The sequence below is a fragment of the Peromyscus leucopus genome, chromosome 11 (genome assembly GCF_004664715.2).
Source record: "Peromyscus leucopus breed LL Stock chromosome 11, UCI_PerLeu_2.1, whole genome shotgun sequence".
Taxonomy (NCBI): Eukaryota; Metazoa; Chordata; class Mammalia; order Rodentia; family Cricetidae; genus Peromyscus; species Peromyscus leucopus.
The window spans coordinates 55607766-55732382 of record NC_051072.1 but is presented as its reverse complement, the minus strand read 5'-3'; the positions used below and the strand labels follow the sequence as shown (position 1 = coordinate 55732382).

The 124617-nt window shown below is 42.3% G+C and overlaps 2 protein-coding genes across 14 annotated transcripts; both read right to left on the bottom strand.

Annotated features, from left to right (window-relative positions):
- Positions 1 to 4797: 4797 nt before the first annotated feature.
- Fam151b (family with sequence similarity 151 member B) lies at positions 4798 to 43940 on the bottom strand. Of its 7 annotated transcripts, none has more exons than XM_037209505.1 (8): positions 43757 to 43938; positions 39568 to 39711; positions 38382 to 38507; positions 30514 to 30679; positions 25549 to 25766; positions 23515 to 23650; positions 21362 to 21496; positions 4798 to 5395 (listed from the first exon to the last, which is right to left on the bottom strand). In XM_037209505.1, exons 1-8 carry the CDS (start codon positions 43779 to 43781, stop codon positions 5236 to 5238), a joined length of 1110 nt encoding a protein of 369 aa, XP_037065400.1. In that variant the 5' UTR covers positions 43782 to 43938; the 3' UTR covers positions 4798 to 5235. The 7 variants fall into 7 exon arrangements, with proteins under 7 accessions (XP_037065400.1, XP_037065401.1, XP_037065402.1 ...); XM_037209506.1 differs by having other exon boundaries at positions 39568 to 39708; XM_037209507.1 differs by lacking the exon at positions 39568 to 39711 and having other exon boundaries at positions 43757 to 43913.
- Positions 43941 to 48129: 4189 nt separating this feature from the next.
- Positions 48130 to 97462, bottom strand: Zfyve16 (zinc finger FYVE-type containing 16). 7 transcript variants are annotated; one of them, XM_037209503.1, is made up of 20 exons: positions 97322 to 97462; positions 94606 to 94654; positions 91012 to 91102; positions 87860 to 87968; positions 84602 to 86844; positions 82912 to 83008; positions 80129 to 80290; positions 77584 to 77726; positions 75375 to 75753; positions 73898 to 74020; positions 72705 to 72860; positions 71847 to 72071; positions 68278 to 68360; positions 66809 to 66913; positions 66349 to 66496; positions 60428 to 60508; positions 55820 to 55982; positions 54763 to 54868; positions 53760 to 53927; positions 48130 to 50570 (listed from the first exon to the last, which is right to left on the bottom strand). In XM_037209503.1, exons 4-20 carry the CDS (start codon positions 87927 to 87929, stop codon positions 50409 to 50411), a joined length of 4614 nt encoding a protein of 1537 aa, XP_037065398.1. In that variant the 5' UTR covers positions 87930 to 87968; positions 91012 to 91102; positions 94606 to 94654; positions 97322 to 97462; the 3' UTR covers positions 48130 to 50408. The 7 variants fall into 7 exon arrangements, with proteins under 7 accessions (XP_037065398.1, XP_028711811.1, XP_028711812.1 ...); XM_028855978.2 differs by lacking the exon at positions 91012 to 91102 and having other exon boundaries at positions 94606 to 94724; XM_028855979.2 differs by lacking the exon at positions 91012 to 91102.
- Positions 97463 to 124617: the final 27155 nt, after the last annotated feature.

Here is a 124617-nt window from a genome sequence, read left to right as displayed (position 1 = left end):
CAGCCTAATGGAACATGGAGGCAGCCATGATGGAACAGTTCTCAGAAATTCAAAATCAGCTCAAGGAGGGTTGTGGAACACATGGACCTCACTGGGTAAAGCTCTGAAATGACCACGGCCAGTAATAAAGTAAGTTATTACAGTCCCATACAGGCGGAACCACCAAGGCCTCCAAACCCTCAAGAGCGCAATGTCGGGGGTGCAACAGGAACTGTGTGTGTGTGTGTGTGTGTGTGTGTGTGTGTGTGTGTGTGTGTGTGTGTGATGCCAGGCATTGAACCCAGGGTCTTTTACATACTATGGTAGTCTGAATGAGAAATAGCCCATTGGCACAGCATCTGAGCATTTTCTTCCTGGTTGGGGGTGCTGTTTTTTTGAGGGGGATTAGTGCTGGTGGAAGTCTGTCACTGCCGGGAGTTTCGAGATGACGTAGCCTGGCCCCACTTCACGTTCGCTGTGTCTGCTTCACGTTTGCGGTTGAAGGCCTGAGCTCCCGGCTTCCTGCTCCGGCTGCCTGCTACCAAGCCTGAGCACCGCGATGACAGACTCGTCCCTCCGGAACGGTAAGCCAAAATAAACTCCTCCTTGAATGGCCTGTGTTCGTGGCGCTTTATCACAGCAGCAGACACGTAAACCAGCACACATTAGAGAAGTACTCTGCCCTAGAGCTTCTGTTCTTCGTAATTAGCCCTTGAGCTAACGAAGAAGCAAGACTTTCACAGCCAGATGTCTTAATTAAAAATTTGGACTTTTGCTATGTTCCTTCACTCCAAGAAAAGAGTCGAATCAAAGAGAGCGAATACCAGCCTTAATCTACAGCGGCAATGAGACCCAGACGGCTCAGGCACCAGAGATCATGGGACTGGTGCCCCCGCGAGCCTCAGCGCAGGAACAAAAGCAGCAGTGGAGATCCAGGAGGCTGGTCAGCCACCCACACCCCCTGCTCTCTCTCTACTGTAGCCGTGGGCTGTGTGGGAAGTTTTATTGTCTGAGTTATGAAATGATTTAAATATGTAGTAAAGTCAGAATCACTCTGGGGGTGGGATGAGGTGGAGTCCTTAGAACACAGGATCACTTAAAGAAAAGAACGTCTTTCTTGGAGTGGAAACTAGGTCCAGAATTGGGTGGGCGGAGGTTTTCTCTTTCTTTTCCAAATGGTGTGAAGCAGCATCGATGACCCTCTGAGAAATAAAGCCCCCAGCTGGCTTGTTTCCTGTCCCGCCCCCATCTGCCAGGTTCCCTGTCAGTCATCCAAACTTCTCTCTGCTCAATGGACTAGTCGCAGAACTGCAGCCCACAAACATTTCTTCTGTTTCTTGAATCCCTTTTTTTCACCACCTACTTTGGGTCTTCATCTTTCTTCTCTTTGAGAATCCCCAGTGTGGTTGGCTCTCCCCTGCCTTCCTGAAACTCCAAACTGACCACAGCCGTCTGCTGCTTACAGTGGGATATGGTCCCCAGATTCCCACAGTCCTTCCCTGTTCACAGTGGGGATATGGTCCCCGGATTCCCACAGTCCTTCCCCGCTCACAGTGGGTTGTGGTCCCCAGATTCCCACAATCCTTCCCTGCTCACAGTGGGATATGGTCCCCGGATTCCCACAGTCCTCCCCCCCCCTCACAGTGGGTTGTGGTCCCCGGATTCCCACAATCCTTCCCCGCTTACAGTGGGTTGTGGTCCCCGGATTCCCACAATCCTTCCCGCTTACAGTGGGTTGTGGTCCCCGGATTCCCACAATCCTTCCCTGCTCACAGTGGGATATGGTCCCCGGATTCCCACAATCCTTCCCTGCTTACGGTGGGTTGTGGTCCCTGGAGAAGCCAACCACCTCAGCCACATCCCGAGGCTTCCTCTCTGCGGTCCGGGACTCTCACCTCAACCTGGATAGAGTCCCAGCTTAGGGTCACAGAGAAACATCTCCAGAGTCTCAACACACGGGATCTGTTCCATTTCCTCCCCCTCCCCCTCTGAACCCAAGAAAACCTAATGGGCTTCTTTACAAAACCATGTGACAGGTCAAACTGTGGTCCCAGGCACAAGGCTGATGGGAATAAAGAAGGGAGCAAGGCAATGGCTTGCAAAGCACGAGAGTAATGTGGATGTGGCCGTTAGAACAGTAGCCCCCTGTTCCTCCCCAGCTCGCCCTACTTCCAAGCCCTGACGAGATCTTCTTGGGCCGGGGACTCAGTCGATCTCATTTTTACAGAAAGAGCGTCGGCACTTCTGTATCTTTCTTTTTAGCACTCAACTATTCTGGCCTTTGTCCATGAACCTCTGACTCTCAGTATTCCTCATAGGCAGGCTCACATCCAAAATAATAGGGAGAGAGATACAGTGCCTTTCTTTGAATTCACTAGATGCTAACTGATTTCGGGGGGGGGGGTGTAAAAAGCCCGGAGAACTAAGATCCAAGCAAATTGACAAACTGTTCCAAATTACTTTTAATAATTCCCCACTAGAGAAATCAACACCTAATGGCTAATGCGAGGTTACACCACTCTCACAGGACCAAAAGTAATTGAACATTTGAAAGGCTCTGAATTTCTGAACAATCAAATCTCTTACCAATGTCTCCTCTAAGGTGGGATGGTCTTGGGAGTCGTGGGGAGAATTCAAACACTATGGGACGACAACGACGCCTTAGGCCTAGAAACGTTGAAGAGGCAAGTATTTTGTGCTTGAACTTCTTTCCAAAATTCGTCTGTGCATGTGAATACATCAGCTTCACATATAATACCATCCCATAATACTGCTTTGCAACCACAACATCCTTCCACATTAACCAAGGCTGCAGAGGCTGGCTTTTCAGTGTCTGTTAGCATCCTATGAATTTCTGTATATCATGTCTGTGAAAATACTATCAAGGATTGATATGTATAACTTACAACACAGTAAAATGTACAAGTTATTCCTTGCCACATATTCCTTTCAAATACGCACGTTGGCACAACTACATTTTCATCACTTCCCCAAACCATCCCACTGCCCATCCAGTACTCTAAGCCCATGAGTAACCCGCCATTCTGACCTCTGTTGCCATGTATTAGTTCTGGGTACTTGTGGTGGTTTGAAAGAAAATGGCCCTCATAGGGAGTGGCATTATTAGGAGGTGTGGCCTTGTTGGAGGAAGTGTGTCATTGTGGGGGGCAGGCTTTGAGGTCTCTTACACTCAAGTTATGCTCACTGTGGCATACAGCTCACTCCCTGTTGCCTGCGGATGACCATGTCTGCCTGCATGTTACCATGCTTCCCTCCCTGATGGTAATGGACTGAACCTCTGAAGCTGTAAGTGTCCCTTTTTAAAGGTTGCCGTGGTCATGGTGTCTCCTCACAGCAACAGAACACTAAGACCGTACCCTTGGACTTTGTACAAATAGATCCAGATAGTGTGTGCTCAGCTGTCCTCATTCCTCTGCACTGTTTACTCTTATCCTTACAACACGAATTGAGTAGTTCAAACTTTTTTTTTTTAGCGCTGTGTAGTAACCTCGTTATATTTAGCAGTTCTCTTGCTGGTGGAAATGTGTTGTTTTTAATTAGGGTCTGAGAATATAACTGTTAGCATCATTCTATCACAAGTCTTTTCTGTGAACATGGGAACTCCTGAGTTCACGTTTAAGGACACAATAGCTGGATCCTAGGGCAGAGATAATGTCTTTATTGGAAACTGTGGGAATGCCCCCCCCCCCCCCCCACACACAAGTTGTTAGTCCTTCTAGTGTGAGCTGTTCTGGGATGTATGCACTGGTATCTCACTGTGGCTTAAATTGCCTTTCCTGGATGAGTGGCAATACTGTCCAGAACCTTTTCTGGAAAACTTGCTTTGGGTGTATGGATATTTTATTTTGTGGTGCATCTGTTAATGTTTTTTTCTTATTTTTAATTCAAGCTTTTGGCTTTTTACCAGTTTATAGGCATACTTCACATAAAACAGTAGCCCTTTCTCAGCCATGCTCCAGTGGTGCCTTTTTTTCAGGATTTACTCTTATTTTATGTGTATGGGTGCTTCCCTGCATGTGTCTGTGCACTGCATGAGTGCATTTAGTCAAGGAGACCAGAAGAGGGCGTTGCATTCTGTAGATCTGGCGTTTCAGATGGCTGTGAGCCACCACGAGGGTGCCCACAGTTGAACTTCGAGTCCTGTGGAAAAGCAGCCAGTGCCCTTAACTACTGAGCCATCTCAATGGCGTCTTTGGATGAGAAGCTTGTTCAAGTCCGTTTATCTGCATTTTCTTTTAGAGTTAGTACTTCCTGCCCACCTCAGAAGCACGAGGTCTTTACACTCGCTGCCAAATGCCTTCTAAATTCAGCTTTTACGTTTAGGCCAAAGGTGCCCTTCAGTCATGTGTGTGGTGTGAAGAAGTGAGTGCAGTTATTTGCCCACACAAGTTAACCATTCAGAATACACTTCGCAGTAGGAGAAATCCCACAACTCTCTGTGTGTACTTTCGTTTCTCAGAACAGCACATAATTCCTTTATGTCTTGGTCTAAGTGGCAGCTTCCTGAATGTTACTTAATCATCACATACTATTGTTTTAAGACTATTAGGCCGGAAAGAGGGCCCGGCAGCAAGGTGCTTGCTACCAGGCCTAATAACCTGATTTGATCTCCAGGACACACATGGTGGAAGAGAACCTTGTCCTCCAAGTTTTCCTCTGGCCTCTACATGTGCACCATGGCACACTCACATACGTATGCATACAAAACATAAACGAATAAACGTAGCAAAACTTTTTAAGAAAATGGTTAAGGGTCAGATAGAAAGTACTTCATTTTGGACAAATATATCATGCTTCTAATTTCATCAAAAAGTAGTTAATTTATTAATTTTTTTTTTTTTTTTACAAAATTAATGTGTGATGATTATAGAGAAGTTACAAAATGTTGTCTTTGAGATAGGGTATCACAATATAGTCCAGGCTGGCCTTGAACTCTTGATCTTCCTGCCTCAGGCTCCCAAGTCCTAGGGTTATAAGCATGTGCTACCACACCTGGCTTGAACATTTTTACTATAATTTGAAAACAACTTTATTGCAGCTGGTAAAATATTTCAGCCACGTACAGACATGAAGACATTATAAGGATAGAATAAGTACACAATAAGCATTTTTGATTGGATAAATTTAGCATAAACCAATAATCGCAATTAATACAGCAATTAATTCAGACAAAAACAGAGAAAGATTCTCAAACCAAAAAAGAAAATGATTCAGAAGAAGTGTATTCTTATATTCTTAAAGAGAGACTGGAATCCCAATGGCGCGTTTAAATTCATGGTTTTGTGGTTCCAGAATATCATAGAAAACTTGGGTTTTATTAAAGTAGTCTCGAATATAAAGTAAATCATCAGTGGTATAACTGTCATCTTTTCCGGTCCAAATAGTCAGGCTGTACCTGTATTAAAACACAAGTGTATAAGTAAAAGCAAAAGATAGGAAACAGATAAAAAAATTCCCAAAGCCCACAGCAGTCTAACCACCCTGCCCGGCTCCATTCCTTCATCAACATCAAAGAGACCAGAGACGGAACAGACCCCCACTGCTGCCAATACATTATGTAACTTCTATGTTTCAACTACAGAATGTTCAGTGGCTTAGAAACCCACACTGTAGCGCTGGAAATGAGTCACATTTTGTGAAAGGAGCTGATGGAAGATTTTGCTGCTGATCAAAGGCTTTGTCCCTCACATAAAATTACACTGTATACCTGGGTGTGTTCAGGAGTCAGAGTGAACTAAGAAGCATGATGAGGAGAGTGTGAAGGGATCAAGTGTCACCACCATCCCCAACATTCAGTCACTAATTACGTGCCTGGGAGTATTCTTCTGACCTGACAGGATGCCAAGAGATGGCATTAACAAGAGCAAACAGGTGTTGGCGAGAGGGCTAATGGGGAAAAATGCCTATTGCAGGGCCGGATGTGCTCAACCCTGGAGACCCACCTGGTGGAAGGAGAGAACCAGCTCCTGCAAACTGTCCTCTGCCCTCTGCATGCACACTGTGAGACACGTGTATCCCCATCACACATAGAATACATAAATAAAATGAAAAAAGGAATAGCAACACATTTTAAAATAAGAGCATATGCAAAATTTTACATAGGCATGAACATGCCAGAGTCTGGGTATATTATATTTTCTCTATTTTGCTTTTTATTGATCTGGCTGCTGCATGCCTGGGGACATCATACTCTTTAGTGGTCACATTCCCTTTGCCCTATAAACCTGTCAGATCCAGGAGAGACCTGGACAGCATTTCTGTTACTAACAAAGACACATGTTAGCAAGGAGCATGGTTTTGTTAAGCTGCTGTCCTGATGAGAAATGAGAGTCAAGAAACAGGACAGAGGGAAATACTTCAGGCTTAGTTCCCAGAAGTGTCATGTGGCACACTGAAGAGAACTTTAAACCACAGTACAGGTCACACAAAGTAAAAAGTGAACACTTGCTTTTAACTCTCTCTATTTTTTTTTCTCAGATGGAATCTATTAATTTATCTGGGTACCATGGTAATGAACCTTATAACAAGACACAGATATGATTATTTAGGTTAAGAAAAGAACTTTCTAGGTCATTTTTCCCCCATTAAACAGCTTTATCAAAACTGAAACGGGATAAATAAAATTGTGAAAGGGCATCTTAAATTCGATTCATTTAAGTCAATTCTCAGGATACACTTTTAAAAACATTCTTATTGTGAGAAATCACATGACGGTATATAAGTCACAAAGGTGGTTTCTAACCAATTATTGTAAAGTGGATGTCAGTGTAACCAAAGCACAAAGCGAGAGCCTGGGTGGGCAGCGCTCGGGGCACCTGCGTGCCCCTGCTCCATCCCAGCCTGTCCGTGGACCCCTCCCCTCGGCTGATCTTCTTGTCCTACTCCAGGAAGCAAGGTATGTAAGGCAGGTGCTTTGTTTAAGAGGGGGAAGAGGAGGAATACATATTTATCTTTACTCATATTTCCACGAAGAAGCCGATAGCTGGTTAATGAGGCGTCAGGCCCCGTGGTGAGGGGGACCGCGTAGACAGAGACTCTTCCCAGCAAACCTTTGGTTCTGTCTGGTTTGGGAACTTATGCATTAATGACTGAGAAATTAAAGTCACCCAAGGGAAAACGAAAAGGCGGGAGCTGAGACCGTGTGGCAGACGCTGGTGGCTTTAGTTAAGTTCCCATTTTTCTTATATAACAAACCTCTTCATTCCGTCTACATCATTATACAAACAAGAGCCACATTTCCCGGACTCACCTGCTGCTGGGAGTAGGCACAGACCGTGACAACAGTGGATGAACACGAGGAACGCACGTGACTGCGACACTACACAGCAGAAGGGTCCCCAGCCTTATCTGCCCACGGAAACCAAACCTCATCAGAGGAGACGGAGACGCCTTCCCCATGTTCACCAAGGAAGAACTCATCGAGGAGGTAGAAAACAATGGGAACTATCTAGGCTCTGAATTTTAGGACTCTGAGTTCTACACAACAAACACACAGGACATGCAAGGTCAGATACACCCTGACCATAACAGTGGGGGACTTCAATACCCCACTCTCATCCTTGGGTGGGTCCTCCAGACCCCTCCAAAATCAGCCAAGAAATGTCAGAGCTAAAGTATGCCACAGCTCAAGTGATAGCCTTAGGATATCTCAGCCAAGTGACAGGAAACAAGTACTTCTCAGTGGCAGATAAAATCTCTAAAATCAAATTATAGGCCACAAAGCAAGCCTTAATAAAATTGAAAAACTTCCTAACAAAGCATCATACTATACTGAACAGCAAAAGAAACACAGAAACTAAGCCAACACTCAGAGACTGAATGATGCGCCGTCCTTATTTAATTGATTTATTTAATTCTGAGGGTCAAACCCAGGGCTTTGTGTGGAATAGGCAAGCACTCTGCCAACATCCACAGTCCCTGAAAAACACACTTTTGAGTGAACAGCGAGCCACTGAATAAAGCAGAGAGGGAATTTTTAAAATTCCTAGAATCAACTGAAAATGGCAGTGCAGCTCACTGGAAGCCTGGGCTACAGCTAAGGCGACAGGAAAGCTGCCAGAGAAAAACACAGGGCACACAGAGACACCAGCCAGACACCGGCCAGGACCTTTTAAAAGAGCTCAAATAGCATAGGAGATAACTCCAAGAACTGACAATGGAATTACATGAAATTAGCAAGTTCCTGCACAGCCAAAGAAACCACCAACAGAGTGAGCACACAACCACAGGATGGAGGAAGTCTGGGCCAGTTGTACTTCAGAGCTAACATTTAGAATACATAAAGAACTGCAAAAATTAAATACACAAGCCTGAAACCTTCCAGTCAATAAATGGGCTAATAAACTGAATTGAGATTTCTGAAAAGAACATAAACAGCTAATAACACCTTTAAAGCTCTTCAACGTTTTAGCCACCAAAGAAACACAAATAACAAATTCTGGAGAGGATGCCAGAAAAGATAAACCACTGGTAGGAATGTAAAACTGTGCAGCCACCAAGGAAACTAGTGTAAAGGTTGCTCAAAAGACTAAAAATAAAATTACCCTAAGACCTAGCTGTGATACTCCTGGGCATACACTCAAAGGATTCCACATCCTATCAGACAGATATCTGCACACACATGTTTACTGCCACACTATTCACAATTGTGAGGAATGGAACCATCTTAAATATCCATTAACTAAAATAGGCTAAAGAAAATTAGGTACATAGACATAACAGGATTTTATTCAGCCACAAACAAAAATGAAATCACAACATTTGTAGGAAAATTATTATAATAAAGTATGTCAAGCTCAGAAATACAATCTTCTCTGAATTGAAGCATTCTATCTCCCAGGACAACTTCTTAAGTCTTAAGAAGTGCTAAAGGAAGACACCTTAACATCCAGGAAGCAGACAACTCACAAGTCCCAGGAAGTTCCTGAAACTTACCAGATTCAGAAGTCCCCTCTTCCTTATTTAAGTGGTAAGGACTGCTGAGGAGTGGAGACTCTGATATGAAGAGTTGTCTGCAGGTTAAGTAGACAGGTTTGCGACTTGAACTTTTACGAGTCATCATGGTGTTGGGGTGAACTTTTTGTGAGGCAAATGCCTTTGAGTCATCCATGCTACTGTAAGTAAACTTTCACCCAAATTCTTGCAAATAACCCAAATAAACTCAGTGGTTCACCAATTTGGACTTTGGTGATATCTATACTCTGGTCTGTCATCAATTCCCTATCTGATGTGAACAGATATTCGTTCATGTCTCCCGGGAATAATGCTTCACAATAGACAAAACCCCCATATTTCCTCCTGTATGAGGATCCTAGATTGTAGTTACTATATTTGGAGGGAGCATAGGCAACAACAGTAAAAAGGCGACCTTAGAGGAAGGTTTAGAGAGGAAAGAGAAGGAAGGTAATTGAATACATGTGGTATAAAAGCGGGGGGGGGGGGTCACGTGGGGCAGGAAAGGACAGGAGACAGCTAATGAGAGGTGGAGAGCAGGAGAAGAAGGGACCAACAAAAGAATGCATAAAGTATCATCATGAAATCAATCTATAACAGTAAGTGCTAATTTAAACAAATAAAACGGTCAAAGTAATAAGTTTAGTAAATGTGGTTTAAATGAGAATAGATCCCCCCAGAGACTCATATATTTGAATGTTTGGTTTCCAAGTTGGTGGAACTGTTTAGGAAAGATTAGGTATGGCCTTATTGAAGGAGGTATGTCACGGGGGCAGGTGCGCTTTGAGGTTTCAAAACCCTATGGCAGATCCAGTTTCTTTCTCTCTGTCTTCTGCTTGTGGATCAGATGTAAGATCTCAATTACTGCTCCTCCATGTCTGCCTGCCTGCCTGCTTCCAGCCATGATGGTCATGGGCTCACCCTCTGAAACTGTAAGCAAGCCCCTAATTAGATGCTTTCTTTTATAAGCTGCCTTGGTCATGATGTCTTTTCAAGAAATAGAAAAGTAACTAAGACAGTAAATTTACATAATAAAACCTAACATAAATATCAGCACATTTCTATATACACTAACAACAAATGAGAAACAAAAAAGAAATATGAAAAGAATTCCAATTCAAGAGCATCATAAGCAATTAAATAGGATATCTGTAGACTAAAGACTATAAAAATTAATGAAAGATGTTAAAAATGATGTGTGTAAACCTATGTTTAGGGGTTGGAAGAATTAGCACTGTTAAGCCATCCATCTTATTCAAAGCAACCAATGAAATCCCATAAAAGTACCTGTACTGGTTACTGTTCTGCTGCTGGGATACAACACCGTGACCAGAAGTGACTTGGGCTTATTTGGGCTTATGGTTCCAGTGGGATAAGAGTCCATGGTGGGGAGGCGGCAGCAAGCAGTAGGCATGGTAACAGAGCAGGACGCTGCGGCTACATTTCAACAACGCGCACAGAGAATGAACCGAAAGTAGGGTGAGGCCAAATAATCTCGACGCCCACCCCAAGTGATGTGCTTCCTCCAGCGACTCTGGACCACTTACACCTCCCTGAACAGAGTCCCTGACGGGAACCAAGTGGTCAAATACCTGAGCTTATGAGGTCATTTCTCATTCAAACCACCACATTCCACTTGCTGGCCCCCATAGGCTCACGGGCACATCATACCACAAAATGCACTCGGTCCAACTTCAAAAGTCCCCATAGTCTTTAACATTTTAAAAACTATTTAAAAGTCCAAAGTATCTATCTTCTGAGACTCAAGGCAATCTGTTAATTGTAACCCTCTGTAGAGTCAAAAAGCAGATCACGTATTCCCGAAACGGTGGAACGGAACGTGCGTTCCAGTTGTAAAAGGGAAGGATGGGGGGGCAGAGCCAGCAAACGCCAGGCCTAAGAACGGTCAAAGCCCAGCGGGCTCAACACCAAGTCCTGTAGCTCCATGTCTGACCCTGGACTTCAGGGGCTTAGACGGCTCTGTCCCTGCTACACCCATCTGTCTTGAGCAGCTCTATTTCCGGGGCGTAGCTCTTCTTGGTAGATGTTGCATGGGACTAGCATTTCCAACATCTTGCGGTTTCTGACTGCAAATCAGGCCTCACTTTCACATCTCACACAGTGTCCTCTCACAGCCTCTTGCCCTCTCAGGGCCTCCATGCAGGGACTCCAATGCCACACGCTGCCTGTCCTCAGCAGCTCTCTGGACACCTCAGCAGAAGAATCCATGACCCCTTCATTCTCAAGCCCCTAAAGCCAGCACTATGTGGGTGATACTGCCAGTTTTGGCTGTTTGAGAAGGACATGTGAGAGCCAAAGTTATGTTTTAAGTTTTAACTGCCGAGCCTAAGAGATCCATAAAACAAAAATGCCTCTAACCTGTAAGTCCCTTGCCCAAGAGCAGATACTTCCTGAAATGCTGGAGGCTATTGTCTATAGGAGATAACAAGCCATGTGTTTTCACTCCCTAAACAGTTTGTTTGACCCAACTGCATGGGATGTGCTTGATCACATGAAGGAAGGAGGTACATAGGCAGGAAATAGGTCAGGATGTATGCTTGCCCCTGATTGGACCTGGTTGGAAATAAGATGGCCTTATGGGTTTGCCTTTATCAGCCTCAGCAAAAATGTGACTCATTGTCATTTTCTGGCAACCCCAGAATGGTCCTGGCCAGAGTCCATCATCCTGACCAGTATTTAATTAAAACTTGCTCCAAATCGGGCCCCCACCCACAGTTTGCTCATGTAGATCTCATCCATTTCTCTGTCTTTGGGCGATCCCTATGTCTTTCTTAGGGTCCTCTTTACTAGGTAGCTGCACTGGAGTTGTGAGGAGCAGTCTGGTTATCTTTTGCTTTATATCTAGTATCCACTTATGAGTGAGTACATACCATGTTTGTCTTTCTGAGTCTGGGTTACCTCACTCAGGATTATTTTTTCTAGCTCCATCCATTTGCCTGCAAACCTCATGATGTCATTGTTTTTCTCTGCTGAGTAGTACTCCATTGTGTATATGTACCACATTTTCTTTATCCATTCTTCAGTTGAAGGGCATCTAGGTTGTTTCCCCCCAAGAATCAGCTGACACCCACCAAGTCAGCTGGAAGCAGTTTTTTCCAGGAGAATCAATGCCCCTCTTCCTGTTCACCCACTTTTTTATAATAAGCAAGATGCTGGAATGTTAGGATTCTGCCACTCCGGCTATATGACCGCACAGGCACAGTTAGTTCAGTAGCTAAGCAAAAGGTCTCACGCTGTCAGTGTGTTGCATGATTATGTGCTGTGTATGGCGTGGTCACACAATCAGCACATGTGTAGCTCCGTAAGCCCACGTGCACATGTGCAGGGGAATCCTTAAAAAGCCGGTCACAGACTGCTCTCCTCTCTTCTGCTCTCTTCCCCTCCCACTCTGCACCGCACTCCCCTGCTCGTGTCTCTGCCCCAGGCATGGCCACTCTCTTCTATTCCCCCACCAATAAAACTCTGATACAGAGGTTTTATAGTGCCTCTGACCTTTCTCGAATGGTAAAAGCGCTGAGTTTAAAACCAACAATAAGAGTCACCCAGGTGGTGTTCATTTTAAAGACATGGAGGAGTCACGGGGAACAGCTGAGGCTTGTCCTAAAGAGAGCCCAGGAGAAGGACTCTGGCAGTTTTGGAGATGCCAGTACCATGTGATAGTCACCAGAAACACCAGGCACAATGGAATGGAGCTGGCTGGGACCTAGAAGGCAGGCTATCTATATGCTGCTGAGAATGGGGTCAGAGAGGAGACCCAAGCCCCTTGGAAAAACCCAGGGGATTATGAATGACTCCCAGATGTTGAGCATTGAACTGTTTGCATTTTTAGAGCTTGGATTTATTTTATGCAGATTATGTTTGTGCCCTGTATCTTGAAGTAGAAAAGGTACTTTATTTTTTGATATTACAAGAACACACAGTTGAAAGATTTTAAACTTTCTTAAGAGGAAACTGTGTAGTTTAACAGAAAAAAATTAAGAAAAAAAACCTGGATGTTTTTTTAAAGAAGAGCTTTGAAAATGTTCAAATTTATAAGGTTTGGGACTTTTAAGTTTAGAAAATGTTTTATATTATTAACATGTGATCTTAAAAAATAAACAAATACATATATACATACATATATAAAAGGCTAAAGAGTTAGGGCCACAGCTGTGTGTGCCAAACATGAACACAAGCACCTGGTATATTCCTATCTTATAATGGGGCAGGACAAAGAGCAGACTGGCAAGTGCTTGGAGCAGTGGTTCTCAACCCATGGGTCATGACTTTCTGGGTGCTGAAAGACCCTTCCACAGGGGTAGCCTAGGACCATCTGCACATTGGATGTTCTCATTACAATTCATAACAGTGGCAAAATTACAGTTATGAAGTAGTAATGAAATAATTTTATGGTTGGGGGTCAGCACAACATGGGAACTATGTTGAAGGGTCACAGCATTTGGGAGGTTGGGAACCACTGGCTTAGAGACTGTCTCTCCTTACCTGAGGTCTATTCAGGCTGAAGAATGTACACAGAGCCTCCTTCTCTTTGCTAACTTTGTTAAGCTTTAGCTATTTCGATCGCTGCATCATGTAAGCAACTGTTACATTCTGCAATGGTGCACTATGAAAGGACCAGCAGGGTAAAGTCGCCAGACTCCCTGTGGACTGTACTAATTATTTAAAGTTTGATTTTGATACCAAGAGCCTCAGTTCAGAAACTGTTATTTTTTTAAGGCCCAGACATAATAGAGATAAAGCTGCAAATTCTAATCCTATAAAAATTTCTAACATTGCAAATTGTTAAAGATAATTAATACATGCATGTTAATGGTCAGTCACCCCAGAAAGGATCAAATTCTTTACTATGTTCAGAACTCTACTTGTAGTCAGGTCAGTACTGATGTAATTGACTAGAAAACATTGAGCTTCCCAGTGCTGACTTTCTCTTCAAGGGGCACATTTCTACTTCCTTCTGCCCACTGCTCTTTTCACTGTACACTTGCAGAAGCGCAAACTCAACACTAAATAGTCCTGAAATTTCCTCCACTAAAGAAATTACTCCTGCCGGGCGGTGGTGGCGCACGCCTTTAATCCCAGCACTCGGGAGGCAGAGCCAGGCGGATCTCTGTGAGTTCGAGGCCAGTCTGGTCTCCAAAGCGAGTTCCAGGAAAGGCCCAAAGCTACACAGAGAAACCCTGTCTCGAAAAACCAAAAAAAACAAACAAAAAAAAAAAAAAAAAAAAAAAAAAAAAAAAAAAAAAAAAAAAAAAAAAAAAAAAAAAAAAAGAAAGAAAGAAAGAAAAAGAAATTACTCTTTTTTTTTTAAATTTAAGCCTCAAGCAAGTTCTCCCAGGGACAGAAGGCATCCGGAGTCTTTGCTAGAGTATCACAGGAATGGTCTTGAGCCAAGTTACTGTGAACGCCTTTGCTTCCCTCTGTAATCTCCTGAGCCCGGCATCCCTTCACAGTCCGCCTAGCTCTCAGCACCTCTGTCATTCAGGACTCCACTAGGCTGGCCCATCCAGCTCTGCTTACAGCATCCAATCACTTTTCTAGTCCTAAGTTCCAAAGCCTTCCACATTCCCCGGATGGGGGCGGTGGGGGGATGACAGGTTCTTCAGAGCAACAGTCCACTCTTGGCACCAACACAAGAATTAGTTACTGTTGTGTCGCTGTGATAAAACACCATTGCGAAAAGCAACTTACAGAAAGTATGTTTATTCTGGTTCATGGTTCCAAAGGGACACAAGGCCAGGGTGGGGAGGCATGGCAGCAAGCGGCAGGCATGGCGACAGGAACAGGAAGCTGAGAGATCTCAACTGAAGCATGAAACAGAAAACAAACCGGTGGGGCTGTACTCTGAATGCCTGACCTCCAGGGACATACTTCCAGCAAGGCCCAGGCACCTAACCCTCCCAAACAGCACCACCAACTGGGAACTAAGTGTTCTAATGCCTGAGCCTAGGAGGGACACATCTCATTCAAACCACCATAGCACTGATGGTATTTTTACTAGAAATAAGACCCTGAAGGTTATATGGAACTATGGAAAATCTGAGTATCTAAACTCTTGAGCAAGAAGAAAAATATTGGAAGTATCACATTCTTGATTTAAAGTCAAATTACAAAACCATAGTAATCAAAACCACAGAACCATGAAACAGAAAAGATCACCTAGAAATAAGTCAACAGACTTACCATCAAATGTTCTTCAATTATAAACCCATAAAGCAGAAATATAGACATTATCTGCTTACATGAAAATAAAATGATTAAAAACTACCACTTAGATGGCTAACAGATGCAGACCAGTTCAGATCAGCAATGTCAGAAGCTTTGTATGATTGACGGGATACATTTCAAGCATAGGGCAGAGAAAGAGAGCAGTCTTCAACATCTATATTAATGTAAGTAATTCAGTTATCTTAACAAATACAAAGGTGAAAACCAGCGGTGTGAGCATCCACCCAGAGCAATGACAGCAAGTCAGTGCTCTAAGGAAGAAGGGAAGGAACCACTAAGTCATAAGCCAGAAAATTCAATCCAATCCAAGAGCTCACTTAAAGAATTATCATCCAGTCTAAAAACAGGGAGATTGCCCTGGGGATAAAACTTTTGTGTGTGTGATTTGAGTCAGGGTTTCTCTGTGTAGTCCTGGCTGTCCTGGAACTACGACCTGAGTAGGGATGCCCAGGACTCACATAGAAGAATGGTATGATGGTATGAGGACATATCTGTGACCTCAACATGGGTGGTTGGGGGAAGGGAAGAGAGACTGGAGGATCCCTAGAGCAGTCTGGCTAGTCAGCCTAACCAATCAGTAAGCACTGGGTTCAATGAGAGACTTTGTGCTGTAGAGCAATCATTTTCTACACTATGAATATGTATTACTCTCATTTGCTAATAAAAAGCTGACTGACTGATAGCTGGGTAGGAAGAGATTGAGAGCGAGAGCCAGACTAGGAGAATTCTGGGAAGAGGAAGGGCAGAGTCAGTCACTGACAAACACAGAGAAGCAAGATGAGAATGTCTTGTGGCTAAACACAGTTAAGACTTAAGAATTCTGGGCTAATTTAAGTGTAAGAGTTAGCTAGTAACAAGCCTGAGCTATTGGCTGAGCATTTATAAGTAATATTAACCCTCTGAGTGGTTATTTGGGAACTGACAGGCAGTAGAGAAATGTCTGATTGTCTCAAAAAATATAGAGAGTAATTGAGGAACACACCTGACACCAGTCTCTAGCCTTTGAGTACATGTGCATGCACATGTATACACACATGAACATGTACACATGCATGCACCACACATAAAAATTATCTAGTTTACAGCCACGCAGTGGTGGTGCACGCCTTCAATCCCAGCACTCCAGAGGCAGAGGCAGGCAGATCTCAGTGAGTTAGGGGCCAGCCTGGTCTACAGAGTGAGTTCCAGGATACCCAGGACTGTTATACAGAGAAACCCTGTCTCAAAAAACAAAACAAGACGATTGAGCCGGTATGATAATGAGTATTCAGAGACGGGTAATGCCTGGGGGGCACTTACCAACCTAAGACAGAGCACCTGTGTGGCCTGGGCAGGTGTCTCCATGACGGGTAAGGTGACCTGCTGATGTCCCACGCAACCCAAGTCAGAAGCTCATTTTTTAATAAAAGGGGGACCTTCAGGGTCCTGGCCCCCGTTTTGGGTAACTGTTGCCTTGCTTGTGGACCTTGACCTTGATATCCTCCCAATGCTAATTCCCTGCCAGGTTCCACCCTCCTGAATGCTTAAGGGAAGTTCCTTGTCTGTGTATCCTGAATAATGGGCGTTAACAGCTTAGATGCAAGATTGTAAAACATCAGTAGCGAACTTTTGCCCTCCGGGGTCCTCCCATTGTGCTGTAAGCCTGTATTTAAGACCTCCTACCCCCTTCAAGAAATGACATTCAACATTTAAAATTAAAAAAAAAATTAAATATATATATATATATATTTGAATGAATACTGTGAATGTAATCTATGAATACCACAAATGTGATTAATATCATGAGTGTAATTTAAAAAATAAATAAAAAATGTTTTCCTTTAAAAAAAACAAGAACTACAAAAATTATCTAGTCAAGAAATTAGTGGAAAAGATACATTAAGGAACTGAAGACTTATAAGAAACTAAGAGAGTAATCAACTACTTCAATCAGTTGTATCTAAGTAAGTTTAAAAACATGGATTGAACAATTTTCTAAGAAAATATAATTTATGGAACTTGGCTTCTAAGGCCATTGAAAACTAAACAAATCACTTATTAAATCATAAACAGAAGGTTGTTCAAGCTTAGCTTTCCCCAAAGCCTCAGGATTAGAAGGTTTCACATGTAGGCCATTTAAATGTTATTTTCAGTGTCTTTGAATACATACAAGGTGCAGGTCATTTTATGAAATGCTCATACCTAAAACTGAGAAAGGAAATCATGCAGATCAACAAAGAACCAGCGCTGAGAAGCACATGGAAGGACTGGCATGTCAGACACAGTGGGGAGCTAGGGGATGGAAAAGACCGCGAAATCACACGATAAATATTCTCTTACTAGGCACGGAGGGAAGACACACTACTTTTGGCTAGCCTGGATGGAACTCACTCTGTAGACCAGGCTGGCTTCAAACTCAGAGATAAGCCTGCTTTTGCTGACCTGCTGGGATTAAAGGTGTGGCCACCACAGCCAGCCAAGATGGCCTTTATAGGAATAGAAAAAGCACTTGGGAAAACTGAAAACACATAGGAATTTGGATGCTTGTTTAGACTGGCATCTTTGCAGGATTTGAAAAGCTTTCACATTAACAATGCCCATAATCACTAATAATTGGACATGGTTCTAGAATCCTCCATATGGGCATTATGGCATCTGTGTGAGAGAACTCTTCCCTGGGGGTGTCCTGTGCAGAACACACTCATGGCTCCGGGCACAGGAAGCCACTAGAATTCCTGTCGCACACAGAAGGTCCCAGAACAGAAATGTCCTCAGGCGTCACCTGCTGGGGAGTTAGGCTTCCCCCAGCTGTGAACCCTGGTTCTAGAAACTAATAACAAACCTGGAAAAGGGAAAGGAAATGAAAACTACCAAAGTCCAAAAGAGAAAATATCGTTGTTTAAAAGGAGTACAAACTGTTTTGCTTCAAAGACTCAAACATCAACTGAAAACCATTAAAAATGATAAAATTATTAGAAGATTTGGGCTTAAGTATGTAAAAAATGACCTTCATATCCATAGCATGTGAACATCACATGTGTGTATTATATCTAGATATAGATGTATGTACATCAACCAGTGCAGGGTATAAGGACTGATTCATGACAGTAACTCAAGTGCCTGAAGTGATGGCTCAGGGGTTAAGAGCATGTACTGCTCCTGAAGAGGCCCCAGTTCAGTTTCCAGTACCCACGGGGGGCTGCTGACAACCACGTACAAATCCAGCTCTAAGGGATCTCACACCCTTGTCTGGACTCTGCAGCTACCTGCCCTCAAATGTGCATGCTCCCATGTGCACCTGCATGAACACGAACACACACACACACACACACACACACACACACACACACACACACACACTTAAAACTTGAAAAAAAAACCTTTAAAAATAGCAGTGAACAATGTGCATCTAACTACAGAGGGGTTTGTTGTCGCCCTTTGTTTGGTGCTGAGAAGTGCGCTTACCCCCCCCCACACACACACACATACCACCACCACCACTGGGCCACACTGACTGGGTTCCCGGTATCTAACCTTTAGTCTTTTAAGGTAGAATACCGATCAGATTTTGTTGTTTGAATCAGTCAACTTGGATGAACATCTCAGCGCTTTTGCTCTAATTAAAAGTAAATAATAAACTTCCGACTTCTTCCCATCTCAAGAAGTATAAGGCCATTAGAGCCGTAAGAATGATGAGGTTTTATAGGTTGTTTTTTTCTACAGAAGAGTAAAGAAACGCTCGAGAAGTTTTGGGATGAAAATGGCTCTACTATCTGGTACAATAACAGCCACTGCATATGTCCGAAGCAGCGGATCTCAACCTGTGGGTCGCATATCAGAGATCAGATATTTATATCACAATTCACAGCAGCAGCAAAATGACAGTTATGAAGTAGCACTGAAACAATTGTATGGTTGGGGTCACCACAGCACGAGGAGCTGTGTTAAAGGTCACAGCATTAGGAGGGTTGAGAACCACTGCTCCCAAGTTTAATTGCACTTAATTTGTGTCTAATACAATGACAGTCGCTGTATATGTCTAAAGTTTAATTGCACTGATTTTGCGTTAGGCTTTCATTATGGCTACTGAAAAAAATATGCCCTTCCATAAGCTATACATTTTTCAAAAGAGAAAACTTAAGTGTCTGAGAATACAGTTCATTGAAGAAGTGCTTTGCTTGGGATGGACAAACTACCCAGTGTTCCCCTCCCACACAAACACACGTGTGTGTATATGTGTGTGTGTGTATGTGTGTGTATACATATATAATTAATCTTAAATATTTGCTACCATTATAAGGCTGAGGTATATTTTAATGTCAACGTAAGAGGTAAAACACTAAAATAAAAACACATTTGTCTTTATAAAGTAATAAACTGATACTGAAATGAATTCTAAATTGTCTTTTCATTGGCAACGATTAGTGTCTGTGTAGCTACTCATTTTCAGGTACTTCCTTTGACATGTATTTTGGGGATAAGCTGAAGGAGAAGAGAAAACTGTATCACATCACTAAAAAGAGACTTAGCGCCCCGTCTTCTAAGCCTCAGGCAACTTCATACACAGTACCTGCATCCAGAAAAGGGTTTCCCACACATGTGTGCATTGCATACACATACACATGCAAAGTCCAAGACAATGCCTTAATAAAAATGTCATAATGAAAACAGCATTTGGTCCATAAAGACAAACAATAATGAAACACAGTGCAATTCATGAGACATAGTGTCACAATGATTGGTATCTCTGATGACAACCTAAGCATAACACATTTCTGACTCTTCCTGATCATTTTTTAAAGACTGCTTACATACATATTTATATATTAGTTGAGAGCAATATCTTAAATTTTGGTAATTTATACTGTTTATGTCACTAGAATGCATTGCTTTAAAAATATTTCTCAAACATTGTCCTTATTGTGAAAAGATGGATCATGGATTAGTTAACTACTAATATTTCTCTAACATTGCCATACAAATACAGAATGAGGGACAAAAATAATCACTCACCGTTCTTAAAAATATTATCTCTATATATTTTCTGAGACCATTTACTGGAAAAAAAAAAAGACCAAAGCTTTAAAAAATTACTGTTAACTTACTGTATAGAATGGTCATTGAAATAGCTCTGTCATGATCTACCTCCATGTGTAAAATCATAGAAAAAATCATTTATATGTAATCCATCACTTCCAGTTTGAAAGACTTAACAGTAGATGTCTAAGAAATGTGCAGTTTCTGCTTAACAGAAAAGAACATTCTAAGAGTTCTCAGACTTGATCACACCCCGCAGCCCGGCAAGGTGTGTTGGCAGTGGCCAGTCTGCATTTCACACGGCCCGTTAGGATTGTGTTTGAGAGAATTATTTCTGATTGGGGCTCTTAGACTAGCAGGTGCCTCTGTGAGCTGCAAAATTTTCAGGATCAGACACGGCCTTTCAAATTCATCCTGACCATTCAGTGGAAATACTGCAAACTGCACACAAACCGAGTGCAGCCTTGGCCAGGTTCCTCACAGCTGCGGCTCTAACCTCATGGTGCTTCTGCACATGCTCACTTCTTATCCTGTATCCATGAAAACAATCTCTTTATACTGTGAATGTTTCTCAAACAGGACTATGCGGAGATATATTCAAAGACATTAGAGTTCTACAAGAGAATTTAATCTTTATAATTTAATTTAGTGCCATAATTTAAATAGTAATCTTTAAAAATTAATATAGTACGCTAGCTGACTTCAGAGTAATTGTCCAACACCAACAAAAACAAACAAAACCAGAAGCAGAGTTCACCGTAATAAGAGTTAATAAAGACATGCTGCCCCAAGAGCATGTCTAAAGCACCACACACTATTAAAGTAACGATTTCCTCATTAGCTCAATGCGTCTCTCTTCTACTGGTTAGCCAGAATTGGTTTCAGTTGTTTGCAATGAAGACCACGACCAGTCTATTGTCTAGTACCATATAATGTTTCTCTTTCACCATAATGCAAGCTACCATTGCTCAAACAATTTGAAGTTTAATTCATCTATAAATATTTTATAATTCAGTTTCCCCATGCAAGTGGAATCATAAGACACATATGATTCTGAACTTTAATATTTTCACTTAACAGAGATATCTTAGAGATTTATCCATCGTAAAGCAGTGAGCCTCCAGCATGACCTACAACAGGTACTTACCACTCCATCATGAGGTACACCACAATATACGCAGCCAGTTTCTGACTGGAGGATACTTGGGGTATTCCACATCCTTTATAATTACAAGCAATGCTTTGAAATGTGCTAGTATCTCTGTGCGTACACGAACTTCTCCTAGGAAGATGAGCCCTTACTGATGAAATCCATGGCACATGCCAAATTATTCCTCACAGAAATCAATCAGTTTACATCTACAATAGACACATGACTGCTTCCTCTACTCTCTCTGACCTGGTGAATTATTAAATTTGGCCTTTTGCTAGGTAGCTGTAAAAATTTTTTATGTTAGAATTCTTTACAGCTCTCCAACATGTATCATAATATTATTTTTACCAGAATTTCTTATTTTTATTTCTTACTTTGCTATTTTTATTTGGATTTTATCCAAATGTAGCAAAATTTTACTTCATGGTTTCTGGACTTGGTGCCTTTAAGATCAAGAAAACCTTTCTATTCTGAAACTACACTAAAAGGCCGGCCTGGGGGCTGCAGGAGAGATGGCTCAGAGGTTGGGAACACCTGCTGCTCTTGCAGAAAACCCAAGTTTAGTTCCGGCACCCATAGGGTGGCTCACAACCATGTGAAACTCCAGTTCCGGGGGATCTGGTGCCCTTTAGTGACCTCTGTGGGCCCCAGGTGGCACACAGTACACATTCATACACACAGGTGAAAGACTCATACACATAAAATAAAAAACACATCTTTTAAAAACGCCGACCTTGTCCATTCATCATGCATTGTCAGTTTAATATTCAAGTGTTAATCAATGGGAAGATACTCGGCAAAGACTAAGGAAAGCTCTGAGCATAGCCTTTCTAGACAGTTCTCTGCTGCTGTACTAGTTATTAGACCTTTGCCTTGATGTCTGCAATGACAGCTTGTTCCCACACTAAGTTCGGTGACAGGTTTGGATTGACTTCTGCGCCTTCTGCTGCTCCAAAAAAGTAGCACTCAAACTGTTTTAATATTTGTACCTTCAGAGTATACTTCAACACTTACTATATGGTACAATCAAGTTAAATTTATTTATTATTATTATTTAAGACTTTATTTTTGATTATGTGTGTGTGTGTATGTCTTGTGTAAGTATGTGCAGCTGGGTGCAGGGGCCCCGTGGAGGTGTGATCTCCCTAGAGCTGGGGTTACAGGCAGCGAGAGTCATCTGACCTGGGGGCTGGGAACTGTACTCGGTCCCCTGCAAGAGCAACACATGCTCCTAACCACTGGGCCATCTTGCTGGCCCTCAAAATGTATTTTATATCATTATTATTATTATTATTATTATTATTATTATTTGTGTGTGTGTGTGTGTGCACACGTGCATGTGTGTGTGCACACATTAATGTGCTCATGTCCGAAGGTCAGAGGACAACACTCTGAAGTCAGTTCTCTTTCCACATTTACACGGGTCCCAGGGAATGAAATCGGGTCAACAGGCTTTTGTGCAAACGTGTCCTTGCGGAGCCATATTGCCAGCCTCGCTAATTTTTTTATTGTACATCAAAAGATTAAAGTTTCATATGAAAAAGATTTCTATAGTACTAATATTCAAAGATAAACTACATTTTCTACTTATAATTAAAAGATGACAACATTTACTTGGAGGACGGGGTAAAGCTCTGCTCTTGAGGCTTGTTGAGAGGGGGATCAGTTTTCACTCCTCTCTCTTACACACTGTCCTTTCATAAGTATTATGTCATGGCTTTTCCCCCTTTTTAAAATAGAGTGTCATGTAGCCCAGGCTAGCCTCCAGTTCCCTCTGAAGCTGGAAATCCCCTTGAATTCCTAACGCTTCTGCTTCAGCTCCGAGTGCTGGGGTGGCAGACGCATTTCAGCCCACCCTTGAAAGTCCACGTCCCTTCCCTCTCCAGCCCACCCTTGAAAGTCCACGTCCCTTCCCTCTCCAGCCCACCCTTGAAAGTCCACGTCCCTTCCCTCTCCAGCCCACCCTTGAAAGTCCACGTCCCTTCCCTCTCCAGAACACCCTTGAAAGTCCACGTCCCTTCCCTCTCCAGCACACCCTTGAAAGTCCACGTCCCTTCCCTCTCCAGAACACCCTTGAAAGTCCATGTCCCTTCCCTCTTCAGCGCCCACACATCCACATCCGAGGCTGCTATGATGATAATTCATACCTGTTTGATTTCTTCAATAGCCAGAGCAACTGAGAAGAGGATTGCCTGAACAAAGCTGCCCTGACAGGAAACGTGACCGGCTGGGTTAGGCCACTGCATATGTAGTCCATCTCTTTCACCATTGTCCAGCTGTAGCCTGAAGTGACAAGAAAGGACTGTACGTTTCTGACTAGGATCTTGGAAGTCAATTAACTAAAAGACCAAATTACCCAGGAAAAGACAAGTCTGCCGCTAAGTTACAGGTGAGATTCTAGAGAGCTCACAAAACATCCACTGAGTTCAGAGTGAATTAAAACATTGCGGTACAAGGAAGATTACGCTTATTTTTTAAGGTGCTGAGTGAAGCCCTGGGTCTTGGGTGTGCTAATCAAGTACTCCATCATTAAGTCACCCAGCAACAGTGAAATGTTCAGGTGCAGAGCTGTATTCTTCAGCCACACCCACTCTTCTGGCCCCCTACTGCCGGGAAAGCTCCTGTGTACTTCAGCTGACACAGTGAATTTGCTGGGTGCTGTGTGGGAAAAGGAGGCCGGAGTATGTAAACACTTGCAAAGACCAGCCTGGGATTCGCTCAAAGCAGGTAAAGACACAACTTTGGCTCTATTACATCTGGCAAATAACCATTTCCCTTGGAAGCTTGTGGACTGACGTCATCAGGGTCTATGTGGAGTAACAGAAGGGAGGGCCCACACACCTGCAGGGTCGGATCTTTCCTGTAGGCCCTTGGACTGTGTGCGATGACTTGTGGGATGACTGTGAGATTACCGTGTGGGATGACTGTGAGAAGACTGTGTGGGATGACTGTGAGAAGACTGTGTGGGATGACTGTGAGAAGACTGTGTGGGATGACTGTGGGATGACTGTGGGATGACCGTGTGGGATGACCGTGTGGGATGACCCTATGGGATGACCCTGTGGGATGACTCTGTGGGATGACTCTGTGGGATGATTGTGTGGGATGACTGTGTGGGATGACTGTGTGCGATGACTGTGAGATTACTGTGTGGGATGACCGTGTGGGATGACCGTGTGGGATGACCTTGTGGGATGACCGTGGGGGATGACTGTGTGGGATGACGTGGGGGATGACTGTGTGGGATGACTATGAGGATACTGTGTGGGATGACTGTGTGGGATGACTGTGTGGGATGACTGTGTGGGATGACCGTGTGGGATGACTGTGTGGGATGACCGTGGGGGATGACTGTGTGGGATGACTGTGTGGGATGACCGTGTGGGATGACTATGAGAATACTGTGTGGGATGACTGTGTGGGATGACTGTGTGGGATGACTGTGGGATGACTGTGGGATGACTGTGGGATGACTATGTGGGATGACCGTGTGGGATGACCGTGTGGGATGACCGTGTGGGATGACTGTGTGGGATGACCGTGTGGGATGACTATGAGAATACTGTGTGGGATGACTGTGTGGGATGACTTGTGGGATGACTGTGTGGGATGACTGTGTGGGATGACCGTGTGGGATGACTATGAGAATACTGTGTGGGATGACTGTGTGGGATGACTGTGGGGGATGACCGTGTGGGATGACTATGAGAATACTGTGTGGGATGACTGTGTGGGATGACTGTGTGGGATGACTATGAGAATACTGTGTGGGATGACTGTGTGGGATGACTTGTGGGATGACTGTGTGGGATGACTGTGTGGGATGACCATGTGGGATGACTATGAGAATACTGTGTGGGATGACTGTGTGGGATGACTTGTGGGATGACTGTGTGGGATGACCGTGTGGGATGACTATGAGAATACTGTGTGGGATGACTGTGTGGGATGACTGTGGGGGATGACCGTGTGGGATGACTATGAGAATACTGTGTGGGATGACTGTGTGGGATGACTGTGTGGGATGACTGTGGGGGATGACCGTGTGGGATGACCGTGTGGGATGACCGTGTGGGATGACTGTGTGGGATGACTTTTTAGCTCCGTATTAATGGTGCAACTTTTACAACTGGAGGATATTTTAAGTCATCTAACAGTAAACTCTTGATTAGAATCACCACCTTCATTGACTTTCTCTGGATGCCATCCTGTTGTCCAACCCAGGGAAAAGGTCACATCTGGAAAGAAGGATGTCACGGTGTCCAGAAAGGCTCTGGCGTCCACGACCTTGCTGCTTCCGTTTGGCCCAGGAAGGATGTCAGCATTCATCCACACAGGACGCTGCAGGTGCTGCTTTACATTCTGCAGGAACAGCATGGATGCTCTGACGGCCGCCAGACTGAAAAAGAGTTGGTGACCAATGAATCGTCCAGCATGGAGATTCATTGTATAGAAGGTCTAACTGTTCTCCAACTCAAAACACTAATGTAAAACGTCATATGGGAAGAGAGGGGAAGACTAACCCACACAACTTACTTCAAAATAGTTATGTTTCTTTTTCGTGAAAGGAACTTATAGATTTTACAGCAATATCAATAATGCTAGCAGCTATGAACCAAACAGGGGGCTCCAAACTCCATATTCAGGTCACTAAGTGTGCAATGATGTAAGAAAAGAGATACATGTTTGCTTTCCATTCACACCGGGAATAGCAGTCACAGCTGGGCTGCTCTGAGAGGGGTCCACGCCACATCTCAGCCTTTGATAAGAGCGACTCTGACACTTGAAATCCCACAGGAGACGAGGTCTCTTTTCCTTCATGCATGATTGGGTGAGTTTGGAGACATGAACATATTTCATAAAGTGCCTGGAAAGCATAAAGATACATTTCCTAACACGAATACCAGCCTGGCTCTCCTGTGCTGTGAGATGTTTCAGTTCTACATCCACAGTGGCTTGTCTTCTCTCCCGCAACTGCTGCGCTCACAGGCTCAGAGCAGCTTTTGTTGTTGTTTTGATGTGTTTATCTGTTGGCTTTTGAGACAAGGTCTCACTACTTAGCCCAGGCTGGCCTGGAACTCACTCAGTAGACCAGGCTGGCCTCCAACTTGAAAATTTGCCTGCCTCTGCCTCCAAGCCCTGGGATTAAAGGTGTGTGATACTATGCCCAGCTTGCAAAACAGTAAGTTTAGTATATCATTTTTACTTGTGTGTGTGTGTGTGTGTGTGTGTGTGTATGTCTTATTGTTCTCAAATACACAGACAGACAGACACAGACACAGACACACACACACACACACCCCAACTTAACTGGAAAACTTCACTACTTCTAAAGGTTCTGTTAACCTTTAAGAGAAACCCTTCTGAACCTTTAGAAAGGTTCACCAAGAGAAACAGGTTCTGTGCTACTGTGATGGAGGCTGAGAACCCTGGGGATGGGAGAGACATTTGTTCTTCCTGAGGATGGGAGTGCCCATCTGTGCTTCTCTCCTGTGCCTCCTACTTTAAGGAGAGAAATTTTATTAAATTGTGTGCTAAAGCCAGAGACATGTGGCACTCGGCCTCCAATCTCCTTTACCTTGTATATTATCCCTACTGTCTTTGAAACAGACATCCTAGATTTTAGTGGATTAATAAAGTAAGTCTTAGGCAGGACCTTGTAGATTCTAATTTAGATACTTTTATTTCTCTGTGATGCTTCCTGCCTTTTATTACATTGATGCCTGTGAAAAACTTCAATTCTAAAATCCACAGGGAACCACAGAAGACCCCAAATCAGCAGAAAATCCAAGGAAAAAAGAGCAAAGCTAACTGGGCATGGTGACCTTTGATCCCAGCACTCGGGAGGCAGAGGCAGCTGGGTCTCTGAGTTCAAGGCCAGCCTGGTCTACGGAGTGAGTTTTAGGACAGTCAGGGCTGTTACACAGAGAAACCCTGTCTGGAGAAACAAAACAAAATAAAACAGCAAAGCTAGATGCACCACAACACCTGATTTCAATGCATATAAACCAAGCATGGTAGCACATGCCTGTAATGCCAGCACTCGAGAGTCTGGGGGGGGGGTGGTGGTGCCATGACTATGTAAAGAGTTCAAGGTTAGAGTTCAAGATCTTAACTCGAAAAACAAACTAAACAAACAAGCAGACAACAACAATAAAACCCTACAAAGCTATAGTAATACAGCAGCATACACTTAAGGTCAGACTCTGAACTGCTCGAGAGACTCATACTGAGTCCTCAGCTCCCAGCCTGTGGCGTTATTTTAGAGGCTATCTCCAGGCTTGAGGCTGCTAGGAGTAGATTACAAGGGCAGACCTGTGAGGGCTCTCCCTGCACCTGCTCACAGGTGGCTTCTTGGTCTGTGCCATGTGAACGGGTTCATCTCCCAGGGACACTGCCCCACACAGCATCCATCCTCTTCAGCAAGGCGGGCTGAGACACCTCCAGAACCCGGAGCCAAGGTCTGACAGACATTTCTGTCAGACAGTTTGGTCACAGTGACGCAGAAGTAAACTGATAAAGACTGAGCATCTGACCTTACCCGGCCTTCTTTGGAATTTCATTTACAAACTGAAGGCAACAGAATGAAAGCCATCCCTGATATTATAAGTAATTTAAAATTGTATTTTAGAGGAAAATCTTTTAAAACCCCAGAGTCAGCTAAAATTCTAGATAAAATTTAAGCATCACTATATTACTAAATGATAATTACAGCACCATATTATAATCATGTATTATCATTTGTATGCTAGATAAAATAACCCGGAAGCACAAAACAAGATCCACTAAAATACCATTCATCTCCGCTTACACAGTTCCGTGGTTTGCTTAAGAACTCAGGCTGGCTACGTGGCTCATCTGGGAAAGGTGCTTGCTGCCAAGTCTGATGACCCGATCTGACATCTAGGGTCCACCGTGTGGAAGGAGGGGACTGACTTCTGCAAGTGTCCTCTGACCCCCACAGGCCTGCTCTGGAGTTTACACACACACACACACACACACACACACACACACACACACACACACACAAATTAAAAAAAAAAATGTTCACTCTCAGGCTGGCAACGCAGCTCAGTGGCAGAGCATACACTTAGCATGTACAAGGCCCTAAGCACCACAGACAGGAAAAAGAGTGAGGCTCCATGTCCTGCCAGGCTGATGGCTCTCCACGACTAACCATTTGACCACAAGAGGGATATTTGTCCCCTCAGCCTCCATTTTTCCATACGGAGTTAAGAACAATACCTCTTGGGATCTGTATGGGGATCATATGTAAAACACAGACACAGCTCTCAGAACTGTAACTAACACACGTGTCCACAGCTCTCACAACTGTAACTAACACACGTGTCCACAGCTCTCAGAACTGTAACTAACACACACGTGTGTCCACAGCTCTCACAACTGTAACTAACACACGTGTCCACAGCTCTCAGAACTGTAACTAACACACACGTGTGTCCACAGCTCTCACAACTGTAACTAACACACACGTGTGTCCACAGCTGTCACAACTGTAACTAACACACACGTGTCCACAGCTCTCAGAACTGTAACTAACACACGTGTGTCCACAGCTCTCAGAACTGTAACTAACACACACGTGTGTCCACAGCTCTCACAACTGTAACTAACACACACGTGTCCACAGCTCTCACAACTGTAACTAACACACACGTGTCCACAGCTCTCACAACTGTAACTAACACACACGTGTGTCCACAGCTCTCACAACTGTAACTAACACTCACGTGTCCTTAATTACTCTGCAGAGTGGTGCACACTTAGCTCCTGAGCTATCTCTGCAGCCCAGTCATAGCATGTATGTTGTATACTGCTCTTGCAGAGGATCAAGTTTGGTTCCCAGCACCATGTTGGGGACTCACAATCACTTGTAATCCAAGTCCAGGGAGTGTGATGCCCTCAAATTGCCTTGGAGGGTACCCCCATGCATGTACACACACACACATATATATACATATACACACACAATTAAAAATAAAATAAAGCTTATGAAATACATTTTTTTTTAGTGGCCTGACCCTGCCATGGGCCACGAAAGTAGCAGCTAAAACTTACAAATGCACAAGCTAATCTGCAGGAGCCAAAGCCGGTCTCACAAACAACAGCAAACACTCGAAACAGCACACGTGGGAGAGGAGGAGGTCGGAGCGTTTCAAGTGCCCAGCGCTACAGATTAGTCCGGGACCTGAGGCTGGCTCGGCAGTCATCCTCAGGTGACTCCCTCAGCTGCTCCGGGACCGAGACTGCCGATCAAGCTGATGAAGCACTCGCTGCCCACAGAGCCCTCTGGTTCTCAGATCATTCTTTAACTCACACATCCTTGTCAATCCAGACTCCCGTACATCCGGGTTCTATTCAGCTCCTCATCACAACAAAGTGACAAGGTTTGCTGGGCATTCACCCATAAATGGTGACAGTCATGTTAATAATCCTACAGGCTTTTCAAATCCTTACTCACTTCCTGAGGTAATTCGATGTTAGAGATTTATTTTTATTTTTATTTATGTGTGTGCCACGTGGGTGCAGGTACCTGCAGAAGCCAGCAGAGGGTGCTGGATCCCCGGGCTGGAGTTACAGGCTGCTCTGAGCTGCCTGGGTGGGTGCTGGGCTCTCCAGCCCAGAGATAACTTCACATTGAGGTATGATTCAGAGATGGTGGGTTTGCCACCATTTCTGGGAGTGAACGGCAGTGGCTGCTGGGAGCTTGTGGTAGCCATTCTGCCTCCCAGCAATTCCAGGTTCTACCCTGCCAAAGGCAATAAAAGGCCGTTGGGAGAGAAACGACCCTCATCCCTGTTCACACGGCCAACTCCTAAAACACAGTATTGTAAAGGATACTGACTTTCAGATAAGCCTCTCAACCGATGTCAAACAATCAAACTGCATATGCATGTATTAACGCCCTCTCCTTCCCAGCACTGGTGGAGAAAAGCACTTTCAGTTTGTCATTCTGTGGTACGAGTCACATGCGAAACATTCCTTTACAAAAACCGACTTCAGCCTGAATTTTCATTTTCAGTTGGCAAGGTGTAAGAATAGGTAGTCAAAGACAGAGATGCACGTGTTAATGTTTTTCCCGAAAGTGAATTCTAGAACAGTAAGAAGCACATTTGTACAAATACCTCTTGAAATCCAACTTGATGCCCTTGTTGCTCTTCATGACCTCAGCCAGCCACTCCTGCAGAGTGTTATCACTGTTTGTCTCAGGAGGGTGGGCCATGATTGGCTGGCCATGCTCTGATCCATCACTAGGAAGAAGGACATCAGCCTCTATCATGTGGGCAGCACCTGCCCAAGTAAGAGAGCTCTGTTACTGCCGAACACGGACTACAGGAGAAGGGCGTGGTACCCGTGGGAGAAAGAAGGCAATATTTGCTGGGTATGCTGGATGCCAGGCACTGTACGAGCCCACATGCCATCCCTACATCACACGGCTCCGAGGCCATTTTCTACCTACAGATCCTTTCTAGTATCTAGTGAGGGGAGCACAGAAAGGGAAGGGAAGCCTAGGGAGTATCTGTTGGCGTGTTCTAGTGGCAAAACTGGTACATTTGAGCTGAGAGTGTCCCTCAAAGTGCTTCTTGCCTAATAGTATGAGCAAGACTCTGCTTCTCCCTCTGGTACCACACACAGACACATACACATCTGCACACACACATAGATACAGAGACACACACACAGACACATACACACCTGTACACATACACATACACACCTGCACACACAGATACAGAGACACAGACACACACACCTGCACACACACATAGATACAGAGACACACACACAGACACAGACACATCTGCACACACATAGATACAGAGACACACACACAGACACATACACCTGCACACACACACATAGATACAGAGACACACACACAGACACATACACATCTGCACACACACAGATACAGACACACACACACATACACACTTGCACACACACAGATACAGAGACACACACACAGACACATCTGCACACACACATAGATACAGAGACACACACACACATACACACTTGCACACATACAGATACAGAGACACACACAGACACATACACACACACCCCACACACAGATACACAGATACACATGACACACCTGCACACACAAATACAGAGACACACACAGACACAAACACACCTGCACACACACACTCAGATACATAAACACACACAGATAAATGCACACACACACCCCATACATACACAGACACACATGACACACCTGTACACATAAATACAGAGTCACACACAGACACAAACATACCTGCACACACACACTCAGATACATAAACACACACAGATATACAGACACACCTACAAATACAGACAGACACACACAGAGAGACAAACCTGCACACACACACACACAAACACATGCACATACATACAGATACACGGACACATGCATACATTCACATACCTGCACATACACAGACATACAGATGCACATATACACACCTGCACACACTCACACACACACACACATCCACACACAGGGACACAGACACACCCACACACACATAGATACACAGACACATACACACACACACACATACACAGATACACAGACACATGCCTACACACATACACACCTGCACATACACACATACACAGACACATGTACACACACATATATACACACAGATACACAGACATATGCATGTATTATCTTCTTGATATTCAAATTAGAATCTATGGACATTCATTGCTCATGCCCGAAACTCTACATAAAAATTAATGTCTTTGATTTAAAACTTAGCTACTCTTTTAAAGCGACTTGTTTTGTGGGACAGGCTATCACCACATAGCCCAGGCTGGCCCCAAACTTGCAGCTGTGCCACTCCAGCCTCCCAGATGCTGGGACTACGGGCATTTGACTACGGGCATTCCCCCCCGTGCCCAGCTCTGGACGTCTGCTACCAGGAGAGCAACAGAGACAGACAAAACCCTGACGCACCGCACTGGCTGGGACCTGGGGAAGCTTCAACAGGTAAGAAGGAACTGTCCGTGGGAATGGGCAGAGCAGCGCAGGCACTATCTGACTCGGGAACAGACATCGTGCTTAATTTTCATACTTATTTCTTTATTTTGTGTATGTACGTGTCTGTGTGCAGGCATGTGAGTGCCCTGGTGTGCAGGCATGTGAGTGCCCTGGTGTGCAGGCATGTGAGTGCCCTGGTGTGCAGGCATGTGAGTGCCCTGGTGTGCATGTGAGCGCCCTGGTGTGCAGGCATGTGAGTGCCCTGGTGTGCATGTGAGTGCCCTGGTGTGCATGTGAGCGCCCTGGTGTGCAGGCATGCGAGTGCCCTGGTGTGCAGGCATGTGAGTGCCCTGGTGTGGATATATGTGAGTGCCCTGGTGTGCATGCATGTGAGTGCCCTGGTGTGCAGGCATGTGAGTGCCCTGGTGTGCAGGCATGTGAGTGCCCTGGTGTGCAGGCATGTGAGTGCCCTGGTGTGCAGGCATGTGAGTGCCCTGGTGTGCATGTATGTGAGTGCCCTGGTGTGCATGCATGCGAGTGCCCTGGTGTGCAGGCATGTGAGTGCCCTGGTGTGGATATATGTGAGTGCCCTGGTGTGCATGCATGTGAGTGCCCTGGTGTGCAGGCATGTGAGTGCCCTGGTGTGGATATATGTGAGTGCCCTGGTGTGCAGGCATGTGAGTGCCCTGGTGTGCAGGCATGTGAGTGCCCTGGTGTGGATATATGTGAGTGCCCTGGTGTGCATGTATGTGAGTGCCCTGGTGTGCAGGCATGCAAGTGCCCTGGTGTGCAGGCGTGTGAGCGCCCTGGTGTGCATGCATGCGAGCGCCCTGGTGTACAGGCATGCGAGCGCCCTGGTGTGCAGGCATGTGAGCGCCCTGGTGTGCAGGCATGTGAGTGCCCTGGTGTACAGGCATGTGAGTGCCCTGGTGTGCAGGCATGTGAGCGCCCTGGTGTGCATGCATGTGAGCGCCCTGGTGTGCATGCATGTGAGCGTCCTGGTGTGCAGGCATGTGAGTGCCCTGGTGTGCATGTATGTGAGTGCCCTGGTGTGCATGCATGTGAGTGCCCTGGTGTGCATGCATGTGAGTGCCCTGGTGTGCAGGCATGTGAGTGCCCTGGTGTGCAGGCATGTGAGTGCCCTGGTGTGCAGGCATGTGAGTGCCCTGGTGTGCATGTGAGTGCCCTGGTGTGCATGTGAGTGCCCTGGTGTGCAGGCATATGAGTGCCCTGGTGTGCATGTATGTGAGTATGCTGGTGTGCATGTAAGCGCCCTGGTGTGCATGCGAGTGCCCTGGTGTGCAGGCATGTGAGTGCCCTGGTGTGCAGGCATGTGAGTGCGCTGGTGTGCAGGCATGTGAGTGCCCTGGTGTGCATGTGAGTGCCCTGGTGTGGATATATGTGAGTGCCCTGGTGTGCATGCATGCGAGCACCCTGGTGTGCAGGCATGTGAGTGCCCTGGTGTGCATGCATGTGAGTGCCCTGGTGTGCAGGCATGTGAGTGCCCTGGTGTGCATGTGAGCACCCTGGTGTGCAGGTATGTGAGTGCCCTGGTGTGCAGGCGTGTGAGTGCCCTGGTGTGCATGCATGTGAGCGCCCTGGTGTGCATGCATGTGAGCGCCCTGGTGTGCATGTATGTGAGTGCCCTGGTGTGCATGCATGCGAGTGCCCTGGTGTGCAGGCATGTGAGTGCCCTGGTGTGGATATATGTGAGTGCCCTGGTGTGCATGCATGTGAGTGCCCTGGTGTGCATGTGAGTGCCCTGGTGTGCATGCATGTGAGTGTCCTGGTGTGCAGGCATGTGAGTGCCCTGGTGTGCATGCATGTGAGTGCCCTGGTGTGCATGTATGTGAGTGCCCTGGTGTGCATGCATGCGAGCGCCCTGGTGTGCAGGCATGTGAGCGCCCTGGTGTGCAGGCATGTGAGTGCCCTGGTGTGCAGGCATGTGAGTGCCCTGGTGTGCAGGCATGTGAGTGCCCTGGTGTGCATGCATGCGAGTGCCCTGGTGTGCATGCATGCGAGTGCCCTGGTATGCAGGCATGTGAGTGCCCTGGTGTGGATATATGTGAGTGCCCTGGTGTACAGGCATGTGAGTGCCCTGGTGTGGATATATGTGAGTGCCCTGGTGTGCATGCATGTGAGTGCCCTGGTGTGCAGGCATGTGAGTGCCCTGGTGTGCAGGCATGTGAGTGCCCTGGTGTACAGGCATGTGAGTGCCCTGGTGTGCAGGCATGTGAGTGCCCTGGTGTGCAGGCATGTGAGTGCCCTGGTGTGCAGGCATGTGAGTGTCCTGGTGTGCAGGCATGTACATGCCAGAGCGTGCTCGTGGAAGTCAGAAGACAATGTGTAAGAGTCGGTCTTCTCCTTCTACCATGAGGGTCTGGGTACTGAACTAAGTTGTCGGGCTTGGTAGTGAGCACCTTTACCCACTGAGCAATGTGTTTTATACAACAGTAAAACTCTGACAACACTGTCATCTGTAGTAATGGGTAGAAGATGGAGGAGAGGACACGGGGAATCTGTGGAGTTGATGGAGGTGGTTTCCAGGAAATGCTCCAAGTGTCTGTCGATTGGTTTCTTTTAACAACTTATGATAATAATGAGAAGAAAGAAGACAAATCATTGACTGTTGGGCTTTTTAGTAGCATACTAAGGAAATATCTCCAGCTTAGCCCCAATACCTCCCCAGAGACCCCCCTTCCATACAATTCCACTTAAATGAGTTTGGAGGAGAAACTTTCAAATCAAAGCACTACAATAAAATATAATTTTAGTGTCAACACAGCCAAGAGGGCAGCAGCAGGGCCCTTTATTAAACCTCCGAAGGACAGCACCTGCTCCCACACAACTAGATAAAGAGAATCGGATTGCTGGGTGTGTGCCCATAGTAACCCAACCTGCAGACCAATCACCTCAGAGGGAAGCCCACCACAGAGCAATCTGGGTGTGTGGGTTTTGACCAGAGGAGCGGTTTATAACCTGGGGTGTGATAAACCCACAGCCGGGGCTAGAAAAGCGGTTTATAATCTGGGGTGTAATAAACCCACAGCCGGGGCTAGAGGAGCAGTTTATAATCTGGGGTGTAATAAACCCACAGCTGCGGCTACAGCAATGGCTGGGGGTGACCAGCCCTGGCTACTCTTGCAGAGGACCTGGGTTCGGTTCCTAGAATCCACATGGCAGCTCACACTGTTCCAGTTCCAGGAGATCCAATGCCTTCTTCTGGCCCTCTGCAGACAACATTCACGCACGTGGCAGACAGATATACATGCACAGACATACATGCAGATAAAGCACTCAGACACAGAAAATTATTAAATCAATCCTAAAAATAAAGCCCACATGTTTATGGGAGATACATACAATTGAATCAAAATGAACAGCGGCTGTTCAAACAGGGATCAAAATGAAAGAAGTTTGTGGGTTTCCAAAGTTCACAATCGGGACTGAGCGGTCAGCAGCGGAGGGGGCCACTTCCCCAGAGACACCACCGGAGGCTCCAGGGTATTTCTCTTTTTAAAAAAGTATGCCGGGCGGTGGTGGCACACGCCTTTAATCCCAGCACTCGGGAGGCAGAGGCAGGCGGATCTCTGTGAGTTCGAGGCCAGCCTGGGCTATCAAGTGAGTTCCAGGAAAGGCGCAAAGCTACACAGAGAAACGAAAAAACCAAAAAAAAAAAAAAAATTACATATTTTATGTTTATGGGGTCAAGTGCATGCCATGGTGCCTGTGTGGAGACAAGGGAGCCATGTGTGGGGATTGGTTCTCTCCTTCTACCAACGCGTGCGTCCCTAGGATCCCGCTCATGTCGTCAGGCTTCGGGCGACTGCCTTTAGCCTTCGAGCCATTTTGCCAGCCCCGCAAGGGCATTTAAGCTTTTAGGAAACACAAATCTAAATTTCAGTGACATATACCAATTTGCACACAGCAGGGTGCTGGCCAAAGATGTGAAGAAATCAGATCCCTCTCCTCACTACTGGCAGGAATAGGAAAGAGTACAATAATTTTGGAAATGTTGACTTTTCCTTAAAATGTCCCTTAAAAAGTGAAATCCAGAGTAGCCATTCCTTTGCTTCCCATATAAAAAAACTAAATGCACACCTTCAAACCTTCACGTGAATGTTGATGTGCAACGGCTCCCCAGAAAAGCCACGTCCCCACACTAACCGTCAGCCAAGCCGTGAGCCCTTGTAGCCTGGCTCCTAGTAACCCATGTCTTCCACAGACATCAGCAGCCTAACCCCTTATGGCTCAAGGAACCTTCCACAAATGGTCAGCCTTGAGAAAAACAACGTGCACAGGAAAATATACCCCTTAACAAGACCATGAGGGCCTGTGCCATCTGGTTCAAGCCTGTCAGGCACCCACAGTGAGACTGTCACCCCTTCACTCCTATAAAGAGGACCTTACCCCCTCCCTCCCTCCCTCCCTCCCTCCCTCCCTCCCTCCTTCCCTCCCGGGAGTGCCATCCCATCTCTGGGCATCCATCCACGCCTTCTCTCCGGTGTGTTTCAATAACGTATCTCCTCGTCTGTTCGAGTCTGCTGACTTCTTTTTAGCACATGTGCTGCCGGCCTCCTATAGGCCGATTCACAGGGCAGACAGTAACGGTGTTTGTGGCCGCCCCAAATGGAAACAACCGTTTATTAACTGAGGAGTGGATGAATCGTGCTCTGTGGATACAATGGACTCCTTGGTGTGCAAGAAGGAATGGGGCCACGATCCACATCAGGACATCAGCAAACTGCAGAAACACACTCACTGAAAGTGAGTCAAGGAGGCCAAGGCAAGGAGATGTGTGCAAGACCATGGTAGGGGGAGAGAGTGTCCAGTCCTGGGTTCAGGAACAGGCATTTATTTTTAAGAAATGGCCATTCAACTGACACCAAAGGATGTGTGGGAGGTTGGGCAGGCCTGGCCTGGTCATGCAGTTCTGTAACTCCCACTGCTTGGGAGACTGAGGCTGGAAGAGAGATCTGCCTAGACTACAGAGAATGTTCAATGATAAATACAAAAATCAGCTGGAGAGAAGGCTCAGCAGTTGAGAGTTTTGGCTTCTCTTCCAGAAGACTCGAGTTCAATTCCGAGCACCCACATGGGGTCTCACGACCATCTGTAAACTCCAGTCCCAGGGAACTCAACGCAGTGTTCTGGCCTCTTGGGCACCAGGTACACTGGTGGTGTACAGACAAACACGCAAGCAAAACAACCATACAAATAAAATAAATACATTGAAAAATGCAGAAAAGAAAGAAGAGTAAAAAGAACGCCAGGACATAGGTTAGTGGTGGTGCTTGCCCAGGGTGTTCCTGGAAAGAAAGCAGCCAGTGTGAGGATGGCGGGCGCTCAGTCATTCGAGGAGCTGAAAGGCCAGCAGAGAGGGGACATCAGAACCACGGCGGGAGGCGCTGAAGAATTAGGCTAGCTTGTGTGGGGTTTTCAGGTCACTGTGATGGTGGGGAGGCCCCGATAAACAGCGCAAGCCCTCCACACAGATGCTAGGAAATGAAGCAGCAGTTAGCAGACGGGCGTCACACTGTTCCTTGTATCGCCATGCGGCTGGGACAAACGGCACAGCTGAGCGGAGAGAGGAATGAGCCCTGGAAATTTCTAACTGCGGCAACTGTCCCTGGTCCAAATTTTGGAATGGAGTCTGTCTCCAGAGCCAAATCCCAGCAAGTGCATCCACACAGCTGCTGCCCACTCTCCAGGGGGAGCCACATACTCCTCTTGTCCACTGACTCTGGCAGACTGACTCCCACTCCAGCTCAAGACATTTTGCTTGGATTTCAAAAAAAAAAAAAAAAATGTACTGAGTTCATGAGTTACCCAAAGTAAACTGAGACAGTCAGGTGTAGCAGCTCATATCTAGAACCCTAGCATTTACAAGCACAGGAGGATCACAAGTTTGAGACCAGCCTGGGCTACATATCAAAGACTGCTTCAAAAATAAAATGAACAGGAATAGGAAAATAATTTCTGATAGGAACAGCAGAAGCCACTTACTCTTCAGTGCCTCATGCATCTGGGACTTGTGGTTAGCTGCGTGATACCAGATGATCTCAGCGCCATCTTCTGTCCTGATCTGATTGTTTCTGAGAAAATAATCCAGTATATTTTCACTCCAGGACCCTAAAATAACAATATTTATATGAAAAAGAATATTTTTGATGGGGTACATTTTTAAGGTAGACAACATGATGTTGTGAGATACGCGTGGCACGTAAAATAGTTTCTAATAACCCGAGGCAAATAAACATGCCCATCATCTCCCCAGTGACCATTTTTAAGTTTTGTTGTTAGTGTGTTTGTGTGTACGTGTACCACACACGCACACGCATGAAGAGCGGCTAAAATCCCACTAGCATAATTCTCATATACAGTACATTTTCATGTATGTATGGTCCTCACAGTGTGCATTAGATCTCTAGATTCAGTCATCCTATACATCTGCTCTCTATCTTTTGGTCATCTCTCCCATAAATAGTCAACATTGTGTTCTCTATTTCTACATAGTTGAGAATTTAAAATTCTACAAATAAATGAGATCATGCAACATATTTTCTTTCTGTGGCTGGCTTATTCCACTAGGCACAATAATATCTCGCCGGCTCACGTGTGGCTACTAGCAAGGGCTACTAGTTAGAGCAGAATGCTATTCTACTGGTAGTGTCTACCACATCTTCTCTACCCATTAGTCTGTTGTTGCAGACTTGGGTGGCTTCCATGCCTTGGCTATTGTGAATAATGCTCACAGACATTCATTTACAAGGTAGTGGTTTCCGCCCCATGGGTATGTGCCCAGAGTCAGGGACTACTGGGTTACAGGGTTAAGAAAAGGTTTTTATAGAAAGGGGCAAAAGATAGATTGAGAAAGAAAGACCAAACAATTAGGCTAGGAAAAAAACAGATTTACAAAACAGAATATGTATTGTGGCATGTGCGACACATGTAAACATACATCATACTGTAATTAGTAGCCATGCGGTGTGGTCTGCAGATTGGAGCTGTAAAAAGCATGTAGGAAGAGAACAAAATTGCTAAGAAGCAGACACTGAAAGCAGAAATTTTACATTGTGTCCTCCAAGAACCCGAGTCCACTACATAGAGACAAAGCTGTAGGAAAACCAAGGGTGGTTCCGTGTGTCCTGGTGTCTGTCTGTCCCCACCCCTCCCTGCCCCGCAGCCAAACCGAAAGCCCTGAGGGTAGCCGTCAGTCTCGTCCTTCGAAGCCCCTTCAGCAGCACAGAGTCCATGTGTTGCTGCAAATCTGCCTTCTGACCGTGACCCTCCTGCAGCTGAGTGCTTGAACTCAAGGCAGCAATCCCAGGCTCTGCTGGCATAGACAGATATAAGTAATGCACACACTACCAGGTTTTCCTTAATCTCCTCCCTGAGCCCGGTTAGTGCAGCGCCTAACATGGTGCATGCATAATATTCTGCCAACTGTTGGCTTATTAACTCCGCCCAGCAACCTCTAAGAGCCTAAAAAAAATGCTATCTTCGTACATTGCCAGTAAAATATTAGGGCAAGTTGAGGCTGGAGAGACGGCTCGGTGGTTAACAGCGCTGCTGCTCTTTCAGAGGACCCAGGTTTGATTCCCAGCACCAACAGGAATGCTCACAATCTTCTGTTAACTCCAGTTCCTGGGGACCAACTTCCTCTTCTAGCCTCCATGGGCACTGCACGCATGTGCAGCACAGATTCACATGCAAGCCAACGCTCACATACATAAAATAACAGTAAAAAGTAAATAAATCTTTAAATATCCATACACTGGGAAAAGTCATCTTTGACCAGAAAATAGGACTTCGTTCATTTTGAACGACCTCCATTCATTTTGATCCAAGTGCATGTATCTCCCATAAACGTGTGGGCTCCATTTTTTAGATTTATTTATTTTCTGTGTCTGGGTATTTTGTCTCTATGTATGTCCACTCTGTGTGTGCTCATTGTCTGAGAGGCCAGAAGACAGCATTGGATTCTGGATCTGGAGTCACAGTCAGTTGTGAACTGTCATGTGGGGGCTGGGAACCGAACCCAGGAACAGCCAGTGGTTGTCTTTCCAGCCCAGCACGTGGGGTTTCTACTTACCAAATTATAAAGCACTCCTTTAGTCAGAAAAGAGTGGTTATAAAGACAGTGCCTGCCATCATGCGGCTTAGCAAGCACTCTGGAAAAAGGAGGTGACTTGGCCGAAGAGGCCACTGCCCCCAGCAGCCCCCCACTACCCCCAGGGTCACCCCACTGCCCCAGCAGTCCCCCACCACCCCCAGGGTCACCCCACTACCCCCAGAGTCACCCCACTACCCCCAGGGTCACCCCACTACCCCCAGCAGTCCCCCACTACCCCCAGGGTCACCCCACTACCCCCAGGGTCACCCCACTACCCCCAGGGTCACCCCACTACCCCCAGAGTCACCCCACTGCCCCCAGGGGCCCCCCACTGCCACCAGTGGCCCCCCACTGCCCCCAGCAGCCCCCTCAAACACAGGGCCCTGTTCACAAATGCAAGAGTATGCATGACCATCATTTTTTTTAAATATTCAAGTTAGTCATTTACAAATACCAAATAAGAAGAAAACAATTAAATCACAGTATACATTCATGACAGAAAACATAACGGGTATGGCTTTGGACACTTGAACCTCACAGCTCAGAGGGCCAGGACAGGAAGATTATGAGTTCAAAGCCAGCCCAGACTACACAGCAGGACTCTACCTACAATGAGGTGAGGAAGGACAGATAGACAGAGACCAAATGACTTAGAAAATTGGTCACTCTTTCCTGGCGTATAGGTTGCCAGGACAAACCTAGGCATTAGGTTTTTCCATGGTGCCTTTTGGTTGTGTTTATACTGCATTTGGAGTTTTTATAAAGGCACCTTACAAATTAGTAACCAGACACAATGATGCAGGAGTTTTAGGCCAAATGCAGTTTCTTTGGGCAGATTGCGGCCCTGTACTTAGTGACTTACAATGGGGTTATATCCAGAAAAACTAATTGTTGAGTTAAACTATCCTAACTCAAAGTACATTCAACACACCTACTGAAAATCATAGCTCAGCCCGGTCTATTTTGAAATGTTTGGAGCATGTAGCTGTGGTTATTTATGTCTCTTTGAAGTGACCAAGGCAACTTACAAAAGAAAGCACTTAATTGGGGGCTGGCTGACAGTTCCAGAGGGTGAGTCCGTGACCCTCACAGCAGGGAGCATGGCGGCAGGCGGGCAGGCCTGGCGTTGGAGCAGTGGCTGAGAGCTCACATCCTGTTTGAAAGTTGAAGGCACCGGTGCGGGTTGGGTCTGTCATGGGGTTCTTGAAGCTTCAAAGCCCATGCCTAGTGACACACCTCCTCCAATACGGCCACGCCTCCTAATCCTTCCCCAAGCGGTCCCCAGTTCCACCAACTAGGGACAAGCACGGGGACACAGGAGCCCGTGGGAGCCATTCTTCTATTTGAGAAATTCTACTTCTTTGGCTTTATTCCACAGACAGCTCATTTGGGAGAACACATCCCACTGAAGAAACGTAATGAACTGGTTGTAATAACAAAGGAGCGAAACTTCAAATGTCTGTCAACACTAAATATGGACCATTCTGCAGCCCTTAGAATGAACAAGGCAACTGTCTATGTACAACAGGTTCTCAGAGACGGGAGTGAAAAAGCATTAGAGCAATGGTGCAGGGGGTGATGGGGATGGGTTCCTGTCAATATGTCACACAGATGCCTTCAGCATCTTTGCGAATTCAGGTTTTCTCTTTTAGATGTTGTGTGAGGGCATGAGACATTTTAGTTCCAAATGACATTAGGATTGCTAATCAGGTGATTCTGAAATGGGAGGGTGTTTATTTGAGTGTCCAAATTTTAATAACAAGGTCCTTATAAGTCTAAAGGGAGGAAGGCCAGTAAACGCCGAGGTGGTGTAGTGAGAACTCAACCAGTCACTTCTGGCTTGACAGATGCAGGAAGAGATCCTGGGAGCCAAGGAGCCAGAAAGGCAAGAGTACTGACATCTCCACCTCGGGAAGAAACGCAGTACTGTTAACACCACGGGTTTAGCTCTTGGAACTCTGGCTCGGACTTCTGATAGCGCCTGGACAAAGAGTGAGGAACAAGGGAACTGAAAACCGCAGCTGCGTGGTGGTAGCTGGCTCCTGTCAGAATGCCCCTTGGTGGTCAACTGTCCTTAAGCTAGTTAGGTGGTTCCCTTTGTATCAGAAACTAAGGGCATGCTCCACACCTGTGCACCAAGGAAGGCTCTGCATCCTCCAAAGACCCACTGCCCTTATGTGGTAGTGTGGTGTGCCCACGTGTGCATGTGCATGTGGAGAACACAGGACAATCTCAGATGTCATTCTTTGGAAGCCTCCCCCTTGCTGTGTTTGAGAAAGGGAGACTTGCTAGCCTGGAGCGCATCAAACAGTCTGGTTGGCTTGCTAGCTACGCCCCGAGGATCCTCGGTTTCCACCTCCCCAGAGTAGCCTGTACCAAGGTTGCTAGTTTTCACATATGTTCTGTGGATGGAACTCTGGTCCTCACCCTTGCAAAGCAAGGTTATCAACTGGGCTCTCTCCAGCACCTCCATTGTGATTTTGACGCCCCTCTCTCTCTTGTGGGGATCACGGAACAAACTATCTAAGGTTATCAGGTCCACTACAGTTTGGGAGTGGAAAAGGATCACCTTACCTTATAAATATGCACCATAAACATTCACAAAAACTTCCTTAAAATCCAAAGTCCCAAACGAGAGAGAGAGAGAGAGAGAGAGAGAGAGAGAGAGAGAGAGAGAGAGAGAGACAGGCCTCTAGCCTTGGGGCAACCCACTCTATTTACTCCTTGGAGTTTGACAAAGAAGAGAAGGACAAACACACAGGAAGACGAAGTTGGAGGAAGGTTCAGTTGGATCCGAGAGATGGGTGAGGGACAAGGGTGAATATGATCAAAATACATTGTATAAAAATCCTCAAAGGGTCAATACCAAGCAGTATTTATCCTGTGTATGTACGTTAAAGTGGAAGGTAAAAAGATGTGGAAGTAAGCTGTCTCCGGAAGGATCCACCAAGAAACTAATAGCAGAAGCCCGAGGGGGAAATAGGCTAAAAGACAGGAAGCACAGCCCTTCCTGGGCCATTCTGAACTTTTTATATTAAAAATGCATTTTCATTTTGTATTTGAAACAACCGAGTTGCCCTAAATTGTTTCTAAAGCTCCCTTGTGACATGGAGACATTACTCCGGTCTCTGTAAACTCTGCCACCAGGCCTCCTTCACGCCTCCAGCAGACTTGAACCCTCCACACCCAGCAGACACTCCTTTAAACCGGGAACACCAGAACAGGGGAAGGAGCCGGCGGCGCCAGCCGAGCCCTGAGCACTTACCTGGGCCCCCAGCGAATGCTGCCATGGTGATGGACGGACGCCGCCGCCTGCGCAGGCGCTGAGGGTTGGCCCGCACAGGGGTTATCTCGGATGGCGGAAGCCAGATGACCGGAAGCTCAGCGCCGCACCGGAATTGGTGCGCACGCGCATAGCAAGAGCTGGGCTGGCGGGGGCGCCGCCTCCCCACAGTGCAGACGTCCAGTTGCATCCCTGAGCCTGCCGACTGCGGACTGCAAAGCTAGAATATGTCACCTGACAGCAGGAGCAGAAGCGGTTCTCGCCCAGCCCTTCAGAGGGCAATGATTTCAAGTCGCTCTGATTTGAGTGGAAATTATTTTTAGCCTCAACCAGGCCTCCATACTCTCTTTCCAGCCCAGCCAGGATTTTCCATCTCCGAAAACACTAGTTAGCCCCATCGCTTTGTAGTTTTTCGTTTTCTGCCAGTATCTTCACATTTTAGTTTGCCTTTTTGCACATTTAATTTACTTCCTTACAAGAAGCACAAACCACACACCTCTCATCTCGAATTTATTATAGAACCAAATATGAGTGACCATGGTCCAAGAACACCAAATCAGTTACCCCAAATACAGTGCAGTTTCGTGGAGTTTTTGCTGTTTAAGAAAGTCATGTATCATGGAATTTTCCATATACTTTGGTGGAAACATCAGGTATGCAGCTTACAGCAAATGAGGACATCTCAGCTTGTATTCTCAGGTGTCAGTTGCTATCGAAGGTTCTTAACTTTTAGGCTGGTGGAAGTTAGTGATGAGCTGTTAGTTAACACTCCAAAAGGTTTCCCTTAGTCACATGGATGTTAGGTCAAAAGTGGGAATGTGAGTCAGGGAGCTAAAAAAAAGGCTCAGGATGGTTTGACTGGATCTTCAACATTCCACCGCTCCACAACCTGTTCTTACCTCAGCCTTGCAGAATCTTTTTAACATAGCTGTGGCTCCCCTGTGGGAGCCTGTTCTCGGTTCCTCCTCCCGGCTTTACCCAGCAGGTCTGAATAGAGGATGATCAGGACCACGGGCCTGAGTGCAGGTGTCTGAGATGGTCTGCACTTGGCTGTGCTGGGGGAGGAAGTCTTTTGGTCCACCCCTTGGCGTCTCTATAAAAACCCTGGGGCAGAGACAGTCGGGGCCCGTTGGAATAGGTTCCAGGCCCTCTCAAGGCTATCCTCTATTTTCTGTTTATCTCCGCTATAAATCCTTCTAATATTTCCTGCTGATTGCACTCAAGAAAACTCTGGGGAATTGTGGGGGTGGTGGGTAAACGCCCCACACTCCCCCACCCCTTAACTTTAGTTAACACATCTACTCTGATTGTTCTTATTTATTCTTGGTTACTGCAACATAGCTTCCTTGTGTGTCTACTTATTTTTTACTGTTAGTAGATATGTTTTAATTCAAATTGTAGCCTCCTCCAGCTGCTCGGCTGAGACTGTCAACGGACAGTTTATACATTTTACTTTTCCTGGCACTTGGCGGCACATTCTATAGAAGGGGTTTTTGGATGATTTGGGCAATCCCAAACTTAGCTGTTCCCCTTAGGTTTTCCCACCTGTGGTGTTTGCCTACTCAAGCAAGGGCCTTTGGTTATGTGTACCACCATATGTGGAGCCTGAGCTCTGATTTCTGTTCCCATACGTATGGGTGGTTGTCCCAGTAGGCACCTACTAGCTTTTATCTTGTAACTGGGCATCCCTTCTCGAATTGTCTGTGATGTTTTAGGATGAAGTTGCATTTTAATCAGCTTTGTTTTCAGCACAAACATGGATCCTAGCATGCATGCATCTCCAGAAACACAGCTTTTCATATCTGCATATCTGTGCACTCTTTGCATTTAGCGCATACTACTTGTGGCAACGACGCCATCAATCTTGAAATGTCTAATTTTACCAGGAAAGTTTTTAGCTCTTTTTTTGTTTGTTTGTTTTTTTTGTTTTTCGAGACAGGGTTTCTCTGCGTAGCTTTGGGCCTGTCCTGGAACTCACTTGGTAGCCCAGGCTGGCCTCGAACTCACAGAGATCCGCCTGGCTCTGCCTCCCGAGTGCTGGGATTAAAGGCATGCGCCACCACCGCCCGGCTGTTTTTAGCTCTTTTTATTGACTGCTGGAAACATTAGTATGTTTTGGTCATTTAATACTAGTCGCCACAAAGCCTAAGCTTAAAGCAGAAGCCTGTATGGGCTGGTTTGACCCTGTCAGGGTCAGGAATCAGGAGCTTCCCAGGGGATGGTCTTGGAAGGTGAGGTGAATCCACGCTGCTTGTGAGGCTGGTTTAAAGGCCTGACTGGGCTAGGACCCACTTTCCATTCAAGCTGTGTTAGCAGGAAGCTTCAGTTCCTCAACAGGTGTGTCTGAGCAGCAGCCAAAGCCTGCACCTGGTTCCCCCTACACTAAATACTGGATAGAACAGTGGTTTTCAACATGTGGATCGGGACCTTTTCACAGAGGTCAGATATCAGATATCAACATTATGATTCACAACAGCAACAAAATCACAGTTATGAAGTAGCAACAAAAAATAATTTTATGGCTGGGGGTCACTAAACATGAGTAAATTTATTAGATGGTCACAGCATTAGGAAGGTTGAGAAGCACGGATACAGAAAGACAAGGAGAGAGAAACTGTCATTACCCAGTGGGTCGGAAGGAGCTGCGTGAGGGAGGAAGGCAGGCAGTGGGGAAGCTGGAGGAACCTCCAGAGGAGTGCGTCCCAACCTCCCTAACGCCGGACCCTGAAACACAGCTCCTCATGTGCGCTGACCCCAGCCATCCAGTTACTTCCGCTGCTACCTCATAACTGTAACTCTGCTGCTGTTATGAATCATAATGTAAATATCTGTGTTTTCCAAGATAGCTACTTAAGATTATTTTTAATCTTAAGATTAATAATTGATAGAGGCTTAACATTGTTTTTTAAAAGAACCTTTATTGGAGCACTTATCTGTATAATCATGGACATAAAGTTGAATTTTGTTCCTATAAATGCAAAAAAATACTTCCCCCAAAGGTATTCATATGGAATTACATACCATAAACTACCAAAAATCCTGGAGTGCAAAAAGTAAGAGAGAGTAATGGAGATGACTATTACCAAAGTACTTTACATGCATTCATGAAAATGTCACAGTGAAATCTATTCTTTTTCTGGGTCTGTAATTCACACCTGGAATTCCAGCACGTGGGAGACTGAGATGGAGGCAGGAAGATCCGAGTTGGAGGCCAGCCTAGGCCACACAGCTAGACTTTGTATTTTCCTCTTCTCTTGATACCTTGTCTTAAAAACAAGCCAATCACTGGTTTTTACAGTTAATATACATTAACAAAAAATGTGGAAAGACTAATGTATCAATTAAGTGGAAAAAGATAAACTTAGATGGTAAGGCATAGTGTCCAGCAGAAAAAAAATTATTCAAATAAAAATAACCATGCAGGTGTGTAATAAAACTGTTGTGAGGAGAACACTCCTAAGAACACAGGCTAGATCTGTAATGGATTTTTGTTCTTTTCTGCAACTAAGATGCTCTCTACTAGTTACTGAGTAAAAACTGTTCTGACAGAAGCAATGAAACCTTTATGGTCCTAAATATAAAGCCACATCTCCCAAGTAACTGCTGCGGAAAATCTATGCTTAATGTGCTACACTTCATGTAAGAAATGTCACTATGGAAAATGTGTGGATGATCTGGTAAAATGAAGAACTAACCCTGATACTGGGTTGTTTGAAAGGAAGTCACTGTCAAACAAGCAGCTGTGCCCTGTGCTCACCGAAGTGTTATTCACAAAAGCAAGACAGGATACCACTGAGGTCCACCAACAGATGACTGGACACAGAAAATGTGGCCCAGGTCCTCCCGGAGTTCAGGGCTCACACAGGAGATCCGTCATCTCTAACAAGGAGGACACTGACAGGCGTCAGGTGAAGGCAGGCAGGCAGAGGAAGAGCAATGTGCCTGGTCTCACTTCTGTGTGGAACCTAAGAATGCAGAACGCAGACAGAAAGACAGATGCTGGGGGCTGGGGCTGGAGGGGCAGAGTTGGCAGAGGAAAGGGAGATGCTGGGGAGATGCTGGTCAGGACACGAAATTTCAGGTAGGAGAAATAAATTCACGTGTTCTCTTGTACAACACAGTAACTACAATATATTGTGCACCTGAAGAAACAGAATAAGGCATTGCTGTTATGGTCTCTGTACCCCGGAATGGTACACAAGAAGAAGATGACCACCTGTTGAGAGGACGTGGTGGAGAATGGGGAAACGTGCAGGTGGGGGGCGAGATCAACACTGCTAAGTTTTCATGTTTCCTTTTGCTGAACTGTGTATATTGTATACACTGTCAAACATAAAGTCACTCAACAAAATAGATAAAACCTAGAATGAGTCAGAAGTTTCTGTTTTATTTCAAGACAGTCTTTTAAAACTTGAATCACATTATCAAAATTATTCTTCCTATTAAAAAACTTCTGTGCATTATTTTATGAAATAATACAGAAACCTGGGCTGCCAGGAACCTACACAACCATCTGAGGAAGACTGATTCAATTATAAGGTGCAATATGCAGTCTCTCCACAGCGTTCTGGATGCTTCAGATTTCCAGCCCAAATGTCCCCTATGCTGCAAGCTCCTCTTGAGTAGACATGGGCATCCTCCATTCTGCTCCCTGCACCCACTTAAAAGTCCTTTCTCCTCTGCAGCAATTAAAATGTTCCTATATGTTAATTATCTGGTTCACACATCTAGTTCCAAAAAAGAAATGACTTATTTTTTAACCGATGAAACCTAATATGGTATCTTTTTTTATAAGCAGCACATACAGCTTGTTCAATAGATGCATAAAGCAAGATATTATTTCACTTCATTTTTCAAAATGCAGAGAAACTGAGTTGTATTAAGTCTTAAGACCACAAACAGATGCTGTAGACTGACTATAGGAGCCATCTGATTTCTTTACTAAAATTTCAAGTAAGTGCCAATGTGAAGACTCTGACCAAGCGGGTGGCAGATGCACTTAGAGAAATCCATCTCCAAAGAGTGCTGTAAAATGTGCCTCTAACATTAAGGCTAGAATTCTAATTTTCACTGGTTGCAGACACTTTGAAAACAAATTCAAAGTTACTTCATCACAGAAGAGCCTTCCACTATTTGGTAAATTCAATATTCATAAATTATGCAGTTACACCACAAAGGAAGTATATAATATACTGGAAAAAAGCACATCATGTAAAGAAGACAAAATGAGCTTGACAAGCAGTCATCTTTATATTATCTTTATATTACATCATTGCAATAGATGTTGTAGTTGTATGTTGCCATTTTATTTACTATCTGTAACACTTGGCATTGTTTGTGGATATTATTCTCAAATATGTCTTTGGCTGGTCCAACTGTGATTCAGAGGAAAGCTCTGGTCCTAAGACCTTAGCTCCTGAGTTACAGACGTGAGTGACTGGATCTCTAAGTTGCAAGGCTTTACAAATATACTTCTTAAAACAGGGCTATTTAGTGTGGTTTCTTTTTCTTGGTATATACAGTGAGTGTTTTTGATATAAAAAATATACTCCACATAATAAAAATGCATCAAAACAATGATTACATTTTATATAAGTTAAATGACACATTTTATCTTTTCTCTTTCTGTTTGAATTAAGCAAGAAAGCTCTATCACAATCTTTAACTTTATGTTAAACATCCCATTATAAAAATAACTGCCATAGAAAGAATTAAAAATATGCAAAAGTAACAAGTTTGTTAAATTATACTTCATACATTGGTGTCAATTACGAAATTCCTAAGAATCACCACAGGAGTAACAGAAACCTGGTTCAGGCTTCAGTTATTGCTACACAATGACTACTTCACGGGGCAACTGGCAAGGTCATCATCTGCAGAGTGTGAGACACAGTCAGTGGTGTACTTTGTAAAGAAGGAGAAAGTGATGCACTGTGATACAAAAATATTACCTATTTATATATTAGCAAAGATTTATAAAACACATTTCAAACCATATGTTGCTATGGAAACAACAGACTTAAATAGAGAAGCACAAAATTCTGAAGCACCCACAATTATTTTAATCAGGAAAAAATGATATATATATATATAATTTGAGAAGAAATAAAGGCAAAATTCTAAGTTTAATCAAATGGTTGATCTAATCATGGAGGTAGGTCTGCATTCCAATTATACCAATAAGTCACCAGCTTTATTCAGAGACCTGGACGGCTCCGCTCTTGAAACTGGCCTTCACTACTGAATACATTTCAAAGTTGGAAGCCAGTGTCCTCACTAGCATACACACAAAGCAGGCGTCTCCTTTATCAAAAGTATCTTGGCATGAAGAGGTATAACTAAGTGCAGATACTTTGGCTTAACATTTAAGTTACACAGTAAATACTATAAATTTTAAGTTAGAAGAACTATTTTTCTTCGTAGTTCTTATAATAAACATAAAGCTATAAAAATGGTGGATTCTTTAAATTTTTAGATATTTAATATATTGTGCTAATGATTTGGAAAAATCATTCCTGCCTAAAAAGCAAAATTACATATTTCAATCAAACATTTAGTGTTTGTAACATTTCCGTTTTAGTGCTGGGATTCATATTAACAGATAAGTTTACAACATACAGCACAGCACATTCTTTCACTCAAAAAGGTTTTCTAAAATGAAAAATGCTAACTCTATTTCTAAGGGCACACTAGAGTTGGAGGTCCCACCGTGGATCACAGGTATCAGGGCACTATCGAGATCATTTAGGTAGCGCTGAGGCAGAAGTTGGCCTTCACAGCCTGCCTGAAATTCCACCTGGAAAAAAGAAATCTTGATAAGATAACCCTAGAAAATTATCCCTCTTGTGTTGCTCAGTAGATGAATACACAGAATATTTTGAATATTCAGCTTAAGGATGTTAGTAAAATAATGTTATTTTCAAAAGTATATTCTTCCATTTCTTTTATCTCTTTACTATATAAATTATAAATATTTGCATTGCTTTATACCTTAGATTTCCTTTCAATTAAATACATAAGAAGATGTCTGAAGCTTTTTTAATAATTAGCAATGCAACTTAAATTGAATTAAAAGTGAATTGAAAAATCAACTTACCATGTTTCAAATGGTCGCAATGCTATGTTTCATGTGAGATGTATGTGCAAGTGTGTGTGTGTATGTGTGTGTGTGTGCGCGCGCGCGCAGCTGTGCAGCTGCATTCACCCGTGTGTGTCCTAAGTTGGGTCAGGAGGTTGACTTTGGGTATCTTCCCCTGTGGCTCTCCACTTCATTTACACAGGGTCTCTCACTGTTTCAACTAGACTGGCTGAACAGCAAGCCTCGGAATCTTCCTGTTTCTGTCCCCACAGCACTAGGGTTACAGGCATGGACCATCATCCCAGCTTTGATGTAGGTGCTAGGGATCCAAACTCGGGCCCTCATGTCTGTGCAGAATGACTTACCTATTGAGTCATCTCCCAAGCCCTGCAGTACTACTTAAGATTTAAAACCACTGATGAAATTTCTAATTTTTTTTTTTTTTTTTTTTTTTTTTTTGGTTTTTCGAGACAGGGTTTCTCTGTGTATGTAGCTTTGCGCCTTTCCTGGAGCTCACTTGGTAGCCCAGGCTGGCCTCGAACTCACAGAGATCCGCCTGCCTCTGCCTCCCAGTGCTGGGATTAAAGGCGTGCGCCACCACCGCCCGGCTGAAATTTCTATTTTTATATATTTAACTATAAAAGAAAACAGTGCTTATTCAACCAATACTCATCAGGAGTTTCAGTGAAAAGGGGTCTTACAATAAAGTAATGAAAACAAAACTTCTCTTTCCAGTAGGAAGCAAGAGTATAACACATCTTGCTGGAGAAGCAAATAATGTATGAACCCCCGTTTAGAAAACCAGATTCTAAAGAAGAATCTGCCTTGAAAATCGCTACTGAATGTTTTGGAAGAGTTACAAAATCAACAGGTAAGCACTAGACATTCTTTTTTTTTGGAGCTGAGGACTGAACCCAGGGCCTTGCGCTTGCAAGTGCTCTACCACTGAGCTCAATCCCCACCCGCACTAGACATTCCTTTCCCACGTAAGAAGAGCACATCCACTGCCAGTAGAGACGTGTACTAAGGGAACACGGCACCACACTGCACCTATCACGTTGTCACAGTGCAAGTGTTCAGTTGGGCTTGAGATACACACAGTAGCAGAGCACTTGCCGGGCAAGCACAGGCCTGGATTTGATTATACACTGCTGAAGTACAGGGTGTGACTAAGGAACTGTCTCAGAAATACTGACACAAGCCAGGCCTGGTGGAAACAGGCCTGTAATCAAGCTACTCGGGAGGTGGAGGCAAGATGATCCCAACCAAGTGCAAGGTTTACCTGGACTACAGGGTGAGTTCAAGGTCAGAGACTGCCTTGAAATAAAAAAAAAGGGCTTAAAAAAACAAAAAACAAAAACCAGCTCTAAGATGGAACATCTGCCTTGCATATAGGAGACCTGGGTTCAAGCTCTCACTTCCTATTTGGGGCAATATGTTGATATCCATTGAGTGCATACTTGGATCTGGCCACTATACATCTAGGAACTCGTTTTTTTTTTTTTTTTTTTTTTTTTTTTTTGGTTATATTTACACTTACGCAAAAGTAAAATACTGTCAACCTAAATTTCAATAAAAATATACTAAATAATACCTAATTAATTGTCATCCACTTATTTAATCAAATATGACTATTATACAACCATTAAAAAGGATATATACTAGGGCTGGAGACATGGCTCAGTGGTTAAGAACACTGGTGCTACTCTTGTGCAGATCCTGAATTCAATGCCCAGCAACCACATGGTGGCTCACAGCCATCTCTAGTGGGATCTGATGCCCTCTTCTGGCATAAAGGCATATATACAGATAGAGCAATAACAAATCTTCAAAAGAACAGGTACTAATATATAATTTCTGATACATTAAAAAAGCATGGCAAATAAAACATCTGAAGAGGAGTGATAAAGGTTTTATTACACACACATACACACTTGCTTGTATATGCACAATCACAAGAAGTATATATATAGTACTAATTGCCTGATGAGGGAGCAGTAATTAAGGAGAGTCTGAAGATGAAGAAGTGTTTTAGAGTTAAGGGTAAAAGGAGATCTTTCCAGAGCTATAGCCTAGCTCTGCTAGGAAGCATTTACTTTGTAGTCTAGACTTGACATCTCCAAGGCCCACCAATTCCATATTATACAGCTTGACTGCTACTCCTTGGAAACATTTAATGAAATGGTGTATGTGTGCATGTGTGTACTTTTAGATTTTTCAAATTTTGAGTCATGTACATCTAATTAGAATAAATTCCAAAGCCTGTCACAGGACAATTACAGACCAGCACACTGGTCATCAGGTCACCATGCTGAGTGAAACAAAATCCACTGGATCACAGCCACACTCAGTCACAGTAGAAGCTTCCCACATAAGAAGTGAATTGTGGGAGAAACCCTACAGCCTACAATACCCAAAATTGTCACTCTTGGACCTTTTACAAAGAAGCCGGACTTGAGTTAGAGATTAACAAAGGTAATACATGTGAAGTGTGTGCAATTTCTGGCTCAGGATGAGAGGGTAGAATACATGTCTAGCAGTAAGACCTTGGGTTCCATTACCAGCAACACACACACACACACACACACACACACACACACACACACACACACCACCACCACCAACAACAACAACAACAACAACCCTACCACCACCAACAACAACAAAAAAACCCCAGGAGACCCCCTTTTCTCAATAGGTTAAATAAAAATCTTGATACTTTAATTTAAATTGTATCAATTTCCGAAGCAGCCAGTTAGAGGCCTGAAGTCTGAGCGTCACCCCAGAACTCACCCACAGAAGTAGAGAACTGACTCTTTCACATCTGCCCCATGGCACACATGCCCCACACAGAAACAGGTTTATATAAATAGAAATTCCAAAGATGCATCACAAAATACACCTTACCATATCAGTGTCGATGGAAACTCTGAGTCCAATTCTGTTCATTCTGTTACTCTTCAGCGTTCTCAGGTGAGGGCACAGCGCGGCACTACAAGCCGTGGCTATTTCTTTCGCAAACTGGTAACTAGCTGCTAAGACAGACATGTCTTGGTCCTTTAGGAAGTAAAACACCTGAAAAATCAGTTAAATTAGAAAAGAAATCATGATTATGACTAAGAAGCCAACAATTATTGCTTTCAATTCAACTTTAATAAAATCCCAACATTAGAGCTTTGAAATCACTGGTTGAGAGCATTCTACGTCTACAGCTTGAATCTGTATGATAAATAAAAATTTAAAAGCAAAGACTACACATTATGGGAATGGCTCAGCTATTTTGCCCAAAGTTGACTTGTCTCAATGAAATCCTTGTTAACTCAGTTCAGAGCCCATACACAAGAACATCTGTATGGAATGAGATCAGACAGAGACACTATGATCTATACTTGTTGTATCCTCTACAGTCTGTTCACTCTGCACACATGAGGTTACCAAAGTGCCCTGAGGACTCGAAAGGACCGCCAGGCTGGGAGGCTGTGCTTCTGGAGCTTCAGTCTCTGATCTTATAAAACACTGAATGTGCAAAAATGGTTTTCACATGAGTGACAATTATAAGTGGCTGTCAATAAAATCTTGCATTGTAACAAAAATAATCTAGCAAATAACAGTATAAAGTGTAACTATTAGCTGTCAGGAAGTACTATCAAGATGAGGGCTTAAAATAAGTCTATGCAAATTCAAATCTGGGTGTGAGAGATTCTGGATGGAAATCTGTTTCAGTGTGGAGAGTGGAATGTATAATAAACTGTATCTAGATATTCAAAGACTGAGTATGCAGTATTTCCAAGTAAAACACACACACACACACACACACACACACACACACACACACACACACACACACGGGCACACGGGCACACAGACTATCCAAGCACAGCATGTGAAGGAAAGAGATCTTTCTCCATACCTCAGTGCATCTCACAGTCTTCTCTTCAGTTTCAAAATCTGCTTCCAGTTTTATTTTCTCACTTGGAAATCCTTCTAATGATATTCCGTCTACTGAACTGATAACACTGCATAATAAAGTAGAATACGATACAACTAATATCACAGTGCTGTCTATGAAATTAATTACTGAATTTGGAAAATGAGATGAGAAAATCAAAGTTTTACATTTAAAGCAGCAAAAAATATCTCAATTGTATATAAATAATCATCTATCATGATTCCTTGATTGTGCGATTATTTGTATTTAGTAATTATATCTCCTTTTTAATATGTCCAATTCAGACCCAGGTCTAAAATACTTTAGTTTCTTAACAGAAAAGTATCTCACAAATTAAACACTATTTTCTGGGGTTGGGATGTAACTCATTTGACAGACAGCTCTGAGACTGATCCCCAGCAACACAGGCTTTAGCCCTAGCACTCAGGAGGCCCAAGCAGGAAGATTTCAAGTTTAAGACCATCCCACACTACATACTGAGTTCAAGTCCAGCCTGGGGTACATGGCAAGACTATTTTGGAATCCCTTCCTTCTTCTCTGTCCTAGAACCCGTACCCATCTCCAGAAATGAGAGGGTGTGGACAACTGAGAAGATGACTAGCACTGGTAACCGATGAGGCCTCTAACACATACATCGTCAAGTCTAGCTTACGCTAACAGGGAATTCATAGAAGTCAATAATCAAAAGGAAACCCTTATTAACTTGGCAAAAATGTGTACCATCTATCAGGAAAGGCATTCTGCCTTTTCTTAGCCCTGATAGAAAACTACCTAACTGATGTTTTAATATCAGCCCTCCCCAATGTGACTATTCATTTATAGCTTCCTGCCCAAGAAAACGTATGAATCTGGTTACTTACATGTTTGAAAAAAAAAAAAAAGACTGTATTAGTTGGAATAGAAATATTTAAATTAATGCCTAATTCTGTATTCATTAAAAAATATTTCGTGGTATTAAAAGGATGTTTGTACCACCCCCCCATCAAATCAATTATATTTTAGAACAAGAAATTCCTACCCTTTATTCTTCTTTTCTTCCGAATCCACCCAACAGATGTCCACATACTCTCTCAGGTCTACGGCATCCACTTTCCCACAAGGAATCTTAAAGTCCTTTTGCTCTCGTAAAGCCAGCCGTAAGCCGTCCATGGTCTCTGGAGTTATTTGTACCATTAAGCCGTCTAGAAATCAAAGTCATACTTCATACTGAGTTTGCCAAATTTCAGTATATGTGCCAAGTAGCAGAATTTACTATTAAAATATGTTTGGGGCAAGATACAAGTTTTAAATATCCTCCGTTAATCATTTAAATGTTTGTTTTTCACTAGGAAAATAAAATTATTTCATACAGTTAAGAATTATGTTTGAAGTTATGCCAAGACAGTAAGTTATGCTTCTTACTAACAGCACAACAAAAACATCACACATCATGGTTAAGTAGGGTTTATTCTAGGATACAAAGATGACTTGACATGTGCAAATCAATAAATATTACATCAACTAAAGGACAAAAACCATGCATCAATCATCTTGCAGAAGAAAACACTGGATAAAATTCAACATCTATTCATGAAAATAAAAAACCTCAATAAATTAGGTTTAGAAGGAACATGCCTTAAAACAAAAAAGGCAATATAGTGCAAACCCATGGTAGCATCACAATGAAAGGGGAAAAGTGGAGCCCGTTTCCTTAGGATGAAGGAAAAACAAGAATGCCCCCTTTCACTACTCTACACCCCACTGTAGTTACCCAGACACTATGTTGGGGGGAACAAGAAGGGGCATCACACAGGGAAGAGGGAGTCAAATTGTTCCTGTTTACAGTTTGTAGGAGGCTGGCAAAAATCAGGAAAAACTGAATACAAAATCAAGATACAAAATAAGGAGCATGCATATGTATATACATATATATGTATATATCTATATGTTACACACACACAAGCATGCTTACAAAGAAATCAAGACAGCAATCTCTCATAACAACAAAAAGGAATAAATTTAATGGAGAAACCAGATGACTTCTACAGTGATAATGACAAAACGCCAATGAAAGACATAAAGACACAGGAAATGGAGACACGGTCATGTTCACAAATTAGAAGGACTGATATGGCCAAAACATTGATGCTATCTAGAACAATTGCATACTCAAAATAATTTCCATCTAAATATCAAGGGCCTTCATCTGAAAGGAAAACAAATTCCCAACCCTAAAACTCTCAGGAAAGCACAAAAGACGCAGAATAGCTTAAAAATAAAATCTCTCTCAATATGAACATTAACCACCACACACACACACACACACACACACACACTCTCTCTCTCTCTCTCTCTCTCACACACACACACACACACACACACACACACACAACAGAGCAGAATAGAAAACCTAAAAATAAATCCAGCCATTTAAGCCACTTGATTTTCAACAAAGGTGCCAAAACAGTTACTGTAGAAAAAGTTGCAATAACTGGTGCTATCCAATGATGATCCACTCAGCACAAGAATACTGAACACTATGGCCCTGACTCTCGCCATGTACAAAATCTTCTCAAAATGAACCAAAGGACAAATGCAAGCCCTGAAAATACGAATCTACTGGAATGAACACAGGGGAAATTATTTAAACCTTATGCATAGACAGATATATTCTCTCTCTCTTTCTCTCTCTCTCTCTCTCTCTCTCTCTCTCTCTCTCTCTCTCTCTCTCTCTCTCTCTTATAAGAAATAAAGCACAGCTGGCTGTGGGGGTCATGCCCGTAATCCTAGTACTCAAGGGGCAGAAAAAGAAAATAAATGTAAAAAGATGAACCTAAAGCATAAATAACAAAATGTACATCAAATGAAGCCTCTCCTGTACGACAAAGGAAAGAAGAATGCAGACTGAACCATGAAGATCAGGAGAAAACATTGGTAAATCAAATGTTTTCTGACTAGGAGCTAATGGAAACTGAAAAATCTCAACAGTTTGAGACTGTGTTAGTTTGCTTAAAAAAAAAAAAAAAAGTGAAAACAGTAACAACAACCAATCCAGCTCCTGGTTATGGGGGCACTTAGTCCCAGAACTCTGGAGGCAGATGTGGGGGGAATAATAACTTTGAGGCTAGCCTGGACTACAGAGGCTTTGTCTCACAAAATCAAAATCTGGCTAGTAAATTCACAAATGATCTGAAGACATTTCTTCAAAGAAGTTTTACATGTCCAAGAAATAGTTGGGAAAAAATATTAAGCATCACAGTGAAATGCAAATCAAAACCACCAAATTTTCTCATTCCAGTCAGAATGGTTATAATAATAAAAAAAAAACACAAAAAATAAAACAAATGCTCTTGGTACCAGAGACCCAAGACATAGTTAGAGCACTGGCTGCTCTTCCAGAGGACCCAGTTTCAAATCTCAGCACCCACATGGCTGTTCACAAACCCCTGTAACTCCAGCTCCAGAGTATCCTATATCCTCTCCTGGCCTCCATGGACACTGTGTGCCTGTGGTGGACAGACATGCATGCAAGCAAAACACCAATACATATAAAATAAAAATAAATAAATCTTCACTATATAGTAAAATAAACAATATAAAGGAAGTAGAGAAGTGGAAACTTGTCCATTTACTTACGCATTTATTCTATTTAGTCATTCACTTACTCATTTATTTTGTGGTCCTAGGAACTAGCCAGGGCTTCAGCACATGGCAGGCCAGTGCTCTAGTCCTGAGCTACATTCCTAACTAGAGAAAGTAGAGCCTTATACACTGCTGACAGGACTGTAAGCGTTAGTGCAGTCATTACGGAAAACAGTACAGGAGTTCCTCAACAAGCCAAATTACAATACCTTATGATCCAACTATTCACCTAATGGGGGTGCCTCAAATGAAATTAAATAATTAATCAGAGATAAGTTAGGCATGATGGTTAAGGTCTAACCCTAGCACTCAGGAGGCACAGGCAGGAGGGTCGAGAATTTGAGCTCAGCTAGAGCTCCATAGTGAGCCCAAGCTAGACTAAAATAGCAAGACTCTATATCTGAATACACTCTGATGTTCCCCACCAAAAGAAACAATAAAAACAGAGGGGAAAAAAGATACTTCCATATCCTCTTATTGTAGCACTATTCTTAACAGCCACAATACTAAATCAACCAAAGTATTTATCAAAAGGATGAATAAAAACCATGGTATAAAGACATCCTGGAATATTAATAATTCAGCCAGATGAAGAACTGAAATCCTGTCACTTACAGCACCAGATGGAACTGGAGGCCAGACAGCAGACTAAGGGCACACCACAGAGAGCAAACCTCACTTTGTCTCAGTCATACATAGTATGTACAGACACTACAATAGAGCTACTTTCATACAAAGAATAAGATGGTGGCGCCTGCAAGTTAGGGAGGCAGAAATAGGACAGGAAGAGACTGGATGATGGTTACCACAATACAGCTACATATCAAGAATGCTGCACCTTCAGAAAGCAACTAAAATTCAAAATTTACACTTTATAAAGAACTTGCGGAAGAATCTGAAGTCTGTCAACCCAAAGAAATAACAACAGTTTAAATAGATGAAAACAGTAATTACCCTGATTTGACCACTATACATTCTATATATGATCCAAATTATCAAAGTATCCTCTACACAAATATGAACAATTATTATCTGTTAAACATGAAGGAGGAGGGCTCTACAAAATATCACATACAAACTACAAAAGTTAAAAAAAAACCAACCAATAGAAAATAGGCAACAGTTGTAAATGAGTATCTCACAAATAACATGTGTTCTATAAGTATGAAATAAAACATTCTATTTGCTAATAAATAAGAAATATGCTTATAATAATGACCATATTCAGAAACATATAAAAGATTAACAAGTTAAGTAGACTAATAATACCATGTACACTACTGAGAAACTTAACAGCCGCATGGTAATAAGGATTGGTAAAATCACTTTGCAAAACAATTTGAAAATACTCTGGGAAACTGAACATTTACCAATCTAACTAACTCAGGAATTCCAATCTTAGATATATATTAGCACTACTGTTTGTAATAACAGAAACAAGAAACAACCTAGATATTCATGGTCAGATGAACAAATTATCACATATGTACAAAATCTTTAATAGCACTGAAGTTGAACACATTACAGCTGCAGAATATGCATAAACCAAAAACATAAACAAGGTGCTGATATATGTAACTCATTCTTAGTAGGCATAACTAGGTAATGTATTCTGTAAATATACTCAGGTAAGAGAATAATGCGTACAGCAGTCAGTCTAGCAGCTCGCTCTTGAGGAGAGCAGGGGGAGGAAGCCTACATGGACCCAATGCTGTCATGCTCTAGTTCTTGCCTAGGAGATTATTTCAGAGGTCTGTGGTACTGACTATTCTTAACAACTTACATGTTCTTTTGTAAGCATCAAATATAATCTTTGGTTGGTTGGCTAGTTTTGGTTTGATTTGGTTTTTGAGGCAAGGTCTCACTATGTAGCCCAGGATGGCCTCTAATTCATAGAAATCCACCCACCTCTGCCTCCTAGGTGCCACTACACCTAACAAATATATTTCTCAAAGGTAAAGGAAAAATGACTTTACATTAAAACAATCAAAGATGAAGGTCTTACCTTCAACTATGCTGGACTTGGCAAGAAATCCTGAAGATGTTTTCAGAGCACCGTTGAATACCACGAAACTCGCTCCTGTCACTGATAATGAATAATAAGTTATATTTTAATCTGTTCATCTTATGCTATATTTATTACTCAAAATGACAAGCTTGCACATTTTAAGTATTCGATAAATTTTATGCTTATAATACATTAGAAATACAATAAAAAAGATTAAAATATTGTATAAAATAGTGTTTATATCTAGTGATAAACTAGTGTATTATTTGAAATGTTGGCGCTTTTGTTAATGAGGGTGTCATGAATCAGATTTACTGCAGGTGAACACAAAATGTGTAAGTCTCTGTGGAGTCCTCACCTGACAATTAAAGTTAAAAATGAATGTAACTTAGGGGCTGGGGAGAACGGTTAAAAGTGCTTTCCTCTACAAGCATCAGGACCAGTGTTAAGATCTCTAGAACCCATGTAAATCCTGGGTGAGTGTGGTAGCCTGCCTGAATTCCAGCTTTTGAAGGCATGAAGAGATGGACTCCTCAGACCAGTTGCCTAGCAAGACTAGCCGTATCAACAAGCTCTGAGTTCTACTGAGAGACCCTGCCTCAGTGAATACAGTGGAAGAGCAATGGAAGATGATCCAAAAACCAAACTCCGGTCTCCACATGCACATTTATACATGTGCACCTAAAGACATGCAACAACATGCATGCATATAAACATCAACACCACATACAAATAAAAAGCAGAGAAAGGAAAAAACAAATATAACCTTGGACACTAATTTCACCTCTAGAAACAAAAAAAGTATGCATATAAGGTTATTCATAACAGCATTTTTATAAGCAACTGAGGAATGATAGTCATTAATGACAGTAAGAGACAATTAAATGATAGACAATTACAAATGGGAAGTTACAGAGACATCAAAGTTCTTTACTAACATAGAATAATCTCCAAAAAGTATTAAAAATAACAAAGCAAGGTGCACAATGAAATGTGTTACAAGTTATCTGAAAAAGTGGGAGAAAGACATGTCTTGAGTGTATGCTTGCTTGAAGTCTCTGGAGAGATGTATAAGAAAGTAAACTGGTTTGTTGCTCTGTAAGAGGATGGCTAAATGGTTAAGAGAATACCTTTTCTACCACAATATAAATACAAATAGTCTGAATCTTACCACATATATATGTCCCTGTTAACAAATAAATACTTCAAACTCCCTAATTTTAGGGCCATGAAGATGGTTTAGTCACTGAAGTCCTTGCTATACAGGAAGGGGAACCTGAGTTCAGGTTCCCAGCCTTCAGCTCCTAGCTGCTGCCTGTAGGCTTGAACCATCCAGTCAGTGTGATCTAAGTAAGGGAGCCATGCTGCGGAGAGACTGGTCCTCTAAGGCTTGCCTCAGAGAATGGCTGCAGAAGTGGAGAAAGCCAAGTCCAGATTATAAAAAATCTAAAAAGGTACAATATACTTTATAAGGTGCTTAGGTGCTGACGAAAAAAGATGGGTATAGACAGTCATAAAATAATAGTCTAAAAATAGTAAAGTCTAGCCGGGCGGTGGTGGCGCACGCCTTTAATCCCAGCACTCGGGAGGCAGAGCCAGGCGGATCTCTGTGAGTTCAAGGCCAGCCTGGGCTACCAAGTGAGTTCCAGGAAAGGCGCAAAGCTACACAGAGAAACCCTGTCTCGAAAAACCAAAAAAAAAAAAAAAAAAAAATAGTAAAGTCTTTAAAGAGAGTAAAGTAATACAAAAAAGATGAAAATATTATAATATAGGGAGTTTGGCTTTTATGGTACTTTGTTAATTTTAAAATTTTTAAATGCTAATGAACAACAGAATGGCATCTGCTGAGAGACACTGGATTACGAAAGTGACTGCTAAATTAAATCAGCCCATATACTTTAGAGATGTCTTGGCTTCAGAATGGAAGTCAAAAAATGTGTTATGTTGTGGGAGAGTTTATGCTTTTATTTCTAGAGGAAATGAAAATCTATGGATTCCTTCAAAGTAAATAGAGATCAGATTTGCCCATGGGAGACCTCCTGAAGATCTTGGCTACAGACATGAGGGAGAAAGACAGAAAAGACTACAAGACAGGTAACATATATGCTGATCCATATGCATGGGAACAGCTCTGAGACTAGATGAGATAGAATAAATCATGTTGGCTACAGAGTCCTCATGACTTATTACATGCCATCCTTTCATACGGCATGGATATTTATATTACAGTTTGATTATGCAGTCCAGATGGACTTATAAAGTTGGCAGATGCCTTTTACCTGCTCAAATATAAAACCAAAAAAATCACATTCAGCTGACTTGTGTACACTGTATATTCCATACTTGTGTTAATGTAGATATATGTACCTTTAAAAGTTTGTGTGTTTTAGGCCGGGCGGTGGTGGCGCACGCCTTTAATCCCAGCACTTGGGAGGCAGAGGCAGGCAGATCTCTGTGAATTCGAGGCCAGCCTGGGCTACCAAGTGAGTTCCAGGAAAGGTGCAAAGCTACATAGAGAAACCCTGTCTCGAAAAACCATAAAAAAAAAAAAAAAAAAAAAAAAGAAGTTTGTGTGTTTTCAGGAAAAAAGCACCAGACACCAATAAAGTAGCCCAAGTGATCCAGCCTCTCTTACAGTTTCTTCAAAATTCTGCATCCAGAACAATTGGATGAGATGGTCCAGCCTCACAGACTACTCCAGCCAAGACTGCAGATGAACTCTACACTTTCCCATCACATAAAGACTAAACAAAAAAATAATATGGCTAGCTCTCCCAGGACATGACAATTATCCCAATTTTCTTAGGGTCCCCTAAAGATGTTGTCACCCTCAAACAACAAGACGCAGTCTGGAGAACATGAAGCCCACATTTCCAAGAGGTGGGGTGGGTGGCTTTTAGACATTCAGTGGGTTATGGATGTTTGTCATCGTTTAGGGGGGTTGGTTTTAAGTTGTTACTGGTCATGGGCAGGAAAAAAAAAACTAAGTAAAGGAGGTTAGATTCAGAGATCTCATTCTGAAAAGAAAAAGAGGGATATAAGAATGATAGGATATAAGGGTAGATTATTGAATCTACTTTTTTTTTTTTTTGAGACAGGGTTTCTCTGTGTAGCTTTGGAGCCTTTCCTGTAGCCCAGGCTGGCCTCAAACTCACAGAGATCCACCTGCTAAATCTACTTTTAAACTAAAAAAGCAACTACTAGTCTTAAATATTTTACATTGGTATGGATTTTTGCATAGTGATACAAATTTAAGGTTATTTTTGTTATAATATATATGTTTCTACTCTTGTTTAAGGTATTGCACCTATATAGCTCATCTAAAAATATAATGTAAAGTTCTAGTCCTTAAAGGCTATTATTACAAACTGTTTAAGATAATTAAGAAATGCAGGTTAGTAGTTAGTCATATGTAACAATCAAACTTGTAGTCATGTTAGTTATGTTTTCAAGGTCAAACAGAGATATATTTTAAATAGATGGTCTTCAAACACTTCAAAGTCCTGCAAAATATGGCATTTAAAATGTTTTAATAACATAAGGCTTTTCATGACAGTGAGACAGACACATCTGCTCCTGGCAGTACCAATCTACTTCAAAAAGGATGATGGGCATCAAAGAACCTCCATATGGAGTTTGCTTTCATTATGGCAAAGTTAGCCACTGGGTAAGAAACTACCCTTACCTCGACTGCTGACAGTATGTTGTCCAAACTGGACAATCAGAATACAAAAGAAAACAAGTACCAAACTTTGCCAAGACAAAGTAGGGCAGTCCTTCAAAATTCCTGCTTCACATAAAAGTCTATCAGATATTCTAGGCCTGTAGGCCAAGAATGGTTGCCCCAACGTTACAGAGGAACCTTGGGTTACTGTCCAGGCAGCCAGCTATCTCTGTTATTTCTGTAGTTTTAGAAGTTGCTTGCTCTGCTCTTACTGATCAATCAGGTAATATTATATCCTTCTTGGGTCTTCAATGGGGTTAAGACTAGATAGTTATAGTTACAGTTTTGCTTGATACTCAATTCAAAAAAGAAACATGCATAAGTGATGTGAAGTATGTAAGGTTAAGAAACATAAAAAGTTGTTTATCTAAGAAGATGTTTTAAGGTCTAAAAAGATGTTTTTTAGGATGAAAATACAAGTTATAATAGAAAATGGTTTAGGTATAAAACTTTGAATTCACTAAAATAGAATAGATAATAAAGTACTTTCTCCAAATTTGCCAAATGTAAATGACTAAACATTGTGATAATTCTTGTTCTTACTGTTTTACTATGTTAAGAGTTAAAACCTTTTTATTTAGACAAAAAGGAGGAATGTTGTGGGATATTTGTACACTGTGTATTACTGTGACTAGTGTAATAAAAAGCTGAATGGACAATTTGCTAGGCAGGATGTAAAGGCAGGATTTTCAGGGACAGAAAGGAAGAGGAGGAGGAATCTAGGCACACAAGGGATGCCAGAACACATGGAGAGGAAACAGGAGGTTCAAGATGGAAGGGAGGCTGTAGGCTGATGAGAAACTACTACTACAAGGAAATCTAAGTGAACTGGAAGCTCAGGCTCAGTGAGACCCTAGCTAGAAAACTAAGGTAACGAGAGTTGAAAACATCTATATCAATCTCTGACTTCCATACACACACACACACACACACACACACACACACACACACACACACACACACACTTCTTACATTTTAATGACAAAAATGTCAGTTAATGGTAAATAAAAAAGCAAAGTAGAAAAGTAGAAAACTATCTATTCAACCCATGTATTAAACAAAAAAAATAGCCAGGTGGTGGTGGTGCACACCTTTAATTCAAGCAGTTGGGAGGCAGAGGCAGGCAGATCTCTGAGTTTGAGGCCAGCCTGGTCTACTGAGCAAGTTCCAGGACAGCCACCAAAACTACACAGAGAAACCCTGTCTCAAAAAAGGAAAAAAAAAAATACAGTAAAATGTCAACAATGGCCTTATTTTGTACTGTGTGTGTTTGTGTGTGTGTGTGTGTGTGTGTGTGTGTGTGTGTGTGTGTGTGTGTGTGTGTGTTATGTGTGATACAGGTACCCTCAGAGTCCAGAAGAGGGCATGAGACACCCTGAAGCTGGAGTTACAGGCAGTTATAAGTGCCTGACATGGGTACTGGGAACCAAACTGGATCCTCTGTAAGAGCAGTACATGCTCTTAACTGATGAGGTCTCTCTCCAGCCCTAAAAGGTTTATTTTTATATTTAATTAGGTATATGTGTGTGGGGGGGCATATATACACATGAATGTAGTTGCCAAAAGAGGGCATGAGATCCGCTGGAGTTGTAGTTACAGGTGTTTGTGAGCATGTGGGCGCTGAGGACCAGACTCAAGAGCACTGCACAGTCTTACTGCTGAGCCATCCCTCCAGCCCCTACTCTTTCACTGCTTTTCAGAACATTATCTTTACAACTGGAAGAAAAGATTGTTAGCAGTGAGAGCATCCGGCTATTTGAATGCTATCCTGTGACAATGTGTTAAACTTAGGAACCACGAACTTTCAGTTTGTCAGCCCTCCACTGCAAGTCTGGGAAGGCAGCAGCCAGAGCTGAGGATCATGTCTCACTCCCATCCCACCCCACCCCACCCCACCCCACCCCACCCGTCTACCTTGTGTCCTCCCAAATAACAGGAGCTGAGCAGAGACTGAACAAATGAGAAACTGTGGAAAAGAAGACCTCACACCATGGGACCTACTAAAGAAAAGACTTCCAAATCTTTGCCTCTTCTAATGCAGCCAGAAATCAAAACACAAAAGAGAAGCCATTTTTCCAATTATTGTTTATAAAGCTGCAATGTTAAGCATACCAGTCCATCATTAATTCAGGAAATAGGCTAAGGTATCGATTTCTTTTTGGAGGGATCTCTTAAGTGGGGCTTCATAAATTACCTTTTCTTGGCTGTCCAGTGGCACTATTGGCCTGAGTTTGATAAACTCCATCACTTTGTACACATACCAGATGAGAATCTGCTTCTGTACTAAAACTAGCGCCAATGCTGATGACATGCTCATTAGAAGAGTTTATTACCTTCATTACCTGAGGAAAAAAACACCACATTTGTTAAAATCAACTTTTATGCCTAGTCTAGAAGTTGTATTATTGATCAACTTCATTGGTAATGTGACAAAAAAAAAATGAGGAAAATAAAATCTCAATTAATAGATAATAAAGAAAAATGTTGAAAAAACTGGATCAAACAAATTCTCTATTAACAAACCAATTCTAAAAATTTAAAACATGTTGTCATTATAAAATATATATATCTTTATTCCAAACAACAACAAAATCCAGGCTCAGGAACTCCTCTGCTCAACTGTCTTTAGATCTGGATAGAGCAAGTACACTTACATCACTGTACTTTTTCCGAGGTATTTTTATACAGCTTTTCCCCATTTCCATATGAATCAACAGCTGATCGACGTTATGCAACGTATACTGGTAATTTCGAAGATCCTACATAAAATGATCACAGTTCCATCAACATTTATTTACCCATCCATGAAACATTTCAATCAGTACCTGGAGTGTAAGCCTTCTGACACGTCCTATCAAAATGCTATCCAGAAACAGCCCCAACTAGAAAAACATAACACCCATATAAAAGAAAAAAAAAAACCCATAAACTAATCCTTCCAATTACTACTCAAAGGTAACAAAGAATATTCTCACAAAGAAGTCGATGGTATTTGGAGACCACTCTCCTTTCCTTTTACAGCTCTCCCCAAATAGCAAACTTATCTTCATAAGTGTGCCCACAGGCTCATATGTTAAAGGCTTGTTCACAGCTCATGGTGCTACTGGGAGGGGTGGAAGATCTAGAAGGTGAGGCCTAGGATTCTAGAGGCATGCCTTTGTAGAGAACAGTAGGATTCTAGAGGCATGCCTTTGTAGAGGACAGTAGGATGTTAGAGACATGCCTTTGTAGAGAACAGTAGGATTTTAGAGGCATGCCTTTGTAGAGAACAGTAGGATTCTAGAGGCATGCCTTTGTAGAGAACAGTAGGATTCTAGAGGCATGCCTTTGTAGAGAACAGTAGGATTCTAGAGGCATGCCTTTGTAGAGAACAGTAGGATTCTAGAGGCATGCCTTTGTAGAGAGTGGTAGGATTTAGGCCCCTTCCAGTTTCTTCCTTTGCTTCCCAGGCACTATAAAATAAGTGGCTTCTTCTATCAAGTACTCCCTCATGATGCTGCCACATGCTTAAAACAACAGAGTCAAGTGACTCTGGACTAAATCTTCTGAAGTCATAGCAACAGTAAACCATTCTCTTTATAAGATTATCTCCTGTATTTTGAAAAAGTAACAGAAACTAAGAGCCTTCAAGCTAGCTGTAGATGGGAAATTGAAAGTAGGTTTACTAAATATTTTCATATACTAACAAGTAAATACAAAATGACAAAAGTTATGTGTAGAAAGGAGCCTCAGATATCATGCTATCTAGGCTTTTCTACTACAAATGAAGACACCAAGGTCATAATTTGTTCAAAATCACAAAGCTGGTTTACATTACTAACACTTTGACCAAGGCTTTGTCAATTTCCAAGGTTTGTGAAGAAGTCTCCCATTACCCCAGTACATAAGAACAACAGCAGAGCTAAGCAAAGGGCAGTCAGAATCAGGGACACATAAATCAGGAGACACTGTATTCTAAAATGAAGCAGAGCTCACTTATGTTAAGTGGTTTAGGATTTATTATAAATGAGTCTTCAAATGCCAAATACTCCAAATTAAAATGGACAATAAAATGAGGTGAAATATACTAAATAAAAGTTTAAAGAAACAGAACTTAAAACAACACAATAGTTCAGTTACTTACAACAAGTAAGTTCATAATAGTGTGTCCTATTTCTCCAAAAAGAGGTTTTCTGCCTCTGACACTTGTTAGAGGAGCAGGATATGCTGCACATAAAAAAAGAATAATTGGTCACTATCAACAATAACAGAAAGTCCTAAGTTTATTTTTAATTTCAAACAAACAGTACATATAAATACCACTCAGTCAGTAATCAGAGAGAAATAAAGATGCCCATGCATCTGCTAGGTACTACACTAACTGGTAACCTTTCATGGACTGCCTTATTTAAATCTACAACAAGGCTATCTACACTTACATACAGATAAGAAAACTGAGACAAAAATAAACTTGTTCACTTAACTGTGGAAAAAGATTTGAAACTAGACTTTTCTGATTCCAAAGCATTTAATGTTTTATTTTTGTTTTCATAAAATTCCAATGGAGAAAAATTACAATACCTGCTTTGACTCATATAAAATTTTTCTAATTTAAAGAGAAATAGAGCCGGGTGGTGGTGGCTCACGCCTTTAATCCCAGCACTCGGGAGGCAGAGGCAGGCGGATCTCTGTGAGTTCGAGGCCAGCCTGGTCTCCAAAGCGAGTTCCAGGAAAGGCGCAAAGCTACACAGAGAAACCCTGTCTTGAAAAACCAAAAAAAAAATAAAAAAATAAAAAATAAAGAGAAATAGAAAAAATTTGGCATTCTGATGTTTCCTGCTGTGGTGTTGGGGACTGAATTCAGGGCTTTGTACACACTACGTCAGAACTATACCACTGAACTATAACCCTAGTTCTCCAAAATAGAGACTTTAAAGATATTTACAGTCAATATTAAATTGTGGTAATTCAAAAATGGTAATATATTTTTATAGTCCTTAGGTCATGATGACAAGGGCCTTGTCGAATGTCTACTCTCTCATTAGGGTGCACTATAAATACAGAACTAAAGAGAAGATGCCTGCTACCAACACAGAAAGACCCTGAAGCTGCAAAAAGAGGTAGACTATTTCTATGATGACAAAAACCTGATGCACTTTTGACTTTAAGTGCTCTGTTTTTGAGATAAGCATCTAATCTTTCTGATATCTACTATACAAACACTCTTCCCTCAACTTCTAAGGAACAATGCACATCTGGCACTACCTATTTTATAACCTTGAGTCGGAGCAGCACATTCTTGCTAGTACAAATACATTTTGTAGTTTTCAAAAAGAACTCCTAGGTTATTTGGACAACAGAAGGTCTAGACTGGAAAAAGCGCAATTAGTGTTAAAAGACATGAAAACTATAAAGGATGTGATTAATAGAAATACGGGGTTTTTAATCTCATCTTTTCATGAGTGAGGCACATCCCTGTAAATGGTTAGAGGTAATTTTATTTAAGACACTGAACAGGCTATGGCTTAGAATGTCATGCTATCAGTGTTACAGTCTTATCATTAATGATGTTTGATGATCTGAGAAAGCTATTTTCATCCTTAATCTTGGGACTTTAACTTTTGTTATTAAATTTACCACATATATATTCCGTTGAAAAATCTGAGTCATATCTAAACAGGCATGAGTACCATTAACTTCAGTGTCAGTCTATCTAAGGTCTAGTAGAATATAACAAATACAGAACATTGTTGAGGCTAGCTAATCTCCATTGATGACTCTTCCCACCACTATTACACAGCTTTGCAGTTTCAATGCTGTGACCTTTTGAGAAATTCTTCATGTTACCACATAGTCTTCTAAACATCACTGTAAGAAAACCAGTCTTATTTTTAGGTGCTACTGGCCAAACTACTGGCCAATCCTACAGGTCATATAACCCATAATGACTGACGGTCAACTAGTATATTGCCTGATCTTCAATAAAGACAGCATTCAAATGTTATTATCAGCAACAAAACATTGGGATGGATGAAGAAAACAGTGGCTCAGAGTAAAATGCTGTCAATTCTTAGAAATACACACAAAATCTGAGATTAAAGTTAACTTTTTTCATAATAGAATCAAATGTTTAAATCTTAAATAATAAGGAATGCCTATGATCAAAGTCAGAATTTAATAGTTTGTCAGGGGATTAAAATGAATTATCTTTCAGAACTGCCTATTCTGAAATAGTGTGGGGGAGCAGCTCCCACATTTTTCCCCCAGGGTACTCTTGTGGAGGGTAAAGTGAGAAACATCTAGATAAAAGGATAGAGGCAAAAGAGAAAACACAGGACTGCCTCAGGGGGGCCCAGATGCTTATCCATCAGCCCCTCCTGTCTCTTCTAAAGGACTATTTATAGGAATGCCAAGAGGAGGAGCAAAAGACCTTTCCCTAGCTCAGCCAAGTGCAGACCCTTCCAATCACCTAGTAACCATGCACATGGTCAAACAATCCTCTAATGCAGTCCTGCTGGGTAAAGCAAGCTCAGATCTCACTAGGAAACCTTTGTGGGCCTCCACAAAACAGAAATAACTTTTATTTTTCCCAACACTAAACTGTCTCCAATATAATACCTACTCAATTATTTAAATCACATACATCATAGTTAGATACAAACAATATGCTGCTGATTAACAAAAATTACTTCTTTAAAAAGCCAGGAATAAAGGTGCAGAGGAATGTTTAAAGTTTAACATTAGAAACAATTTTGAAATTACAAATACACACACACACACACACACACACACACAGGTCTGACCATTACAATAGTGTTAGCATTTTCAGCTGTGTCAAAAGCAGGCATGTAAATACACACACAAGCATGTATCTAGGTGATACATTCTATAGCACTTTTGAATAATTAGCTAACCATTAGGAATATAAAAATCAAGTGAAGAAGGTAAAATTTAGGGAAATGGCAACCACCACCTCTAACCCACCATCTCTAAAAGTCATCAACCCCTAACTACACCAGCAAGGGGGGGGGGCACGACAACACATGGGCCGACACAAACACACACTCATTTGTCTAATACTCAGTTAAACCAGAACTCAAGAATACATGGTTTTAAGAAAACTTTAACAAAAGTAATAACGTAAAGAACAGTGTTTTCTTTTGAAATAGAAAAGTAAAACCAAGCATGGTGGTGCATGCCTGTAGTTTCAGCACTTGAGGAGTAAAGCAGGAGGAGCAGGAGTTCAAGGTCATTATCAGCTTCATGTAAGTCTAAGGGCTGAAAGTGGCCTCCACTTCATGAGACCCCATCTCAAAAAAATTTTAAATTTTAATTTTAAGGTAAATTATACAATTTATGAGCATCCTGAAAGTTCATGATACATCAACTTTGTCATACTAGCTTGATACAACCAGGTTGTCTTGGAAATTAAAAATCCACCAAATCAAAAGCAGTTCTACTAATCTAGTAAAAATTACTTAAAGCTGGGCAGTGGTGGCACACACCTTTAACCCCAGCATGAGGGAGGCAGATGCAGGCAGATCTCTGTGAGTTTGAGGCCAGCCTGGGCTACAGAGTGAGTTCCAGGAAAGGCACCAAAGCTACACAGAGAAACCTTATCTCGAGAAAAAAAAAATTTAAATAATTTCCCTGAATTTATTGCTTCATCATCAGTATATCTTAATATATGGCATCTATTATTCTCAAACTTACCTTTGTATTCTGCTCCCAGTCTCAACATTAAGCGCATAGGAAAAACCTTTGCCCAAGGAATCTCAAGTTTCTGGATGAGAATGCCACAGAGAAAAGGACTCCTTGGTACTGGGAGATCGTCAAGTTTCTGAAAGGTAGGTGTAATAAACAGGAACCCTCCGTGATCCTTGCTATTGAGAAAACTCTCAGTAAAGGTCAGATTGTCCAAGTTTTCAATGTACTTTCCTGGAAATAATATTATTAATAAAAATATTTTAAGTTGCTATATTATTATTTTGATAAAGCATTCTGAGTCTGAATGTCCCAATATAAATTTTCTTAAGTAAAGCAATATACTTTCGTTTTGTTTTGTTTTTGTATTTCTACTTGTAAAGAAGCCTCTCTGTTTGGACTGGAGTACAGCTCTCTGGCCCTAGGTTCCATACATGGCACCACAAACACATTAAAAAGAAGGCGAGGGAGAGAAGAATCTGGTGCACACTGTGCACAGAGCCAAGCCACTCCTGGAGATTGGGTTGGGGACCGTAACAAAAATTTGAAAATGCTTCTAGTTTTAATTGTTTTTCTCCTTTGTGCATGGCAATAAGAAAAATCATCCCCCACATCTAGTACAGATGATAAGTATATAGATACATAAAAAAAATCAAGGAGGCAAAAGTATTTCCACATGTCTATGTGGAGACTTTCATCACATAAAGTTCTAGATTTAAGGAAATTAATGGTGATTAAGCTCTTTGTAGAAACCATCAATTTCTTCACAAAATAAATCTTCAGTACAATTAGCATGGCTGAAATATAAATGCCTTTAACTACTTTATCCATCCCCTAGTCTCAGCAGTTTAAAATAAAATAGTATACCTTTTAAAGCATCCTTGTATATGGTGATGAACAGTCTAAAGATGTCCTTAGGAACTGTATCCTCATTTGGCAAACATAGCAACAGGATAATAATTTCTGCCTGTCCCAAGCCATGCAATCCATTGGTTGAGAAGTACCAGTATTTATCTGAGGCATCTTGAGGAATAATGGTATACAACTATAAATGTCAATTTTTTATTTAAAAACTAAACATTGTTCTTGAGTAAATCACAATTTATCAAATTTTTTAAATTCTCATGATAAAAACTTTAAGCGTTTAGGATTCATGTAAGAAAAGCCCAAAGATTATTGTAGGCGTCAAGTAATAACAGTAAGAAACTCTAACGTAAAAGATGCACTAAAATGCTAGAAAGAATTGCATTTGTTTCAGCGAGGGAAAACAATTGAGTAGTAAAGATTATTTATTATTGAGGAGGATTTATTTCCTTAATTGACTTTAATTAGGTCACATCATTGACTTTAAAAATTCCTTCAATGTGGTGGCCCAGCATTTGAGAAACAGAGGAAGGCAGACTGCCACAAGGCCTGCCTGATCTACAGAGTGAGTTCCAGGCCAGCCAAGGATATGTATTGAGTCTCTTTGTCAAAAAGAAAGAAAAGAAAAAGAAAAGAGGAAAAAGTCTTCATTGCTACCAAATCATGACTCCATTTCCCATAGTTGAATTCATCTAAAAGGATGAGAGCTAACAGGCACGTTTACAGTAAGCATCCTAATGCACTTCAGCTGGGCTGGGGAGGCCGCAGAACAGCAGAATGCTTAGCTCCCACACACGATGCCCTAGGCTGAATAACCATGGGAGAGAGGGAGAGACAACGGGGAGGTAGGAGAGGATAGAGAGGGAGAGGAGAGGGGTAGGTAGGGGAGGATGGAGAGGGAGAGAGGGAGAGGGGCAGGTAGGGGAGGATGGAGAGGGAGAAGGCAAATGGAAAAAACAAAAACACCTCAACTGAGCTGAGCATGCCTGTGATCCCAGCACTCCAGAGGTAAAGACAGGAGAACCTCAAGTCTGAGGCCAATCATTGTTATATCTAGAATTGTATATAGTCACATTTGGCTGAAAAAAATCAATCCTGTTTATTTTTCACTATTGTCAATCAAAATGTAACATGAAGATATAATTACTTTATATATCTTTACTTCAAAACAATCAGAAAAATGAATCTCTACTTACAAAATACTAACTTGACATTCACAAGTAGGTTAGCATTTAGAATAAATGTGGCAGGAGGAAATCCTTCACCTTCAAGAAGCAAAATGATCTGCTCATGAGATGGGTGTTCATGTATTACAGGCACTAAATGACAGAAATATATTAATCAGGATAAATATCCTCTCAAATATGCTTGCAATAAAATATGTTTAAATCTGTAATAGACTGATCAAATGTAAACAAAAACATGTTTCTTGCAACCAATTACCACTCTATTTCATAATTACATACTCATTTTTACCTTCCTACCTACTAACATAGAACAAATAGATATAACTAAAATATATGAATATATATATATATATACATTCAATTACCATTTATTTATATATTTGTATGTTTTTCAAGTTTTAAAAAAACCACTTTTATCAAAAATGGATTCTAGGGCCTGCAAAGTGGCTTAGAGGGTTACATTTCTTGGCCATCCAAGTTGGATCCCCTAGAACCCATGGTGGAAGGAGACAGCTTTACCCAACCAAGTTATCCTCAGACCTCCACACACATGCTGTGCCATACACCAGCACTCACACACATCACACAGACATTCAAGTGGATTCTAATTCTGAAGAGAGTCTATGCTCAAGTTTCAGATGCTGCTTGCTGCCATGGTATCAGTGAGAGGTAGTCAGAGCAATACAAAACTTGACAACCAACCAGAAAACATACACGATATTCCAAGAACAGAGCTTAAAACACTTTTGTCTCTCGAGGTAAGCTCACAAAATGTCTCTTAAAGGCAACACGACAATAGCAAGCTTCATTTCTTTACATTAACAAGCAAACAACAATCCACACACCTATGTTTCAGATGTAAAGTAATGCTTGAGGCAGCAGGCATCTACCCTAGGGAGTGACTCTGAGGTGGGAGTTAGCTACAGTATCTCAGCTCATCTCTTTTCTTTTTACAAGGAAAATGGAGACCCAATGAGCTTAACTAAGATGTTTAAAGTCACACGTGAAGTAAGGAGCAAATGGTGACCTAAAATCCCTAGTTTGTCATTGAATTTAATGCTCTTTCTTTGGAAACCACGCTTCTTAAAGAAATAAAACACAAAAGCTAGAGTTAAAACCCCATACAGAAACATTGCCCCATTGTATTATACTTTAATTCACCCCACGTCAGAGACCCACATGCAATAAATGATTCAAAAGTTCAAATAGTTTTCTATTTGTTTTGTATAAATAAGACTTTCTATAAACTAAAGTTATCACTCCTTTTATATATCATAACAAAAATGTTTAAAAAGCATTTCTTATACTAAAGACAAAATCAGTATGTTCTTTTAAAAGGTTATTGTCCCCCAGGGTGGATATGGTAGCTCACACCTGTCCTCTCACAGGCCTGGTCTACACAGCAAATTTCATGGCAGCCACAGACCTTTTCTCGAAAGACCAAAACCAAGGATTCCTTTTCAATTTGAGGGAGCCACTATCCTACCTGATCCCTCTTCTCCAGATGTGGCCAGAAGGGGTGGCAGACCAACCTCGTCTTCGGGTAGAAGACTAATCTTGGTGCCGACACGTGTGGCGATGCCACACAGTAACCTGTAGTCTGAAACACTGGCAATAGGCAGACCAGGGTGAGCGGGCACAACAAGAGGAGTAGGCGGCTCCTCGCTGTCCATGAAAACATCATCTTCTAGTGCGAAAGGGCCAAGCATGGGCAGGCCTTCAGTGCCTGTGCTCAGAGGCAGTTTTTCCATGGGTGCAACATGAGAACTAGGACTCTGAGTTATCTCAGTTCTTAGAATATCTCCTATTTCATTGTTTGGTTTTTCCACTCTAGTAGAATGGGTATGATCCACTCTATTTATAATCTGTAAAATAGGGGGAGAAAATAAATCAGTCCATCTTCTCTGTTCAAGAGTGAAATGTTGACCTCTATAACCAAACATGTTTTAATAAAAATAAAAGAAACCAATATAGGCTCCTAAAGTCTTCTAAAGTTGAGTTTCCAAGAGATAGCGACCCTCCGACTTCCCTGAGTTCAGGAGCACCAGGGGTGGTTAATGGCCGTGCCCCGTTACACAGTGACCAGCTTAGCTCAGCTAACATTCCCTCCTTCTTGTAACCATCAAAACAGCCTGGAAGGTAGGGGAGAAGAAAAAGGAGGGCAGCAGAAGAGCGGCTGGGAAGTACAGTGGTGAGTCCGCAAGAGCAACCACCCAGAAAACGCTACTGCTGGTCATCCTCACTGGAGCCTCTTCCTCTTTTAGACTGTGCAGAGTAAGTATTAGGAAGTCATGGACGTTAGTAATATGTAGTCTGTCTGAAGCTTCCATTCTGTTGGAACAAGATTGAGAGCGGTGCTAGCTAAGGCATGTGCCCTTCGGTAGCCACTCCTGGCTGCTCAAGAGCTTTCACTTGCAGACAGTATATACTACCTGCCTTCTACCCACACCTGGTACAGCGTGCAAATGGAAGCAGAGATATCACCAACAAATACTTTCTTGAATGCTGGAAACCATTAAGATCATATCAATCTAAAGTAAATTATGAGTCTCAAAATTCAGTTCAGGGACTGCTGAACAATGCCACTGTCTACTGAAGTGATCTGGTTTTTAAAATATTCCTTTTCTTAAAATAGTGTCTCCTATTGGCTTATATAGTATACAGTTTATAAAACAAGTTTATTTATTTATTTATTTATTTATTTTGGTTTTTACGAGACAGGGTTTCTCTGTGTAGCTTTGCGCCTTTTCTGGAACTCACTTGGTAGCCCAGGCTGGCCTCGAACTCACAGAGATCTGCCTGCCTCTGCCTCCCAAGTGCTGGGATTAAGGCGTGCACCACCACCGCCCGGCTAAGTTTATTATTTTTAATTAATAAATATTTTAGTTTTCCCTTAGTTTTAAAAACAGTAATTACAAATACATATAACCTACATCACATAACCTTTGGGGTTCTCTGTAACATTTAAAGCTTATGAAGAGGTTCTGAGATTTTTGTTAAAATTGAGCATCACTGCCAGAAACGAGGACTAAGAAGGGAACAGTGGGGCTGGAGAGAGGGCTAGCAGGTCAGAGTGCGTGCTGTTCCTGCAGGACCAGAGTCTGATTACTAGACCCACACTGGAGGCTCAAAAGCACCTGTAGCTCCAGCTTCAGAGAATCCAGTGCCCTCTTCTGGCCTCTGTGGGTGCCTGCACATACATGTGCATACCCACACAGATAGACACACATACATATAAACTAAAATTAAAGAAAGTATCTTAAAGGGTAAAATTTAAAATCTATTAACAACATTAATCCAAGCATATCTCAGATTTAGGGAATCGAGGTTCCATAGTAAAGCAAGTGTGATTACCTAAAAGATATGTTTACATTGTAGCATAATCTACTAAGTGTGTAAGAACAATATCTAAAGAAAAGTATTCAAAATACTTTCCTACTAAAAAAAATGCTAATGGTCATTGTGAACTATTGGAAAAATGACGCTGACAGACCTGCTCCATCAACAGTTCCCACAACCTTCAACTCATAAATAATGCAGTTTGAAAAGTGCTATAAGGGAAGCACAAGACACAAAATATGCACACACATCTCTAGGCAAACTCAAGGCATCAAAGGATAAGCACACTAACAAGCACATGAGGAATTATCTACAGAATAAAACTTCATGTAACAGAAGTGATTTAGATTCCTTACTGTGGGTACATCAGGACAGACAGGACTAAAGTCATCGGGACATTTTTTATTTCCAGATGATAGTTTCGTTGTATCGGCAACCTCACCGTTAGGCAGTATGCCATCTGCAAACCATACTCTCTTCTGTTCTTTAGAGCACGGTCCTAAAAAGAGGTGAAAAGGTGAATTGTTTTAGATTGGCAATACTGCAGTGACACAATTCCAAACAGGTCAGTTAATGTTTTCAGAATCCTTCTGCTATCCATGGCAAGTCCTATATTGGTGGGGCTGCAGAATCCTAGGGAAAATGGCTTCCATAATTCATGTCCCTTAAGCAAAGCCCACGCCTATCTAATTCACACCAAGAAAGGGTGCTAGGCCAGCTGTGGCCATGGGAGTCACCTGCTCGGAAAGGAAGGAGAACTATTATACCTTATGGACAGTGGGGAAGACATAAGGCTCTACTACTGAGGTCAAGTGTCTGGAGTAGCACACTAAGTCAGCTGTCCAGTGACAGAACAAACCACCGAGAAGATGACATCATGGGAAGCTTTTTGAGTCATAGTTTCAGAGGTTTTAGTCTGAGGTGGCTGAGCTCCATTTTCATAGGCTTGTGACAAGGTAGTACACCATGGTGGAGAAGATAGAGCAGAGCAGAGCAGCTCACCTCATGGTGGCCAGGAAGCAGAGAAAGACACAAAACAAGGAAAAGACAAGACACATTCTTTCCAGGGATGTCCCCAGTGCTCTACATCCTCCAGCTAAGGCCCACCTTCTAGTCCCACCACCTCTCCTAAGGTCATCAGACAAGAAGCCATCATAGATGAACTCACCATTAGCTCAGAACCCTAGAAACCTAACCACTGTGCTAAAGCCTGACATCTGAACAATGGACCGGGGACCACGCCCACAACACAATGTCTTTGGGGTCATGTCACATCCAAACCATAGCAAGCAGTGACCAAACACAACTTAAGGGCTGAATAAGGTGCAGGGGTGAAAAGTAGAGACCAGAGCACAACAGACAAGCCAAGAAAATGATACAGTTGGCAGAAAGAAGTCAGCCTGAACCAAGGTGGGAAGAAGAGGAAAGTGGATCACTTACGAATTCAAGAGATCTGTTTGTGTTTTCACCTGATATGCAAACACTAACACTGTAGCTCTTAGAATACAGGCCATAAACCTTACTAATACTCATTACTGTGTCCTCTCAAATCTAGGGGGAATGTCTATTTACAAGCAGGAAAATTTGTTTTTTGTTGTTGTTAGAAAGTATCCAGACAGAAAGGTTAAGAGAATTAAATTCAAATGATTTTAGAACAATATAAAAGCACAGGTAGTTTCATGTCTACTTTTCAAAATGGTGAAAACATGGAACAAGTTGGGATTATGTGTACGTGTTTGCAACAAGGGTGGGTACCTTTCTTACATTTACAAAAGTCTGATAAGAATTTAGGTTGTTGATTCAAGAATATACCAATCATTTTTGACATAAATTTATTATCTTTAGCATTAAATACACAATTTCATAACTACATCTCTGTCCAAATATGATTATGAGTGATAATCTAATCCCCCAATGTCAGATTTAAATCAAATTTATCTTTAATTGATATTGACAGGTATTTTCTAAAATGTCACAGCTTTTGCTTCCAAAATAAATGTCTGCCAATATATACTGGCCCTATATGAGATTGAAAACAGCCCCAGCTAGAATAGCAGATAATTCAAAGGTTTAAAATAGATTTTGTGGTAGTGCATGTCTGTAACCAATGACTCATGGAAGGTTACTTGAGTTCAGAACCTTGAGACTAGCTTGAGTCTTAAAAACTAAAGACAATAAATAAATACTAGCTTGTTATTGTGGTAAAATATACAACTAAAGGGAAGTTTTTAAAGAAAGTTATTGACTTGTTATCCCTCGAACCCAAGCTTCTCTGTACCACACTGCGCTCTTCTGCTGGAAGTGTGGAAGTACAAACCCTTGCCTCTGTCTGCTTGCTAACTAGCTGTGATGGGATGATGCCGGGGACAAATGTGCGATGGGCAGGGACTCTTTTAGCGCCACTAGCTTGTTGCAGGATCCCTGCAGCAGCAGGCGCAGCAGCAGCAATGTTGCATATCCCATGACTTTTCATCACTGCAAACATCAAATCTAGAACTCTGCCTCAGCTGCCAGGGCACAAGCCATAAAAAAACCCCTTGATGCTTCCAGTACTTGTCATACGGCATTTTCCAGAGATCACAGCTTCGGTCAAGGTGCTTTAGCTCCACCCCCAAGGTCAGAGAGCTAAGCACCACCAGGTGACCCTCTCCGAGTGCCACTGTTGCCTTCTTCCCTTCCACTCACCAACCCTAGTGGTGGCGGCAGCTGCTTCCTGCAGTTATCTGCCTATGAGACTCCTGAGCATGTTTCCGTCTCCAACATACATGTTTAACCAATTCCCTGTATAAATCCCTCCTGACTCTTAACTGGTTTCTCTTTCCGGTCTAGACCCTGACTACTAGAGCATTTCTATGTGAATAATTTATCCTAGGTGTAAACCACACAGTTTACTCTGGTTACCTTCAACATTTGGTTGTTTCAGTGCTGAGATGGGCAAAGTTGTAGGAGAAGGAATACTGGATGTGTGGGTCTCCTGAAGTGGCTGGGTGGTGGCACAATCATTAGAATGATTAGACTTAAGACAAGAACCACCTGGACTCATCATCCTTTCAAATGCCTGAGCTATAAAGGGGAAAGAATAGTATTAAAAACTCATGGTTTTAAACTTCCAGGTAAGCTACAATAAATATTTGATTTTCCAAGTTGTAAGGAGAAAGAAATAAATGTCCAATCAAGAGAAAGTGGTCTTGATAAAGATGTCCGAGTGACTAGAACAGGCTCCTTTCTTTAGCTGGCAGCATTCCACTTTGATAAGTTAGATTACTCCAGAGTGATTCTTTAAGACCTAAATAATTACTTCCTTAATACTTGGTTTAAATCCTTCACGGCTTTCTAATTGGAGCTAAACTCTAAGTTGTCTGAATGACAGGTCCTATAGGCTCTACATCCCTAGCCTCATCTCAGTACAACCCACTGACTCACCATGAGCCAGTTACCTCCACCTCCTCGTTCTTCAAGTTAAGCAAGTATAGCACGGGCTGTCTATTCTTCCCTCTGCCCAGACTGTTCTCTCTACAGGTTCTCACACATATATAGTCTATTTCTTTCAAGTTCCTAGCCATATTATCATAAAGCATTATCATGGTCACTGATATGTTCCTGTCTATCTGTACATTTTAGCTTTAAGCTTAGGGTATTATTACCATCTGATGGCTTCTCTGTTTACTATCCCTTTATTCAAAAATTCCGTATCAAGAGGACATCTATTTTGTTCTCAGCTGGAGCTCCAGAATACAGAATACTGTCTGAATATCACTGAATGATTTAAAAACAAAACAAAGCAGTACTAGCAATGGTATCTTCAGCCCTTCTCCAAACTGAATGCCTACAGCAGCTATCACTGCTACAACCCTTCCTTACTATCACTAAATGAGAGGACTCTTGGAAATGCTTCACTAACCAGTAACATGCACACAGGTTTACACTCTAGATCCCAAATCGACCTGACAGCATTCACATGCTGCTAAAACTTACACAATCTCAGCAGCTTTCTCACTGTCCACAATCTCTACCCAATCTTTCCTTCCATTCCTTCATTGAATTCATCCACAACCTTGGAATCATCTTTTTCTTATCTGATAACATTGCTGGAATGATCACTTCCATCATTTTCTAGTCTATGGTTGACATTTTCTTGTAATACATAACCATTAATAGCTCCTTAAATGAAACAATGTCAGATATTGAAACAGAATAAAAACAGGTATCTAAATAAATCCATCCCACAATACATTTGTGCGTGTGTGCGTGTGTGTGCGTGTGCGTGTGCGCGTGCGTGTGTGTGTGTGTGTGTGTGTGTGTGTGTGTGTGTGTGTGTATTTGATGGGAATTAAACTCATGGTCTTGAACATGCTAGGCAAGCACTCTACCATTGAGCTACATTTCCATTCCTCTATGTTCTATCTTTAATAGACCAAAATTTTATCTTAGTATTCTACTAAGTCTCTTTAATGAGCATATCTCTCTCTCTCTCTCTCTCTCTCTCTCTCTCTCGGACTCTATTGTCAGAATGTCTCTTCCCAAAATCTGACCTGCCAACTCAAATGTTCCTGGCTTTTAAGCAGAAAATTTTACGTGGGAACTTGCTCTAAAATGTGAATTCTAGCACACTGCTTGGGCTAATAGCCCTGGCAGCTGTCTTCTAGGCTACAGACACACTGCAAGAAGAAAAACAATTATAAGCATGTAGCTTCTTCATAAACAATGGCGATAACATAGAAATATTTTTTTTAAATTATATTCTATTATCTTCCAGAGCATAGGTCAACAGCAGGGAGTAGAACAGCTTACCTCAGGCTAACAGACTCACATCAGAGCTTTTTGGAGAATTGCTGAAAAAATTTATCTTCATTCAAAAGAGAAAAACAAATTATTATCAGGTATTTATTCTGCTGGCTGGCTAACAGGAGCTAGTTCATAGGCCTGCTCAAAAAGGTTCAAGTAATTTTCTCTGGGAATTAAATGATCAACGAAATCTTTGAAAATGCAAGAACTACTCAAAAGAACAGACATGTATCTAGGGATGAAAGCACAGCATAACACACACACACACACACACACACACACACACACACACACACACACACCCTGTGGAAACTCAAAGAAGACCACCAAGACCACTGCTGAAAATGGAAACTAGCTAGAGAGCCAAGGAACAATGGGAAGCATACACATGTAACGTTCTAAAAGCAAGGATGGAAAAAGATGGGACCAAAATGTGCAAACAGCATGGTGGTCCTATGGTTATCAAATCATACATAATACCTTATCTTTCATTCTCATTCCAGGCAATTGTCTAAGGATGACAACTACTACCTTGCCTTATAGATTAACTACAGTACCGAGCACCAATAAGGAAACTAGTTGTGCACACGTTTCCACTAAGATGAGGAGGACAGTGAGGATGAACCAGCAGGCGGATGGAATGCAGCACTTAGGAACTCAGTACCTGTTAAAAGGTAATCAACTGCCACTCCAGAACCTGAACGCTTCCTTTCCAGACTGGTAGTGTTAATTGTGAGAGTGGAACAAAAAGAGAAACCAAGCCTTGGGATGTCCCACCTAAGCCAGTAAGTCAACACTAGTCCCTGCCTTAAGAAAATAAAGAAGTTATCTTTGTCACAATCCAGTTACTCTTAACATAGATCAGTTAGTGGAAGAAGATATGTCAGGTCAATACTCACCTTTATTAATAGTCTCATAGCAGATTATACACACTCTTGCTTCCTTTTCTAGATACTGAAGCTTACATTTCCTATTACAGCAGACACCACAAAATACCTATAAAAATAAAATACTAAATTTATTTTTGTCTCAAGTATATTTATTAGAACAGGGGGACAGGAGCTCAAAACCTACTTTCTTTATTATAGGATTCCTTTTTCTAATTATCATAATCATAAACAGAATTATTTAATGTTCTTTGACAGTTAATCTTGACTGTCACTATTAGGGGGAATGAGAGATGTCTAGGAGTTCTGGGTATGGCTGGAAGGGTATTTACAGACAAGCCTGGCACATAGAGTAACACCTAGGGAAAGACAGGCCCGGGACTTGAGCAGCACAGCCCAACAGACTAGAGCCTGGCAAGCGCAAGGGTGGAGGAGAAAGGCAGTGGGGACAAGCTGCACTCCTGCTGAGTCCACTGCTGCTGCCTTCGTGCATGGACAACAGACTCCAACCTCTTCAGCCATGCTGGCGACTCTCCAGGGAGAGTCTCCAGGAAGTCCAGGCCCCCACATCACTTTTCTCAGAGGCTTCCACTGTCTTGAACGAGGCAACAACTGCACTATCTGCCCTATACATCAGATAACCACTGCTGGACTAATGAGCCTCCTATCATCAAATCTAATACATCATTTTAGAATTACACACATACATATATATTTATCCATACACATATATACATTATATATATACACACACATATATACACTAATTGTTTTTCTAGAGAACTCTAATATAAGGGCTATTTTATAATTTATAATCATGTCTGTGATAAGGAAATATTTTTTGAATCAATTATGTTAACTGAAAGGCAATAAAAACTTTAATAAATATGTCTATGATTTAAAAAGCTTCCTGTAGCAGCTAAATATATACCTTAGTGATAATGAGCTTGCCTACAGCTTTACACAGATCTGTTTTTCATAAGTAGGACATTATTTTGCTAAGATGTAATAGTCTGATCCAAAACCAACATATTACTGAAAAGTGCTAAGTAAAAAGCACACCAGTTTTTTTTTTTTTTTTTTGTTTTGTTTTTTAGGTTTTTTGTTTTGTTTTGTTTTGTTTTTTTCTGGAGCTGAGGACTGAACCCAGGGCCTTGTGCTTGCTAGGCAAGTGCTCTACCACTGAGCTAAATCCCCAACCCCGCACACCAGTTTTTAAAGACAATTTCCTTAGAGTTTATAGACAGTATCTTTATCATCAATAAGAACACAAACAAGGTCAGGTGTGGTATTCTATATAAGCCAGCTGGCTCTCTAGTATTTTCCTAGGCAGTGATCAGGAAACTGGCTGCAAAGTAGTCTTAAAATAAAGTATTTAAGGGCAAAGGGGAGCAGCAGCTCCCAACCTACAAGTTTCGGCTCTTTGGGGTCACATATCAGATATCCTGCTTATCAGGTATCTACATTATGATTCATAACAGAAGCAAAATTGCAGTTATGAAGTAGCAACAAAACGATTTTATGGTTGGGGGTCACCACAGCATGAGTAACTGTATTACAGGGTCACAGTATTAGAAGGGTTGAGAACCACTGCTCTAACAAGATAGAGAAGGGACTCACAATTTGCCTGATGAGAGAGGACCTAGTTTTAGTCCGCAGGACCATGAAAGAAGAATAAAAAGCCAACGTTTGTATAACTTACTTTCCCACATGCTCGGCAGTGGTGTCGCCGTTTTGTAAAAGTGAATTTGACTTGGCAGTTCATACAGTTTGGAGCTTCTGAATCAGGAACCCAAGTCGGTTGTTTCTGGCCCAAAACCAAGCCTTCTTTGCAAATGTTTTCAGGCAGAGACTCCTTTGCAGTTACAAAACTGGATCCACCTTCAAAATTGCTTTCTATGTCAATGTAATTGGAATTGAAGCTAACCTGAGCATCAGGTATCTGGTCGGCAGAGCAAGTGGATGCAGTAATAGCATTTGCTGTGCTTGCCTCACTTTCTGGCACATCTGGAACATCTGGCCTATTCAGCTCCTTTGAACTCCTTGTTCCTGATGGAAGGCTAAGCGGCTGCTTAGGTCTGGCCCCTCCAACAGCCTGGGTGTTAATACTGGGGACCAGCAATTCCTTCGCCATGTCAGACTGACTGGTAGGTAACCCTCTTTCAGTTGGAACTGTGCTTTCTCCTACGGAACGAACACCATTTTCTACTGTGTTTTCTTTAGCAATTGCTTCACAAATCACATCCCCTCCATTTTCACATGCAGCTCCTGCTCCAGCATTAAAATATGTGTCACCAGCATTTTCATCATTTAATCCTTTCGTATCCACCTGGTTCATCTGATAGTGCAGATCATTTACAGTGTCTTCAGAAGACCTTGTGTTCTGAGGACACTGTTCCCTCAGGAAAGCATCAAGCTCCGCATCACTAATCAGCGTGCCACTTCTCCTGCTCTCATCGATATTAAAGTAATCTAACTCCTGCCCATCCATGTCACCACTGGCAAAAGTCAGATCTTCCCATCCGTCAGGAGACTCTGGGGCATTAGAAGCACAGAGTGCCATTTGAGACTCTGCAGCTACATTAGAGCTGGTAACCTGAGGGTACTCCAAGGATTCACCACTGATTACCATCTGTTCAGGTTCAACCTTTCCATCTGCTTTCTTTTCATTTACTGGCTGAAGAAATATGTTCTTACACTTTTCCTTTTTCAAAAGCTCTGTCTCCCTCAAGAGTTCCCCATCTAAAACAGCGCTCTTCTGTATTTCTTCATGTGTGGTCATTACATCACCTTCCTGATCCTCAGACTCATCGGGAGGTAAAAAATCACCACGCACGTTATTGTCAGTTAATGGTCCACACAAAAACCCAGACGATGAAAGACAGGACAGTGGAGAGGGTGCCGCTTCCCTGGAAACATGTAAAGATGAAGAGGACACCTGGACTCTATCATTATTATCTTTAAGGTCTAAATTTCTTGAGTCTTCTTTTACAGACTGTTTCTTGAACACAGCAGTTCTATTTTCCTGAAAGGAAGGGTCAGGTAAGTTGAAATTTTCATCTTTTGAATCTGTGTCACTTAGGCATATCCCTTCATTCTTTGGACGACTGCAAGGCATAGCATTTGTGTTACCTCCTTCTTTGGAACACTCTGGATTTGTGACTGCCACACCTACTCTCTCTTCTGCCAAGCAGCCATCACCTTTTAAAAACGCACAAGGAAGCCCCTTGTACTGTGGGTCATCTTTGGTGGTAGACGCTTCAGAACTTTGTTCAGTCAAAGCAGACGACATGTCAAAATCAATTGTTCCTAACTCATTAGAACTCTTTTCGTCCTTTAAATTTTCTGTTCCACTATACTTACAAGACTCAGAAAGTGCTGTGTCTACTTGTACACCCAATTCTTTACTCCCACTGCCTCTGCTCTGTAGGCCGGAGTTGATGCCATTCTCTCCTTCTCCAGTGGCATCACTACCACGGTGTGCTGAAGGGACAGGGGGAGCATCTGAAACCGAAGGCGAGTCCGGTGCGATCAAAGCAGTGACACTAGCCTTAGCGTCATCCGGCAACAACTGTTCAATGTCTTCTTCACTACTGGTGGCATGTTCTAAGTTACCCATGTCACTTATCAGGTCACAGACAGGTTTACTACATCTCCTCAGACACGAAGGCTGGACTTCATCTGAAGTACTAGCATCCACAGAAGAAAGAAGGTCAAGTCCTGCTACATTTTTTTCATTCTGTCTACAAGTTAACCCCTCACGTGTTTTCTCACTGAGGAAAGTCTCACTTGTCTCACAGCACCTTTCTGATGAGACACAACTGCCAATGCATCTTTGGTCCTTTGGCAGTAGCAAAGCCAGCTGTGGAGAGGCCGACTCTGAAGAAACTGAACAGTGGTTAGAAGCATAGACATCCTGTGCATCTTGGAGATAATCCTGCTTATCTAATGAAAAATAGAAACACCAAGTTATTCAGAAGGCCCAAATCAAATAAACATTACGAAGACACATTTTCTAGAACTTGCAATCACCCTTTAATTTGCTCTGAACTGCTCTAGTTTTTACTTAATGCAGTTGTCCTGAGACAACAGAAACACTATAATAACTCAGCTACACTGTAAACCAAACCAAAGAGCCGATGAGCTACCATAGCTTTAGCTGCTTCTGTTCTGTCGTTGTCCTGAGGGGTGTTTTGTAAACCTGACACAAGCTAGTCATCTGAGAAGAGGAACCGCAATTAAGAAAATGCCTCCTGCCAGCACTCGGAAGGCTGAGGCAGGAGGATCTCTGAGTTTGAGGCCAGTCTAGTCTACAGAGCGAGCTCCAGGACAGCCAGGACTGCTTCACAAAGAAAATGCTTCCACCATATGGCCTGTAGGCAGGTCTGTGGAGCATTATCTTGATTAATGGTTGATGTGAGAGGGCCAGCCCACTGTGGGTGGTGCTACTCTTGGCCAGGTGGTTCTACAAAGGTTGTATAAAAAAGCAAGGTGCAAGCCATGCGAAACAAGCCATTAAGCAGTCCTCCATGGGCCCCGCTTCAATTCCTGATTTCCCTTCATGGTGGACTGTATACTGTAAGCTGAAATAAACCCTCTCCTCCTCAAGTCGCTTTTGGTCACAGTGTTTATCACAGGAATAGAAATCGAGCTAGGACAGCCCTCCCAATCCTAACTTCATTCTGAGGAAAGGCCATATCTTACAGTGATGACAGCTCAACTTACAGAGCTCTATCAAATGGCTTTTGTCTTCCTCATAAACATTTTCTTCTAAGTTTGTATCTACACAGTAACTTGTATTTCTGGCTATTGATCCTACTGGTATAAGAATAAACTAATATGTCACAATGAAATAAGGCAAACTTTTTAGAGAACACAACAATTGTGACCAAGATTGAAATCAAATTCTGTTAAAGGGACATTTTAAGATTCTACTGGCAAAGTAGAAAAACCAACAAACCTGGGTTCTGCTCAAAATCATCAAGAAGTTTGTCCAAGTCACTGACAGCTGCTTTAAAGTAACTGTCCATCCTACTTGTAGACTTACTCAGAATTTAATTCTTGTATGTCTAGAAAATAAAAGTACATTATATTTAATTTTCTATCATACAAATATTATGCAATCTATTCTGCACCAATACAACTATCAAAGCAGAAACAAAATAAAATTAAAACTAGGTGTGGTGGTGCACGCCTTTAACCCCAGCACTTGGGAGGCAGAGCCAGGTGGATCTCTGTGAGTTCCAGGCCAGCCTGGTCTACAGAGTGAGATCCAGGACATCCAGGACTCCTACACAGAGAAACTCTGTCTTGAAAAACCTAAATAAGTAATTAAAATTAAACAGTACTTCTTTTCTATAACACAGGTAGAAAATGCTCTCTGCATGCAAATGACAATACAACATCTGCACACACAAGCTCCTGCATGGGGGTACCATGAGTGTGTGGGATATGTACACAGAAGTATGCAGTTGGAGACCAGAGGAGGATAATGCGTATGTCCCTCTGTCACACTCTCCTCACTGACTGAAGACAGGGCCTCTCACTGAACTGGAAGCTCAGGATCTACCTGTCCCACAATGCTGGGGTTCCAGGTATACATAGCCATGCCTGCCTTTACCATGGCCACTATAACTTCAAACTCACGTCCTAATCCTGCATAGCAGGCACTCTTTCTCATTGACCTTTCTCTCCAGTTCAGTATTATGAACTTTAAAACACTTATCTAAGTAACTCACAAGTCAAAGAATAATTCACAATGAAAGACTACAAATACTTAAATATTGAAAGTAATATAAAGTATACTATATACAAACAAAAATATAGCACAGGAAACTAAAGTTAGCTTTATGAAAAGATCTGTGAGTAGCTGAGGCAGAAACCAAATGAGCTGGAGACATGGCAAGAATCTACCATGACCAACACCAGAAGGAAAGAACCCAAGTCAAGGGGCTCCTTCTCACTTCAGTGGGATAAGTGAACACCAGAACAATGAAGAACACACAGAAATGAAAACAAATCGAACACACTTAAAAACCAAGCAATCATAATAACATTAAGCTCAAAACCCAAGAAGCCCACCTACTGGAGGGCTGCTAGAGTACTATTACTCTGAAAAGTAATGAATTAAGGAAAATTAGCAGAGAATTTATCTTTCACTTATTTACAGAATAGACTTCCAGATAATACAGTAGTTACCAAGAGAACATTCTTTAGGTAAGAATTCCAGTAAATATGTGCAGAAGGATTTAAACTTTAAAAAAAAAATATTTTCGTAGCTCCTAATGCAATAAATTGGCTAAGCAATTGTTACCAATGAATGTTAAAACTTTAGAGGAAAAGTCTGATGTTCATGATGTAGGGTTAGGTCAACACATTGCAATTCTGTGATCAGTTTTTACCATCAATAATGTGGAAGAACACCATCACACAGAACACGAGCCTGAAACTAACTTATGTTAGGAGGAAATTCAGTCATCTAAGGACAGCTAAATGACATTTTAAAAAAGCAACTATATAAATTAATCCAGAAAATAGAAGACTAACTTCTTCAAGCTGTCTATGATGAATGACTAGTTTAAAAAAAAAAACAAAACTTCTGAAGTGTTGCCAACTATCATTTTTGTAAAGCACAATAAAGCAATTCAAATTTTGTAAGAATACATATAAACAAAAGGATATGATAATTAAAAACATTCAAATGTTGCCTGGAATAGAGAATGAACAGGAGTGAGATAAGATTTTTTAAGAACTAATTATGATCAAAAGACAGGAACTAAGGCTACCAGTGATTCAGAAGTGGAGAGCACAATTTTATATATATATATATATATATATATATATATATATATATAAAAGCAGAAAGTGAGAAAGAGATAAATATAAAATAGAAATTTAGAAAACCAACAATAGAATGAGAATAAGAGTTCCATAAGGGGAAAAGAATATGGGAAAATTTCTTTTGAAGGCAATGCTAGGAATTTTTTCAGAATTCATGAAAAATTTAACAGATAAAAATACATCATATCACAATAATAATAAACAGAAATTCATACTTTTAAGCACATTACAGGAAAACAACTATACTCCAAAGAGCAGTCAGACAGAAAAGGTCATTTCAAAGTTACAACAATTATGCTCACACCAAGCTTAAACTAAGGTATATTTCAGAAGTATTTTCAATAACAACACATGACATCCCAATTCAACAAAGCCCATTAGCACTTGTTTCCACTGTCAAATATATCATTATCTTATAGACTAGACATAGAAATGTACACAAAACACAGATGCTAAGCCAATGAAAGGGATTTGGAGGAAGAAACAATGCAGGAGATAAGAAAACACCAAAACATACTCTGAGAGAAAGAAGCATCTACGCAATTATGAAACAGGAACACATACCCTGAGGAGGAACATATGGGGACAACAGCTGATCATAAAGGTCAACAGCAGGAATCTTAGAGGCTGGGGACTCAGCAGAAACAGTTCCTTCCTCAGACATACTGACAGGATTAAATGTATTAAAAAGAAACAAAACTGGAAATCTACAGTTTAAACTTCCAATTTGGGAAAGTATATTGAAAAACCAATTTATCCTAAATAAGAAATAGAAGAAAAATAAAAACTGAGGAGTGCTGGGGTCATAGGTACAGACCACCTGACTGGCACTCATGCATGCATTGTGTTGTATTTATATGTGTCTTGCTCTTTTTCAATTGTTTTTACTTGTTTAGATTTTTGACAGGGTCTCATCTAGCCAGAATGCCTTTAATTCCTACACCCAAAGATGACCCTGAACTTCTGACCCTCCTGCCTCTATTTCTCCAGTGCTCATGTTACAGGTGTACATCACCATTTGGAAGAGAACGTATGAGGGTGACCTCATCACAACTGCCAAAGGTGGAAGCAACCACAACCATGTGTCTTTGATGGCCACAGAGATAAATAAACCATGTGCATATTATTATTTAGTGAAATGTATTAACCAAGCCACAAGAACACAGAAATGATCTCTAAAGACAAATTGCTAAATAGAAGAATCTATATTTACTCTATGATCCAATTACATGTCACTCTGGAAAAGTAAGACTCTAGAGAAAATGAACATACCAGTGATTGCCAATGGTTTGGGACTCAGGAGGGCTGGAGAGGGCTGAAGAATACAGTAAATATTTCCTGGAATAAAGCTACCTGTATGATACTGTAATGGCAAACCAAGAGAAAAAGCACTTGAAAACACCCATAGAACTTTACACCACAAAGAATACATCTCAATGCAGATGATGAAAAAAGTTACTAGCTAGGCATGGTGACTCATGCCTATAATCCCAGCATTTGGGAATCTACATCAGGAGGATTGCTGCATGTTCAAGGTCTGTCTAGGCTATACAGTAAGTTCCAGGCCAGGGCTACAGTGTAAGATCCTGACAAAAAAACAAAAGACTTTTAAGGTCAGGGATCACAGAATGAAATGCTGAACGCAACAAGAGTCAAAACTTACTGCAAATGTATGAACGACACTATTGCAGGGAAAGCAGGGAAAAGGAAAGGTACTGACTTCTCAGAGTAAGTGTTTAAGACTGAAAGGAACACAAGCACGGGACTCTTCTTCTAGTTCCTAAAGCAACTACTTACTTTATGTCCTTATAGGGCGTTATTTCATTTACTGTTACCATCTGGAGTAACTTTCCCCTGGGAATTAAACATCCAGGATAGGATAGGGCCTAGTATTTTGTTCTCTCATATATTGTGTCTTTTCCCCCAATCTTTTTTTGTCATTTTATGTGTACAGGTGATTTGCCTACATGTATGTCTATGTACCACATGAATACCTGAAGAGGTGTCAGATCCCCTGGAATTGGAGTTATAGATGGCTGTGAGCCATACATGTGTTGGGAATTGAACCCAGGTCCTCTTAAAGAGCAGCCAGTGCTCTTAACTGATGAGCCATCTTTCTAGCCCAATATTCAGTGTCTTTATCAATACCCATCTTAGAAGGTATGCTGTTGAGTAAATATAAGAGTTTCCAGAGAAAAGTAACAGAATTGGCCATCATTCTGGTATTACACTTCCCAATAGTAACAACAGAGCAAAGAAACATTGGGGCCATGTCTCTAAAACTCTAAAAGTAACAAATGAAGCCGTTAACCAAGTGTGGTGGTGGAAATATTGTTTAGACATACTGAAAGATGTGTTCTACAAAGACGATGCAGACTCCAAAGAAGATAAAAACTTGAATCTAGGAAACAAACTATTCCCTATCAGAGGGAGACAAACAGAATTCATACAAGATCATAAGATGATAGCCCGGGAAAACTGCTACATCGTAGGACCAGAAGTAGAAGCTAGGTGCCACACATCCAATAAGAGATACTGCAAAGCAAAGACATTATTGTATACATTTGAACCTACTCAGAAGTGAATAGCATATCTTGTCTGAGGGGTTAAAATCCCAAAGACTACAAACTACATACACATTAAAAAACATATGGGCCAGGTGTGGTGGTGCATGCCTTTAGTCCCAGAACTCAGGAAGCACAGACAGGCAGATCCTTGAGTTCCAGGACAACCAGGATTACACAGAAAAACCTTGTCTTGAAAAACAAAACAAAACAAAAAGATGTAAAACATATTCATAAAGATGCATGAGAGGTAGATACAAAAAAACCAAGGTCACTTGTAACTCTAGGAAAGCAGTAATTACATAATGATACAAACACAAAGTAACTCAAAGTTAACATGTAACTAGCTTGAGAACCCCAGGGGAAATCATGTACACTGCGAGTTTACAGAGAAGGTAGAAGCAGCAGATCTAACTCCTACGACTATGATACAAAACGGTACCCAAACTAGAACACAGTAGGTACGAGGGAGGAAGGGAAGTAAGCACACGGCTAAATATGCTACTTAAACATCTGGTTTAAAAAAGTGAACTCATTGGCACTGAAGCAGCCTGTCTCAGTTTTGTGAGAGAATTAGTCTTTACTGCCCTAAGACATCTGGAGCTAGTAACCAATTAACTTCATTCTTAGGCATTTAAAGTATTAGTCTTTGTATTATCCCTGGGAGAATTGAGAAATAGTTACTGAAACCACTTTCTATGTTCTATGATTCACATAGGGAGCCTAGACTAAGATAGGTTTCTCTGGTGAGTAGGATTCTGGGTAAGGAGAGCAAGAAAGAGTAACTGGGTTTTTCACCATAAATCTTTAGTATCATTTAAATCTTTATGTAGAGTATGGTTACTCCACCCCCTTTGGAGACAAAATCTCACTATATAGACCAAGCTGGCCTTGACTTGTAGAAATCTGCCCGCCTCTGCTTCTTGAGTATTAGGATTAAAGGTATATGCATCATGCTAAGTATCCCTTTGACAAAAATTTAAAAATTGAAATTAAATATAATGGTTAAAAAAAAAAAAAGTAGACCAGGAGTAGTGACATACACTTGTAATCCCAGCACTCAGGAAGCAGAGACAGGAGGATCACATAAGTTCAAGACCAGCCAGTCTGATCTACATAGCAAATTCTAGGCCAGCCAGCACTACATAGTAAGACAGTCTCTCACAAAACCAACGTAAATGAATAAATACATACATATTTAAAAGAGTATAGGAATTCTTGATACAGAATGTACTGAAAAGCTATTGCCAGGCGGGCAGTGGTGGTGCACCCAGGAGGCAGAGGTAGGTGGATCTCTGAGTTCAAGGCTAGTCTGGTCTACAGAATCAGTTCCAGGACAGTCAGGGCTACACAGAGAAACACTTTCTTAAAAAACAAAAAACAAACAATCACCAAAAGTTCTAAAAACAGTTTCCCACGCAAAGGATCCATTAAAGAACATCTACAGAGCATCTCAACACAGCAACACACTGCTGAGCATTATATTGTTTGAAGTGCCAAAAATACAGAAACAATACAATCCAACAATCTGTAAAAGGTATGACAATGCAATACTTTACATTGAGACCTTTTAACATGAAGGGTTACTAAGCTGTGGATTTTCTCATTGCAACCAAACAGAAGATACTTACAGTCTAGCAATCTATTAAAAATAGAAGAAACAAACAAAATGTACGATACACTCTAGATTTTAAAGCTTATTTGTAGAAGCACTGACAGACTGTAAATCTTCTTACGTGAGAAGAGCATTATTTGTTTGCTTTTCTTTATTTATTTGCATGGGTGTGGAGGTCAGAAGAAAATGTTCAGAAGCAAATAATTCTGTCCTTCCATCATGTATGTTCTGGGAGCAAACGCCTCAGGTTGTCAGGCTTTGGCTGCATGAAACTTTACCCACTGGGCCATCTTGCCAGCCCAACGATGACTTGAGATATTTTTACTAACTTGGCCATTTATATACTCTCAGATTTCCAAACACATTTTTATAATATTCACTTTTAAAAACTGGCTTTAAAAGTCTCTTCATTGTTTTAAAAAAATTGGTAGCAACAGAAAAGATTAATAAGAAAATAAAACAATAATGAAACCTAAAATTGCTAAGGTGAGAGATGATGAGGACATGAGCAGAGACGGGTGAAGATGAAAAGAAACAGAACTTTGGAGACTGAAACAAAGGAGAAGGCTGGAGCTCAACAGGTTCCCACTGCGGGGGACCACGTAGACCACCGAAGTACACTGACCATCACAGGCAACCCAAGCGGAGTGGGAAGGAGGGACACTTCTGCACTACTGTGTGAAGTACCTTGAGAACATCCTGGGGAGATGTCCAAGAGGCTGCTGAATGTAAGGACCTGGAATGCAGAGAAGAGGCTGAGATAACCATTTGGAAGTTGGCAACACAAAGCTGTTAAAGGAAGTGACCTAGGAAAAGAATACAAGAGGATAGGAGCCTGACATTAGACAACTAGTGATCCCCCAAACCTGCCGTACCAAACTATGCCCTGGGTTACACATACTTCTGTAGAAAATATCCACTATGCAGTGCTGAATGACAGAAAATCCCAAAACTCCGCAATATAAAATCATCTCTACAAATAGCTTGTTAAGGTAGTATTAGCAAAGGAGAAAATATGGAGGGGCAAATACCAAACTAAATCCAGCACAGGTATTTACGTAAGCCTTTAAGAGCTAAAGCGTTTATCTCTATGGTTTATTTTTAAAGAAGAAAAAGGCATGTACTTTTGTAAACAGGGTAGAAAAAGATAAAATTTATTTTCCTTAAAAAATAATATAATGCACTAGGTAGTGGTGGCGCATGCCTTTAATCCCAGCACTTGGGAGGCAGAGAAAGGCAGATCTCTGTGAGTTCCAGGTCAGCCTGGTCTACAGAGCGAGATCCAAGACAAGCACCAAAACTACACAGAGAAACCCTGTCTCGAAAAAACCAAACCAAACCAAAACGAAACAAAACAAAAAAAGATATAATGCAATCTTACAATACAAAAATTATTAATAAAAATATGCTAGAAAGGCATTTGGACACTAGACTGCAAGTGGGTAAAATAAATTATATGGAAAGACAATAATGCGATTATGAAAAAATGTTCAATGTACATTAAATAATTAGGGCTTAAAAACACCATTGGTTGCTTACTAAGTTGAAACAAAGTTTTGTGTTTTTTTTTAATATAATAAAGAACTTGACGTTGGTGAGGTGTGAGTTCTAAGAAAGAATCTCAACCACTACTGAGAGCAAATGATATGGCCTCTCAGGCAAACAATGGAACAACATGAAGAAATAGTCTGGGGGAATCCCAATTCTCTGTTTAAATTCAAGAAAATAACCCAAAACTACTGAAAAATATGCAGATACTTTACCAATTGTTAGGTGGGAATAATTCAAACAAATGACATGGGAACACAACAGAAAATTATAAAAACCATCCAAGTTAATTTCTATGTCTGTCCAAATAAAAGGGGGGGGGGAGCTTAGTCTATGACCTAGTAATTCAACCTCCAGAAAAGCATCAGCACCTGTGCACAAGAACGCAAGGACCTTTGAATGTTGCAAAGTTTGTAAGTGAGACGCACAAGAGAATAGACCATTTAATAGAAGAATTGTTGAATCACTCTTCTCATGCTTTGCTGAGAACACTTAAAAGTAGCGTCATCCAGGTGTCCTCTTTTCTAACCATGTGACTACACAAAGAGAGATTTTCTTCGTGAGCTAAACAAGCCAGCACACCAGGATGAACTGAGAAACACAAGAACTGAGCTGTCCTCTACCACGGCAGACACTAAAGTAACTTGCTTCCAGGTAAAACAAGACCATCCTGCTCACTAAACTTAGTTTTGGAAAGATAGCTGATTTTCATTTGAGATACTCAGCAAGTACAATGTTTTTCCTTCTATCTAGCCTTATTTTTGAGACAGCAATTTACTGTGTACACCAGGCTGGTTTGTAGCTCAATCCTCCTGCCTGCACATTGTTACTGGCTGGGAATAGTCATGATCCACCATGCTTCATTATAATACTATTTTTAAGTGAATATATGAACAAAAAATTTTCTGAGTTTTAATTTCCAAAATGTAATTATAATGCATTAGCAATTATTTTTTTCTCAATATTTTGCAATTGTCATTATCCTCAATCATAGAGGGACTATGTGCAACACAGTATTATGATTGGGGATAAAAGGAATTTAGTTTTATCTGTGAGGCAGCTACTTCCAAAGAGGCTTTTGCTCATATATTATGTGTATAGTGGAAAGGTAATCGGTATGTGTGTAAGGCTTTTAAAACCATTGGAAGGGCAAGCAACCTGATCCTTAAGTTTAAAATGCACTGGGGGGGGGGGGAGGTGCAAAAAGAACAAAGAAAAATGTCAAAATGTTAAGCAGCTGATCATTCCGTATTCCTTGCCGTTAATTTTAAAATGGCTTACCACTAAATACGTAGTTTAATATCCAAGAGAGAGAAAACGAAGTTACGTGACAAATCAGAGCTCTACTGAATGCAAACCATTAAACTTTTGCCAACTCAAGAAACGCCAAACTCAGCTGAGTAGATGACGGAACCCGATGACATGACATCACTCAATCCTTCTTTGACTAAAAAGATGAACTTAATATTAAATTCACCGGCCGGCTTTCTGTCCAATCAAAGAACATGGGTCTGGAATGTAACAATCTGCAATCACGGTCGTACACACAGGTTAACGGCTAAAAGTCAGGTCATCTCTTCAGAGGCACGGAAGGAAAAGGCAGCGGGAGCGGACCCTGGGGCATCCCTGCGCCGGAGGCGGCGGCGACAACCGGCGGCGGACTCGCGGGTCCCAGTGCGCTCCGGGCCGGGCCTGCGGAGGGGTCGGGGATCCCGGCTGCACAGCGCCCAGGGCGGCCAGCGGGTCCCGGAGGAAGGCAAGGCCCGACCGTCGGAGCCCGGCGAGCCCGCGGCCACCCCGCCCCTCCGCCCGCAGCACGCTGAGGAGAGGCCGGCGGCGGCTCCGGGGCTCTTACCTCCCCACACCCCGCCGAGCTCCCGGGGACTCGACGCGACGCCGCAGTGAGGCGTGAAGAGCGACCCGGCCACGACGCCCGGGACTGCGCGACGCCGACCCACAGCCCGTCCCCTGCCGACCCAGCGGAGCGGCGCGCAGGCGCAGAGAAGCCTACCAGCTGCCACGCCCCCTCCGGGAGGGGAGGCCTCTGCGCAGGCGCGCTGCTCGGGTCCGAGCTGGCGCGCCGGAAATGGCTGAGCGCCTCTGCTTCCAGCTGAGAGCTTGCCGCAGGGAAGTTCTAGCTGCTGCGGAGCTCCGGTTTGCACCGGCCAGAGCAGCGGCGCACATCGTGCCTCACCCCCCGCAGCTCCCAAAGGCCCGTCCCCGCGTCAGAGTGGACGGGCCGGCGCCGCCGACCCCGCCCTGCCCTTCTGGCTGTACTTCTGCATTGCCATCCGGTTGTGGCCTCTAGAGCAGCTGCTGTCTAAAAAAAAAAAAACCAGAAGCCAGCTAACTTGTGTGAAAGAGAAGCAGAACGCCACTCGCGCGTTGTCTGCTTCGGCCTTCGTCATTTTCGATCCCAAGTTTTCTAAAGTTCAAAGCGAGAGAAGAGAAAACTGGGATCCAGACCTGCTCGGGGTCAGCTGGCGCGCCTAGGCGGTCAAGACTGCAAGCGTCATCGCTGTGATTTGTGCTCGGAGACTTCACACCCTCAATCAGCAATTTGCAACTGTAGTTTGTGATCCTTCAGAGATTCTGAGTCTCCAGTTTTGGTTCTGAGATTGAACTGTGTGGTTATAGCTCAAGAGCAAAACTTTTGGTTACGTTAAGTGATTATATGTTTTATGACAGAGAATGAATGCATAAGAGATGATTTGCTTACATTACCTAATTGATTTTAAGAATAATTTAAATAAGACACTTAAAAATAAATAAAACACCAGCCCTTAATAGTGTGTGCACAGCAATTCACAAAATTGCATAAATGTCTACCACATTTATTCATGTTCAAACTCAATAATAAAGACATAAGTAGTGTAGTCGCTATAAATATGACTTACGCCGGGCGGTGGTGGCGGCGCACGCCTTTAATCCCAGCACTCGGGAGGCAGAGCCAGGCGGATCTCTGTGAGTTCGAGGCCAGCCTGGGCTACCAAGTGAGCTCCAGGAAAGGCGCAAAGCTACACAGAGAAACCCTGTCTCGGAAAACCAAAAAAAAAAATAAATAAAAAATAAAAAAATAATAAAAAAATAAAAAATAAATAAATATGACTTACTAATTTGCTTAACTTGTGGATGAATTCTGGTGAAAATGATGTGGATACTCTCATACCCTAGTGTGGATATAAGTTAAGACAAATTCGGATGTAAAGTAGGTCTTTTGAAAGTTGTCAAATCCTATGAAGGACCTTATAAATTTCATATGAACTAATTAAATGATTTCCCATTTGAAAATATAAAGAAGTACTTTAGGACAAAAATATTTGTATGTAAAAATACTTACCATGGCTTTTTAGTTGGCAAAAAGGACTAATGAGATGGTTCGATGCATTTAAGTGTCATGCAAGTCTGACAGCTAAGTTTGACTGCTCAGAACCTGGTTAGTAGCCAGGTGCAGTAGCCCAAGTTTAATCCCCAGGCACACCTGTAAGGAGGGAGGTGAACACAAGAGGACTTCAGAAACTCATGGGCCAGGATGCGTCCCCTCCCAGGTCCCCATCATTTCTCCTATCTTTCTCTCCTGCCTCACTCTTAGGATTAGGAGTGTGTTCTTGATCACTGAAACTAAGAATACAGCCCCCATTCCCTTTTCCCCATTTCACTACCTGAATTTGGATTCTAGTCCTATGACTTATTAGCTGTGTGACAGAAATTGCTAAGTTTATTCACTCTTTAGTCAGACCATGATAGAAATAATACATAGCATGAGATATCCACATAGCACAATTAAACATGGAACTGAAATGAATCATCACTGTTCCTAGTGGCTTTGATCATTCTGTGAGTTGGATTCTATTCATAAGCCAGTGCCCTATGATTATGGACCATCAACGGCCTTCAAACATATTTAAAAACTGACTTTCTGGGGCTGGAGAGATGGCTCATCAGTCAGCAGCGCTATGATCTCTTCTCAGAGGACCCAGATTCAATGTTCATCACTCACATGGCTGCTCATACCAAACAGTCTAACTCCAGTTCTGGGGAAGCCAACACCCTGGGGACACCAGTGACACAGACATATATGCAGGCAAAACAAACATACACATAAAAGAAAATAAACATTTAAAAGGTTGTCTCTCCTAACCTAGAACAAGTCTTGACAGCTAATCTATGTGACTGCCACCTCAGAAAGACCTGGATTTCTTGTTTTGTTTTGGTTCTTCTTGTTGTTGTTGTTTGTTTTTCAAGGCCTGATCTAAAATGTCAATAGTGTCAGGGTTAATTTAACTAGCAAGTAGTTTAAAACCAATGCTTCTAATTCCTGGTCAATAGTCCCTGTTTCTCTGGTGACTACAAGCACAGATCTAAGTTCAGAGAGTTTCTTCACCAATGCAGACTAAACTTTGAACCAAGCAGCAATACACAAGCTGTTAAGGAGAGAAAAGTCTACAATAGCTGTTTACAGAGCACACACAGAGTGACAGTTCACACCGACAGATTCATCCCAGGAGGCACGGGCACAGTCACTCATTGTCAAGAATGCTTTACAAATCAGTGTCATTTATTGACCACCTACTGCTTTTTAGCCCTTACCTTTTAACTGAGACAAGCATTCCATAGGATAAACAGTTTGGCTCATCTGTGAAGAAGTCTAGAGCTCTGGAATCCTCCCTGTGTTGGAAATGCTCAGCTGTGCCCAACCGCACTTACCTGTAAAGGACTTTATCTTTCCAGCACACTGAAGGGCACACGCCCTGTTAACAACCTGCTTTTCTTTACACACTCACTAGGATTTAGCCTTAGCTATTGGGAAAACAGCTTTTCAGTTCTTGAAGGGAAGTTATAATTATGACACCTACAAGACAATTCAAATATCCAAAATGGCTTTTGAATGTGTTTTGAAATCAATGACAAAGAAATGAATAAGAATAACATGAGAATTTGCTGATAAATTTTATAAAAAACATCCATGCTTTTCACAGCAACACAAATACTTGCTTTCATACCATGATTATACTGTATTTCCTATCAATGACAGACTCACTGGAAAATACTTCAGTGATCTTATTATCTATTTATTGATTGAATGATTTGTTTATGTTTTGACAAGGTCACACTATGTAGTCTAGACTAACTGTATCATTCTGCCTCAGCTTCCTAAGTGTTGTGGAATATTAGTTGAAGATATGTTACATTTGTTCATGCTGTGGAATATTTAATGATGCAAAAATGTGTTGCATTCTTTATGTTGCATTTGTTTAACTCTGTGAAACTGTGTTACTGTGCCTGTCTAGAACACCTGATGGTCTAATAAGGAGCTGAACAGCCAATAGTGAGGCAAGAGAAAGGATAGGTGGGGCTGGCATGCAGACGTAATAGAGGAGAAGAGATCTAGGAGCGAGAAAAGGAGAAAAAGATCTCCAGGGGCCAGCCACCCAGCCACACAACAAGCTATGGAGTAAGAAGTGAAGAAAGGTAGAAAGAGAAAAGCCCAGAGGCAAAAGATAGACAGGATAGTTTAAGAAAAGCTGGCTAGAAACAAGCCAAGCTAAGGCGAGGTATTCATAAGTAAGAATAAGACTCTGTGTATTTATTTGGAAGCTGGGTGGCGGGCCCCCAAAGAGCAAAGAGTAAAAAAGAACCAACTACACCCAAGTGCTAGGATTCCTGGTATGTACCACTACACCCAACTTGGGCAGGGCTTTTTAAATGACAAAGAAAAGAAATTTGTATGGGTTTCTTTGGATTCTGATGTGTTTTTATTAAAGTGGCTTCTTTAACTAGTTTATTAAATGACAGCTTATTTAGATAACTTACTCTCCTCAGTTCTTACATATGTACTAAGTAAACTAAAACAAATGATTAGGCATATACCTTAGATATTTTTAAAATAGTGATTTGGGGCCCAGAACTACTTAAATAAAACAAAACATTTTATAATATATAATAGATTGTTACTGTTGGTTATGCCGCGGCGCTGCCCCTCGTGGCCGGTGGAGGAGCATGCTGATTAAAAGAATCATAGCCATGGTTACCTTTTTAGAGTTTTATTGAGGTGGGGGGAGAGAGAGACAGAAACACAGAGAGAGACAGAGAGAGAGATACAGAGAGGGGGAGGGAGAGAGGGGAGCCGACGGGGTAGGGGGGAAGGAGCGGAAAGAGAGGGGACAGAGAGCCCACAGAGGGCCCACCCGCTTTTTAGGCTGGGAAGCCGGTGTAGGCTGATAACGTAATTAAGGACCAAATCCTTACAGTTACATTGTTAACAATTTTTTAAATAAAATGTAGCGATGTTACTTTGTGGCTTCAGCTATTTTGTAACATGGAGCTGTGTTTGTTTGCTAAGTCGTGCTGTTCTGTAGCATTGAGTTCAACACTGACGGCTTTGTTAACTTGTGGCTTCCAGAATAATAAGGAACGCACACAGGCTATTAAAAACTTAAAGGCCTGTCCCATACAAATGCCAGTGTACTTTGTATCCCTTTTGTTTGCTCTCAGGGGTTTTCTCTGAGCAGTACATTATTATAGGAGTTAGAAGAATTACAAACATGACTGATTCATGACTTCAACCCAGAAGAAAGTTCACAATCTACTCCTGCCATTCTTTTATTTACCAGCATAATCATGTAGGAGACAAATGGAAAATTTGTATTGGGGTAGGGCAGGGAGAGCTAAATTCTACGTTAATATTACTGCCAAAGTCATTCCTTTTCTCTGAGACAGGGTTTCTCTGTGTATCCCTGGCTGTCCCGGAACTCAATATGTAGATCAGGCTCGTCTCAAACTTGGAGATCCGCCTGCCTCTGCCTCCCAAGTACTGGGATTAAAGCTGTGTACCACCACCACCCAGAATATTATTCTTTTTTTTTTTAACTGAACCTTAGAAACATACTATTTTATTTGTTAGTTTTGGAATGCCCTATGAACTGTTTCTGATTTTTTATAATATTAATTTGTCTTTATTCTTGAGAATTTCATACATGTATATACAATGAAACCTGATAAAAATCCATCCCAACTTTCTCTAGCCAACTCTTCTAAGCACCACTTCCTACATGGCCCCTCCCAATTCTGTATTCTCTTTTAGAAAATAATACTCCAGGTGGTGGTGCACACCTTTAATCCAGCATTCAGGGGGCAGAGGCAGGCAGATCTCTGTGAGTTAGAGGCCAGCCTAGTCTACAAAGCAAGTTCCAAGATTTTCAGAGCTGTTATACAGAGAAAACTTGCCTCAAAACAAAACACACACACACACACACACACACACACACACACACACACACAAAATACCATTCAGTTCAATTAGTGTTTCCTGGATATATATGGGTGCAGGACCACCCATTGGAATATGGGAAATCTACTTGTGGCCACACTTTCAAATAAGCATGATTCTCTATCCCAAGCAGCACCCAATTACCAATAACTCCTCGGTAAGAGATGGGGCTGGGCAGCACCTTCCCAGTCCATGCCAGAAGTTTGGTGGGATTGACCTTGTGCTAGTCTTGCACAGGTGGAGAGCTGGTGTGAGATCATGAGGGCAACAGCCATGCTGTGCCAGAAGTGTGCATTTCACAGCGTCCCTCACCATCATCTAACTCTTACATTCTTTTCCCCTCCTCTTCAATGTCCCCTGAACCTCGGTAGTGGTTGTAGAAAGTGAGAAAAATATCTCACTTAGAGCTGAGCCCTCAGGCTCTTATTCTCTGCCCTTCGACTCTTTGCATTTCAGCATCAGCTATTGCCTGCTGCAAAAAGAAGCTTCTCTGGCTCAAGTGGAAAGCACACTAGTCAATGACTATGGACGTAAATATTTACAAGGCAATTGGACAGCATGGCCACTTTGCAAAATTAGAGTAGCAGGTTCTATCCTAGGGCCTGTGACTTCCTAAACCATGGACTTCCCAGCAGGATGACAATGCCAGTACAGTCTCAGATCCAATCAGAAAGCTGTTCATTGCCCTGTAACAGTCACGTCACAATGGTCAGCACCCCATTCACTCTTATTAGCATAGATTAGCTGTATAGCATAATGTTTCATTTAAGACATCTTCGTGTGTGTGTACAGTTCTTTGGATGGTATTTATCCTCTCACTGCCCCCCCCATCTGCCTCTCACCTCTTTCCATTGGCTCCCTTCCTCTCACCAAAGAGTTCCTCTATTTTCATGTATATTTTTTTAACCTAGTCTTTGGACACCAGAGAAAATATGTAATATTTATTTCTGAGTCTAGCTTTTTTGAGCTTAACATGTTAATCTTTAGTTCCATGAATTTTTCTGAAAGTGACATACTTTTGTTCTTTTTCTATGCTAAAACTCCCATCCTGTCAATGTACCACACTTTCTACACATCCATTTGCCTTTAAAACTTTTTATTACGTTTATTTATTTTGTGTACTTTTGTGCGTGTGTAAGTATGTGTACATGTCATGGCGTGCATGTGTGGGTCAGAGAACAGCTTGTGCAGCCAGCTCTCTGTTCCAACATGTGGATTCCACAGATGGGATTCAGGTTATCAGGCTCGGTGGGAGACGCTTTTATTCACTGAGTTATTCCAGTGACCCCTAGGCATCCATTTTCTATAGATCCATTCATCTGTTGATGGGTACTGTGTACATTAGTATGGCAAAAGTGTGTGTGTGTGTGTGTGTGTGTGTGTGTGTGTGTGTGTTGTAATTTAAACAGCATTAAGAAGCAGGATCTTCATAATATGAGTAAGTCATGAAGACAGATCTCTCCTGGGTAAAGTTAGCCTATACACACACACATTGCTTTTTAATGCTTGAGTTTCTTCTCTTCTTCCTTCCACCATGGAAGCACATCAAGATTGCACCACTTCTGAGAAGTAGGCCTTCACCAAACACTGAACTTGCTAGCATCTTGTCTTTAGACAGCTTCTCACTATGGCCAATCAAAAAATTTTTGTGACTTCCTTCATTAATTAAAATGAAGAAGAAACCTAACACATGAAATGCAGTGTTAAATAAAATATCATTGAAAAAGAATTTGTGGTAAGGTTTGGGTTTGAACTATGGATATGAGGAAGGGTCTCACTGTGGAGTCCAGGCAGGCCTTGAACTTGAGATCTTCCTGCCTCAGCCTTCCCAAGTGTTGGGATTACAGGTCTGTGCTACTGCACGCCACTGAGAAAATAAATTTCTGTTATTTGTAAATTACCCAGTCTCCAGGAATTCTGTCATAGAAGCACCAAAGGAGTAACACAGTGTTACAGCCTGGAAAACATTTTCCAAGGGCAAGGCCTCAGAGTCAGCAGCAAACTTTCTGTCTGACTTTCTCCTTCCTTCTGTCTGTCACATCTCATTCTCCCCAGGTGAGTCACAGAAGCAGAATTCCTCTTCCTGGAGAGTGGAGCCTTGTGGTGGTTTACCTAAGAATGTCCCCAGTGTCTTTGAATGCTTGGTGCCCAGTCGGTGGCGCTGTTTGAGGAGTTTTAAAGGTATGGCCTTGCTGAAGATGAACTTGGAGGTTTCAAAGTCTGGTGCCATTCCCAGCGCATGCGCTCTCTGCCCCATGCTTGCACGTTAAGATGTGAGCGCGCATCTCGCTGCTCCAAATGCCATGCCTGCTGCCATATTGCCCCCACCCTTGAGGACTTCAAGCTTCGAGAACCAGAAGTCCAAATAAACTTTTCTTCCATAAGTCGCCTTGGTCATGATGTTTTATCACAGCAACAGAAAGGTAACCAATACAATCATAAAAGCCAGCGGTAGAGCAAGAATTGCAACTCTAACTTTCCCTGCTGTTCTGTCTAGGAGTTGGCCATAAAGAAATCAAGACCTTTAACCAGGTGTGGTGGTGCACACTTGCTAATTGTCTGTTTTTTGTTATAGAAGTGCCCACCATGATGGCCAAGAAAGGAATCACCCTTTTCATTCCCTGACACGATTATTAATGCAAAAGTACTTAGTACATGAGAGCTAAGTTTTAAAGAGGTATAGAAAGGTTTAAAAGGAAATTCACAGAAATATCAAATGTGTTTTTTTTTTTTTTTTGTTTTTTTGCATGGTGAATTCAGGAGTGATTATTTTCCCCTGCCCCTTTTATTTCTAGTTTTCCATATTTTCTATTCTCCTTTTCAATAGGGACCTGATATTTTAACATGGAGTGCTGTCTTTTTAAATCTAAAAAGAAGTCTGTGTGTATATGTGGTGTGTAGGCGTGTGGGCACATTCAAATGTGTTTGGCTGCGTGTGTGTGTGTCGGGGGGTGCATCTGCACATGTCGGCCTATGTGTATGGAGGCCTTAAGTTCACGTTGGGTATCTTCGCCAATTGTTCTCCATTTCTTTGAGGCAGGCTCTTCCACCGAACCTAACTAAGCTCACGAATTCTGGCTCATCTAGCCAGCTTGCCTTGGGGATCTACTGCCTCAGTCTCCCAGTGCTGGGATGAAATGCAGCTACCATACCTGTCAGGGTTATATGGGTTCTGGAGATCTGAAATCCACGTTAGCATGGCATCTTATGAGTTCAGTGGCAGCTTGTCGTTTCTATCACAGGGTGGGACTATTTTGGGTGGTTTTCTTTTTCTGTGTTTTTAAAGGTTAGATTTGATGAAAGACATCAGTAGATTCAAGTGTGAGTCTTCAATGATGTTTGTTTTCTTTTGAAGTGACATCCAGATACCAGTGACATACAGACGGCGTGGAGCTTTGTTGCCAGAGTTCAACCCAGACTTAGGAACCTCTAGTTGTTTGTTTATTTTACTGCCATGGCTGCTGTTCCAAAAGCCACCTCAAGATCCAAGGCAGCTGCCTCATTTCCAGTCATCATAGGTCAGTTTCAACTAGCAAAAGGAAAAACAGAGGCATGTGTATAAAAAGATGCACATACACGCAAGCTGTTCCTTAAGGAATGGCCAGTCAGCTCCGCTCAACTCAGCTTAGCTCAGGCTCAGGCTCAGGCTCAGTTCAGACTCAGCTCAGTTCAGTCTCAGTCTCAGGCTCAGCTCAATTCAGCCTCAGCCTCAGCCTCAGCCTCAGCCTAAGGCTCAGCTTGGCTCAGGCTCAGGCTTATCCAATCTTCCAAGGGTGCAGATCTTGCCTTTAAAGGCCTGATTATTCTCTTGCATGCTGCATTCACGTTCTCAAAAGCCAAAGATTCAATTATTATCTTGCTAGCTTCGTCAATTAGCAGGAATAGACCCAGCAGAAATTGTCGTACCTTTAACTAAGGAGGATACTGAAAAATTATGGACAGAAAGTGAACCTTGGAAAAGAGCTTGCAGTAATTTTTTGGGAGAAATTAACAGCAAATATCCCAAAAGTAGATAGACTTTATCTTATAAAGAGAGCTGATTGGATTTTGCCTCAAATTGTACGGGAAAAATCCATATCTGGAGTTTGTACATTTTATACAGATGCAAACAAACAAGAAAAGGCAAGTTACAAATCAGAAAATTTAAGTAAAGTAGTTCAAAGTCCTTATAATTCAGTTCAAAAATCGGAATTGTATGCTATTCTGTTGGTATTAATGGATTTTTCAGAACCTCTCTGTCGGCAGCAGTAAGTTTGCTGCCTTAATTTTAAATGCCTTTTTTTGTCCTGTCCCAGTTAAGTTGTTTGTGTGAAAAATGTGCAGTTGGGTTCCGGAGAGTGCTGGGAATCAGTTCTCCTGTGGTTTTTCCTGTTTGGAAAACAGTGTCGGACTTGCCTACGGATACACAGTAACCATTCCTTGACTCCTGCTGTTGGAGGGGTACATAAGCCCAAGTTGGTACGAATAAAGAGAGCTGCTTCCCTGATGAACTGAAGCTGGGTATCTAGAGTGCTGTTTAACCTCGGTGTCCCTTGCCAGATTTCGTGCTCCAGCTGCGCAGGCTACAGCACCTCTCAACATAGTTACTGACTCTCGGTATGCTGAAAGAGTGGTATTACATATTGAGACTGCAGAATTTATCCCTTATGAGCCAGAATTAACTTCACTATTTATTAAGTTACAAGATACAATCAGGAAAAGGAGTCATCCTTTATATATAACTCACATCTGATCCCATACTGGTCTGCCAGGCCCTCTAGCACAAGGTAATGATGAGATTGATAAATTATTGATAGGAAATATGCTAGAGGCCTCAGAATTCATAAAAAAACATCGTGTCAATAGTAAAGGTTTAAAAAAGGATTTTTCCATAACCTGGCAACAAGCCAAGGAAATTGTAAGTTAATGCCCTACTTGTTCCTTTTACAACCAGACACCATTACCAGCAGGATGTAACCCAAAGGGTACTCAGAGGAATGAAATCTGGCAGATAAATGTGTTTCACTTTGCAGAATTTGGAAAATTGAAATATGTACACCATACCATTGATACTTATTCAGGATTTCAATGGGCAACTGCTTTGAGTTCTGAAAAAGCTGATTCTGTAATCACTCATTTGCTAGAAGTTATGGCCATCTTGGGTATACCTGCACAAATTAAAACTGACAATGCTCCAGCATATGTCTCTGGTAAAATGAAACAGTTTTTTGCTTATTACAATATAAAGCATATTACAGGTATACCACATAATTCTACAGGTCAAGCAGTTATAAAAAAATCAAACAGAACTCTAAAGGATATGCTAAATAAACAGAAAGGGGTAACAAAACCCCCCAGAAATAGACTGCATAATGCTCTATTAACTTTGAATTTTCTCAATGCTATTGAGAAAGGAACAACAGCTGCAGAGAGACATTGGATAATAGAAAAAAAAACTACAGAATTAAATCAGCCTATATACTTTAAGGATGTGCAGGGAGTTCATTTGCTCTCCTCTGCTTCGAATGCACTACTCCACCTTTTCCCACTTTCTCCAGATGTTTTATCCCGAGGTCCCTTTCTCCATGAGACTTCCTAGCACACCTTATAGAAATGTGTCACGCCTTGTCTGCCAACCCTGGCACTTCATGTGAGTTATTACAGCTTAATATTTTTTTCTCTTGGGCCTCCATATCTAGGAGTCCTACATCTGTGGATTCATCAAGTAGCAGATTGAAAATATTCAGAAAAAAATCTCTGTAGATAAAATAACTGACATAATAATGAAAGGAATTAGAAGCATCAAACCAGAATTTTAGTTGCCATGACAACCATATCCCAATTTGATACTAAGGCTGGCAGAAGCCCAAGCTAGAAAAAAAATGAAATTCTGTGGCTTTATGGTATAAGTGATAAAAATATTCGTTCTGGAATCCAACTATTTGTTTGGATCCTAGCTGTGGTACATGACCAAAGTTAACTCCTCAGGTCTGATCTCTTCCTTTTGCTGTTCTCAGCATAAGACACGTAGGAATAACACTTAAGAGAGAGTAAGTACCAAAACCATTAGAAATTGCTACCACTACACAGAGGCAGTTGGGGGGAACCCAACAGGAGGATGATATGATCAGGGGCCTGGCAGGGATCTGGGCTCACAGGCAATCTGAGGAAATCAGCTACAAATGTGTCCCACTCACACAAATGCCAGGATCAGCCTCTGTCACTGGGCTGTCCCTCAGGGGCAACGCTGACCCCTGAACAGCCCCCAGTTAAGCCAGAGGAGCTGTGTAAGTTGGAGGCCCCTATTCTTGTGGGATGAGCCAACTGGGGGCTGTTGGCAGGAATTTGTCCCAAACTACTTGGCCCTTTGCTCAGGGAGCCACTGGTCTCACAAGCTTAATGTCAGAGGCATGTTACCCATGCAGCTCCTAAAGGGGCACACAGAATCCCCACGGCTAAAATTGTAAAAAGTAAGACGAGACTCTGAACTAAATGACAGTCCACTTGCTGATCACAGACATCTCTTACAGCATTAACATGACTGAATTCTTGATGTCCTCTGTCTTCCCATCCAGTCTATTGCGATGTCCCGTCACACCTTTCCATTTCTGCCACTGCCACTGTTGTGGGTTTAATGGCCATTTTCTCTTCCTCTGCTGTGGCCTCTCAGCTTCTGCTTCTCTCTCTCTCTCTCTCTCTCTCTCTCTCTCTCTCTCTCTCTCTCATTCTCCACCCAGAAGCCAGGGGCATTGTCTATAAATACAAACAGGATCATCTGACTCCTGTCTGAAACCTGAGGAGGGCAGGGCATAAGCATCCCAACCATTCTTGGATTTCCCAGAGAACTCATCACTTGTCCTATTGTCTATTATTAAAAAGTCCTTCCCCTTGCCTTGAATGGTGATGATGCACACACATTCATTATGTATGTTAGTATATGCTTATAGGATATCTATTTTAGTCTTCATTTACCATGCTATAGGAACTTTATGTAGCTCGTGATTTTTATATTTTTGAGATCTATTTGAGCTTATTTTCATAACTCAATAGAGAATTTTAGAATTTTCATTTGATAAGCTTTCAGGAGTATTTTTATAAGACTTATTTTTAACTGACTCATGTATGCGTGTGTGTGTGTGTGTGTGTGTGTGTGTGTGTGTGTGTGTGTGTGTGTGTTCAAGTGCTTAAGGAGTCCAGAACAGGGTATCAGATGCCCTGGAGCAGAAGTTACAGATGGTTGTAAACTGACCAATATGGGTGGGTGCTGAGACTCGAACTCGAGTCTTCTGAAGCACAGCAAGCCCTTCTAACTGTATGCTGTCCCCCATGCCCCAGGAAATATTCTTGCTCTTTTTTCTAAGTCATATAATGTATAGGGTTTTACAGTGTTGGCCAATAAATACTTTATGTAACCTTTAAGTATCATTAAAGATTTTGATACCCAATCAATATGTTTTATATAATGTGTCCCTATAAGATCTGATTATTAGAATATTCCTGAAACTTAGAAATATCCCAAATCAGGCAACTTCTCATGTTCTCATACAACTAAGCTTCTTTAATATAAATACCTTTATATTCCAATGTGAACTAACTTTTTTTCAAAAACCATTAACTCCTGATGACAATGTGGCATATCTTTTTTTTTTTTTGTGGTTGCTATTGTTTTTAATATTGTTGTTTTATATGGGGTTTTGTTTGTCAAGTTGGGGGTCTCGGTGTGGAGTTCTGACTGGCTGGGATGTATGATTATCCTCCAGACTCTGCCTCCCAAATGTTAGGATTACAGGTGTAAATCACCATGCTTGGCTGAAAAACTGTTGTTATTAATAAATGTCCCTGTGCATGTAACGTAAACAGTGACCTGGATTGAACTAGTGCAACCTCTGGAGTTGAAAATGTGTCATGGGTGGCGGTCGGATGGCTCGGTGGTAGAGCACTTGTCTGGCATAGCAAGGGTTTGAACGCTGCAGAAGGGATGTGGGTTGCATAAGCAGGGTCATGTGCTGTGGATATCACTCTATATAAATAAAACACTGATGGCCAGTGACCAGGCAGGAAGTATAGGCGGGACAAAGAGAGAGGAGAATTGGGGAAACAGGAAGAAGGAGGAGAGACACTGCAGCCACCGCCAGGACAAGCAGCATGTAGAGACTCTGGTAAGCCACCAGCCATGTGGCAAGGTATAGATTTATAAAAATGGGTTAATTTAAGATAAAAGAACAGTTAGCAAGAAGCCTGCCATGGCCATACAGTTTATAAGTGATATAAGCGTCTGAGTGATTATTTTATACATGGATTGTGGGACTGCGGGGCTTGGGGAACCTGGAGAGAAGCCCTCCAGCAACAGTCATGTATAAAACACAGCGCTTTGAGATGTTCTGACAGTGGGAATGGAAATTTTTCTTCCTGCTGTTAGCTCTTTGATGTGTTTGCAGCCTCTTTGACTTTCAGTGTCAAAGCAAGTGGCTAATTTGTCTTTCATTAGTCAGAAATGTTTCTTTTCTATGTATCAAAATGCGTGGGAAAAACATTTTTAAGATTTTTTTTTAATTTTATGTGCACTTGTGTCTGGCCTGCATGCATTTGGGAGCTGCCATGTGGGTGCTGGGAATTGAACCCGGGTCCCCTGAAAGATTAGCCAGTACTCTCAACTGCTGAGCCATCTCTCCAGCCCTGGAAAATTATAAAATGTGTAAGTATCTCAGTAAACTACAGATTATGTAGTCATATTAAGATAAAATAATATAGGCCAGTGATGCTGGCACACACCTTAAATCCCAGCATTCGGAAGGCAGAAGCAAGGGGGAATCTGAGTTCAAGGCCAGCCTGGTCCACAGAGTGAGTTTTAGGACAGCCAGGTCTACACAGAGAAACCCTGTCTCAAACCAAAACAAAAGAGATATACGTAACATTATAGCTATGGTTATAATTTTCAGCCTTTAAACTGTCAACCAAAATAAACAACTAGGGGTTCACTGTTTGTTAAACAAATTCTCTGCACATCATTGAGGTCTTAAGAGAAGACACTTAGATATTATCTCTTCTTCTGATAATTCAAACATGAAGTTGAGAAGAACAAATATATGCACTGTGCAAATAACTGTATTCATAGCATACATAATTGTATTACACAAACAGCTTTAACCCCTGCTAGGTAAAAATATAAGTTGATGTCACGAATCATGCTGTGCCTAGATTAGTTATTTACCAAGTAAGGGTAGTGATACTTGCCTCACAGGACCATAGTAAAGGTGAAATGAGAAGTGTCTTAGTTAAGGTTTCCATTGCTGTGAAGAGACACCATGACCACAGGACTCTTTTTTGTTTGCTTGTTTGTTTTGTTTTTTTGTTTTTCGAGACAGGGTTTCTCTGTGTAGTTTTGATGCCTGTCCTGGGTCTTGCTCTGTAGCCCAGGCTGGCCTTGAACTCACAGAGATCCGCCTGGCTAGGCCTCCCACACAGGACTCTTATAAAGGAAACATTTAATTGGGCTGGCTCGCTTACAGTTTCAGAGGTTCAGTCCATTCATTATCTTCATGACAGAGAGCATGGCGGCATGCAGGCCGACGTGGTGCTGGAGTTGTAGCTGAGAGTCCTACATTTTGCAGGCAACAGGAAAGAGACTGTGACACTCAGCGAAGCTTAAGCAAAAGACCTCAAAGTCCGCCTCCACAGTGACACACTTCCTTCAACAAGGCCACACCTACTCCAACAAAGCCACACCCCCCAATAGTGCCATTCCCTTTGGAGGCCATTTTCTTCCAAACTATGCAAGTGGTGTGAATCCGAGTCTCTCCAAAGCTTCCAGAGGCAGAGCAAGGTGCTGGAATTACAAGTCAAACATTTTCAAAAGGGTTTTGTAGACAAAGGATAAACATACAGGGGGCTGAAGAGTCCTTGCTACGGAAGCCTGAGGTCCTGAGTTTGGATCCCCACGTGAAATGCGGGGTGGGGCAATTACCTGTAATCCCAGCACTCCGGAGGCAGAGACTGGCTCCTGAAGCTAGCTGGCTAGCTGGACCGGTCAAATCTGTGAGCTCTGGGTCAAAGTGAGGGACCCTGTTTCAGTAAGTAAGGTCAAGAGTTATCAAGGAAGACAGTCAGTGTCACCCTCTGGCCAGTCTAGCGCGCGCGCGTGCACACACACACACACACACACACACACACACACACACACACGTTCCCGTTCATGCGTATCCCACACATGCACACACAGAGGTAAACAATAAACGTACAGCGGGCATGCATTAAGGAGAATCTCTGACTCGATGTGAAGCGATCGAAGCGTGTCTGGCAGAACTCTGGAGAGTCAGAGAGCACTCTGGAGTATCTGAGGGGATGAATTTGGAAGGAAGTGTCTCCACAGAGAACAGCCTCAAATCACTAAGCATGCCGAAGTGGAGCTGGGGCAGCAGGCACAGCTGGTGCAGATGTTCTCACGCTGGGATATGCCATGTGCTGGAAAGGGAGGAAGGGTGGGACTGGACTCCACCAGCATCTGAGGGCTTCCTGGTTTGTGGTTTTCTTAGACAAATTTTCAGAATCAAATGTACTCCAGAGTATCTCTTCAGGACGCCTCTCTTTCTTTGTGACGAAATTCCTAATTAGTGAATAACTAATCCTGCCATTTGAGTGAAATGGGAAGGTAAGTACCTAATCGTCACGTGCCCAAGGAGAGAGTCCCTCAAGTGCTGCGCACACGCGGACACCTAAGTTTGATTCCCAGTACTGCCGTAGAGCAGCAGGATGTGGTGGCGAACTCCTGTGATCCCAGCCTTGCCTGGGAGGCTGCGGTGGGACGGCAGGAACACGGAAAATCATTGGGGCTCACCGGCCAGCACCCAGCTTTCTCGGGTGAATGGCTTCTAAGGAATGACTCCAGAGCTTGTCCTCTGACCTTCACCTGTGGGCACACACAGGTGTACCCACAGGAATACAAGTGCCACGTGCCCTACACACACACACACACACACACACACACACACACACACACACATCTTCCTCTCGGGTTTTCTCACAAAGCTAATGAAGCTGAAGACTCACAATCCTAGCACCGAGTTTACACTATTTTTTTTTCATGTTAAGTAAATATTCACTCTTATATCAAAATTCTCTTTTGTAAGGCCTTTTAAGTTACATAAGCTTCAGATAACATAAAATCTGCTCACCTCTCCAAAATGGAGAGGAATGAACTGCCTTTGAACCATTACTAAATCGGTGAGGTAACTGGTGCTGAGGTAAGACAGGCAGCTCAAGGTAAAGCAAAAGCTGCTCTTCCAGAGGACCCAGGTTCGATTCCCAGAACCCACTTGGGTAGCTCTCACAGCCTCTGTATCTCTGGTCCCTGAGGATCTGGCACCCACTTCTGGCCTCTGCAGGGACTCCACCCCTGTACTGTAAAGATACTTAGGAGGGGGAGAGGAAGTAGGAGAGTAATAGCAGGGATTTTAGGGCAAAGCTTGCAAATGTTAATGCCTGTCGGCAGGACAAGTTATTACATGTTCACCAGGCCTGATACAAACCAAAAGTGAGCCGGGCGGTGGTGGCGAATGCCTTTAATCCCAGCACTTGGGAGGCAGAGGCAGGCGGATCTCTGAGAGTTTGAGGCCAACCTGGTCTACAGAGCGAGTTCCAGGAAAGGCACCAAAACTACACAGAGAAACCCTGTCTCTGAAAAAAAAAAAAAAACTAAAAGTGAATTACAAACTGATTGCGGCAAATTCAGGATGGCGACAGCTGTGCACTAAATCCAGCACAGGGTCTCCTGAACGCAGATCCATAGTTTGCTCGGGCCACACCCCCAGATACCACGTTAACAAACCCCATCAGATTAGACAGGCCCAGCACTAGGGAAACTGGAATGAAAACTGCTGACAGTGGAAAGTAAACATAGAAACAAAAAACCAACAAAGTTCAGCTGCTTAAGGGGCCCTCCGAGATGTAACTTCGAGTGGCAGTTGCCAGACTGTAGCCAAAGTTGCTACCTTTATTGTTGTTGTTGTTGTTTTATTTTGGTTCCTTTGACACTGGGTTTCATTTAGGCCAGGGTGACCTCAAACTCACAAAGCAGCTGAGGATGACCTTGAAGTTTTTTTTTGTTTTGTTTTGTTTTGTTTTGTTTTTTTCCAAGACAGGGTTTCTCTGTGTAGCCCTGACTGTCCTGGAACTCGATCTGTAGACCAGGCTGGCCTCGAACTCACGGAGATCCATCTGCCTCTGCTTCCGAGTGCTGGGATGTAAAGGCGTGCATCACCGCCACCCAGCGGACCTTGAACTTCTGACCCTACTGCCTCTTAATGTACTAGGATTACAAGCATGTGTGCCACGCTGTGGATCAAAACCAGGACTTCATGCCTGCTGGGCAAGTGCTCCACCACTGAGCTACACCCCAAGCTCCCTAATGAAAGTGTAAAAGAGGAAGCTGAAACCCGGATATCTGTGTTCATTCCAGTTTTTTTTTTTTTTTTTTTTTTTTTTTTTTGGTTTTTCGAGACAGGGTTTCTCTGTGTAGCTTTGCGCCTTTCCTGGAACTCACTTGGTAGCCCAGGCTGGCCTCGAACTCACAGAGATCCGCCTGGCTCTGCCTCCCGAGTGCTGGGATTAAAGGCGTGCGCCACCATTGCCCGGTAATTCCAGTTTTTAATGTGACAGTTCAAATCGTTTGGAAGCCCCTGTACAAAGCACACTTCTGTGTGTATGTAAGTGGTTTAATGCTGGCGTCAGCCTATGCACCTTCGTCAGCAATCTCTGCTTCAGAACCAGGGGGCTCTGGATTCGAGTCCGGATACATTGTCACTGTGTGACTTTTTTGCCACTCCTCTCCTTCGGTCAGCTCAGGGTCTGGAATATAGAAAGTGCTCCAAAAATGTGGATTCAAAACTGGTTGGTCTTGGAGGGTTTATTAAAAAAATAAACTTTATAATAAAAAACTTGCAAATAAATATAAGCATCTTATGAATTATGGATGAGGTTATAAAGCTCGTTGTTTTTTCTAATTCTACTTCTGACACTTTTTTTTCCTGAGCTGGTGATGGATAAGTACACAAAATATACTTGATACTGAAAGTGTAATATTTAATGTGAAGCTTCACCGCTTCCATTTCTGATGCCAATCCTAACTATATAAGTTCATCAAGTTATTTAATTATAATTGAAGTGTGTCTTATTATAGTAGTGAAAACTTTAATTACTTTTTAAAGGTTTTACTTTGTCTTTATTTATGTGCATGTTTGTGTGAGTATATGCCAAATGTGGTCAGGTGACCAGAAGAGGGAGTAGGTGTCACTGGAGCTGGAGTTATAGGCAGTTATGAGCCACCTGATGAGATGCTGAGGACCCAGCTCTAGTTCATTGGAAGAGCAGCAAGTGCTCTTAATCACCGAGGCATTGCTCCAGTACCTAGATGTGCTAATTTGAAACTAAGAAGAAGGCTATCAGGACGGCTTAGAGGCCAAAGGTACTTTGACACCAGGCCTAATAACCCGAACTGAATCTCTGGTTCCCATATTATAGAAGGGGAAAACCAGCTCCTGGATGCTGTCCACTGACCTCCACACATGCGCCATGGCACACCCCCACGCACACACCCACACACCCACCCACCCACCCATACACACACACACACATATATACACATACATACATATATATGAAAATATGAATATATATATACACATGAAAAATAAATAAATATAATAAAAAAAAACCTAAGAGCAGAGTATTGTGGTTCACTCCTATAATTTCAGTACTCAGGAGACTAAGGCAGAAGGATTGCTGTGAGTTCACGAGCAGTCTGGGCCATGTAACGATTTTCAGCTCACCCTGGACTACGATGTGAGATCCCATCTTTAAAATCGTCATCATCATCATCATCATCATCATCATCACCTACCACTAAAGAAATTTCAAAAGTATTTTTTTCTTTGAACTAGCTGAATAAACGCTCTCCCTTCAGTTAGCTTAATCCAGAAATAATACAGTGCTTAAAACTATCTGCTTAGCCAAGTGTGGTGGCTCACACCTTTAAACCCAGAACTCAGGAGGCAGAGGTAGAGACAGAGGTAGACAGATCTCTGTGACTTTGAGGCCAGCCTAGTCTACACAGTGAGTTCCAGGTCAGCCAGGATTATATAGTGAGACCCTATCTCAAAAAAAAAAAAAAAAAAAAAAGCAAGAAAGAAAGAAAAGAAGAGAAAGGAAGGAAAGACTAACAATATGCTTATTTAATTTCTACATGATTTAAAAAACTAGACAGCTTAGCCGGGCGGTGGTGGCGCACGCCTTTAATCCCAGCACTCCGGAGGCAGAGCCAGGCGGATCTCTGTGAGTTCGAGGCCAGCCTGGGCTACCAAGTGAGTCCCAGGAAAGGCGCAAAGCTACACAGAGAAACCCTGTCTCGAAAAACCAAAAAAAAAAAAAAAAAAAAAACTAGACAGCCTGATGTTCAAATCAATAGTCAATGGTCATTTATATATCAATTTCCTGTCAAAACAAGTGAAATATTTGTACCTATTTCTGCCATCTAAGAAAGAATTATTTATCCTTTTATTTTCAAGTGTGTGTTGGGGGCGGGGGCAGGGGTTCCCTGCAGAGGCCAAAGGCGTCCATTTTCCCTGGAGCTGGATTTGCAGATGGTTGTGACTCACCTGATATGAACACTGGGACTCTGACCTGGCTAATTTATGTCAGCTTGATGTAAACTAGAGTCATCTGAGCTATGAACACCTCTGTAGCTAGAGTTTTCCTGCCTTGCCCACAGTCAGGACCAATCTCTGTCACCCGCCAGTCCCACAGCCGCTCAGACCCAACCAAGTAAACACAGAGACTTATATTGCATACAAACTGTATGGCCGTGGCAGGCTTCTTGCTAACTGTTCTTACAGCTTAAATTAGTCCATTTCCATAAATCTATACCTTGCCACATGCAATTTGACATACAGACCGTCCCACAGCACACCTCAGCTGAGAAAATGCTTTCATAAGATTGGGCTGTAGGCAGGCAACCCTGTAGAACATTCTCTCTCTTTCTCTCTCTCTCTCTCTCTCTCTCTCTCTCTCTCTCTCTCTCTCTCTCTCTCTCTCTCTCTCTCTCTCTCTCCCAAAACAGAGTTTCTCTGTGTAGTTTTGGCGCCTTTCCTGGATCTCGCTCTGTAGACCAGGCTGGTCTCTAACTCACAGAGATCCTTCTGGCTCTGCCTCCCGAGGGCTGGGATTAAACGTGTGTGCCACCGCCGCCCAGCAACATTTTCTTAATTAGAGATCAGTGGGGGTCCCGGGCTGGTGATCCTAGGTTTTATAAAAAATCAGGCTGGGCAAGCCAGTAAGCAGCACTCCTCCATGGCCTTTGCATCAGCTTCTGCCTGCAGGTTCCGACCCAGTTTGAATTCTTGCTTTGGCTTCCTTCAAGGGACTGTGATTTGGGATATATAAGCCAAATAAACCCTTTTCCTCCTCAAGCTGCCTTTGGTCATGGTCATGGTGTGTTATCACAGCAGTAAAAAGTAGCTAAGACAGACTTGGGCTCAGGTTCCCTGCAGCAGCAGTGCGTGCTCTTAACTGCTGAGCCATCTCTCTAGCCCGGGAATCATTTTTAATAACATACCTTGTAGCATTTAGCTGAACTTCATAAACAAAATCTCATCCCTAAGTAATGTGCTGAGAGGGTAAGAACTATTTGAATTGGGGGAAGCTTTTGCATCCACAGATATGGTATTAGCCCACTGTTACAGCTATATTGTTCCATAAGGAGCCACTGAAAGCTCAGTAAGCTTATAATACAAAGCATTTGTTTTCTTGCTCACACATCCTTAGGTCTGTTATGGTTCATGCTACTCTAGACTAGATCCACTTGGGCTTGGCTCCAAGCCTTGGTTTTCTTATCTGCCTTTGATCTCCATGTTGTCCTCTTGGCAAAAGGTCTGAAGATCAGAGGCCAAGCTTGATTACTCATTTCAAGCCTTTACTTTCAAGCCCCCTTATATTCATCAGCCAAAGGAAGTCATAGGAGAAAGTGCAAGTTAAGAGGTAAAAAAAGTACATGTCCAACACAGGGCCATGTAACTGTAGATACAATAACAGGGAAGTGTGATAGTTACCTTCTCATTGCTGTCACATAAAAGCCACTTAAGGAAGAAAAGGCTGGTTTGACTTACAGTTCTAGGATATACAGTCCATCATGGTGGGGGAAGCATGGCAGCAGGCATGGTACTAGAAAGTACTCTGCACATAACTGGAGGAGAAAGGTAGTCATCAATATCATCAGCTACAGACCTCGCAACCTATAATAGTGACCTGCCTGCAAAATATACTGGTGCATTAGTGGTACAAATGTTATGAAAGTAACCGACCACTTTCTGGTTGTATGGAAAGCCTACTCCATGACACAGAATCCAGACCAGAGACTGTTAAAATGGCCAAGATCTGAAACTAGATAGGTCCTAGGCCTACAGGAAAATCTACCGCTGTTAAAGGAACATTGCAATAAAATGGCTTAATGACAATACTGCTATACCTACAGATCAGTGCATTATTCAGCCCTCATCAGAGAAGCTGCTTCTTACACTAGATGAGAATTAACGCAGAGACCCACAAGTGAACAAAGTGGAGAGAGTGAGAGACTTGGGCTCACTCAGACCTAAATGAGATTTTTATCAAACCCCTCAAAGGCTCTGGGAACCCTGTGGAAGGAGGCAGAAAGATTGCAAGAGTCCTCTCTCTGTCTCTGTCTCTGTCTGTCTCTTCTCTGTCTCTCTGTCTCTTCTCTCTCTCTTTCTCCCTTCCCCCCTCTCTCCTCAGAGTTGACTAAGAAAATTAAATAGAAAAATTCAACTCGGAACTCATCAACACTATTGACACCGCTTCTCTCTGAAATTTCCTTTAATAATCCACAATGTTCGTCATTTCTTTTCCCATCCAGGAAGCCTGGTACTGTTTATGTGGGACCCTGGGGCAGAAAGAATCGAATCTGCTCTTAAGTAGAAAAGATTATCTCATTATTACAGCAGGCCATCTGCAGCTATGACCTTCAGTGACCTCCTTTGTTATTCTCAGATGCCCAGTGATTAAGTAGGTCTCGGTTGAGCGTCAAGTGTTGTAGACTATACTGCTTGACCTGAGTATGACCAGGCCTAAGTGTTCTTCCATTTAGTGACAAAAGCTCTAAAAACTGGGTTTACTCATCAGTGGAGGAGGACTTCTTCCTCTTTCAGCTTTCAGACTCATCCCCCTTTCAGCTCCCTCCGGTTTGTTCTGGTTTCCTTTTCCTGTATTTCACCTATTTGTGCCAATTTTGGTACCAATTCTTCTCCTTCATCAGTTGTTAAAGGCCAATGGAGCCAGTTTTCAGTTATGTAAAGAAACCCTTCACTCTTCTTTAGATGGCCCAATTGTTTCTGAAAGATTCTTTGCTCCGTGTCAGGGACAAATCCAAAACAATTCTTAATTTTTAAATTACATTTTCATTTATTTTGTGTATGTGTGTGTTTGTGTACGGGCATATGTGAGCCATGGCAATGTATGGAGGTCAGAGGGCAATCTGCAGGAGTTGGTTTTCTTCACTCTGTAGGGCCGAACTCAGGTTTTCAGGCTTGACAGCAATTGCCAGTATCTGCTGAGTCACCAGCCCGCGCCCCCACCCCCCAACAATTCTTGACTAAATTCTCAGGATGGCGAGTGGGTGTGATCTCCTTGTTTGCTGTCTTTCTGGGGCAAAGCATTGTGCCACTTAGCAAAATCTGCTAATTTCTAACTGTCCATTCATGCATAGTTGGTGGAATTGGGAGTGTGCATGGGCAGAGCTTGTGGATTTGTGAGGAATTGCTTTGGAAGGCTGTGGACTCACATTCCTGTGGTAAATTTCTAACTGCTGGTTATCTGCAGGAATTACCTCTTGAGTTATTTAGTTTCTCCAAAAGGTACCAAATCGGTGTCTTGTGTTTGGGGCAAAGATTGTGGGCAAATCCTGGCTGTTGCCTTTCTCAGAGTTGGAGGACAAAGGAAAGATGGGATTTCAGTTAGCTTATGTCAACTTTCCTCACTCATTCCCTTAGTCTCAGTTCTGTGACTCCTGTATGATCTAACAAATAAACAAAAATGGTGGCGTTGAAAAGTACTTTAAGAACAAAAATATTTAAATTAGGCATATCAAAAACCAAAGCCTTGGTCCTGAAGTCCTTTATCTGCTCCGTTTCCTGCACATTCCGGTGAGTGGCTTGTAAATGTAATTCTGAATCATCTTATTAAATAAGAAACACAGAGCCAAATGCAGAGTTAAAAGCCCAAGAGGTCAGAGCACCAGCAAATAGCCCTTAGCTTACTAGCCACTGCTGTCTTTCCCCTGAGAAAAGAGACCTACTTCCTGTGTATCTGTATTTTTTTAATTGACTCTCTGTTCTGCCTTCTCATTGGTTGTAAACCCAACCACATGACTGCCTCGTCACTGCCTGTCTATACAGACCTCTAGGTCTTTATGGTTGGTATTGAGATTAAAGGCGTGTGTCTCCATGCTGGTGGTGTCCTTGAACACACAGAGATCTGCCTACCACTGCCAGACTTCTGCTATGGCTTGCTATTAGCTGTGACCCCCAGGCAACTTTATTTATTAACATACAAATAAAATCACACTTCAGCACAAATAAAATATCACCATAGTGGCCCAATCCTTCCAGTTGCTCAGAATAAACTTGGGCACAACCCTTATTTCTTCCTTCCCCTCATTTTTTCTCAGAGCCATCAGCGCACGTTGGCTCTGACCACCACCAGTGCCTCTTCTTACTGTGATGGAAACCACTGTCACTGGCCTATTGCAGACCGTTCCACTACAGTCGGCTTTTGCTCTGCTGCCCACGAGGAATGTAGTGTATCTGCTTCCGGCAGCAACCCGCTACTTGTGTTTGTGCTTTGTTACTGTCACAACTTTGTCTTGACTGATCAGTGCTCTTCTGAGATGGACTACCCATGAGCTTTCTTCCTGATTAATTAAAGCTTGGGATCCCCGTGTTTTGTTGCGAGCACCCTCTAAGCCCTAGGAGTCGGAGAACTGAAGTAAAAAGCAAAAGCTATGAATCACCTACTCTGAGACTTTGTCCTGCAGCTCGTAAATGGACCTATGGGGAGTAACCCCGATTGGGGTGATGCTGGCCACTTTGCTGACTTAGTCTCAGACCCATCCTCTGCTCTTCTTTGTGCTGCTCTGGACTGTAGAACACCGACCTCTTCCGCCATTGGTTAAGTGTCTTCTGTGTGTTGAAGGCTTGGTCCCCAGCTGAGGATGCGAAAATAGTAACGAAGTCTAACAGGCGGTCTTCCCGCTGTTGGGGCATGCCCTTGAAAGGGTATTAGGACCCAATCCCTCCTCTTTCTCTTTCTGCATCCTGGTCATAAAGTGGACAGATATGTCATTGGCCCAAAAGCAACGGAGCCAACCCATCAAACATCCAAAACTTTGAGCCAAACAACTTTTTTCTCCCCATAACCTGATCATCTTGGATATTTTGTTAAAGTAATGGGAACTGACTCACACTTAGCAAACTGCGTCCCACTGGAGTTTTGACAACCAGTTTCTAATTAAGATGTCAACCCCTGGAGGAACAATGTTTGGAGGTTGTCTTAGTTAAGGTTTCTGTTGCTGTGAGGAGACCATGACTATGACAACTCTTATAAAGAAAAACATTCCACTGTGGTGGCTTGTTTATAGTTCAGAAGCTTAGTCCATTATTGTCATGGTGGGAAGCAAGGCAGCCTGCAGGCGGACTTGGTGCTAGAGAAGGAGCTGAGAGTTCTTTTTTTTTTTTTCCCAGACAGGGTTTCTCTGTGTAGCTTTGCACCTTTCCCACATCTCGCTCTGTAGACCAGGCTGGCCTCGAACTCACAGAGATCCGCCTGCCTCTGCCTCCCGAGTGCTGGGATTAAAGGCGTGCGCCACCACTGTCTGGCTGAGCTGAGAGTTCTTACATCTTGACACAAAGACAACAGGAAGTGGTCTCTCTCACTGGGCGTGGTTTGAGTATATATATACATATATATGAGACCTCAAAGCCTGCCTCCACAGTGACACACTTCCCCCAGAAAGACCACACCTACTCCAACAAGGCCACACCTGCTAATAGTGCCATTCCCTTTGGCGGCCAACAGTCTCAAACATATTTCAAACCACCAGAGAGGCCCGCAGGACTTCTCCTTTCTGTCTCCGTTGTGTGGGGCATCTCAGGCAAAGCTTGAGCCTTATGTATGGGTCCCACTGCCTTTCAGTTCCCTTTGCTCTGGTTCTACCCCTCCCTACTTGGTCCTCTGGCTGAGAGAGCAGTAGCAGATTCCTGCCTTTTTTAGTCCTCTGCTGCCGCACTCAGCACCTTTGGACAAGTTCCCCACACTGACTTTCTTCTCTCGAAAACCTCAGTTCCGTTTCCTTGGCTAGACGCTGATGGATATGGCTGTCTTTCAAATTCCTGCCATATGCTGCTAATGACTGCTGGGGTTTTTCCGGCTGCACTGAAGTTCCTCCAGCACGTGACTGGCGTTTGTTTCCTTACATATCTACCCTGGGGAGCTGAAATCAATCTCTGCCGCCTATGAATGAGCCGGACAGCTAAACATTTTTCAAAATGTGTTTTAAGAAATAACAAACTATATTGTTGAGTTTCAACACAAACACTGTGTAACCCCTATCCCCGAAAAATATCACTCCATGTGCATACTCCATAATCCTGTCCTTCTTTGTTATGACAAAGAGGAAAGATTTTCTTGGGCGAGCCACAGTTTAAAGTCACCTTGTGCTGATTTTTATTTTAACCAAGCTGGTGTGAAATTACTTGTATACCATTGTTTATCTGAATACAAAGCAAACAAGTTCTGGAAACAAGTTCTGACTTGTGATAAAAATAAAGATTCCTTCATGCAATAATTATGAATAAGCAATAATAAAGTTCTACTTTTCAAACAAATTCTGATTACTGTCTTTTAATAATAACATTCTATTTACCATAGTAGAATATGCCTTTTTAAGGTTTTGCATGTTTTCATGTGAAACTTATTATACAATTATTTACTAGATTGCTATTGACTATAATATGTATCAATTATAAAAACAAATGGGTTTGTTTCATATCATTCTATTTTTAAATATTGCTAGAAAAAAACTTTCCTCTAACTTCCTATAATTGAGTGCAGCATCTAAGAAAATAACAAATCCTCACTTATTTAACTGAGGATTCTTTAATATAACTATATAATTATTTTTATTTTTAATGCCTGAAGTCTGTAATGCAAGGGCCACAGCTTTCTCTGGGTCTCTCAACACTTCCTGTCTAATTTGGTTTCTGAAAGACTTCTTTCAAATCCTCAGTGGTCATCTGATCAAAAGAAATCATTCTTTTCATTTTCTGGAGCTGTTTTCACATCCTTGCTCCGATCTTAGAGAGAAACATGCACTCAGCACAATTCTTCACACCGCCCTTTTCCTCAGCATCTACCTGTTCGCACCAGAAGGTGCCGGGCTGCTGGCAATGTCCTAAGGTGATGACTGGGGACCAACCCAAGCTGGAAGCTTACTGGACAAACAGAAAGATTCTTACGAGATAAACAGAAACCTAAACTCAGCATTCCTTGGAAACCTCATACTGCAGGATTCTGTTTGTGGAGGAAGCCACTATTTCCTGCTCTGCCCCCAGTGTTCAACTGCGGTGGGCAAAGTCTAGTTCCCGATTAACCGGAACAGCCCGCTCAAATGCTCCCAGCTTCTGACTATCATACAGCACTTGCTTTCCCAGGGAGCTTCTGTCCCTACTCTCCTGAGATGGTCTGACAGTTTGTCTCCCAATAAACTGTTTTTCTGCCCTTGGAGTGGTCTAGTCTGGTGGTTTCACTGTGCCTGATTATCCTACCTGGACAGTGTGTTTATCCTC

Bases quoted from the DNA above. Each gene is read 5' to 3' on its own strand.
- Fam151b (XM_037209505.1), bottom strand. From the start codon at position 43,781: ATGGCAGCATTCGCTGGGGGCCCAG. The intron at 39,712-43,756 runs GTAAGTGCTCAG...TGTCTATGCCAG, and splicing joins AGCATTCGCTGGGGGCCCAG to CAGAGCCTGGGATTGCTGCC. The intron at 30,680-38,381 runs GTAAGTGGCTTC...TTACTTGGGCAG, and splicing joins GATGCATGAGGCACTGAAGA to GTGCTGCCCACATGATAGAG.
- Zfyve16 (XM_028855978.2), bottom strand. From the start codon at position 87,929: ATGGACAGTTACTTTAAAGCAGCTGTCAGTGACTTGGACAAACTTCTT. The intron at 86,845-87,859 runs GTTTGTTGGTTT...ATTTTTCATTAG, and splicing joins TGATTTTGAGCAGAACCCAG to ATAAGCAGGATTATCTCCAA. The intron at 54,869-55,819 runs GTAGGAATTTCT...TTTATTATGCAG, and splicing joins GAAGAAAAGAAGAATAAAGG to TGTTATCAGTTCAGTAGACG.